General features: G+C 41.7%; 6 protein-coding genes and 1 long non-coding RNA gene across 11 annotated transcripts; 2 read left to right on the top strand and 5 right to left on the bottom strand.

Annotated features, from left to right (window-relative positions):
- Nucleotides 1–4,762: 4,762 nt before the first annotated feature.
- On the bottom strand, nt 4,763–6,220 carry sstr3 (somatostatin receptor 3). Its single transcript, XM_041062778.1, has one exon. The coding sequence runs from the start codon at nt 6,218–6,220 to the stop codon at nt 4,763–4,765; it is 1,458 nt and encodes a 485-aa protein (XP_040918712.1).
- A 10,530-nt stretch (nt 6,221–16,750) lies between these two features.
- LOC121198539 lies at nt 16,751–31,788 on the bottom strand. 3 transcript variants are annotated; one of them, XR_005896340.1, is made up of 5 exons: nt 31,516–31,788; nt 24,381–24,442; nt 24,153–24,243; nt 18,097–19,225; nt 16,751–17,992 (listed from the first exon to the last, which is right to left on the bottom strand). It is a non-coding gene; the product is annotated as an uncharacterized LOC121198539 (long non-coding RNA). The 3 variants fall into 3 exon arrangements; XR_005896342.1 differs by having other exon boundaries at nt 16,751–19,225; nt 24,153–24,246; XR_005896341.1 differs by having other exon boundaries at nt 16,751–19,225.
- Nucleotides 30,329–38,106, top strand: cyth4a (cytohesin 4a). 2 transcript variants are annotated; one of them, XM_041062770.1, is made up of 13 exons: nt 30,329–30,567; nt 31,195–31,262; nt 31,566–31,627; nt 32,738–32,801; nt 33,878–33,996; nt 34,132–34,212; nt 34,389–34,501; nt 34,768–34,916; nt 35,299–35,410; nt 35,521–35,597; nt 35,734–35,805; nt 35,990–36,138; nt 36,599–38,106. In XM_041062770.1, exons 1-13 carry the CDS (start codon nt 30,528–30,530, stop codon nt 36,675–36,677), a joined length of 1,185 nt encoding a protein of 394 aa, XP_040918704.1. In that variant the 5' UTR covers nt 30,329–30,527; the 3' UTR covers nt 36,678–38,106. The 2 variants fall into 2 exon arrangements, with proteins under 2 accessions (XP_040918704.1, XP_040918703.1); XM_041062769.1 differs by having other exon boundaries at nt 30,332–30,567; nt 31,563–31,627; nt 36,599–38,105.
- A 1,720-nt stretch (nt 38,107–39,826) lies between these two features.
- fam83fa (family with sequence similarity 83 member Fa) lies at nt 39,827–50,227 on the bottom strand. Its single transcript, XM_041061671.1, has 5 exons — nt 49,515–50,227; nt 44,224–44,391; nt 42,991–43,112; nt 41,137–41,936; nt 39,827–40,601 (listed from the first exon to the last, which is right to left on the bottom strand). Exons 1-5 carry the CDS (start codon nt 49,986–49,988, stop codon nt 40,552–40,554), a joined length of 1,614 nt encoding a protein of 537 aa, XP_040917605.1. The 5' UTR covers nt 49,989–50,227; the 3' UTR covers nt 39,827–40,551.
- Nucleotides 50,228–51,327: 1,100 nt separating this feature from the next.
- On the bottom strand, nt 51,328–64,998 carry grap2a (GRB2 related adaptor protein 2a). Of its 2 annotated transcripts, none has more exons than XM_041062019.1 (8): nt 64,737–64,998; nt 59,402–59,537; nt 59,213–59,304; nt 58,930–59,049; nt 55,939–56,128; nt 53,180–53,272; nt 52,521–52,640; nt 51,328–52,175 (listed from the first exon to the last, which is right to left on the bottom strand). In XM_041062019.1, the coding sequence occupies exons 2-8, from the start codon at nt 59,477–59,479 to the stop codon at nt 51,996–51,998; spliced, it is 873 nt and encodes a 290-aa protein (XP_040917953.1). In that variant the 5' UTR covers nt 59,480–59,537; nt 64,737–64,998; the 3' UTR covers nt 51,328–51,995. The 2 variants fall into 2 exon arrangements, with proteins under 2 accessions (XP_040917953.1, XP_040917952.1); XM_041062018.1 differs by having other exon boundaries at nt 64,764–64,998.
- A 4,870-nt stretch (nt 64,999–69,868) lies between these two features.
- si:ch73-281f12.4 (RA_Radil_like and Myo5p-like_CBD_Rasip1 domain-containing protein) lies at nt 69,869–91,049 on the top strand. Its single transcript, XM_041062016.1, has 16 exons — nt 69,869–70,503; nt 71,382–71,720; nt 71,961–72,196; nt 73,571–73,899; nt 76,095–76,790; nt 76,956–76,993; nt 77,452–77,621; nt 77,705–77,817; nt 81,043–81,262; nt 81,468–81,640; nt 84,420–84,564; nt 85,453–85,634; nt 85,756–86,134; nt 88,882–89,006; nt 89,174–89,313; nt 89,407–91,049. Exons 1-16 carry the CDS (start codon nt 70,376–70,378, stop codon nt 89,501–89,503), a joined length of 3,510 nt encoding a protein of 1,169 aa, XP_040917950.1. The 5' UTR covers nt 69,869–70,375; the 3' UTR covers nt 89,504–91,049.
- Nucleotides 91,050–92,207: 1,158 nt separating this feature from the next.
- On the bottom strand, nt 92,208–97,848 carry LOC121198862. The gene is made up of 6 exons (XM_041063217.1): nt 97,718–97,848; nt 95,583–95,713; nt 95,297–95,468; nt 94,383–94,503; nt 94,184–94,285; nt 92,208–92,630 (listed from the first exon to the last, which is right to left on the bottom strand). Exons 2-6 carry the CDS (start codon nt 95,655–95,657, stop codon nt 92,264–92,266), a joined length of 837 nt encoding a protein of 278 aa, XP_040919151.1. The 5' UTR covers nt 95,658–95,713; nt 97,718–97,848; the 3' UTR covers nt 92,208–92,263.
- Nucleotides 97,849–109,827: the final 11,979 nt, after the last annotated feature.

Here is a 109,827-nt window from a genome sequence, read left to right as displayed (position 1 = left end):
GGACAACAAGGTGGTAGCAAGATTAATGTAGAACGATTCTGATGTACTTTTACTTATTATTACTCGTGTATTTTAATTTTGGGCGAAGCCACATGAGCAAGGACGGATGTCAGTGATGTGTTGTCAGTGGTTTCACCACTTTGGACCAGACTGAAATATCTAAACAACTCTCTTTAGATCAACCGTATCTCAGGGAAAGTTTCCCAACAGGATGAGTGTAAATGTGTTTATATGATATGATATTTCTGAGTAAGCATGCTTGTAGTGCTGTTGAAAAGACTTCAATATTTAAAAACTGGACTAAATGTAGTATATGTGTGAGTTTTTTGTATATACTTTCCATATAATTTTAAGCTGTTTTAACAGGATTTCATTTTCTATATTTAAATTTACTAGTTGTTGAAATACAGTCAAAGCTTTTGATAAAAACAGACATCTGAAAATTTACCGTCAGTTTCAGCCTTGACACTTTTTCAGCTGCAAATCACTAAAATTATCCCTGGTCAGATGAACTTTTGTCTTCTCTGTTCAATCTATATTTTCAGAACTCAGAACTTTGTGCCCATCTGGTTACAGCTGAATAAATATATTTTAAAATTTCAGGTAATAAATAGGAAGATTTCAACAGTTTAGCATCTGTTAAGGAAATTAAAATTTGTTAAATAATGTGGTCATGCTGAATAAAATGTAATAGCTCTAACTTATTTCTCCTGCTGAGCCTCTGTCACTGCTGCTGCTGTGTCTTTTAGAGAAAAATATGCATCGTCATATTTCTGGCTCCATTGGATTAAAATGGAAGCTCTGCTCTTTATTTACCCGTTGCCATGGTGAATCACAGTATCAGAGCTCCACTTTTTTTTTTTCATTCACCAGGCACAAGCTCAACTGAGTGAACACACATCAGCTGTTCTGCAAATGAGAACTCTGACTTTCCCACCTCAGGGTTCATCAACAGTTCAGGGTCAGACTCAGAGTTTGTTAAATCTGCTGTCTGAGACGGGCCCCTGGAGACTGAAGGGGGAGCAGCTGTTTACCAAAGATCTGAGTCACTCATTTGTATGTTTTGATTACCTGCACACGTTTCTTTAATTTAGCTTGCAGAGAATTATCATTACACTGGAAGATGAGTCAGTGTAAGGAGTCCAAATCCATTTTGTTTAGTTTATTCATGCTTAGAGATGTTTGATACAGAACTTTGCAGCAGTTCTGCAGCATGATCAGTCCATGATGGTCAGCATGTTTCATCCACACAGAAAATGCAGTTTAATGATGACACGTTGCGGTTTTACACATGGTTATATGTTGATTTAAATAAACAGTATTCAATTCAATTAGTGATCTTCAGAGATGCTGGTAAGCTGATTTTGTTTACCTTTAGACAGAGTCACACTAGCTCTTTCCCCCTGTTTCCAGTCTTTGTGCTAAGCTAAGCTAACCACCTGCTGGCTGCAGGAACATATACACCTTTCAGACAGAAGAGTGGTATCAATCTTGTCATTAACTTTGTCATTAAGTAGCAAGAAAGTGAATGAATCTGTTTGCCAAAATGTAGAACTATTGCTCTTTGACTTTTGTATTTATAGACCTCTGGAGGAAACTAAACATGCTGAAGACAAATGTTTCACAGAAATATATATATATTTTATTTTTTCATACTTCTGTCGTACTTTAATACATTCAATGACAGATTTGTCATTATGGCACAAAATATTGAAACTGCGGCAGCACTATCTGAAAAAAAGAAAAAAAAAACAGAACAAACAAACAACAACGGCAACAATCCTCTGTGTGTAATATACAAAACCAACCAAGAACAAGCAGGATTATGTTGTACATTTTTCCCTTGAACCCTTTATCCCAGACAGTTTTTTGAAAAGAAGAATAAAACATGACATTTTTACAGTGTATTCTCTGCCGCAGACACTTTGATGAGGGTTTATTTCCCATCGGGAAACTGTTCCTGCACTTAAACCAACAGCAACACTTAAGCCAAAGTGACGGCTGCTTTTTGAAGAACACAAACTAAAAAGACTTTCACTCGGTTAGCATTGCCTGCAGCATAATTTTACAGCTGCCCATTCATCCTGACTACAGTGTGAAAATAAACATGCATTAATCTGCAGGCATGGTCATTTTAACTGTGCTGTAAGTGCAACAGAACAAGCAGAGTTTGACTGAGATATTTTAACGGACCAAAAAGGGAAGCATTAACGTCTATTAGGATCATGTGTGGACCTTGTTGTGTTCATCCTCTTGAGCTGATGACTGTTTGCACTGGGTTTCCATAGCTGCTCCTGCCAAAAAAGTGAGTAATAGGCTATTAAAGTTAACTTGAGTCTTGTCCATATTGTATGTGGGTGAGAGCCTGTAGGCAGAGAATCGCACTGAGTCATACCGATGCCACCAGCAGACCCATCAACTGACTATCACCTCTCCATGTACAGTAAGCACAGGTGGGTTATCACTGCGGGGAGCCGGGGGATCACACAGGCGGCTCAAAATAACAATATTTATAGCCAAGCACACACATGCACAAACACTAGTAAACAGAGGCAAGCTCACATGCAGCCCTTCCCAGCTCTACTCGCCCTGAACAAATCTCCGCTCTCATCAAACTGCAGCCCCCAGGGGCCTGGCAAATAAAGTATCAGCCAGGCAAATCCCTTTTTAATGTGCCTTTAATGACGGTTTTATGCCCCTCAGTGGATCTTTGCAGAGGGGTGTGCGTGGGCGTGTGGGCTGAAGACCAGGCGAGAGCCGCAACAACACAGTAATACCCAGCAGAAGCATTGTTTCACTGTATTTACAGCCAGCTACCTGATACCAGAGTGTGTGGTGTGTTAGCACTCATGAATGAATGGCAAAGTGTTTGATCAATGATGGAGAGTTGTTGTAATATTTGCCTGCAAGTTTATTTCAGTGGTACGCATCTGTGGTGGAAGGTACATTTACTCATGTACTGTACTGAAGCCATCAGTACACAATAAAATGTGCCAAAAGTAGGGTGGAAGCCTATATTTATTTTGATCATAAGCCCCTGTCGTCCGGCTGAGCTGTTATAAATCTACTCAGACCTCTGACTGAGAACATCAGTCTCTAGCCCTGACTTAATGTACCTTTAAGCTGCCTTTAAATCCTACATCTGCACAAGCAAAGAGCAGGAGTCTCAGCAGACTGACCTGGCTTTAGAGAGCGCTAGGTTCCAGGAGTAAGACTTTTCAAAATCCCCTTGACCTTTAAAACAACACTAATAATTAAATTGCAGACGCCAATTGCAGATGCATTTTTGACTCCTACAGTCCTGTCACATGCTCATGTCTGTCTCGCAACTGTGTTTGTGTTTCTTTTTGTTAGTTAAACGCGTCAAAATTAGCGCATGAGGAAATTATCACGCTGCAGATCACAGCTTGCGTGATGAGAATTTTGGGGGAAACGGCCTGAAGAAAAATTTATTCAGACAAAAAATGATACCAAAAAACAAGATGATCAGATTTCTGAAAACTAAGAAAAACAGACAAAAGACACATCTGTCTGATAAAGAAAGATAATGTACTGTACGTGTTATTGTTTGAGGCATATGTGTCAGTTTCATTCTGTATGACAATTAAAACACACAGTATTAAATCTGCACACCCCCGCAAAACCACTGTGATCTGACCACTGTGTCAAGTTTGTTTTACATGATAACTCACATTCCTGAAATAGTAAGTCATCCAGTTTATCACCCACAAGTTCATTCTGATAACAAAACAGTAAATCATCAACTTTTAATATTTGTCAGTATTGTCTAAGTTTCATCAAAGAATTTAGCTAAAGATCCTCCACAATTACCTATTTAATCAATGTTGTTCTGGTTAAAAACTAGACTATGCACAGAAATTATGTTTTCTTTTTTTAGTCTACAACAAATGATAAAAATAAATATTGCTGCCATTCCACACGTGTATTTCTCGATTCATCCTGAAGCATCAGGCAGCACATCTTAGTGTGATTATCCAACGTCATCAAAGGTGCAATAAAACGCTGATTAACTTCTGCGAACACCCAAGGTCAGGGCCTGAATGTAATCTATATACATAAACTAATATTCATATATAATGTTTGTAAATAATCAATGAGAACATGTGAAAAGCGTGCGACCCCTTCTTAGGTTAAATTATTTCTTAGGTTTAAATTATTATATATTTTACATTTCAGTGAAATGCCAATCTTTCACCAACCTTAACCAAAGTGCTCTTGCTGCCTAATATTTCCCTTAAAAAGTAACTGCCAAGACAAATGAGTTGTATATAAACAGAACTTCTCAGAAACAGGTGATGCAGGTACGAGATTCATATCTAAAATAAAGGAACAGCCACGTCGTCAATGTACTCTAACTGTAGCTTGTTCCAATGACTTAAGCTTAAATACAGTAAAATTTGAGCAATTGATTGTCACGATGGAATAAAACATTTTAAAACACAAAGATCAACAAGATACATGTGATAACAGTAACTAAAGGCACACATTTGTACATTTAGCCATGCATATATACACATTATACAGTAAGTACACATTATAAACAATCATACATTCTGTGTGTTGGTAAACGTTTACCAACTCCTTTGAGTCCACTGATCATAAGAAGCACTTCTAAACCCTGTCTGAGTTTTTTAGATGTTCATTAATGGGCTTTTGGCTTCATTACAAACAGTGATTATGGTTCTGTGTTGTAATACTGAGTTCACTTCCAATGACATAAGCTTACAGTCCATATTTTACATTATAAATAACTTATCTCCAGTGACGTGCTCTGTTCCAAGTTTTCCTCTGGCAGAGTTTTGACACTCCCATTCTTGGCTCCGTTGAGAAGCAACGGGACAGTCAGCGTGGACCCGTTGATCGCGTCTTTCCCTTTCACGTCCCCAGCTTTGTCCTTCTTGTCTGGGGACGACAGCTCCATTGCTCCTGGAGTCGCCCCCTTCTCTGAGAACAGCGGCTGTGAGCTTTGCGGCTGGAAGCTGCTGTTTCCATTCTGGGCGATTCTGTAGATCTCAGTCATTTCTGAGACGTCTTCCTCGTCGTCATCTTCTTCGTCCCTGATCGCCCGTCTCAGGCTTTCCCTGGGCATGAGTGCCCTCCTTCCCTCCTCCTGCTGCTGCTGGCGCTCCATGGGCTCAAGGTTTTCCACCTTCCTCGTAGAGCGGCAGAGCGCTTTCCGGAAACCTCTCTTGAAGTTGTCCGATAAGAAGCCATAGACGATGGGGTTGGCGCAGCTGTTGGCGTAACCGAGCACTACGACAAAATAGTAAAGGCCCTGGTACTCCGGAGGCAGGGACACCAGCAGGTTGATGATGTTGAGGGCGTAGAACGGCAGCCAGCAGAAGACAAACACGGCAACAACAATCACAACCATCCGTGTCACTTTCCGCTCCGACTTCCTGCGTTTGGTGGAAGTGGCGTGGACTTTTTTACCCGAGCTGCGGATCTTGAAAACGATGAGCAGGTAACAGAGGCAGATGATAAGAAGCGGGCAGAAGAAGCCAACAGTGGAGGTGTAGATAATGAAGGCCGCCCTCCAGATGTTAGCCGGCTGAGGCCAGGCGATGTTACAGGTGCCTCCTGCCTTCTGGATGTTGGCAAAGATGACCACAGGCAGAACAACAAGAAACGACACCGCCCACACGGTGCCATTCACCACTTTGGCCACCTGAGGGCGGCGCCACTTTGAAGACCGAATGGGGTGAACTACGGCGAGGTAGCGGTCGATGCTCATCACAGTCAGGCAGAAGATGCTGGTGAACTGGTTGATGGAGTCGACAGTCATGACCAGGCGGCACATGAAGGAGCCAAAGGGCCACGACTGCAGGGTGTTCTGCACCGCCAGGAAAGGCAGGCCGAGCATGAAGAGCTCGTCTGCAATGGCCAAGTTGAGGATGTAGATGTTGGTGACTGACTCTATCTTCGAGTAGTGCAGCACAATGTGAATCACTAAAGTGTTTCCACCCAGGCCGATGATACAAACAATGATGTATATGAGTGGGATGAGGACCCCTGCCACGCTGGGACCTGAGGAGGCGTCTGTGACGGTGGCGTTGGTGGCGTTGAACAGCGTCTCGTTCAGATCGCTGTTGTTGAACATGAGCAGAAACAGGGGGAGTCCAGGCGAGGGGCTGGCGAAGCTGCTGTTCTCCCACATCTCATCCGTCATCTCCAGCTCGGGATGTGAGACGTCACCCATGGATGTGCACTTTCTGTCGCTTTGTCCTTCTGCCGTCTCAGCTCTCACCCATCTGTTCTGATGGAAGAAAAAAATCCGTTATCTAAGTGAATAGCTGATGTTTTCTACGTTTGTTTCATGTTGGAGGAGAAAGAAATGAGGGGAAAAAAACAACAGAGAAAGTGTTTTTTTTTTCAGTGTTTTAGGTGCTGATGACTTTAAAAGCATGCTGTTAATTTTATTTCTTGACTTTAGTGTTTTCTTGAGGCACTTTATCAGGAACACTTGGCTAAAATGCTAATGCAGTGTAAAACAACAGTCCAATAATAAGTTCAGTTTGTGTTGAAAACTGTGGGTGTTCAGCCGTTAAGCTGTGTCTGCAGGTATTTAATCCAGCCTGCATAAAGTCTCAACAACCTGCAATCAAAAAAAAAATTTTTTTTTCTTTTTCTTCAGTGCCTTCCCTTTTTCATGTACATTTGAAATGTAAGGCACTGGTGGAAGAAAGAGGAGAACAAATGTGTCATACAAACATTTATAACACACATTAAAATAATTAAGGAAATAATCCATCAAGTCAGTCTCTTTGCATTCAGAGTCGTGAGAAATGAGCCAAAGCGCTCATGAAATCCTGATGACCATTGACATGTTTACAATGAAAAAACACAGGAAGCTGTTAAAGATAACACTCAGAGGACGGGTGGCGACGAAAAGAAAAACACAGGATACAGATAAAACGATGAAAAGCAGACAGAGGTGGATAAGAGATGACGAGTCAGACAGGAAACAGTTAAAGCTGATGTGAAGATGGATGTTTGCAGGTAGATTGATTTGACCTCAGCAGTTATATTTGGTCCCCTATTGATATGGCAGGCAAATTAAACAGTGTGTGTTCCCACACACAGGCGATGCTGATAACTGACATTTCATTAGAAACCCAGCAGCACTCTGGTTAACATGAACTGGGAACACACGGGGAGGAAGCCGCGGAGGCGACTATGTGTGTGATTTAGTAAACATCTTTACTGACCAACCACTGAAATAACAGCTGGTGCACTCACCCACACATTCAGAGTCACCTCTATTTAGAAATACAAGAAAAACAAAACAATGAACCTTTGTTCAGATTATTATTAGCCACGTTAGCAGCACGGCGATCGGGATGGCGATGACAAACATGAGCTCAGACCAAATATCTTCAACCAACTACTGGATGGATTGTCATGAAATGGGACATTCATGGTCCCCAGAGGATGAATCCTAATGACTTTATCTATTCCCATCAGCCTGAGCTGTACTTTGTGTTTAGAGCTAATTAGCAAATGTGATTCCTGCTAAACATCAGCATAACAGTATTGTCACCTACTAGTCACCAGTAGAGAAAACACAACAACAAAAGTATTGCTGACCAACCTTGATCAAACTCTTTTCTGTTATGTAAAAACGTGTGTTTCCTGTTTTCCTGTAGTGTGTAAGTGTATTTCCCAGAGACTCAAACTGTTCCTTTGCATCTTTTTCACTGATGGTGCAGGTGGAGTCATTTTCTCAAACATTTGCAGGACGTTACATTAAAACCACAGAGAAATATCCATGAAACATACAGGAACACTATAAGTGCACAGTGATGCAAATTACACAACCATAAAGATAAATCAAAGCTTGCCGCTACATTTCACTCTTCATTAACCACACAGCTGTGCTATATGGCATTCACTCTCACATAAAAAAAAACATCACGACCACCATTTTAAAAAGGAAGTCATATCAGAAAAATATTGGCCATCTCCTTCTGTAAAATAAGATCTGACAAAATGTCTGATGTTGCTTTCAGAAAATCAGCAGTGAGAACAGCACAGATGTCCCCTGAGCTCATTGACAGAGTTCATCAAACAAACTGAATGAAAGGTTATTGTCACCTCAGTGGCGACAGCTGCACAGTCTATCAAAAAAGCCATTCAGTCTCTCTGCCTTCAGTCTCAAAGACAGACCAGGGGAAAAACAACAAGCCGAAACAGCAAAACACAAAAACCCAGCACATGCAGTGTATGTCTTTTTTATGAGACCGGAGTAGTTTCGCTGATTTCAGCACATTGTCACATTCATCATTTTTCAATATCTTCAATTCCTTGTGATTACGGACTTCTCACATCGCATTTGCCAATTACCAGCACCATGGAAACCGGAGGGAGAGGAAAGCCGTGAGATCTGCGTCGTAAATCAAACAGAACCAAATAAATGGCAGGAAAACGAGAGCAGATTCTTCTCCTCTCCAGTGAAGGTGTTTCCAAGAGGGGAAGAAAAAAAACGCAGACTAATCTCCGGGCAGATACAATAAAATAACATCAGCAGCGGCTCCGGTTGGGCCTGAGTGTGGTGCTTCATGCTGCTCATGAAGCCAGGATTAGATCCATATAACGTATCTTCCAAGTGCACTGAGCTATTGATATTGTCCTTTCACTAAATACCAGTTATTGACCAGATGGCAACTGTAAATAACACAATCTTCTCCTTTTATCACAGCTACAATCTATAAAATGAAATGTTATTTGTGCTCCTTTGCGTTAATTAATGAGTCAAACACAATTTTCTCCTATCATTAGGTGCAGTGAGTCATCCTGCCTCACAGGACTACACAGATTCTTCTAATATTTGTCCCTCTTGTTTTCTTACCTGTCAGGATGTTTGCTACAACAGCTCCGGCAGCGTGCATGCAGATTTTATCTTTGCAGCTCATTATCATTATCCATGTATGAAGATAAACCTTTTTAATATTGCTAAACTGCTTTGCCTCCGTATTCATACTGTCTCAACAGTAAATGTCGGTTTCTGTCATTAGTGATTTCCTTCAATTTAAACTAATCTATTTAAAAGACGAAAAGAACAGAGAGCACCTCAGCTGGCTCTTTTCAACGCAAAGGAGCAGCAGCTAGGTCCTTCCCGACATCTGAGCTCTTTACATTACTGTTTCAGCCGCTTGTATTTGCGATTGTGACATTTTGACTGGTATTCCCGCCTTCAGTGTTGCCAGACTGGACGGAGGAAAGGTAGCCCAGTCAGAGCCGAGAACCAGCCAAACCATCAGAACCGTGGCCCAAGTTTCCATTTTCACTTATTACATATATGTGTGAGAGTGTGGGGCACGGAAAATTATTGGTCCAACCACCTCCAGTCTGATGTGTTATCAGTGTAATTAGGAAAACTAATTATACTGATAATAACAGGAGTCATGAAAAGAAAAGAAATGGCTTTTAGATAAATGTACATTAAATGTTTTCACTGCCATGAACAGATTTAATCTGTCATCAGTTATCACAGAGCTGTGACAGAATAATCAGTCTCAGTAATCTGACTTATGATGAGACGAGGGGACCAGTGTATTGAATTTTCTCAGATTTTTTGGACAAGGTGGATTGAATCTGATGTGGATAACTGTAAACCAGAGTGTATTAAATCACATCTGGGTTTTATCCAAATATGAGATGCTCTATGTGACAAGCATAAGTTGTTCAATAGACAATTCTTCACAGCTTTCATAATACGCTTTGTTGTCAGATATTAAATATGATGAACCTTAAACAACCAAGTTCTGTCAGAGAACTTTTTCGTTTACATTTATACAACCATCATGTGTCTGGAACAAAGTGCCTTTTGATTAAATTCAATTAAAATGCTTAATCGATAATTACAGCGGCCCTTGTAAAAAGGATAAAAAGAAATATTAATTCAAAAGATCAGCATCTTAAAATAAATCTCTATCAGCCAGACCCTGATGTCTAGTGCAGCTGTGACACCAATTCACATTTCTTTCAACTGTGATGCCTCAGAGAAATCAATTTATCAATCATTCATCATCCCTGTCTACATCTCATTTCAAACGCCTTGAAGTCTGTCTAATATCTGCATTGTATTTGTCACATTTCATTCCGCCTCATTAATCATCACACTTAACACTGCAGGACCTTTCAAGCCCTTTCAAACCTCTCTGAAAGAGGAAATCCATTCAGTTTGGAAATTGAGGTTGTCAACTGCTGCCGGTGTCACACGGGAGTGAGACATCCTGCCATCCAAATGTCTCCTCGCCGTCTTTTTCTTTTCTTTAAACGAAACGAGGAGAGGCGGCGTGTTTCTGCACAGAACAATCTGAGACGCAGCCATGTAATCTCACATCTGAATACTTACAATCAGAGTGATCAATAGCTCTCAGCAGTCGTCTGCTCTGACTGTAAAACCAGAGGCTGCCACAGTGAAAAAATGGGACATCCACAGGGTTTCTGCACGTTTCAATCAGTTAAAGACTTTTTAAGACCATTCTGGATGCTATTAAAGACCTGTTTAATAAATCAAACATTTACTTACTTTCACGTGTATCTGTGAGTGCTGGGCTGTCGTATGACCCAATAAAATGGGACCCCAGGTACCCTGACTGTACCAGCTGTCCTTCTCAGAAACGTATGTGCAGGTCCAACTTTTTCGAATGTGCATAAAAAACTGTATCATCTGCGTAAAAAAGGATATTATAAGTTTGTGTTGAAGTCATAACACTGTTTATACAGATTGTAAACAATAGTGGACCAAGCACAGAACCTTGTGGAACGCCTTTGGCTGCTAAAAGAAGGCTTTCAGCTTTAAGTGACTGACACACATCTGTGATAACCTGAAAACTCTGGAGTAAAAGGCTAAATTTAAATTATCATGGGCAGCAAAACATTTTCTGAGTAGGTGCCACCTTGTTCATTCAAACAACGTTGGACTAATCAAAGTCCAAAACCATGAGCAGCAGCAGCAGCAGAACAAACCTGCAGATATCAGAGCTGCTGAAGGTGAAAGCTGCCTTATCTGAAACATGAGGGTGTGACGGCTATTTCTGGTTTCTTGGAAGTGCCCCTGACATTAATTACAACTACTGTGAGTGGGAGAACGTTTTTTCACACCGAGTTCTGATCTCACTTTAATAATAATGCAAACACTACTATGGTTTGCTGTTTAAACAAAACCATTAACAGCTTCAAGTAGTGAGCAGCTATATTCTGAAGATTGGATTCACCTCTATCTAGGAATGATAAGAAAAGGCAATTAATAACTTATGTGTGGTACTCAAATATAGGTGCAGCGGAAGAAAAGACTATGGGAAACAAGGGAGTAACAAGTGAACATTTTAGAGGAAAAGAAATAAACTGTTGTATATAAAGTATATATAAGTATTTTTGTAAACACTGATGGTTTCCAGTACTGTGCTGTGTAAGTATCCAGTACTTACAAAATGAACAATTAGAGTATGATTTATTTCTCCTTTCCTTGTTTCCCATTGTATTGCTTTCCTCCACATGAACCAGTAAGTGCCATAATGTAAAGTGTAAAGGCAGGTGTGGGAATGTTTGTATCTCACACAGCTTTAGCTGCAGCTTCACTGCAGGAGCGGAAATGCCAACATCTTAGCCGTCAAGCGCTGCTGCACCACTGAGCTGAGCATCCATCACAAAGGTCAGAGTCTGTGACAGCCGCAGAGCTTGAAAGGTTCAGAGTATTTCAGGGCGGAGCTTCGTCATCCCGACACAGATCCATGGATGCATTCAGGTACATACAGTTTACTCAGAGAGGACAGCTTTGGTGTCAGGAGTGTGTACGGGTACAATTAACTAAATACCTTTACTGCTTGTACTTAAGTACAGATTTGAAGTACTTGAGTATTATCTTTTCATGGCATTTTATCCTTTTACTCTACTACATTTCAGAGCACTACAGTTGTTTGGCAGCTTTAATTAGTAGTTCAGATTTAGCATTTTGCAAATTTGCAAATTCCAGATGTTTGTCTCATCCACTGATTTCACATTTTAATGTTGACGTCACGTAAAAGTGTGTGTTAAATAACACACACACACACAAACCATAAATACACACAAACACATGCTCACACTCCTGCTATTTGTTGGTTTGTCACAGTGTTTGTTTTTAATTTCAACAAAAATCCACTGTACACAACCTGCTCAGCATTGAGCAGGAGTTGGTAGAGACCAAACACGGAGCTAAAAGAGGAGGCACTATTGGACTTATATTCATCAGATGAACACTAGCATTACTAGAAATGAGTGATAATGTTGCTCTGTAACTGACTGATATAAGCAACTTAACTGATGATGATGGTGATATGTGAGTGTTGTGTTCACAGCTTGTTTCTTTAATTGCCAAACTAATTGCTTAACTTCTCTTACGTCTCTAACTTATTTTACAGAGAATATAGTGAGAACATAAAACTGTGGGATGGAAAACAAAAATGTAAAAAGTGATGGGAAGGTGTAAATGACACCTTTGCTTTACAGAGGTCAAAATTTGTTCCTGCTTCACAAAGCCAGTCAAACCGGACTGATCGAGAGCTCAGTACTGACGGGACTCAGCAGTGAGAAAGCAGGTGAGGGTCATGGTTAAGGACATTGGCGGAGCTGTTTGAATAGTGTATTTGTTTAGTTTTCTTTTGTATTTTCTCCTCTGAGAACGTTCAGGAGCTTGCCAAGTTTATAACTAAACAGTCAGTTTAGTTAACTGGAGAATGAAAAGTTATTATTGTGGTTTACGACAAAGAATGAAGGTTACAAGCAAATGTAAACAGTGCAATAAACAAGCTATTTACTACACATTGAAAACGGTAGCCTTTTAGTTTAACATCATTGTATTCAGAGGTCTATAGGCTGCTCAGTGTTTTTCCATGGGATGAAAACTGGGTCATGGTCATGGAAAATACTCCTCATTTGCCGGCAGGTATCGTTCATTTCGTATATCAGCACACCTCAAACATAATATGAGTCAGCAGGTTAATTGCCATTTTAATCAGTGTCGGAGTTGGATTCGTCTGGAGGTAACCATAGCAACAATACGGGTCCTTCACACAACATTAACATTTAGCTCTCACTTTACAAATCATCATCATTTAAGCTGCTGTTTCTCTTTTTTCTTCTTTTTTGGTATGGTGGCCTTGCTAGTGCAGAAATGTACTCTGAGGACTCCTGAGGTAGAAAATACTGGACTTTAAAATGGAAACACTGCTTTACTTCCATCTTGTCCATTGTTTTCCTGGGCTCGGACACCTTGTTGTGAGTTATCACATGAATATTGACCACTTTTGTTGTGTTGCTCCTCCCTGACTAAGACGGATCTGGGGGATGATTTGTGAGATTTGTTGCCTTCATACTCGCCTGCCCTGACCTCTAAATGGATCCAGTACTTTGAGTTTTTGATTATTCAGACCATAAGGGTGCAGGACACACTAACACGTTTTGTACCAGTTCAAACAAAAGAAAAATTTAAAGAATAATTTATTTTCTACCAGCAATACTTTTAAATGCAACCGCCCTTACTGCAATGGCAAGAGTGAAATGAAAATGAGCACCTTTACAATCAGTGAAGGCAGAGATGTTGGAGTTAGCAGTCGCCTCCTCCACTGAGACGTCGTCCAATAAAAAAAAAGAAAAAACAACCCCAACTTGTTTGTACAAGCAACCTTTTACAACCCATAGTTACACTTTATTGTTAAGCAATATCTGCTGGCCATATTAATTACGATGGGAGCAAAGGAGGAAGTTAGGTGACATCTTTGTCGTCATGTAACCATGACGACAAAGATCCGTTAGCCTTAATGCAGAGCTTAGTTTAACCCAAACCATGACAGGTGAGGTGCCACCATGATAACAGCAGGCTGTGTTCGTTTGCCTACGACCTGAATTTAGTGCTGTTCCTTCACATTTTTGCACCGATGTTACAAATTCATTTTCAAACTGATGTAGAGAAATATTGAAGAAGTATAAAATAACGTTATATTCAGTGAGTGTTCAGTGAGGCGCCACAATAAAGGCATATAGAGACGTGTCATTTCATTTCACTCTCCATTAACTACACAGCAGTACCATATGGCATTCAACTGCATATCAAAATAAAAGCCTCATAGCACCGTTTCAAAGAAATGTTTTCTTTGCCTAAAATTGGACTTTTTTTTCCCTCCAGATGTCTGATGTTGCTTTAGCAAAATCAGCTGGGACAAAAACACAAATGTACCCTGAGTGGTATCAATCGTTTCATCTAAGTTTCAGCAAGAAAGCAAAGATGTGTATTTCCCAAAATGTCAAAGTATTGTTAAGACTTTAAATGTTTTTGCTGCTTAATTATTCATTTAAAGCTGCTACAGAAACATATTGTTGGTATATTAATCTGTATCATACAACACCATGACATTTGCTGTAGCTGGAGACACTGTCTCTGCTCTACCTACTGTCCTCTTGTGTATATCTGTATCCGTTCGCAGATAAATCCCTGAACTACCGTGTTCATCAGGCTGCACCTGTCCTGGTTGACTGTTCAGAGCTGGGCCGCCAACACGTTTCACACCATGTGTTGTCTTTCACACTTGAAAATGAACATAAGCTCAGTGGTATCACACTTTCTTTGCTGGTTTATTTCAAAGTTTAGCGACGATGGAGTCATGTAAACAAAACATGACCCTCAACAACAATAACTCAGCGAGAAAATACAACATTTCAGTCGCTTCTCATAAACGGAGAAGGTCAAGGATGTGAGCTTCAGAAGTGTGAGGGGCACCGTGAAGTTCGAATATTATATATATACAGTGCTGTATATTTGCTGTGCAAATGTTTTAGGCACTTTAGACATTTAGATTCATCCACCTAACAGTCTCAGTCTAAAGATGTTCACTTTAAAACAGGGGTGTCCAAACTGTTCCACAAAGGGCCGGTGTGGCTGCAGGTTTTTGTTCCAACCAAGCAGCAGCACACCAGACTTGACTCATTTAATCAACTGATCTCAGCCTTCAGACAGTTGATTGGTCAAACTGTGTGCTCTTCATTGGTTGGAACAAAAACCTGCAGCCACTCGGCCCTTTGTGGAACAGTTTGGACACCCCTGCTTTAAAATGATGTAGAACGAAGAAAAGCAGCAAATCCTCACAGGTGCTGGTGAAATGTTCTTCCAATCGACTAATCGACTGATTGACTGATGCATTAGTTAGCATGACCACTCATTCTCTATGTGAGAAATTCTAGTCTGAACATTAAAAAAAAAAAAAGGAAAAAAAAGTTGTGCGCACACTGTTTGAGTGTTTGTACAGTTTGTGTGTGGGCACGCTGCTGAGAATCACAGGTGCCCCTGAATCCGTTGCAGCCATTATTCAGAATGAATCAGCGGGTCCTTGAATAAATCAGGGACTCGTGGCTCAGCATGTTGATCGATGAATATTTAACGACGATGCTGTTAATATTTTTAACCTCCTCTGCTCCAAACTCAGCAGGAAGCCCGTCGTCCTGAGGACGCTGCAGCTTTTATAAGGCTGAAGAGGAGTGAGGAAGGCTTCTCCTCTGGGCTCCGTGAGTCAGAGCAGCTTAATAAACCCAGTGAATTCACACACAGCCTGATATCCAATTCTGGCTTTAGCTTTAAGCTCTGCTGACCTTTTCCTGTCTTGCCCAGGTTCTCTATATGAGGTCGATTCCAATCTCAAGGGCTGAAGGACACAAAGAAACATCACAGCAAGATTTCAGCTACGTTTTCAAGAGGAGATCAATAATAAAAGCCCCTTTCAGACTTCTTTATATAAACGTGTCAGCAATTTAATACATATATCTCATGTTTGCAGAAGTGCCTGAGTAACTTTTGACTAAAAGTCATGGCAGCAATCTGACTAGTAGCACTTCCATCATGGCAGACGTCTGAACTGAGAGGCGTCAGATTAATGTAAAGGCTGCAGCACAACATTCAACATGAACAGAGGGAGATTAAAGGTGTCTCTGTTCACCTGTGTAATAAATGTATTACCTACGTATTAACTTCATTCATGAAACTTTAAGGAGCCACCACTGCTTTATTTTAGGTTTAATGTGAGTTCTGCCTCCACCAGCAGCTAAATAAATCAAAGTTTACTTTCTTAAAACTTCACCCAGTGACATGAATTATAGAGAGCAGCACACTGAAAGCCGTGTAGTGATTACTGCACATTCGGCTTCGTTTTCATGCTGAACAACGCAGCATTACACGCGTGTAGAAACGTGGAAACTCTTAACTTCTAAGATTGCAATCAGGAAACAGGGGCCGTTGAAGTCATCACTTCAACAGTGTGGTGACGTCATCAATGTTGTATATTTTATGTCTGAAAAGGCATAAAGAGGGAAAAACACCTCAATCTGTTTAAGTGTTGCTACATATGGTAATATTGTTTTTCCTAAACGCTGCTTTTTTACTTTGACAGGGCACCAGATTGTGAGATTTGCCTGCTTCTTTGTCGTTTTGACCTCGTAAAAGGCAATTTAGCCTGAAATCATGCTGCAGATTGCGCTGACTAACTTCCACCTGTGGAGCCTGTGAGTGTGTGTTTGTGTTGATGGGTTTACGTTTGTGTCTGATTCACGTTGTGGATGGAGAGATGACGGCAAATTGTTAATACTAGCCTGTGATTGCGTTATAATTTCAGTTTCCAGGGTCACACATTGACTTTTGAATCTTTTGCTTTCCTGTTTCTTTTACATTTTATTCTCAAGGTCAAACGTACCACAAAAATAAAATGCAGTATAAAGATGCAGCAGATTGAGCAGACGATGTTTTGCTCCTCTGAACTGAACAGATCATGTCACTTGGTAATCACACTCGCACTGTCATAAACACAGTGGGAAAAATTTTTACAGGAAAAAAAAGTGTGTTTTCTCTCACAAACTGAAGTGACTGTTAAAAAAAAAAAATTAGGATACGATTCTCAGAACAAGACATGGTGGTTCACAGTTCACACGTGTAAATGAATGATAACAAATAAATTTGAATTAAACTGGTCACAGTGTTCTAGTAAAAATATTAATACTTTTTTTGTATTGTATTTATTTTGTTTGGACTGCTGATGTTGCTTTGTTCAAGTGTTTTTTATGAGGAAGCATTACTGTGACAGGCAGTTTTCACTGTTCTCTGATGTTTTAAAGACCCAACAATTAATCGAGGTTAATGAAAACGTGTAAAATACTGTATTTTAAAAAATGGATGATGTACTGTATATGTGCATATTTAAGGTGTAACCCATCATGTGTCATTATAAGATTCTGTTCCTTCATGTCAACCTACTTTTTTTTTTGCCTGGAAATAACAATTACATACAGTTGAAAAAGAAAAAAAAAAAACAGAAAGATGTTAAAACCTGATCTGCTCATTAGAAATCGTCAACATGAACTAAAACTAATTATTTAATGTCTCAGTTTATTATAATATATGCATGCCCACTCACACAACACACACTCACACAACACACACACACACTCACACAGACAGATTAGGTTTTCTATGCCAATTTTTTTTTTTAGTTTGACAGCATGGTGAATTTTCCTGGTATGGAAATGAGCATCAGTCTGTCTCTCTGAATAAAGCACATGTTCAGCTTCTTATTTAGGGAGAATAAATTCTACTTTGGATCTTAAGAGACACAAAACAACTGCAAAGAGATGCAGATGTAAAAATGACTACAGAGATGCAAAACTACCACCAAAAAGTGCAAAATGTCCATAAAAACACAGAATGCCAGTTTATTATCGGTCAGACTTGAAGCTTTAAATGAGTCCTAACATATTTTTACTCATCATACAAATGCCCCCCCAGCTGAAAAGTTTCTAACCCCGCCCCTGGCAGTAGTTAGGACATTTCAGGGCCACCGTGTTTCAGGTCCGGGTTTTGTTTCAGGTGGGTTAAGTTCAGGTTTTGTTAAAAACCTTCTACACGCTCTGGACGCACAGGTGAGGTGAGACGGTGGCAACACCGCCGCTGCTGTTTCACAGTCACGGTGAAAAAAAGAAAAAAGTCTGGTGGATTAAATTAATATCAGTGCGCAAAAATAACCAAACACCTGCAGACATACTCTTCAAACTCACCTGAGTGCTGAGACTTTCTCCGAGCCGCGATCTTCCCAAGCCCCGTTCTCGTCCGGCAGGATTTGGGATTTAATTGTGAAACAACGCGAGAAGAGCGGCGGCACCTCGGTCTATTCGCCGCCGGGATGCGTTTTTATCTTCATCCTCAGCCAGTGAAACAGTCCGCTCCGCTCGTCCGTGGGTGTTTCTCGGCGAGTTTCGCCTCCGTCTGTTCGCGGACTGACTGATGCGCTGAAAGTCACCAGCTCCGCACTGAAGCGCAGGTCGCACAGTCTCTTGCCTGTAACTAGGTAACAGCTCTGCCTGCTGCACAGAGTGAAGTAGGAGGTGTTAAAATCCTATGGTGTGTGTGTGTGTGTGTCAGCAGCAACACGCACACACATGCATCCTACTTCACCAACAGTGAGACTGTCAGACTAGACCAATATTTTCAAAAAAATAAAAGAAATAAATGTTTAAATCTGAGGTTTGGTGGCAACCACTCGTCTACCATGAGCTGCCAAAGCTGGTCCCAACTTCCACTGTGGACAGGACCTGAAGGAAGAAGCTCTGAGAAACAGAGTGAAGCCGCCATTCACTGAATGTCTGAGCATGTTGGAGAGCTGCTGGGAAGATCTGAGGCTCAGTTCGTAAATTTAGCATCACAGCATCACAGGAGGAAGACCAGAGGGGGGTCATCCTCTCCTGATAGCTGAGTGACAGAAAAGTAATCAGGAACAGTTCTGATAATCGAGCTCTCACTTCGAGTCATTTTTCAAGCAAAAATACCAAAAATGGATCTTGAATGTGAGAATTTGATTTTTTTTTCTCTGTTTTCTAATGTTTTACAGACCAAACAATGAATCAGGTTAATTGACAATGAAAAAAATTGTTATTTGCACCGTGTTAGATCTGATGAAGATCTGAGGTTTGATTTTTTTTTAAAGGGAAAACTCAAAGGCTCTAAGAAATGCTTCTGACTGCCTTGGTAAATTTTGGAGCCCAGGTCTTAGAGGAGTCTAAGAACCTGATCCCCAGGTGTCTCTGACCGAATTACTTCAGATCCTCCCTGTTGTTGGTACCTGGAACATCAAAGCCAGTCCTGCTGCAGAGGCTAAGGTGGGGGTGGAGGTTGTGGCCTGCTCCTGATCTGCAGAGAGATAGAAGCAGGGGGTTATACAGATTATCAGAGAGTGCTCATCTTAGCGCCACCATCTGGTCAGTCTGCGTTATTTGTTGTTGCCTGTGCAGTGGTGGACATTTGAAAGCTAAACAAGATTTCACACCAGACGGTTTAAATCTCTAAGAGGACAAAAGTGATAACGAGCAGTAAAACATTTCTTATATCTGCAGGAAGTTTTGTGTCAAAGATGATTATTTTTATGTTATGCAGCAGTTTTATCCAGATTATGATATAATTTCAAAACCTTCCCAATCCATTTAGTTGAAGCTGGTGTTTCTGTCTTACTTTATTCTGACATTAAGAGGAACCAAGCAAAAAAGTTTTCAAGCAGCCGTGAGGCCTTCAAACTCAGATCATTTAAATTTTGTGTTCTCTGTGTTGTCACAACTGATTTTTTATAATTTGGTTCTTGAAAAAGCAATAAAATGCAATAAAGATCAAATGTTAGTGAGACTGCTGACATTCTGGGTTTTAAAAAAATTTTGTTAGAGCTTGGGATGAATAAGAGAGGACGTGTTTTACCACAGATGTTTTAATGTCTGTAAACTGCCCCCACATGCACAGAGACTGCAGCTCTGGGGCTGTAGCTCAGGCTGATTGGTGCCATGGGTCCCGTAAAACACGTGTGTCTCCAGCATGTTTCTTTCAGATGTGTTGAGCAGCAGTGGGTCAATAGATTGTTTTGATTGTTTCACCTCACATTTACAAATAATATTGCTATAATAAAAACCCCCCATACAGAGAACAAGCTCTAAAAATCCACTGCACTCCATCTGCTCAGCAGCAAACAGCCACAGTCAGAGACCAGCTGGTCAACAAAGGGGAGCATTGAGCTGCTAAAGAGTCAGATTTCTCCCTCAGGAGCTGGCGGAGACCAAAAACGGAGCGAAAAGAGAGCGAATACTGGACTTCCATTCATCAGGTTAACACAAACACAATAATGTTGCTGTGTAACTTCTGGATGTGATACTGGACTTTTATTTTACAGCAGACACTTTGACTTGAAACAAGCTCACCTCACTGACATGCAGTTGTTTTTAATATTATCAGTTACTCCTCTAAAGCTTTATAGGCAACGGTGCACGAACACTTTCGCTGTACCAACTTAATCAGGCGACAGTATGTCAGACCTGTGTTCACAGCTTGTTTCCACTGACTGACATGACTGGTTTTCATGTCTGCACTTAAACTGCTGCACCATCAACATCACCAACAGAGATTCATTATGACACAACAGTAAAGAGTGAAGTGTACATTGGTTTGGTCTTTTAGCCATTCATTATCTGTGTGTCTCAGCAACGTCTCGGTCTTTACAATGTGGAGGCTGAAGGGTTTTACCGCTCATATATGTGCAGGAGACCTCATCAGTCAACTGGCTCTTCCAGCTAAAGTCAAGGTTGTTTATCTTATTATTCAGTACAAAATATTTCTATAGCTTATTATGACACTCTTTTTTATCATATAATGTACCACCCATGTGTAGAGTGGGTGCGGTACAGTGCCTCAGGGAATGGACTCCTACAGCGTCAGAAAGGTCATGAAGAGCGCCCACATCCTTCCTGCACTGCCTTCATCATTACAAATAACATCGCTGCAAATCGCAAACCGGTTCCCCACAGGACAAAAAAAAAAAAAGAATGAAAGTGGCTCCACAAGAAAAGTCAATGAAACTGTCAAATTAAAACATCCTGTGAATGTGTTTTCAGCCTCCTAATGGAGACGTCACATTCTTTCTTCCACCTCGGGTTCATCAGATTGGTATGCTGGTTGTATGTGGGAGATTATTAAATTTACCCCCCCCGACCAGGCAACAAACAAAGCATCATCTGGCTCAGAGTGGGAGAGGCTCTTTGACTTTTAGCCCTTTAACCATTTGCGATAGCTCTGACAGACTTTGATGAGTCAGTCGTGAATGACGTGGTGTGAGAGAATACAGCGCCGAAACAAAAAGAGGATCTTCTTAATGAGATCCCTGCTTTCCCTTCCGTTAGCTGCCTAATGGGCTTCGAGGCTGTGGAAATCTTTTTGTGTGTGTGGTTTTTTTTTTTACGCAAACCAGCAAACAGAAGTAAACACAAATGTGAAAGGCTTTAATAGTTTATTTTTAAAAAATAAATTTGCCCCACAGCTTTAGTAACTATTTACTTTTCAGATTATTCTTATTAATTATTTAGATTTTCATTTAAATAATTCATTTAAATAATTCATTTAAATCATTTCTTTAAATAACCGTCTGAGGAACAAAAACAAAGCAAAGATTTGAGAATTTGTGTATCAGAACTTTTCTCATTAAAGAGAAAGGATTTAAATTTCCAAAATATGTTTTTATTTTATTTACCTGAAAAAATTAAGCAAAGGTAATTTAACAAGACACCGAAACCCCATCAGCCCTCTGACCTCTCTGTAAGGGGAGGGGGGGTCAGGGGGCTGACAGAGAAAAGGAGGCCTGATTTGACATTTGAATCAGCAGGTTGTCTTCTCTCAGCGAGCTCCGATCAATGAACCCTCCACTGATGAAACTTGCGAGATTCAATAAGTAAATGATTTTGGTTTTCAGGGCTCTGGACTTGACGCAAAGCTGAAAAGCTCTTGCAGTGTTACACAAGACAATCAATCAATAAATCAATCGATCAAAACTGAAAGAGGGAGAATGAGCTTGTACTGTGGCTATATATAGGATGTTAACTGTATGATTTGTGTTAACCCTGTGTGTGTGTTTACTTCCATCACAGACTCAGTGACTCATGTAAAACCGTGGACGGACACGTGTGATGTCGGAGGTTTGAATTTTGCTGCCTTTGTGCAGGAGAAGAATAAGAGAGACGAGGGAGAGAAGATGGTCGCTCTCTAATACAGAGGAAGTGAAGTCCACTTTTGTTTGTCTGTCCTTTTCCATTTGGACATTTAATGGATTTTTCCCTCAGTTCAAAGGATGAAAACCATCTCATTGCATGATACTGATGAAACTAAAGGGACTACAGACAGCACTTAGAGTCAAACTGAAAACTGAACTCCCCTCACTTTTTTCATGTGAGGAAAAACAAGTAAACGAGCAAAACTTTATTTTAAGTTCAGTTCGACTTTGACAAAAGTTCAACTCTGAGTCTTTAACAGGCTTTTGTTCAAATTTCACTTTACGTGTCTTTGGAAAAGGAACCGAACCAGACGAAAAACAACAACATTTCATTTGGCTAAACTGCTCGATCCAAAGTGTCTCAGTGGGGATTAGACACTCATCTGTCTTCCAGACAGACTTTGTGATTTGGATTGATTATACAACCATCACCACCAGGTTTAACAAAAAAAAAAAAAGAAAACCATTAAGAAAACAGATGGTTCCAGCATCAAGCTGTAGCTACGAAACCAACAGGGAAAACAATCAAACAATCAATCAATCACTCCATCTGCCAATTCATGATCAAACACTTTCACATCCAATCCTCCAAATTTCCTCCCTGCTCGTTGTTGAGCATGTTAGCATTTAGCTCAAAGCTCGGCCTCACAGAGCTGCTAGCTTGAGATGATCAGGAATCAATACTTAAGTGAATATGATTGGTTAGAAGTTAAGTAGTATAAACTCATATCAGAAATCAGAGCACCTTTCCTTCCATAACTACTTTAAGTGACTTTATTTGTTTCCGTCAGCCTTGTCATTCGTGTCACAGATCTCAGCTCTTGCCATAAACTCACACATGAAAATAAAGTCAGAGCTGCATCTTGTGTGTTTGTGTATTCAGGTGTGGCAGCTCCTTATGCCGACTGCTTATCACTCGCTCCTCTAAATTGAAAAGTAAAGCAGGTTCCCGTACTCCTTTTACCCACTTTGACGGGAACCAGCTGCTACTCCGATTAGATAAGTGCTTTCTTTTCAGGCTGTCACCTTTACAGAGCCACTTCTTAGATTCATTCATTTCCTGTCTCCATGTTAGTTTTTCTTTGGACAGAGGCTTTGCTCTCTCGGCGTCTCACGGTTGCGTGCGCCTTTTCTATCTGTTGATTTAGAGATTTAAAGCCCATATGAACGCTCCACATCGCACCTCACTACATGTTTTCATATGTTTACATTTTCCCTCCTGATCAGATGTTTTCACAGACTCCCATTAATCAATATTTCCACACATGTAAAGCCATGAAAAGCAAAACGCTGCTGCATGTATTAAATAATTGAAACAATCTTCCAGCACATTTTGAAGCAGCAGCTTTTCTCCCTCCACTTTCTTTACGAATTAGCTGGTGAATCGCTTTATAAATGAGGTGCACTGTATTTGGCTGCATGTTTTGCTCGGATATGGAAACGCCGTCTGATTTGCTGCCAGAAGTGAATCGGCGAGAAACTCTCTGCGGGCCCTGGCCCTTTCTGCTCAGTCTTGGAGTGTGTTTACAGCTGAGTGTGTGCATTAATTATGTCCAGTTGTGGCCAAAATGAGCTCTTCCTTTGATGCGGAGATGATTATGTGTGTTTATTTCTCATTCACACGCCACCATGAGGGACTGCATCACCTTTCCCTCGACCCCAATGGTAACTCATATTGAGAAAAGTGTCAAGGGATATATTCTTTTAATGCTTCTGCTGTTGCACCGCTGGTTGTTAAGACTGAAATATGGAATAATTAATTTCTCTGACCTAAAGTAAGCAGAGCGGACAGGACCAGTTCACTTTGCATGTTTGCCCCATGAAATGTGACATAAAGTGAAATAAATGGATGCATCCAGTCTCCAGTGATGGGATTTAACTCAGTACATTAGTACAGTTTTAAGGTACTTGTACTTTACTTGGGTATTTTCTTTTCATGCTACTTCTTCTAAATCCTGAATTAGGATTTTTTTGCATAAAAGTATAACAAGAGCTTGTAAGATATGATGTTTTGTTATAAATTAAAAATAAACATTTTACTTTGTCCTGAGTTCTTCTTCCACCACTGTGTTCATAATTGTTATTGCTCCTGTTGTGCGGTTGCACTTGATGTCAGCCCAAACATCTGCTGCTGCTGGAAAAAAAGAAAAAAGGCATTAATTCAATGTCTAAAGCCTTACTGAGGACCAGTGTCTCAGAGGAGCTCACATCTCGACCCTGAGCAGGCACTGAATGTATTTTCAGACAATAAAAAGGCTTCATTTTCACCCAGAGCTGCAGCACTTTGACGGTGGATCAACACACTCAAGGGTCCTTGTTTTCTCTCTTATCTGTGGAGCAAAAGCACAGTGACGTTTCAGTGGGGAGCAAAAAAAACGAATACATTAATCCAATGAGTGTTATGGCTTCGGTGTGTGTGTGTGTGTGTGTGTGTGTGTGTGTGTGTGTGAGAGAGAGAGAGAGAGAATGAGGGAGATGAGGGCAAAGAGTGAGTGTGTTTAAGTGCATGAACTTGCTGAACTTCGGTGGCTGTCCTCCAGTCACCAACTCAGCCGCGGTGTCATCAAGACTCTGCAGAGCACTCACTGTTTTATTACTGATATTAATTTGCACTCAGTCACATCCACGCTCAGAGGCAAAGGCAGTGTACAGAGGTAAATGTCTCTCTCACATGTTAATGATGAAACTAAGCCACGCTAAAGAAAAATTGCAGCTGTTTCCTGTCAACAAGTCAAAATCGTGGTTGATCCACGACGGACTTATAGTCCACAGGATGCCGTCAAGCTAATCACAAATCGACCTTAATGTGTAAAATCAGTGGACTATCTTTTTAAGTTTAGGTAAATTATTTTCCACGTCTGTTCTTAATATTCTTTGTAAAAGCATGCATGGTGAAGGACATAGAACTTAAAGCTTCACTATTCAGAGACAAGAAACAAAGACATTTTCATCGTCATCGTCGAGCAGTGATTAATATTTTAACTCAAATAAAAAGACCACATGCTCCTCTTCAGGCTGAAGACATCAAACTATCTAACCGTGAATACATGGTTATAAAACCACACAGAAAATGCTCTGTGGTTGAAGTGAGGGCACGATCATTCGGATTTCAGACCCAACAACAGCAGCACACGTAATCAGCCACCTACAGTGAACAAAGGACAAAAATTCAACAAGCTCAGAAGAGTCCTCGTTCGGCTTCCAAACATTCCTGGTGATCTTGACATAGTTTACTGCTTCTGAAGCTACTGACACACTGCACAAATAAAACGTAATGACTCAGTACTCAGACAACAGTTATAATCAAGGAGCTGTTTTGGGGCATTTAGAATTCCCCTCTGGAAAAGAGTGATTTAAAGCCAGCCACCTAACAGAGTGCCTAACAGAGACTGTGTTCAATCCATGAAAACCAGGGAGCACAAATGTGTAAAGTTTATTTCTGTCTAAGTGCCGTGAAGCCTTGAGTTAATGAATGCCTCTGTCCACTCGACTACTTTCACTTTACGCTTTAGGGCTCGTCTTTCTTTGAGGAGTATAATAACGAATAAAAGGCCGTGAGTCACCGCTTTGCTTTTTGAGATGATGTGTTCACGGCTGTTGTTTTGTTTGACACTTTATCAGGCAGCCTTGGTCGCCGAATGACCACTTTGTCCACGAAAACATTTCTAACTAACAGAAATAATGCAGCTGGTTGGGCTGAATGCCTGCAGATGAGGCCACAGAACCTGATGCTGAATTTGCTGTTTCATTATGATTTTGCAAAAGATGGAATGACAAAGGAGAAACTGTGGTCAAGATATTAAATAAAAACAGGGACGGCAGTGTTGCTCTGTTATTTTCTGAAGCTTGCTCCTGTAACTACAATAAGCAATGTGATTAACTGCACCTGTGACTTGTCAAAATGCCCAATGGAAAAAAAATAAATTAAAAAAGAAAGAGTGAGTGAGGGAGGGACAAGCAACTTGAACTTAAAAACTCGTGGAATTTGCCAGATGCCGTGTCACTGCTCTGTTCCTCCTTCTTCTTCTGTGTTTCCGTACGGTCTGTGGGGTTTAAATTACCGTAATTATTAGCCAATTATATCCATTTCAGTTTCATACCTTCAGAAATGTGTACAGTGTGAAAATTATGTGGCAAAATGTAGTAATTATCACAACATGGGGTACCTTTAAAGTGCTTTGATAAAATCCATACAACTCCACACAATTAGTCACAGGACACGAGGGGACAATGAAAGGACCATTTCAAAGGCAACTCTTTCCTATCATAATCCTCACCCATGGCACCGATTATACTGTGCACTGTGGAGCAAAACAACAACGCGTATGAAATCAGATAAAAGTTGTCAGGTCTTTGATTGTACTTGACAGAAATCTCCAGTGCTAAATCCTGCTCTGTGTTTCTGAGAGTTTGCACCTGGGCTCGTCTTTGTTGTGCTGTGCTCTGTTGGACATGAATAAATGAATCTGCATGTAGAGCTTAGACAAGAATTTCTACAGGAAAAGTGCCTGTTGCATAAAAATGAAATGTACATACAGGCTATTTGTAGCTTCACGTTGAATTATACCAGTATCCCCAAGGTTACTGTAGGATATAAATGTCTGCATAGAAAGTAAAGGACCTGAAACCGCTTGATGATGACAAGAGCCTTGGAGATGAGTATCATTATTTTCTTTGACTGCAAGAACCTAAGTATAACTGAATAGTTCTATTTAAATTAACTTTCAATGTTTGTTGCTATTAAAGTCAGATGGGTCAAAGGTTATTCATCGGCTAGGTCTGTTTCTGAAGAGTTTATTTTTATTTTACCCCTGTCAGCTGTTATTGTTTTGTCCTGCTCTGGTTGTTTTGTATATCTTGTTTGTCCTCCACACCGTGTAACCGTGGTCCTCAGTCAGGAAAGGAAGAAAAATGTCACAGCCGTCCGTTCAGTAGTTGTCCTGACAGCTAATAAATGTCAAACTCAAATGTCAACCTCGTGGTGGCACTAAAGGGAAAAGTCCAAAGATCAGCAAAGTCAGGAGGAAATATGACCCAGTAGGTGTTGAGATATTTCAGTCTGGACCAAAAACGGTGGACTGACCCACCAACAAGATGACTTCCATACCAGAGGTCTTAATGGGTCTACTCGGGTCTGAGACTTGGCCCATGACGTGAGTTGGATTGGGTCTAAACAGGTCAGGGAGGGTCTCGTTTTACTGCTGCAGGTCTGGGGTCTGCATGTGGATCCAGATGGACCCGGGCCTTTGTGGTATCAGCACCGATCGTGTGATCCGTCACGTGATCCGCAGGAGAATGAGAACTCACCGGAGCTTTGTTATGACGGGGAGCTGAAGCTGAACTTATTTTAGGAAAGTCAGTGATGCTTTTGTTCTTCATTCTTATTTTATTGCTGCTCTTTTACCGCAGCTGCTCGTTAATTGATGAATTAATGGATAGAGCATCACGCCGCAGCCGGTGTTTGCAATCGGGTCTCTCTATTTTGAAAATTAATTTCTGCTCACTGCTACAGGTCTGTTTCGTGAAGACCTCTAATCCACACTGCCACCCTGCCGGCACGGCTAAAAATTTAATGTTGCTTTTCATTTAATTTTGTAATATTCCAAGATAACAAGATGAAAATACAGCAGGGAGGAGTGTAGGAGGCAGGACCAGCAGTGAAAATGTTAGAAAGTGAAAAGTCCCAGTGAAGGTCTCTGGATCCACTGACAAAAACACTTTTGTGACATGTTTTGTGTGGCTAGCTCCAACACTGTCAGAGTCTATAATGTATGCGTGGCAAGACACTATACACAGAATCTATACAAGAATCCTGTCACCTCTGCTCTATCCGCACACTGCCTACATTCCCCCGCTGTAAATAGATCTGCATTTGTTACCTGAAGGTTTCTAATCTTATAAGGCAGCATTTGCATGATGGATATCAGGTTACTATAGCAACTGAATGAAACGCCAGGACCTTGAATGGGAGACCGTGTGAAATGTGTGAGGCGTTTGCATGTGGGACCCCGGAAAGGGGAGGCAGGTTTCTATTGTCGAGGCCTAATGACAAATCAAAATACTTAGTGAGCTTGTTTGTGCAAGCGGAGAGATTCTAAATGGCACAAATTGGGATGGATGGCACCTCAATAATTACCAATATCAAGGACAATTTTCCCTCTCCTTTGTCTCACTTGGTGCACCTGCCATTTATGCAGCAGGCCCAGAGTTAATGCTCACTCCTTGGGACTTGTTGCTGCTGCTGCTGCTGCTGTGTCTGAAGCCCACTCTGAAGGCAATTACGTCTGCTTTGACTGATGGAAGGCTCATAGAGAGCACAGCAGCATACTAATCAATTAAAGTGTCTCAAACTTCTTCCATAAGACGCTGAAAAGCTCAACTGGCTCCGTGTGGATGTCGATGCTGTGGACAGATTGTAAGACAACGAGCCCCTGGGCACAGACGTGTTCGAGCCCCCCCACCCTCACTGGAGCAAGACACCCAGACTCAGAGTGCAGTCGAAGTGAGCATGTCTTATCACAAACTATCCTCCTATAAATGGAATTGTGTGAACAACGCATTCCTCATTATGGACAATAGAATCCAGTTATAGAAGCCATTACAGGAGGATCAAGGCATCACAGACAAAAAAAGGCTGCAGCTGGAAGATTACCGTGTCCTATAACAAATACTCCCGGTGATTGACAGCGGGAGGAATGGGCCTAATTTGACAAGGGTGAACTCAGAACAATCTAGCTGAGAACGCATTGTCAGGCTTGTGCGTCCTGCTTGGTCTATTCATGTTCTCTGTGTGTGAAGAATCACATTATGTCCCAGTCTGTGCTGTGGCAACAGAAAAACGAGTTAGAGGATGAATTTCCTCCACTAACGTCGACAACGTTGCTCTGAACAAAAGCTAAAACTTGGACTAAGAACCAAAACATGTATAAAAATATCCCAAAATACTGTCTGTCCTTTGTGGGCAAGAGAAATACAATCACACGTACACAGTTAATTATTCATTTACGGTGCGACACATGAAAAGAGCTAAATGTGTATTTCACGACACAGTCAGTGCACTTAAACACGTGGGTGCATTTTAAATAGCGTCAGCGCAAAACTGTGAATATGAAAATGAAGATGTTTTGTGACCATTGTTTCAGCAGGAGATGTGATGTGTCACACAGTAAGGTCACATCCTGCTCAAAGTTCAGAACAGCTGACACCACACGCACGCACACGCACGATGACTTACGCGGTCAAAAATATATTTATAGTATAAAGATTCACTTACGTACACATACTGTACTTAGTCAGACATGAACCACCCTGCTGTCATTAACCAACAAACCAAATCTGAGGCTAAAAATAATTCCCCTACAAATCCACTGTTTCCTCCTGTTTGCAGCTGCTAAAAACAACATCGCCTGCAGCTGTTTCAGGGTTCAGACAAATATATTCGTGACCGGTTAGTAAAGAATTGTATCTTCAGTAGGAACAAATTAGGCAGAGGCAGCATGTTTAGACAGAATGTGAAACCCCACTAGGTGGGGCCTCATATTTAGAAATGAAACAGTCACTTTCTGTTCAGCTTTTGCTTCCTTCCTGCTGAACACGATTACTTGAGCATTTCTATTTTATACTCTACACTTTTACTTTGCTGCTTTTCAAAGATAAGTTTTGTACTTTTTTTAATTGTCTAGTTTCTTGTTACTTTTCACATTAAGAGTATATCAAACATAAACATATAATCAGTTTGTAAAATACGGTGAAGTGTTATAAAATTAAACCGCCCAGCATCACATGGAGAAGTTCACACTTGCTCCACCTAAACCAACTACAACAGTAAAATGCTGCTTCATATAAAGATAATGCTTAAAATAAATAACTCTGACTGGGTTCATCCAGCACAATGAGAACTTTTATGTTTGAGCACAAAAAAGTACATTTTCAATGTTAATATGTCCAGAATATGAACAGAAAAACGTAAATACACGACTTTTAGAGTATTTTTAGACCATTTGTCTGTTTTAAGCTCAATGTAATGACTGTGGTGCAGTGGCATCAGTGTGGCTGTCTCAGGTTTTTATTTAATAGTTTTTCTGTCAGTTTGTGATGTTAGTTTGACATTAGCAGCAGCTCTTGCTTTTGTAGAACGAGTGTTTGTAATGTCAGATATACGGTGGTGTAATAGTCGTAGTAGCAGTGTGGGGCATGAATGAGATTTCTGTTTCACAAACCAGTGTCCTCACACTCAGTCTTCATGTCAACATTTTGACGCGGACGTCATCTGAGATGTTGTAAGAGGAGCTGTTGAGTGAACCCGGAGGCTCGTCGGTGTCGCAGCTCTCGGGATGGCAGCGCCGGCCCTTTTTTCACTCTGACTCTCAGTGCGCTTCCTGTGCAGCCGCTCAGTCGCTCTGCACCGTCAACAACATGGCCATACGCAGAAAAGACAGCTTCCTCTGGGGGAAAGGTATGTTTTTACTGTCATTATCATTATTAGTATGATTGTACTTTACATTATTACGGAAAGCTGCTGCTCAAACACAAAGACCAAGGTTGATGTTGGCTGATTTAGAGTATTTTTTTGGAGTCCAATCATTTGTTTGGTTTACTCTGTAGAGCTCACTCAAAAAATGCTGCTAATGTAGATTTAATGAGTTTACAAACCTTTAAACATCTTCTTGTAAATTATGTTTTTCAAAAACTACAAGTAACGCACACTCGATAGTTCTGTTCTTCAAATGTTGGTATCATTTGACACCTAATAATGAAACAACCAACAGGGAAATGTAAATTGCACTTGCTGTTATGCTGTTCTTCCTGGGCAAAACCATCCAGGTGAATCTGTCTTTACCTCATTCATTGAGAAGAGGAAGAGAAGCAGCTGTTTCCAGCCCTTTTCCTTCCCTCATTCATTGACCTCTTCTCTGACCAGTGAAGGATAAAGTTGTGATGCATTGTGGTCAGTGAGAGCGAGCGTAGGCGTGAGGAAGGTTGTTAAGAGGGTCCGCAGAGCTTGAACATTTGCGTCGTCAAACACACGCCACCATCCCGAACTGCATCTGCCCCACTGTTGATGCTTTTCGTTGCCCCACAGCTCCATCGGAGAGGAGGCTGAACGAAACCATCAAGAGCCACAAGTTTGAGAAGCTGGACGACATTCAGGTATTCAGGGATGAAAATATCTCTCCAAGGTCTTACATTAAAATCCCTCATTATTCTCCTCCATCCACCCACTGCTGGCAGCCTCAGCAGAGTTTTTCACAGCACACAAAGGCATTTCATTCTCTAACTTTTAATGGAGATGTAAAGGATTTGAAGGTTTTTTTTTTTTTTTTTTCAAAACAGTGGGGGACAAATGCCCATGGTCATGTAGCCTACAACTGAGTGTACAGGTGTGTGTGATGTAAGAACAAACCTTGGTCCTGAGCGAACAGTCACTCAGCTCCCTCTTCCCTCTCACAGAAGCTGAGGCTGGAGTCCGGTCACGTCATGCCAGAAATCCACAGCCCTGAGTCGAAGGAGCAGAAGTGAGTATGAGAACATTTTTCCAGCTGCTCTTCTGTGAGTCAGCACAACCTCTTCCTCTTACTTAAGTAACACTTTGATGCAGCGGAGACTCCCACACCAAACTTAGAGCTCAGTTTGACAGTCGATGCAATCGGCTGTGAAGAATTTTTTTTTTTCTCCTTTTTTCCTGAGTCAGAAATTGGATTAGATCCATTAAGTGCTGCTGCTGCGGTTTAAAGCGTCTGTGAACCTGATACTCAAACCATTAAAACTGACATTTTTAAACCTTTTGTCCATGAAAATTGTCCGTGAAACGTTCGTGAGACAAACCTCCACAGGCCATTTATCCATAAGTTCAGTTATTTCAAATGTTTATCCATTTCAATACTTTACGTTAACTAATTCAACTGTTAATGCATTATTGTGGAGCCACCCCCACTTTTGGAGAAAAAAAAAGATCATATGTGAGTCTGTGCAGTTTATAGATTGTGTTTTTTGAAAAATACGACTTTACGCAATGAAAGACACAAAATGTCCAATGAAAAACACAATGTGGCTTCAACTTAGCCTGAAATCTTGATAGAGTGGACTCTATCATATAAATAGCTTGTTCTTTGTTCAAGCATTTCTACCAGTGTCACTCTGGCCACTGGGCTTACTGGGATAAATCACGATGTGCTGCTGCATCAAAGAGTCCATTAAGTTTGTCTGTGTCTGTCTGTCATTCGAGACGCTGCGTGAGTCTCGTGTCGAAGCCTGTTTCCCCCTCAGGTTGTGTTTTCCTCTGGTTAGAACTGTGTTTCCTGTAGCGCCCCCCCTCGGTGGTTAGGGTTACGGTAAGGTTAGTGTGAGGGGAAACACATGATGACGGGGAAATGGACTTCGACGCAACACCAGAATCACAAGCTCATGAATGAAACCAAGTTAATGCCGTGTGAACTGGAACCAGAGAGCAGAGCAGATATTTACTAATATGACGTTACAGAGTCCAAACACATGGAAAGTGGACAGAACATGGTTCAGTCAAGTTTTCCATACAAACATGAAACTAACAGATTATTTGAAGAAGACAATTTATTAGTTTATATAATGAAACTTGTTGACTTTTGTTTGTTTGTCTTTTGTTGCAGGAAAAATGTGAGGAACAGAAGATTCTTACGTGGGAAAAAGAAATTCAACATGAACCCAAAATCGGTGAGTTATACATGTACATCTATACATACATGTACATCTATACATACATGTACATCTATACATACATGTACATCTATTTAAGGCTGATTTCTTGCTCTGAGGTTCTCACATGTTGTTGCAGAGTCTTTGAGCTTTGAAAAGTTTTCGTCTCAAACACTTTTTGCTGTTAGATGTTTAAACAAAGCTGTGTGTTGAACAGTGTGTGATTGACCGTTACCCACATGCATGTAGAGAACAGAGAAGTGTCACAGAGGTCACCTTAATCCGGCAGTCCATGTAGAGACCCTGTGTTTTCTCTGGTCCACCTGAGTCACAGTAAAGGTGAAATTGTACGTTCACTCACTTCAGCTGAAGTGAGCGAGAAGCTCTTAAGGTCAAAAGCAAGATGACGACAAAGATAACCCCCCCACACAACGGATGTGGATTTGAGCGATGTGTGTGTGTGTGTGTGTGTACGCGTGTGCATGAGAGGGATGTGCAGAGGTGCAAACAGTGTGCGGCGCACAGGCGCAGAGGATGAGCAAAACCGAGAAATACCACATCCTGTTCCCTGAAGTGGGGCAGAAGCGCCACTTCACCACAGCGACCTCCATCTTTTCGATCCTTCCTGTCTGCGTGCTCTGTAAAAAAAATAAAAAAAATAAAAAAAAAATTTAAAGTGAGTCCCTCAGCCTGTGACCGCTCTGCGCTCAGGCCTGAGGATGTGTGCGAGTGGGCGGACGAGAGGCTCTAAGACTTCTTGGGGTTGAGGAGTGTTTAACTGGAAATGGTGTGAAGAACCACTCACTCAGAATAAAGAGGGTCGTATTTTGAAGTTTCGGCTCTCTGATGTGTGATATGACTGGTTAAGAGTCAGAAGTGCTGATAAGAATTTAAACACAGTTTAACAAGAAAGCTGGCTGCTCCTCTTATTTCCTGCCCTCTGAGAGAAACCTCTGATTAAACATCTGACTTTAAAGTTTCTTCTCTGCTCCAAACATAATGTGGCAGATTTCTCTCTCGCTAACAGTACGAACACAGACTGTACAGGACAGAAAACAGGGACATCTGACCTCCCACCTCCTCCCTTCCTGCAGGGTTTCCATTACCTGGTAGAAAATGAGCTGCTGGAATGGCGAGCGGAGGCAGTGGCTGAGTTTCTCTACAAAGAAGAAGGGCTGAACAAGACCGCCATTGGAAACTTTCTGGGAGAGAGGTACAGCATCCACAGGACAGGAACACGCAGTGACACCTGAGCAGCATCTCTGTTGTGAAAGAACAGAAATTGAAATTGTCTTTACTTTTTATCTATTTGGTGATTGTATCGTTGTTTCTCTGTATTTTCACACAGGGAGGAAATGCATCTGGAGATACTGAAAGCCTTTGTGGGCTTGCATGAATTCTCAGACCTGAACCTGGTGCAGGCGCTGAGGTTTGTGTCACCAAATAACTTTTGCACGCTAGCGAGAGCGAAAGCAGTTTTACCTTTAGTTGTGTTTTTCAGACGATGTGGAAATCATCTTTCTTCTCACCAGGATGTGCTCCACATTGAATTCAATGTGTGTCTGAGTGCTTCTTTTTTTTTTTAACACCTCTGCCGTCTTGCAGGCAGTTTCTGTGGAGCTTTCGTCTCCCGGGAGAAGCTCAGAAGATTGACAGGATGATGGAGGCGTTTGCAACTCGCTACTGCGACTGTAACCCAGGGGTCTTCCAGTCCACAGGTACTAACACAATAGGCTTTGGTAGGAGACAAGTTATCTGCTGCGAGGATGAATCAATTTAGGCACTTTTCACAGTAGCATCTTATCTTGCACTGATTGTTCAATACAGGTAATTTTGCTCAGGCAGAATTCACAGAAGCCTATTAATTTTAATGGGTGCAATTCTTGCAGCTGAGGCAGTGATAACGATTCACAGCTGAAGAAAAGTCACTGTGGTTTTCTGTGTCGTGTATTTCTTTGTGTCTGTGTGCGTGTGCATGTGATAGACACCTGCTACATCCTGTCTTTTGCCATCATCATGCTCAACACAAGTCTCCACAACCCCAACGTGAAAGACAAACCCAGTCTGCAGCGATTTATTTCCATGAACAGAGGCATCAACAACGGGGACGACCTGCCCACCGAGCTGCTCACGGTCAGCGGCCACACACCTGCACGATCCCACCTGGGTTTACAAGACATTTAACAAAACATGCATCTCAGTGATACACACACACACACACACAGAAAGAAAAACAATATAAAGTACCTTTATATTCTGCTTTCAAATAACATCAGACTACATATGAGCTACACCTGCAGTTTTTCTCTTCTCTCAGGCTTTATCTGATATAACCGGACAGTTTCAGCCAACTCAGTGTTTGTGTATCATCCATATTTACAACATCATCTTAGCATGAAAGCATGAAATTTCCCAAATTTGTCTAAATCCGGAAAATCATCCCTTTAAAAGTTAATAAAGCCTCCATCTGATGGTGAAACTGATATTCACTTCTGCTTTGAATGTTCTTTTCCAGAAACTGTACGCCAGCATCCGCAGCGAGCCGTTTAAAATCCCAGAGGATGATGGGAATGACCTCACGCTGACGTTTTTTAATCCAGACAGGGAAGGCTGGCTGCTTAAAATGGGTGAGACGACCATGTTTGGACCACAGAGAGGTGTCTGGGGACATTTTAGGGGTTCGGATGAGATTACAACAGAGTGCATCTCTGTAAGTTTTTGTGTGTCTTTGTTGAAGGTGGCCGTGTTAAGACCTGGAAGAGGAGGTGGTTTATTCTGACAGACAGCTGCTTGTACTACTTTGAATACACCACAGTAAGTATCTGTGTCTCTGCAGCTAAAAAAAAAAACCTTTCAGACAACAAAATATGCAAATGTCAAACATCCTTCCTCCGGTTGAAAGGTTCAGTCTGTCTTTAACATCCGTCTCCTCCTCCTCCTCCTCCTCCAGGATAAAGATCCTATCGGGATTATTCCTCTGGAGAACCTGTGTGTCAGGACGCTGAAAGACACAAGCAAATCGGTACACACACACACACACACATGTTCTGCTGCCACAGAAATCAGTGAATCACACAGCAGCTGCTAGATTTCTAACACAATTGCTCAAAACAGTGAGTCATGGGGCTATCAGAAGACTATTAAAATAAACAGAAAGCATATGCACACACAGTGATGGTGCTACATGTGTGTCTGTGTTTGAACAGTATTGTCTGGAGTTGTATAACCCCAAAGGACAAAAGATCAAGGCCTGCAAGACGGCGAACAAAGGCAGAGTGGTGCAGGGTAAACATCAGTCCTATAAGCTCAGCGCAGCCAGTGAAGAAGAACGAGACAACTGGATCGCTGCCATCAGGTGAGAGCTGCTGATGCTGAGGAGAACACATGGGAGGACATGTGCCTCCTCGAGTCAGGGCTTCAGCAAGGCCTGAACTGGAGCACATGATAGGACAGAAGTAAAACCAGCTACAAACCTAAACCTGCAGCCAAACCTAAACCTGCAGCCAAACCTAAACCTGCAGCTTAGTTAAACACGAGATTAGGTGCAGGACCAGTTCTTGGCCAGGACGGGTAACATCCCGGAGTCTCAGCTGGTTTCCAAATCTATCAATCTGAAAATGTCGTCTTTGGTTTTGGGTCTGAACCGAATGAAGCAGGTTCCAGTTGAAATCAGGCAGTTTTAAGACGTGAAACTGTGTCTGGCATTTTTCACTATTTTCTGACATTTCATGAAAAAAAAAAGTGACAGTGTGGAAAAATGACCACTGGGTCTGATGATCTCTGAGTTTAAACTTTATCTTAATCTCCTTTCTCAGGGCCAGCGTCACCAAGGACCCTTTTTACGACTTAGTGTCTCTACGTAAGAGGAAGGTCATTAGCAACACTTCCTCATAGGACTGAAACACCGGACATCCGTGGAAACAGCACCTGTTTCTGTTCGTGTTTGTATGGACGAATCATCGTGTGCTGAGACTATTCAGGAAAAACAAAACAAAACTAAATTGCACAGCGTTTCACAGAAATGTACAAATTGGGAAGTGACACTTCTGCCAGCTATTTGTGGCTCGCACAGTGAAGCCTTCACATTAGTTCTGCAAACTGCACGCACTACTGCCCCGACTTCAGGGGCTCACAGCTCCTACTGGCACTGTCTGCTCACAGAAGGTGATGGGTAGTTAGTATCATGGATGGATTACTCAACCGGCCTCCCGGGTGCAGAACCTGAGGCCCCCCGACTGAACCTCTGTAAGGAATGACTGTTAATATTTCTTGCTGGAAAGTCAAAGAGTCACAGATACGCAAAACAGACACAAAATGTCTACACAGAGATACAAAAGGACCACAAAGAGACAGAGAACAAGTTAAAACAAACACAAAACGACTGTAAACACACAAAATTACAAAGAACCTTAAATAAAAAACTCAGGACTACCACAACATGACACAAACTGAAACAAAACGACGACAGAGACACAAACCGAGCACAAAGTGATGCAAAAAAAAAAAACCCAACACAATAAAGAGACACAAAATTAACAGAAAATGGTGACAAAGTGACCACAAAGTGATAGAAAATGACTACAGACACAAAATGATGCAAAGTGATGCAGAACAACCACAAAGAGACACAAACCACTGTCTGTCTTCGGTCGGCTTTTGTGTGTGTGTGTGTCCAGGAGCCTGATGTCTCACAATCTGTCCACAGCTGTAGGCTGAGACACAAACAGCAGTTATTTATTGATATGATTTCACATCAGAATATTTAAAGTTGTGTGTTTGGCATTAATTTATCCGACAGCCTGTTAAAAGTTTAAACCTGATCTGCTGCTCACAGACTCTCAGCTGCAGAACTCAGGAGTAAAAGTGAAGGTCCAGATCGTGTTGGTGGGAGCGACGGGAGAAGAGCATGTAGCACTTTGTTAAACCTGTTTTTATTTGAGACTTTTAGAGAAAAAGATGAAGTTTTAAAAAGCAGGTTGATAAGGGATCTATGGTGGGTGACGTTTACAAACCACAAGCTGTAGAGTTTTTTTTTTTTTTACACTTTTCTTGTTTCACTTAGTGTTAAAATGTAAACTCAGTCATTTTCTTCCTTCTACATGTGAATTCTTACTGAACAGAGTTTTATTGTTGCACAAAAAGCATAAAAAAATTAAATTAACTTATAAATAAGCAGAAACTGTACAGTATATTTTATGTTGAAATATTTTTGAACATATATTTTGTAATTTCCATGTTTTTTAATTGTTGAATGTACAATGTAATGACTTTATACTGGAATCAAATTCTCTGCTGTATAATAAACTAGTTTATTCTGAATCTGCTTGTGTGGCTGTTTCTCCAGCAGATGGCGCTAAATCATCACCACATGGCTCTTCCTCGTTCACCGTGGAACTCATCGACATTTATTTTTAAAGTGACACCGTGAATGTTTTTATCTCACCATCAGGGTAACGATGATATGAAGTGAAATCCTGTGTTAATGTTGTTATTTGGGGTTTTATAATGATCAGATTAAGAAGGTACTCGACGCATTGAGGCTTTTCCTGTGCAGTTCCTGTGTTGCTCGTGTGTGTGATGCTGTGATACAGCGTTGTGGTTTCCTTGGAGCAGGAAAAAAAAAAAAAAAAAAAAAAAGAAGAAGAAAACCAAACATATTTGCTTTTTTTTGCAGAACACATGCTCTCACAAAGAATTCTTCAAACATGGGAAGGTGTGAGTGTGTTGACTCACCTGTGAAAAATAAACCGCTTCAGGCTTCTTTTTACAAACAGAGAACAGATCATTTAACTGTGTTTTGTCGACTCTGGCTTCGCCTCCTCGTTGCTCGGTGCCCCACAGACCTCACTGATGAATGAGTAACAACAATTATATATTTCTTTTCTTCTGATTGTATAAAAACAGTGTGTGTTGTCATAAACTTCCATGTTTGAGGAGAGTAAAAATGCAGAAATGACAATAAATGAGTATTATTAGTAATAATATAGTAAATATAGATTCCTAATGCTTCTCTAATCTCTGATTAAAAGTCTGATTCTATTTGCCCATTAATCTACACTCAATGACTCCACTTACATTTTTTAGAATTTTCTTTAAAACAAAAATATAAATCTGTCATTTACAAAAGCTTTATTCAGATGATCCTGAGATGAGTGTAGAACTTGACTGGAGTCCAGCTGTGGCAAATTGAACTGACTGGACAAAAACCAAGACATGAAGTATAAAGACCTCTCTCTAGACTTCAGTAAGCACGGTGGTCTCAATACTTCTGAAATGGAAGAAGTTTAGAACCACCAGGACCAGGTCTGGCCAAACTGAGTGACTGGACAAGAAGTGAAGAGGTCAGGGAGGCGACCAAGAACCCAACAATCCCTCCCTGTGAAGTTGGTCTCAGAGTCCGGAGGTAAAACTGAACCCTCTGAAAACTTCACATCAAGCTACCAGCAGAAAAACGGTGAAACGATGCAGTTTTACAGTAAATGTTTTAGCAAACTCACATTTCTCTACGCTGAGTCAGCAAAGTCGAAACTGTGGGGAAGTTTTTCCCAAAATGCCTTCACTGACCACATCAAATTCACGGACCCACTCGTCTCGTCCTGGAAAGTTTAAACCCATGAGCCATGCGATCGTGGGGTTTGGACGGATCTGGAGACGATCGTCAGGATCTACAAAAGAAAAAAGAAAAAAAGGATTTAAGAGACATGAAGACATGAGGTGCATGAGAACAGTGTCGACCAGCACTGATGTTTTTCTGTACAGCACATGAATGTGTGACATTATGTAATAAAGAAAAGCTCTTTTTATCATCATGGAGTTTCTGCCAAACAAGTAAGATGCACCTCCCAGGACCCAGTGAACCTCCACGTCAGACAATCCTAAATTCATAATTTATGTTTGTTCTAAACAATCTAAACAGATGAGGAACATCCTGTTTGGCCTCCTGGAAAAGGTGTCTGTGCACAGTGCCACATCTATTTACACTGAAATTTACATTTAATCACACAAACCAGTTTGTTTTATTATTATTATTTATTAAATTAAAAAAAAAAAACTTTTAAAAATTCAATTCCTGCTACAAAAAAAATGTGGTTATTTGCGTCTCAAGTGTTTCTCAAAGATTCACATTTTTAATCTCTTCTTATTTTCACCTGGATTAAAAACAAAAATCCCAAAGTGCAAACATACACAAACTCTGAAGAGGCGGGACTGTGCCGACGCTACATTATTCACAGCCTGTACAACACACTCTGTACTCTTCTGTTACCAGGGGTCGTCTGTAAGGTGAAACTCAAGGACACCAGCACAACTGATCCCTTTTCCCTGTCTCCATGGCGACCAGAGGCGTGACGTAATCCACCCACGCTGCCTGGATCACGCCACGGTCACTCTGTGGTGTTTGGGTTCAAGCGTTCCAGTGTAATATGGAAAAACAAGACTTTAACTGTGGAATAATTTAATACAAAACATAGAAAACAAAACAAAACATGGCAACGGAATCTTCCTCCATCAGCACTTTGGATACGAAGTCCGAAGATGTTCCGGAGTTTTTCCTCACGTGATCAGTTAAACATCTGTTTGGTGGTGATTCTCGTGAGGCACAGCGAAGGACTCTCACCCAGACTGAAGCAGTGGAACGACTCACTTCTCGTAAAGTCACATCACCTGGCTGCAGTAAGGTGATACTGTGACTCAGCTCTCGCATAATGTTTAACCATCAGATCCTGCAGCTGCTCTTTATGAGCCCGATGACACACTGTTGTTTTTGATCTCATGACTGGATGCAGTTCTTCTTTTGGTGCCGGCGGCGGCTTTTGAATCCTGTTCAAAGAAAAATTTATTAATTAATTTTTTAAAAAAGCCTTAATTAGTGAGGTGAAGAAACACAGCATTTATACGTCAACACCAACTTGTTAGCAAACAGTGTCTTGTTTACACATCGAGCAGTTACACAGCAACAGGATCATTTATGTTTGAGTCACCTGATGAATTTAAGTCCAGTATTTCCTCCCTTTTACCTCCAGTTTTGGTCTCTACCAGCTCCTGAGGGCTTTTCAGCTGCTAAATGCTCCACTAAGTTCAGCAGCTGGTCTCTAACTGAGTCTGTCTGCTGTCTGATGCTGAGCAGGTGGTTTTATACCACTGTAAAATAAATATTTCGGGGTTTTGAACAGACAATCTGAAGAAATCACCATGGTTCTGGAAGACTGAGCTTTTCTCACGTTTTTTTGTAACTGAACTAGAACTGAAATGATTAGTTGATTCATCAATTACTCCATCGACAGAAAACTCATCTCCAGCTATTCTAAAAATGTTGGAAAACATCGGGAAATAATATGGACACTCGATCACTTACCGTCTTCGTCTCCTGTGTTGATGGTCTGCAGAGACATGCTCCTCTGAATGAGCTTTGAGGGCTTCTTGGTTTTGGATTTCAGTGGACCTGGTTTCTCAATGATCTCAAATGAGTCCTCCAGCTCATTTCCTGTCACACCATTGGCCTCTGATACTTTCCAGGTGGGCAAGGGGCTCTGAGGAGTGGCCACACCTTCCTCTATAGTCTCTGTGCTCTGATTGGCTCCTCTGCCTTTTAGGAAGTGCCTGAAGGAGCTGCGCTGTTTCTTCGATCCGGGCGACTGGTTCTTCTTCGAGCCTCCTTTTCCGTCCTCGTCCTCCTCCTCAGCAGGTGAACCGGGACTCTGCGGGGAGCCTCGGTCCACCTTATCCCTGTTGTTCCTGCTGGCATGAAGGAAGCTGCTCTGCAGGCCGTTCCTCTGGTTCAGCCCGCCGACCAGCGAGTCCCTGGGAGTCGACAGGTCTTGTAGGGAACCTGTAAGGCCCATGCTGTTCCCAAAAACCAGCGAGTACTTAGGATTGTGGTATTTATGAGCAGGCACCTTCAGATCAACCTGTCTGGAGTCACCAACCGATACTTGAAAGCGAGACATGGAGACGGGCAGAGGCACGATTTTCTCCACCTTTGGCTTCCTGATGGGCGTAGCAATAGGTGGCTTGGTGATGTTGAACTCCCTGTACAGGTCCACCTGCTCAGACACCGCGTACAGCTCCCTGAAGTCGTTGTCGAAGAAGTCGACGATTTGTCCCGACATCACCGTGATCGTGTTCCTGTCCATCCGAGACGAACTCCAGGTGAAGCTGGAAGAGAAAAGAGTGTAAACCAAAATGTGTAAAAGTAAACGTGTGCTTATGAAATATATAAAAACATTTTCGTCACACATCAGCTTAGCGTAGCATAAAGACTTGAAATGGTAAAACAAACGTAGAAAGAGAAAAGATAAAAAGCAAAAAAAAAAAAAAAAATGAGGCAGCAAAAAGAAGCGGTGAAAACCTGACTGTGCATTTCCTCATGAAAACTGCCAGTCATTAAGAATCACCACGCGAGTCAGCACATAACTGTGCTCAGCGGTTCCAGTTTTGACTTTAGTGTATCACTAATGTGTTCATAAGGTGAACTGAAAGCTGCTTCACCACAGATGTGGTTTTCACCTGTGGACCCTGGCTGAGGTAAGTCACTCGCAGGTAAGATGGATGACGTGTGGGCAGATGAGTCACCTGTGTGCAGACACGGCAGCTTCACGCTTTGTTTTGTGTGTTGTATCCAAAACATTTAAATCAGATTATTTTCAGTCAGGGGCAAGTATTCAGACTTTGACATTATCAGTCAGTTATGAGCAGATGTAATTGTCTTCTAGGTCTTTATGCTAAGCTAAGCTAAGCTAACTAGATGATTACTGCTTTTTTTTTTTCATATTATCTGGAGGAGGCGGTGACAAAGTGCAGCTTCTTTTCTCAAAATTTAAATTTAAATATTAAAGCTAAAGCAGAGACAGTAACTGTTGGGTGAGCCAACTCACACTTTACTGCACTTCACAGTTTTTATTCTACGATGTGATGTTAATAGGTATGAAAGCCTGTCTCCCCATATATTTGATGGGAGTGTCCGGGTTAACAGTCGGGGCTGTTGCACTTGTTTAATCAGCTTAAATAAGCACTTTGAAAGCTTTTTGCCTCAGCATGATGATCTCACAGGTTTTACACGTCTGCCTCTATCACCGATCAAAATGGACGACAAGCTGAGCTACAACAATAGAGTCATGTGCAACGGCAGAGAAAGAGAGAGCGTTTTAAAACAGAAGTTAAAAAACAGAAAACAGAGTTACTGCTGATGTTCCCAGAGGCACACGCTCACCTGTAAGACCCAAACATGACCTTCTCTCCGTCCACCAGCATGTATTTGGAGCATAGGGAGCCGGGCAGTTTTCCAAAGGACAGGGCCAGCCCTGCGCCTCTCACCACCCGCACACGGAGATTCTGCAGAGAAACACCCCCTTAGTTACACATTTCACCTGGCTTAGCATCACACAGGTAAGCCTGAGTAAACGCACTCAACCGCAGCTATCAAAGGTCCCCTACTACATCATGTACGACCGGTTGACTTAAGCTGATGCCAAGTCAAACTGGTGCTGTCACACCTTGAAACATAAAGTCAACTTTCTCAAGAAATAAAGGGTCAAACGCAAACCTTTCAGCTGTATATGTTTACTTACAGGGAAGAGAAAGGAAACAGAGAGAAAAGACAGACGTAAATACGGAGGAGACGAGCTGGGAGGAGGCCTTCCTCTGCCGCCAACCCCCGCTGTGGAGGTGAAGCATCGAGTTACAGCCTTTGGATCTGTTCTCAGGATCTATGAATGTTCATTTGTAAGAAGTAAGAGTAACAGAGCCCAGTGCTCTGAAAAGGCCTTTCACAGCCTTATCAACTGACACCACTGGAGCCAGGTATTCCAGTGCTCCAGTTAAACCAGACTGGAGCTACAAAACTCTGCGTAGAGCAGATAAGGCTGGGTATTGTGTCCCGGAGGAGATAGGATGACAGCGTGGCTCAGTGAGCTGCTGTTCGCTCTTAATCTGCCTCAGCACTTACTGTCATGGGACTGTATTAAATGTTAAATTCATAAAAGGTGAGATGGTGATGTTTAACCCTTGGATGCATTTGGGTCATAATGGTCTGGTTTTTTTTTCCCTCCAATATCATAAAGTATAAAAAAAGCCCAGTTCACTCAAATCACAAAACCATTTTAAAACTGAGTCCCGGCAGCATCTATCACTGCAAAGAGATCAAAGAAGTGAAAAAACAACATCTGGAAAAACTTGCTAACACCTTCGCTTTGATCAGACACATCTGCGGTTGCACCATCGCTTCCCTAAAGAGCGTGACCTATGAGACATAGCACAATTTTAACCCGTGATAATTACTGCAGTAACTGCCACTGTTCACAACAGCAGTCAGAGCGGTGACCCACTGAGGTGCTTTCCTTCAGACTTCCCTTGTTGATTTGTTCTTTGTGTAGTGTATGAGCGAGCCTCCTCCCTCTGCAGCACCCTGTCATGCTCTCCACTGTTTGCCGAGCTCAGTCCTCACCCGCAGATGCACTGCATTAATCTGCAGCCGAGCGCACATATCCAGGAAGTGGGGCACTCCCCTGGACTCCAGCACAACGTAGACAGCCACCCCGCGCCGCGACGAGGCGTCCAGCAGGTCCTGGAGGATCTGCAGGTCCGTCAGGAGGTCCATGACTATGGCCACCACCTGGGAAACACAGAGGGGGTGGGGTGGGGGGCAGTTTAAATGCAGCCGAGCGCAGAGACGGCAGCAGAGACAGAGACAGGTGTCAAATTAAAGGAAAAACTAACATAAAGACACACGCACTCGCCCACTTGTGGAGACTGTGGTGAAGGATGACTCATCTGATGTGCATTTACCTCCATCTTCACTGCAGCCCCACTATAACATCCCTCTCTATGTAACTGTCAACAGACTGCTCCCGCTCACACAGTCCGATCACATCCTGCACTGACATCCTCAGTCACCTGAGGAAGAGTCGCTCCTCAGTTTTTCCTCACATATCGCACTGGTGTGCGAGCAACACGGTCATCAACCCTGTTCACTGACGTCTCTCCCATAGATCTAAACGTAGGTGTCACTTCAGTCAGTCGTTTAATACTGTAAGTACATTTTGCCAGTAATATCTACGTCATAGCAGGGCAAGAAGAAAGAGAGCACTGAGACTACAGATATGTGTATCAGTAGCAGAAATACCAGACCGAGCAAATGAAAGTCAGGATCATTCAGGTTCTTTTTCCTCTCATTCATTTGTTTTCCCGTAAAAACATCCCACACCAGACAGGCTGGTGAAGATTACCGAGCTGTGTGCATCATTTCTGGACGAGTTCAAATTCACCTCTGTGAGCAGCCATTATGCCGAGCCGCCCGGTGCCACATTAAGACCAATATCACCGCTCCCGCTGCCGGTGGCTCTGAGACTCTAAGTTTCTGCTGTGATACAAAACGTAAGCACATCATTTACAGAGGAAGCAACAGTTGATACTTAAGTGGAACTTGTTTTTCAAGGTGATTACAAAGGTTACTGCAGACAGTGTGAGCACAGTCCAGCAGCAGCTACGATTAACAGGCCCTGCTAATTATTTAAACAGTGTCAGTGTCTGTGTCCAGGACCATTACACAACAGTACAGGATCTGAGCTAACAAAGAAATCCCTCTGTCACAAGACACAGCACATTCAGTACAGTACGTACAGTACATGTGTCAGCCACGATGCATTTTGGCATTTTCCCATTTCCAGCGCACCTTCACTGCTGTACATTAAAACAAACACGGTGACTGTGTTCACTGAAGCGTTTTACAGCCGGTTTAATTTGCTGTGACGGTGTAAGGATTTTTTTCATTTCGTTTCTGCAGCTCTGGTGTACATGTTCCAGCCTGACCCAACAGCATCCAAACAAGTTTTCCCGGCTTCACGTGTGACAGCGGATCAGTGCGACTTTCAAAGACATCGATCATGAAAAATAAACCGTGCGTCAACCTGAACGAAGCGTATGTCAACAATTAGTCATCTTAACTGGTGGTTAACACGCAGACAGTTAAACTTCTTTCAGGGTAAAAACACATGAAGAAGACTTAAGAAGTGAAAGTGTAATTTTTAAGTCAGTCCACCACAGTTAGACACAAACTTCAGAGAAATATCCACCATCAGTCTTCTTATATTATCTTATCACCAACCTGGCTCTTCGCCTCGTTATGATACTGCTGTAGTGAGCTGCTTTATTCTGCACAGTTTCAGATGCTTCATTAAAACATGACCATCTCACTCTGGAACTGGAAAAAACTTTTCATTGCTTTTTTTCATTACATATGTGAGACTGCATGTGGATTTAAATGACTTAATACGGATACTTCCCGCAGAGCCGCTCTTACTCTTGAATGCAATTTAATCTGAAACACAATAATTCCCCACCTGCCACGTAGAGATCCACCTGGCCTGAAAACCGTTTCTGCTCACAGCTCATTTTAACATAAATTAAACACCTGGGCTCCGTTTCTTCATTTGAGATAATAACCTCCTATGGAGTCGGGTCTGTAGGTATAAGACTGACAGTTTGAACTTTAGGATACTGAAATGGAGAAGTGTTGTCTCAAATATTTGGCAGGCCTTCAGGAGTAGATGATTTACTTCACCTCGAGGAGTGCAATCTCAGCAGGTGCTAATGACGCTGTCAGGGCCCTGAGCTGTTACTGTATGCAGATAATAAGGAGGATTAACTTATGTCCTCAAGTATGTTCAGTTATTCACCCAAACCCAGACTAAAACAGCTTTTTTCTTCCCCTAACAGAGACTTTCCAAAAACGGCTTCCACTGTTTGTGGGGTAAACAGAGCTTTTCCAACACGATGACCTTAGCCGCCTGAGTTATCTCTTACTTTTAATGTGCCCGTTCATTTTAAATACCAATACAGTTGAATACACAACAAAGCTGTTGCCATAAACCAATTAGCATCTGTTTATCTCAACAGAACTCAAAATATTCACATATGGAAACAAACGTGCATTAATTCCATTTTCTCAAACCCTAATAGTACCATTACACGGTGATAGCTACCTATATACGTTTACCATCCCCCTCACATCAAAAACAGAAACTGCTTTTTGTGCCTCCTTATCCTGCAGCTACAGCCTCTGGTGCTATACATCCGGCCAATCACAGGTCAATGTTCCCTTCATTATCTTTCTTTTTTTTTTTGCATACTTTGCAGGTCAACTGATGAGAGGGAGCAGTGGGAATCCCTGAGTGGCAGAGGGGGAAACACAGGAGAGGCTGCAGGATCGTGGGGGAGGCCGAACGAGTCTTTATCTTTCTGCTGCAAGTCCTGATGTGCAGCTGACATTTGGCCTTCGACGTCAGCACTACTTATGACTCAGCTTGTTAAAACCTGCAAAAGACTCTCCCATTGATTCGGATTTTATTACTGGTGCCGCAGGCTTTGTTAGCACTGCCCTGGAAAATTCTACATGTGCGAGAGATGATTCTGTCTGAAGACATTAGGAATGCAGATACGTTCCGTGTTTTTCGTGTATTAATCTCTATAAGAAACGATTTTTTTTATGTGAACAAAAACACGTTTTGAGATTAAGGCTGGCGCATTTTCAAGATTTACACTTAGGTTACCAGTTTATTAGGTACGCTGAAAATAATAAAAGGTCCTGCAATAAATCCTACCTTTACTGTTTTACTGAGCTGTTGATTCAACTCTGTGATCATTATGGAGGAAATGGTTTGTGGTTCTGTTGAACTGCACTGAACTACACAGAAAAGTGTTTCTAACATGTTGCCCATCAGTCAGAAACTCCTATTTAAAGCTCTTCAGTGCAGCATACTGCAATAATGGAAATGTTGGTGAATGACTATTGTCGCGTATATTTTCACTTCCACATTTATCGCAGAGAAGACTGAGTTAAGCCGGACTCGCTGAAACTTGTCTGAGGCATGTGCTCTTTGGACCTGACAGATGCACTTTAGAGTTGAGTCTAGCAGAGTCCCTGAAGTTATCCCAGTTTAAAATGTTCCACTTTTACGAATGACATCAATCCAAACTCCAAATCCAAATTCAACCGTATGTTTTCTTAGTTTTTTATCAAATCACATCATCACTTCCTAACTTCTTCACTGATAATATCTAAATTATTTTCTTGGCGTGCTGATTACTAGTTTGTCTGTAAAACAGTTTGTCAAAAAATAGTGAAAAATGTTCATCACAAGTTCAGGAACATCTCACTGTTCACCGTTTCAACTGAAAACCAGAAACACAAAGATGCCCAGTTTACTGTCACAGAACAACAACAGAAGAAAAGTAAGGCTGAAACTACTGATTCATAGTTTTGTCTGTAAAACGTCAGAAAGAGAGTGAAAAACAACATTTTCCCACAAATATCTTGTTTTGCACAGTCAACAGTCAAAAGCCAAAGATATTCAGTTTAGTATCATATGTGACAAAGAAAAGCAGCAAATGTTTGAAACCAGCAATTCTTTGCTTTGAGAAATGACTGAAATGATCGATCAATTGTCTACACTCTGACATTTTGACTAGTTTTCTATTAAAAACGTCAACAACATAATAAAAGCGCTTTAGCATGACCTTTGTTAATGGTTTGGAAATAAATCTAATCCTTAGCATGCATGGAGGGATTACTGAACGGGCCTGCAGGGCACAGGGCTCCTGTATGAAATGACATTTATTATCTTGTTGGAAAGACAATGCAACTACAAAGAGGCACAAAACAACCAGGAAGAGACACACAACCAGGAGAAAGAGACGCACAATGACCACAAAGAAACTCAAAGAGACTACAAAGAGACAAAACAGCCACAAAGACACACACAATGGCCACAAAAACAAAAAATTACGTCTCTGAGTCGTTGTTTTGTGTTTGAGAGTCTGAAAATTCTGGTTCACCTGTAAAATTACTACACATCGTTTTTGTGTCTCTTTGTGTCTGGGTGTCTGTCTCTTACAGAGGAGCGGTGGGGGACTTATTTCATGTCTGTGTCCAGGGACCGATTTAAGTTTCAAATAAATCCACTGTCACTTACTACAGGTTGTCTCATGAATTCATAAAGAGACATGGAGAGAGACAGTAATTGCTTTCAGCCTGGGGGTCTTTGTCTCTTTCACTGGTGTAGGTGAGTCGCAGTCACGTGATCACCTGTGGCCAATCATTTTGAATATCTCAGAGCTATTATTCAGCTGTGGGCCAAGTAGGTCAGGGACTTCTTTTCTCTCTGAAGTGCAAGAAGCCACTGATAAGTTTTATTGCAGGGTCGGTTCATTTCCAGCTCAGCAGCAGTGTAATAAACAAGTTTTGTTTTTTGTTTTAGGGGAGGTTCTCAGGTCCTCAGGTCCTGAAGGTTCACCTGATGAGCGGACTCTAATCATTAAGCAGCTTTATTTAAAACAGTAGCTGTGTTGTACCTTTTGTCACATACTATATATGCATTTTTTAAAATCAGGCAGAGGGTCCAAAGTGGGGCTGCAACTAAACAAATATATTCATTATCAATTTAACCTGCTGATTATTTTCTTGATTAATCAATTAACTAAAAACAGTCCTGCATCCCAACATGACGTCCTCAGATGTCTTTTTTTCTGACCGACAGTTCAAAACCCAAAGATCTTTATTTCACTGTCATGTACAACAAAGAACAAAGAAAACAGCATGAAATGAAACACCTGAGAAGCCTGACACTTTGATCAAACACCATCTTGGCCTTAGAGCAGTTGCGTCGTGCAGCTTTGTTTTCTGGCATTCAACGGACAAAGTGATTAATCGATGCAGCCTCAGAGTAAAGCTGAAGTTACCTTGTGTGATTCCTGTATGAGCCTCCTCACCACCTCCTTGATGTGCGGCCCGGGCTCTTTGGGCGGGTGGGTGTACACGGACACCCGGGTCACCCCCTTGTAAAGACCGCTGCTGCCGGGCCAGCCGATGTCCAGAGACGGGACCTCGGTGTCGGACATCTGCGGCCAGTAGGTGGAGTGGACGCCGGAGTCCGCGCTGGAGGACTCCTTGGACTTCTCGTGCTCTCCGGACTCGGAGTCGCTGTCCGTTTCATACTCACGGAAAGTTTTCCGGATGAATTTCACCTCCCTGGCGGAGAGGAAGTCCTTGGTGTTGTCCTCTTTGAGCCGCATCTTGAAGGCACCGTCCCCGTTCCTCAGCAGCTGCTCCAGAGCCGCACGCTGCTCCTCGCTGTAGTAAAACTCCGGCCGGGACTCCGGGATCTTCTCGTTGACGTGTTCCTCGTCCATGCAGACCAGCTGAGACTCCGCCATGGCAGACACAAGTTGCCCCCGCCGTCGCTCCTGATTCGCCGGACCGCTGCTCTCCAACACCGTGCTACCTGTGCGGACAGGTACTACAGGTGTTCAGGTGACACCGCGTGTCTCAGGTAGAGGAAGGGGGCGGAGTCAGGACTATCAGTAGCCTAAAAAGCCGCTCACATTATTACAGAACTTCCTGTTGTGCAACTTTCAAAGTAAAACTGGATGTTGGGAGTTTGTCTACGACTATTTTCAAACTGCCTGCAGCTATCAGAGGTGAAAGAAGTACTCAGGTTTAAGTAGAAGTACTAATACCATAATGTAAAAATACTCCATTACAAGTAAAAGTCCTGCACTGACTATGTGACTTAAAGTATAATCCGTAAAATGTACCTAAAGGCTTTGGAGTAGGCTTTAAAGTAAAGTAAAATGCAGAAAAAGTCCCCACATGTTCGATTATTACCCACCCATGAATCAGTTGTAGGTCTTCACAGTGGATGGTCTGCTCATCACTGGAAAACCTTGTCCTGCTGGAGTTGTCAATGCTAGCTTCATAACTACGTCTCCTGTTTATCCAAGCTCAGATTTGGTACATTCCTCAAAGTCGCACAGACTTGCCCAGACCTTGAAGCCCTGGGGATGTGGTTTCCCGCACATGTTTTATTTCATATATTGATACCACTGAACTTCACTGAATGTAAAACTGGTGTGTGGTAATGTGAACATTAATCCAACATGTAGAATTTAAAAATAACCCTTATAATTAGTACAAAATTGTGTCCTGTCTTTCTCTGAAACATCTGTCTAATTACCAGCTAAACACCAGCTATTTGTTTTGTAAATTATGAGAAAAGTTTCCAGGAAATGAGCTGGAAAATATGGGATGTGTAAAAAAAAAAAAAAAATACAGGCAGTGTGCAGGAGTTTTGTCAGTTTAAATTGGGTTGTGCTTTCTTTCAACATTTTCAAGTGTGAAGACTTTTTCAATTTTTGGTTCATAAGCTCACAAATGTTTTGCTTTGATGACAGATGCACCATTATTTCTGGTTTCTGTGAGGCAACAAAGCTCAACTGCAGCTCCATCCTTTGGAGCACCCAAACCCCTGGGACACAGCTTAATCTGGAGCAGGCGCTTGAGCAGCTTTTATTTTGAAAGCCACATCTTGTTACTCCCACTTTTATTTTAACTGCCATCAAGCAACTGGATAATAAAGATAAAAGGATCTGCTATTTTTAGGAAACAAAAAAAAAAACAAAAAACAAAAACAAAAAACAAAAAACAAAACAAAAAACAAACAAAAAAAAGAACAGGAAAAAAATCCCCAGAAAGCCGTCATTATTCAGAGTTAAATCGGTGATAAAAAAACATTTTATTTCCAAGTCAGTGCGCGCTGAGGAAGTTACACGTCTAAGTAAAGCATTCAGAGTTCCTGAGATATCTACAGATTTTTTTTCAAACTTTTTTCATGCTTTTTTTCAAACTTTGTTTTCGTGGTATAAAATGTGACTACACTTACAGTGTGAGCAGAAACAGTCGATTCATCAGCAGACTGGCCAAAGAGCATTTTGGAAATAAAAACCTGCTGACAGACACGTCATAATACAGATGATAAAACATTCCTCCCTGCCATCTGCAGCAGTTCCTGCGGGCCAGTTAAACATGTGCCAGGTCTTAGGATGTGTCTTTGCTCCTCTGTGAATAACTGAGACAAAACATGTCCAATAAAACCTGAATGAACGCCGTGAGTTGCTGTGTACGTGTGTGTGTGTGTGTGTGTGTGTGTATATATGTATATGTTTATATATATACACATATATATGTGAAAACACTAACTAACTCACAGTCATTTGGGCCACAGTGTGTTGAAGATGTGCCGACATGTGGTGCAGAGATTAGATGAGTCACTGTCTGTCTGCTCAGTGTTTGTGTTCAAAAACACAAATTCAGAGCCGCTGCAACTGCAGAGCAAGTCTGTGGATGTGTGTAGGCATAGTAAGTGCGTCGCCTGGGGTGTTTTCTCACATCAGAGTTGTGTAGTTGGCAGGAAACAGCCCGATTCTTCCCCGCACCATCCCTTTCCACCACGAGGCGTCTGAGCGATCCAGCACTTCGATGATCTCTCCGGCAGAGAAACCGATTTCGTCGTCCTCCTCTGCAGTGAAGTTGTACAGCGCCTTCACCTGCACCGCGGACGGCCTCTGTGGGACAGTGGAGGAAATTTAAAACTGTTCACGACCTGACAGTGGGGCAGTGGAAGAATCCTTCTGTAGCATCATTTATGATGATAAAAAATGTAGAGTAAAACTTTATCAAATTACTAATTTGAGAAAGTTTAATTAATTTGTTCCCTCTAACTGACTAACACATTTTAAATCTATGAAGCATTCACGTCAGTCACCCAGAATAAATTGCTGGTTCCAGTAACGAGTTTATATCATTATACATTAAATATCTTTGTCCAACTCCAAATCGGAGATTGTGCAGACGGCTGCAGCCCTGATTTTATTTTTTCCTCAGCGGAGGAGAATGGACAGCGGGCTGACCTGAGGCAGGGGCATGGTTTCAGATGTGCGACGAGGGGGAGCATAAGCAGAGCTGACGGGGCTGTCTCTTCCTGTGTGACCGATGGTGTGAGCTCGCTCCTCCAGACCTGTTCTCCTAGCCTGTAAAAGAAGGAAAACACTCCACTTCGTGTTTTTGTTTTCACCGACCGTAAACCAAATCTGAAAACAGCCAAATACTGTATAATTCATATAATGGTATAATGGTATCCAGTAGTAATTTCTGACCAGGAATACTTGTACCCCCGGGGGTTACAGTTGCCAAGGGTCACACATGGAAAGATTGTGGAGTGTTGTGATTAAGAGTGTATGAAAAGTAGTTAGCAAGTAAGCAAAGAAGTTATGGTGTGATGGATGAACGTTCTAATAAAAGTAATGGATAAACAGTTGAAACAGCTAAACGTAATGGATGGATACAGCTAAGACTGCAAACTTAACCTGAACACTGACAGTTCAATTGTATACAAAACAAACTGTAGCAAGATAAACTTTTATATCATTGATAATGTCAAATATCATCCAGTTTAAAGATAATTCACACAAACTAATTAGGAACATGGCGGGTGGTTTCTTTGTGGGGGTTTCTGAACATCTAACAAATGTTCAGAAGCAGTGTTATATGTCATGTAAAGAGAGTGTACCAGCTGGTTGTGAGGCTGGTCTGAAGCTCTACGCGGTGTAGCGGCAATCGCTGCAGCTGATTGATGTTGTTCAGGCAAACTTCCTCTCTTTACCTGTAGAGCCGAAACAGACAGGAAGCAGATAATATCGCACTGCGGCATCAAAATAGGTTAAAAAGGATTACATGATAATAATAAACAACATAGCTGTCATTTCTATTTATATATGCTTTCATTTTACCGGGGCAGAGAACTGAGTGAAAACAAATCCAAAATATTCACCTAAACATAACCAAAAAAATGTAGCTGAGCTAACCGACAAAGCTAACGTAGATAATATGAAATATGGTTCTTAATCAAAAAGGCGTCCAATAACAATGTAAGCTGGGGAGACTTAAATGCACCACAATAACAAAGCATAACGTAAAATTTACAAAACATGCTAATAACGTTAGCTTGACTAGCATCGCTAATGTCTAGTTAGGGAGACTTTAGCTGTGTTATAGCTTGTAATGCTACAGTGACTGTCTGTTTACATAACTACATACTGTTCATATTTACCACCTTAGACATTTCATGAGTTTTACTGGTGCAGCCCCATCACTAATTTTGAAACTAGCTCGTAGTTACTAAGAATTTCGCAAGGACTTCATGTTAAAATGTAGTAACGGATTTAACTGGTGCAGCCCAGCCCTGGGGTTTGCACCAGCAATCCTCAAAATCCCGCAAGAATGCAAGTTTATTAACTCAATGGTTGAGGCAATCTACTGAATATGTAACGCTAGAGTGGGAAATTGATTTGTAAATTAACAGATTAACAAATAACCAATGGCTATTTTGATAACCAATTAATAATTTAGATAAAAACAAGTAAATTTCCTGGCTACAGCCTCTCAAAGTACTCACTACTTTATGAGACTGAACTGACTTGTTGAGATGTCGAACTGACCTGCTGAGATATTGTTCTCAGGTCTCTCTCGTAAAAGAGATCTTCAGATTTCAGTAAGACTTCCTGATTCAATAAAACTTTACTAAACGCAACATTTACTTTCTTTTCTCTGTTTCATATCACTGTGAATGAACAACTGTGGGTATTTAAGATCCCACTACAGTGTGTTTAACATTGTAATTAACAAGTGATTACTCAAAGTGAAAAATGAATAATAACTAATAACAGTGGTGGGAAATACATTTGGTACTCAGGTACAGTTTTCAAGTACTTGTACTTAAATATTTTCATGTTTGAGAGGGAAATATTGTACTTTGTAATCCACTACATTCATTTTACAGTTACAGTTACATTGCACATCCACACACATTTTCAGTTATTCTGTCCAAACAAGAGGTGCAATTAAAAGCATAACTGAAAACATGATAAGTTTTATTTTACCAGTCCTGTATTTTACACCTAATAATGTAGTAGGTGAGTGAAAATGATTCATAAACAGAACGTCATTATCCATCTGTATTTCCTACAGAGACAAAAGAAAATTCTTATTTTCGCTGGTATTTATGCTGCATATTTGTTGAACTGTTGAATTGCTTCCTTAAATGTAGTTTTCAGCTGCATTGGATTCCTTAGTTTTGTGTTTTGATTCGATGATGATCAACAAATAAAACACACTCTCACCGACTCAGCAGTTTGACTTCAACAATATATTCCTACCTAATTTCCACTGACCTACCTACCTACTAACCTAGAAAATAAAGTCATTCAGTGTGGAACATTTTAATCAAAAAGTTCATCTTTCTAGGGAACTCAGGATACCGACATCTCTTTATGAACTATTTTTCACTACATATTTTAATATTGTGGTATTTTTTACAAAGGCATTTCTTGGAAGTGTCCTAGTAATTAACAGCTAAACACAAATTATCTTTTCAGAAAAATTAACTGGAAAATACAGGACCTGGGAAATAAAACTAAAACACCTGTGTGGGTTTACAATGTGCGTACGAGAGCTTTAAAAAATTGCACACAAAACATAGAGTTCAAACACACAATCTGAGACCACTATCTAAAATGTGACACATTATTATAAATTAAACTACGAAAACAATAAAAGAAGAATTTTGCTGCTGTACAGCCACGTTAAAATGCTGCTGGTACTTTACTGCATCAGTAGTAACAAATCAATAATATCCTTCTACTTTTGATATTTTAAGAAATATTTCTTTTATTTAAGTATTATTTTGAATGCAAGACTTTTACTTGTAAAAGAGTATTTTACTTTTTTACTTCTTTGATCCCCTGATAAAATACTCAAGAAAATTAATGAATGAAGTAAACTGATGATGAAAAAACAAACTCCAGCTGAATACACACAGTATTAATGTTTGAAGACTTCCATGCAAGTACAACAATTTAAATAAAATGCGTTTAGTTTTGTGTGGTACTTTAAACTGCTCCACGGCTTTGGCCTCATGAACAGAACTTAGGACCCTTTCTGATGCTCATTTTCTAACAGAAGTATAATATTTCACCTTTCCCACATCCTCCTCCTCAGCTCACTTTGATTACCTCTCAATAACATGTCTTCTGTCTTTCTTCTTTCTTTTCTTTCATTTCCTTTTCTAACTCTCCTTTTTCTTTCTAATTCTACAAATTTTACACAGGCCTCTGAACAGTTGTTGGTTTACAGAATAAGCAGGTAACAACCAACAAACCTAAATTAGATTCCTATTGTTTGATCGTTTGGTGAAGAGATGTAGTTTGAATCGAGCTGTGTGGGCCGTTTTAAAAGCAAATCAAATCTAAAGACAGCAGAAAAGCATCGTACCGACTGGGCCACGGAGGGACTCCTGCTGGGCGAGCTGCCGTCGTTGAGGTAGATCTCCCTGGTCTTAGAGATGGAGGTGTTCTTGTAGAACTCCACCAGCTTGTTTAGGGAGGTGAACTTCTCAGACCACAGGAAGTACTGGCCTTTGTTGTCCCTCAACACTTTGAAGTGCTGAACATCACTCTCGTGTCTGAGGGAAAAGAAAAAGAATCAGAATCAGAATCAGAATCAGAAAAACTTTATTAAATGATGTTCCAACCATTTCTTCCAACCATATTTTTATGAAGCACTTGAAATACTTCAAGATTAAAAAAATCTTTAAGTATTGCAAAAAATGTTTTTGTTTGCCTGAGATGCAAAAGTCAACATATTGATAAAAGCAAAAGATGACAAAGTTAAATGGAGAATAAAATGATGATGCATTTGAAGCACGAACTTGACTTTAACATAACTGAAGAGATGAAAACATCAGACGTGTGAGGAGACCATCACATTAAAATTCACACTAAATCTGGATGGAACATTCTGGGGGGAGGTCTTGCTACCCGCACATGTTATAACGGTGGCCTGATGGGAGGAGCTGGAATGAGTTATGGAGGGGTGTGAGGGGTCTAACTGCCTGGGTGTAAAGATATGATAGTGATGACTGGGTGTTGCCTGTTATTTTACTCGCATGGTTGATGATCTGAGAAAGTCTTGATTTGATTTTTAATGACAAGAATATCGAGGAGTGACTCATTGAGTGACTTGTAGACAGGTGTTAAAATGTCCTTCCTCAAATTCAGACTCTTGTCCACAGGTTCACTGTGCTGCTCAGAAAGTTATAGGGTCGTTCAGGGTCCAGTCACCTGAAGCCCCCCCCCCCCCCCCCCCCACCTACTCCACCACCTTCTAACTCCAGGGTTTCAAATCATGCACAGAAAGAGAAAAATTAGCTGAACATCTACCGACTCGTTTCCTTCATCCCTGAATTCCTGGGCTGTTTCCTAAGCTGGATTGTCCTCTACTGGTCAAAGGAGAAAACTACAACATCAGTTTAGCAGTGAGCAGTAACTCCCATCTTGGTGGCGATAACAGATGTCCTCAGCATCTACAGCTCATCCTACTGAGATGTTTGAATATCATTCACACTGTAGAAAATTATATTCAGTTTCTGTCCTGCATGTATGTGCAGTATATACTCTGAAATAACATACAAAATATCTTTAAAGCACCAGTAGCGGAATTAGTGTTGTAGTGTTTTTATGTTTGTTATAGAATTTACATTCAGTTGTGTGCAAAATTTTGAGTAGCTCCCCCACCCCCCTTCTGGCAGATATCACAGCTTGCAAATGGTTTCAGAAGTCACATAAGAGTCTCTCTGTTCTTAATTTATCATTTTTTTGTTCCTGCGCATCACTTCAGGTTCTGGGATATTTTAATCTGTCCTGCACACACACAACATGTTTAAGATCTGCCCACAGGTTTTCAGTGATGTTCACGTCAGGGGACTGTGGGGGCCTTTCCCAGAGCTTCAGCTTGTCTCTTGAAGTGGTTCATGGTGGTGGTTCTGTTTTGGATCACTGTCCTGTGGTAAAAGCCAGCCTCTTTGACTGACTGAAGGACATCTTAATTTATGAGCCCAAAGCAGAATACTTTCACCCCCATATTTATCGTTTGGTAAAGGAGGTATTTACACCCGTGGTGTTCCCACTGTGACTATTGTCAAAATGTCCTCTGGAAAATAAACTTATTGTTAAATAAGCTTCTGCTTGAGCAACAGCAACAACGTGCAAAGAGTTAGAGTTAAAGAAAAGCTACTTGGTCCACTAAACTGTAGAGCATGAATATTTCCTTGGTGGTTGGAATGACTGCAGACACTTTAAGATGAACTTCACCTCATGTTGGAAGGATGCCACAGTGTCTAAAATACTGCTACTCCCTTCCTCTGTCTTGTTTACTCTACTACTGCTTCTGCAGCTGTCTCCTGGTTGTAAACATGGCAGGGCTTGCAGAGTTTGCAGCACATTAGAGAAGCTAAAACACGGTAAGTTGATGAGTCAGAGTTTACTTTGAACACATATACTTACGTACAAAGAGGGGAAATATTGGTTTACGGTTTCTGGTTAAATAAAACTATTTAACGTAACAGATCTTTTAACAGATTTCAAAAGATTAAACTAACTTTGGTCTAAATCCATCAAATCAACAACCAGATTAGTATTAATACTTTAAATTACATATAATTCAAATAGTCAGTTCTTTGAATTCCGTGATAAAAATTTCTCCGAAACAAGCGCAGATGTCTCTGATAACAGGTCTGTCAGTTTGGGCTGTTCCTGACTGAGAGCTCATTATCTTATCACCAACAACCCTGACTGATTTACACATCAGGTTTTTATATTTCGGCTCTCAGTATCTAGTCTGGGACTTTGTGCTGTGAACGCGACTCATTTACACAAAACCATCGCTGCCTAAAAGGAGGCTGTGGGATAGAAACATATTAAAATGAACAAATTCTTCTTTCTGCTGATTGGTTAGCAAAAACAACTTAGTTTGCTTTGTCAGAAAAAGCTAATTTCAGGGAATTTTGAATGGGTTTGAAGGAAACGTTTGATGAGTTTAAAGGAAAAGTGGCTTGCATTAGAGTTTGGAATCATGCGATCTCCAAATTGTACATTTAGAAGAACTTTAAAGCTTTTTCTTCCTCTCCGTTATCTTAGCCCTGCTTACAGAACTCCAGCCCTGACTGAGTTATGATTCATGATCCATGAGCTGTGCATCAGTGCCACCGCTGCTGCAACTGTTTGTGATCATGTTGATAAGCAGCCAACCCACGGTAACTAACTTCCTGTTGTTTTTAGTTCACCTGAAGGCACCTGTCCTTTTCACCTCACAAAGCAGCCTATCTTTTCCTCGTGCCTCTGCCTCCATTCCTCCAAAATCCAAAGCTTTCAAGCATCAACTACAACCAATGACATCAAAGGGTTTTCAAGACACTCTTTCACTCACCTGACGGAGATGGAGAAGTCTCCCGGGGAGCTCTGGGACCCTCGAATCACAAAGTCGCCAACATCTTTGTGCTTCAGGGCCTCTTCAGCAGCGCTGCGACTGGCGTCCTCCTGAAACCATCTGGAAGCACAAACAGAGCGGACGTGACGCTCCTGCTTTTCTGATGTGTAGTGATTTTGTCAAAGTTGACAAAAAATGCAAATGCATTCAACAATCATCCCAAATAAGGTAACAAATCCACATCCCAGTCCACCGTTTGTTAATGAGTACGACTCTCTCTTACTCTGGAGTATGCATTTCAAGGTAGTTTTGTGGTACGAATCCTTCCTGTCCGTTCATCTCTGCTTTGTACCACTCATCTTGTCGGCTTAAAATCTGATCAGAAAAAGAAAATGACAAGATGTTGCACAAAGGCAGTAAAATATTTTGAAACCACAGCGAGAAAATAATCACTTAATCGACACACACTGACCTTGAGTATATCGCCCTTTCTGAAGCTGAGCTCGTCGTCTCCTGTCGCAAAAAAATCAAACCTTCCTCTGGCTTCCATTGGGACTGGCTGAAATGTCAGAGAGGTTTAGAAAACAGAGGGTCCACAGCAGGCGTTTCTATGCAGGGAGAAAGAAAAATATAGAAATAAAATATGGGAAAATTCTGGAGTTCGTCTAGAAAAAAATGTTATGATTACCATTCTAAAGAGGTCTATGGGAACAGAGATTAGTAGCTATAGTTTGTATGGTCACAAGATTATCTTTAGGAAGTCACATGATGATATGAAAACTATTCTGAATGTACTTTGTAGAGTGACAGAACAACATGATAACTAAGATATCTGAAAATGTCACCTTGGGCGCTGGAGGATTAAAATTAGTATCTGATTTGTTGATTTTAAACATTTCTTCCATAATACTTTAAAATTTCCAGACTTCGGTTTTCAGGGGACAAAATGAAAGGGAACATGATATAACAGCATACAAACATGAGACACTTAGACCAACAATGTACTGTTCCACCCAACCATTAAGACTTCAGTTCCTGGTAATTATAAAGTATGTTTTTGCGTGTGACGCCACTATCAGGCTACAACCTCTTGACATGAATGAAGGACATTGAAATGACGTGGGGATTGAAGGAACTGGAAAAAAAAATCATCTGTTCTATTTTTTAATTTAGGAAGAGACATAGAAGCCACTTCCCCATTTGCTACAGTTCACCTACAGATACACAAACAGGACGGGAATACAGAGGTCAGCACATCATTAGTGAGTTCAGCCTCTGAAACATCACATCACATTTTGAATTAAAACTACAGTCAGGATTCAAATCCCATGATAGCAGTTACTGTATCTTCGGTGTTACTTTTGGTTATTTTCCCACAGATGCAAATAAACCCTTTACTCATTTTGTGGTTACGGAGTGAAGGATGTGGTGAGTTATCTCTGAAAAAAACTGACTCTACCTTTGCTTCAGTCATGCAGCTGTTAGCGCTTTGCAAGATCACAACTTTTATCTTTAAACTCAAGAACCTGAGGAGATGTAATAATACCTATAATCCCTTTCTTCCATGGAGCGAATAAATGTCGCTTAATAAAAAGATTCATCATCTTTTTTCCTATACACACACGCACACACTGTAAATGGATATTTAAAAGTGATGGATAAACAGACAAAATAATGGATGGACACTTGAAATAGCTAAAAAATAATAGAGAAACATTAAACCATTAGCTAAAAGTTACAGACCTAGCCTGTCATTGCAGTCTCAACTGCTGACTATTGCTTTGGGTGAGGAAATAAAGGGGAAATAAAGCACAATTTTAGACACTGAGCTGTTCTTTCTTTACACCAAGGATTATTTTCAATGGTAATGATCTCCTCTGCTTCAGTCAATGCTTAATGATATACATCAGCTACATCAGTTATATGATAAGAAGAACAAGAGGACACTTTGAGGAGTGGAAAATCAAGTCACGATGCCATTGTGCAGTCATGGACAGAACAGCCCAAGTGTTTCATAAAAAGTCTACAACTTTAATGAAACAACTCTCAGTCAAAATAATGGAAGTTTTGGGTAGTTGGGTTTCATTCGGTTGGTTCCTGCTTTGTGTTCATTAAGGGACAGATCTTCAAAAAGTGGCTAAAGCTCCAGATTTAAAAGACTGGGCCAAAGCAAAGTTACACAGAACATCCTTCTCAACAGGTTCAAAGGCAGTTCCAACAAGGTTTTTTTGGACAACAGCCTTTTCTAGAGAAATCAGTACCTGTTGTACTAATCCTTTCTTTAAAAAAAAGAAAAAGAAAAAAAAAGCGTTGCTTAAGTTGCCATATAATTAGGTTTTGTGACAGTGTAGGACATAACCACAACAGGTCAGCCTTTCAGCGGCAACACTGAGTGGTTTTCCTGAGCTTGTAGCCTACTTAAAAGCCTCAGCCTTATTGTGCTTGCCTCATATTTGAAATGTTATTTATTCACTTTACAGACAAGTAGGACAGCAAAAAGAATCACCAAATACTCACATCCGAAAAGCTGAAACCTGTGAATTTTCAGAACTGTTGCTTAAAAATAAAAATTTCATTCATTCCATTAGTTGATGATCAAAATTGTGGCTGATTAATGTGTATTGTAGACTGAGGGTGTAAGAAAGATCCTCAGTGTCATTTCAAGCGTATTTAATAGATTTTCTTGCTGACACAATCTGAGGGGATATAGAGGAAACCCATCTCAGCACGCAGTATATTTTTCAATGGTGATAACACTCGACTGCAATTAATACTTTCAGTTGTAAGAAGTGTTGCTTGCAGCGTTGCAGCTGCAGCGTGCAAACTACCATGCAGAAGCAGCTAAATCAATTTATTTGATTCCATTTTCTGGAACAAACAGACTGTTGGTCTCTAACTTTGAAACCTGTTAGTTTTTACCAGAAGTCAAGGAAGTATTTAGATCCTTACGTTAAAGTAGCAATATTGTAATATATAAAAATACTAAAAGTAGAAGTTCTGCATCGAAAATGTCACTGTGTAAAAGTATATTAGCAAAATTTACCTAACATACCAAAAGTACTCAGAAGTACTGCATGAGTACTTTTCTCCAAATCGACCCCTGCTAGTGTTCTGCTGCTACATATTATATTATTAAACTATTAATACCGCTGTGTTAATGTGCAGTATTTTACTGTAGTAGCTGCTCAAGAAAGTTTTAACCACTCTATATTAAGTTAGTGAATCATATTTCATACAATTATCATATCTTTTCAATGTAAAATTGGAATTCCCCCCTGAAATGTAGTGGTGTATAAAGAAGCATAAAATGTAAATAATCAAGTACCTCGAAATCATACTTGAGTCCAGTACTTGAATAAATGTAGGTAAATGTAGGCACTTTTTACAGTTGTAACAGGTGCAGCAGACAACTGGTCAGGAGTCATTTAAGAGTAGGCAAAGCATGTCAACATAAACACAGAGAAAGCACGATCATCAGTGCAGAACAGGCATATTTCTCTTCAAAACACTGGCATTGCAGGAATCACACAGATTCAGTTATCCTGAACAAACTGAAGAGGTGGTGGTACTCAGATCCTTAGTGAATGTAAAGTGCCAGCACAACAAAGTAAAAATACTCAAATACAAGTAAAAGTCCTGCACTTAGCCCCTTGTTGTATGGCATCAAGTAATGATTACTTTCATGTATTAATTTGCAGATTCACAACCTAAAGACTGGGCATCGATCTGTGGCAAAGAGAAGCTGATTATTTTTCTCTTGGTCAACTAATCGTCTCAGCTCTTGTTTTTGTAGAGGGGTCACAAACCAATGAAGCGTTCTACTCTACCAGGCGTGTGAAGATAACAGATAAATGTAGTGGAGTAAAGAGTGCAATATTTGCCTCTGAAATCCAGAGAGGTATGAAGTAGCATGAAACACGCAAGTAAAGTACAAGTACCTCAAACCTGTACTTACATGAAGTACTTGAGTAAATGTTACTTTACCACATGGAGCAAATAGCTCATCTTTCACAGCTCTTTTTCATTTATTTTACAGCCATAGTTAATACTTACTTTGATTTTACATACAAAAAAAATGATTAACTTGTAAAATAAAAATACACTGTTAAAGGTTAAAGGCCCTACATAGCCACATGGGTATGTATGTGTGTTAAGGAGGCTCCATAATTTAACACTCAGAAAGCTTTTGCTTTTACTTTTGATACTTTCAACAGACCTTTAGTAGAATTCTCTCTACTTTTACACTGTGTTATTGCAGGTTTTACTTTAGTTAAAGATCTCAGCACTTCTTCAGCCACTGCTCTTGTTAACCAGCTGATATTGGATCATATGCAATATGTCACAAACCAAAAAAGTTTAATGTTTAACAAGGCATCACTGGATTTTAAAACTTCGTGAAATGTTTACAAAGTAAAATCTCAATCTGAAAAGTGACTATAGTTATCAAATAAATGCAGAGCAGAAAATGTAGAATATTTCCCTCGGAATTATAGATGAGTAGAATTAAAAAGTAATAAAATGGAAGTACAGGTACACCAAAACTGTAAGTACAGTAAATCCAGTATAGTACTTAAATAAATGTACTTATTTACTTTCCACCACTGGGTCAGATTCAGTTACATGAAACTGCTATTGTGATCTGAGATGCAATGATTAGTCGATAATTAGTCAACGGACAACAGAAAAAATTATCTGGCAACTACACTGATAATCAATTCATCATTTTAGTCGCTCTTCAAGCAACAATGCAGACACGTTCTGTGGTTTCAGATTCTCAAGTGTCAGGATTTTATGCTTTTTAGTGAGTGGATGTTTGGATAAATAAAAAGCACTAAATTAAAACAAGCTAATGAAATTGATCAAATTGGGCTGTGGGAAATTTTAACAAATAAGTTTTAACTATTTTCTAACATGTTATCGACGAAACAGCTAAGTGAGAAAACAAATGGCAGATTAATGAATAAAGCAGATAATCGTTAGTTGCAGCCCTAACTGGGATCTTGTGGCTAATATCAGTGAACTCATCTGTCAGTGCTGTTGTAAACCAGCTGACACTGTGTTTTCTTCGACCACAGGGTGCAGAAGGGCGTGTGTCATGCTTTCACAGGAGGATGTCTTGACGTGAGGTCGCTCACAGCTCTGATCAATCAGGCCGCTGACCTCTGACTCTGATGTCTAACCTCTCTGGTGACAGACGCAGAGGGATCTCAACTCATTCACACAAATATTATAATATGCATACGTATATAATCTGAGCTACTGAAATTGTTAAATGAGTTTTAGCAGTCATGATCTGCATTAACCTTCTCTCGCTCTCACACCAACAGCCTTTAAAACCACTTCCCCAAACTCACACGAGTAAAAGCATGCAGCTGAGGAACAAACAGGACGAATTAAGCAGTAAGATTAAGTAAGTAAACACAGAAACAACAAAGAAATTGTTCTGAATTTGTGATTTGACCTGTCTTTACGTGTATTTGAGGAAGACTAGGAGATATCAATGTCCAGATTGGAGTGCAGCCTTTATGAGCCAGTTGTATTTCATTCAAAAAGCCAAATAAATTAGTTAGATGTGTTGCTGGCTGTTGCAAAAGCAGCAGAAACTTTTAAGATAATTTAATTCAATTTTAAAATAAATAAATAAATACATAAAGATATATATATTGTAAGGAATGACAGTAAATATGAGCCACGAGTATGAACGATAGAGAAGTGAGGAATAGCTGGAAAGAGAAAGAGGAAGAAAGATGACTCGTTGCTAAAAACGTTAATTTTTACAATGAAGTTTGGTGTGTGATTTATCGTACTTATATTAAACGCATTCTTCAGCTCACCTGTCCTCTTCTCTGGGCCGCAGCTGAACTTGTAGTTGAAGTTTATTCTAAGGCTGGCCTCTTCTCCCTCCGAAAGATGAACACGGCATCATATCTGTCAGTCCAGTAACGTTTTCATTCACAAATAAAAGTCCCGGTTTTCGGAGAATAATGTTTTACGGCTCTTTTGACTGGATTCAGTCGCGTAAAGACGGAAGATGCGTGAGCTCCGAGGGTCCGCTCTGATGTTGCTGCCTGAAGAGAACCGCCTCTCTTCAAAGTCTCAGCCGCACCAACCATAAAATGTCACTTCCGCCCGTGTTTTCAAAATAAAACTACTAACTTTGTTATTTACAAAAAAAAAAAAAAAAGTTAAGTAAAAAAGTTACTACTGTTCTGACTGTATTTAAGACTCGTCCTAGATCTATCGTCGGAATGAAAAAAAATATTCAGTCCACTGCAGAAAAAAAAGGTTGTCTGTTAGCATCACAGTTAGCATTACATTCAAAACTTACAATTATCAGGATATCTGGCTGTTGTTTCACACTTTTAGAAAATATTACTTGCATAACGTATACTTTTTAGGTGTATATTCACTATTGTTACACATAAATTCAAATTGGCACATGCTCCCCATAAGGTTAGCCTATTAATTATAATTATTTAACCTTTTAGGCTGTTTAATGAAATATTTTGCACCTTTTCAAGTCGCACAATTTGTTTGTGTTTACAGCTTTGTATATATGCTGATCCATTTTCCAGCTTTTTTCTTTTGTTTTGCAGAAAATGTAGGTAGTTTCCAGTTTCATTCTGTCTCTCTCTGGTTAACTTGGCACAGCTTTCGCTTCTTTTCCCTCTTATTTTCACAAATAAAAAGGCCCCAGTCCTTCCTCGTCTGTGAACATTTACAGTCACATTTATCAAATACTACTCAGCACTTCTGCCATTGTGGTTTAGATGCACATATATACACACATATACACAAAAACCTTGAACTGAATTACTTTTTTTATTACCACTGATTTATCAGTCTGCACAAGATTTAATTAATATGTCAGAGATGTTTCACCCCCTAAAATAAAATCCTTAGACTTTTTTTTTCACATAAAACAATCTTCTAAAAGTGAATTGTTCAAAGTGATGAATTTATCAACAATGGGCCTTAAAGCCCCACATGACTGCTAAGCTTGTAAATAAGGTAAATTTTGAATGAAACTTTGTGTTTCTCAAACATGCTTCATCGTCATAATTTTATAATTCCCTGCGGGGTCATCCAATACAAACCAAGCTATTTCAACTGTTCAGCTTTATACTGTGATCAATTAAAAAAATATTCTCCCCTTTAGCATCAAAGTCCATTTACTCTGCTCAGGACAGCATTTTAAAATCACCTTGCAGAGATCTGAAACTTGCCTTGACCATGGTGATTTATCAGAGGGTATTTAATATCAAAAAGAACAAAAGGAGATCTGGTCTGTTCATTCATCAAATTGTGGTGTGTGAGGTTTTATTAAGCTTGTAGAGGAGGAGGAGGATGAACGCTTGTGTCTCAGCTGTCTCTGCTGAATGTAGAGATGATGTTTTGCATCATTTGATGAAGACACCAGCAAGGTCAGAGAAATAAAGGTGTGCACCTAAATGTGAGGAAAAAAGGCTAAAAAAAAAAAAAAAGCTCCACCTTCCCTTTTAATATTATTGTTTTCTGATGACCAAGTACTGATTGTTTTGAAAAGTCTGCATGGTTTTACCATTCATTCAGTTTCACTTTAATGGAAACCAGTGGCTCTCTGGATGGTTGGAAAAGCACAGTTCCACAACATCATCCTCTAGAAAACAGTGAGCAGTTTTGTAAAGTATATGTGACCTTGGCTAATACGTAAATAACAATATATTCACAAATATAAACCATGTTAAAACAATATATTCATAGATGGATACACATAAATATACATAGAAAAAAATGGCTTCTGCACTTTAACCTTCTGTAATGTTGAGGCCCTCAGCTGTGTTGCAATGGCAAAGTCTTCCACTAATAATGTGTTATGCTCTTGTTCCTTTCTTTTTGATTGCTGTATCATCATAATACATGGCAACGTTGACATTTTTTGCCAACAGTCAGTGAACATTATCTTGATGGGGTGTTATTGTACATGACAGAAAATCAAATTACCTTGAGTGTCTGATTGCTTTGTGAAAAGGTTATTTAGTGTCAATCAATATTGCTCCACTCACTGCTATAATCAACATGTCTGCATGTAAATGTCTTTTGTTAATACTGGAGCAGCATCCTGGGAAAACAAGCACATTTAACTTATGAATTACAAACAAAGCTCCTGTTTTTTTGTTGTTTTATATTATTTTTATTTTTTGGTGTGATTGAGACCAAATTAATTAATTGCTTGCAGAAAATTAGCTGTTCTCAGATTTGATCAGTGACTGTGAGGAATACACACTTACTGATTTTGTATGTTCCACATATGTTCCACTTCATGGAAACATAGAGATAGATAGATAGATAGATAGATAGATAGATAGATAGATAGATAGATAGATAGATAGATAGATAGATAGACAGACAGACAGACAGATAGATAGATAGATAGATTAAAAAAAACTGTAGCATGAGAGAGAATTCTCACAGGGAAAACAGTCTGATAGATGTTCATTACAGACAACTAACTACACAGAATGGATGCTGAGCTGTGCTCAGCATGTCAGCGTCAAACAGCAGAAACAGGCCGTTTGCAGAACAGTGTCAAGATGTGTGTCAGACCTGAATCTTGCCATCTCCAAACCACTTGCTGTGCACAGCAGCTGCAGGTGGAGCTCACTCACATCCGCCTGACACCGTGTTACTCAATACCACAAAAAACACACAGCCGTATGTGTGTATGTGTGTGTGTGTATCACACATATTGCTTGGGTTTGTAAAGAAGTACTGCAGGTGTTAGCGGTGGCCAACAGTTAATGTATTAACATACCATCATTAAAATGATTGTGTAATGAACGTGAAAGCAGTAAACTGAAGCCCTTTATTTAAAGTATTTATCTGGTAACACTTTACTTTAAGTCCTCCAATTTAGCATTTATAAGCAGTGAACATGTAATCAACGGTTTATAACATATTATAATGTAGATGCAGGCATGTATATGATGTATATGCCCACAACTAAAGCAGGTATATAAACAGATAATGACCATAAAGATCTTTAACCAGGATAGAGCATAGAGTTTATAATATTTTACAGAATGTGAAAAATGGTAAAAACTGCAGTTTTTCCAAAATATGCAATATTCCTGTGTGTGGGTGTGTGCATGTGTTGCTGGCATATGGCACTTCATTATTTCTGCCACTAGGTGGTGCTCTTGATACACACATGGATAAATTAACCACAGTTAAATAAGGCCTCAAAGCTTATTACATAGTACAAGTTTGTTCATAGTTTGTAAGCAGAACCTACAGAATAATGAACAAAACAATATGGAAACTTTTAAACTATATACAAATAATATTTTTTTCTTGGTTTCTTGTACTTGTACTCAATTTTCAGCCATTTGCTGTAACTGAAACTTATTCTGTAGATTTGTATTATTTTTAACGCTCAGGGCCTGTCTCCAATAAAGATTAATGGTTCTTTAGATTCATTAATTTAATAATAAAAAATATATTGACATTTTAATATGTGTCTGTATCAAAGTACACAGTGATTGAAATGCATGGAATACATTTACCTATTTTTTTTTCATATACATTCATTGGTCCTTAAGAAAATGTTCCAAAATGGCAATCTCACAATATTAAGAAATCCTTTAAAAGAAACCCTAAATTTAACCTTTTCGTGCTTGACCTATAGCATAATCTTCCACCAAATTTCATTGAAACTTTTTATGATTTTGTGACAATCTGCTAACTAACAACCATGACTGAAATTATTACTTCCTTGGTGTAGCTCATAAAGCAGTGGTAGACCAAAAACCTTTTCTAATATGATGCAGGATTTTCAGTCTTCACAAGTTGTTCTATGAGTATGTATGTAAGTGACCACGCAGCAGCCAGTTGAAGCTGTTTAGAGACAAAACTTTCATTTTGTGCAACAGCAGAAATTATCTTAACATTGTTGTTAAGATAATTTTCCCTTCTCCTGCTTAGACTACTAATTACCATAGCTTGATCTAATGAGGAACAAGGATGCAACCAAAAATAACTGACATCTTCTGCTCTGCATTCCTCCTCCGTTTTCTTTTGGGCTCTACACATCCAGTAATAATCAGGATTCATTATATGAATTTCTACAAAAGTTAAACTAATCTTCACCTAAGTATTCTCAGTCATCCTCCAGTAAAGGCCAAGATGACAGTAGATGACATTTTGATACACAGTTTCTGGTGTTAACTCTGGATGTTATTGCTAAACGTTAAACGTAAAACAAAATGGTTTTATATTCCCACTAACTTGTGTGTCTGCGCGTGATGTGAAAGGGTTGCAGTGACAAACCCAGTTATAGTTGTAGATTTACTGACGCATGCTGGTATTTATATCTTGATGTGTGCTTGTTGATTTGCCTACATAATTGTTAGTGTGATAGAGACAAATGTAAATGAATATGTTTAGTGTCTGGTAACTGCTTTGTAGCTAATAGCTAAATCTGGTATGAATCAACTCCTCTAATTTTGAGATTAGTGTTTTTTGTGCATGTTCTTTATTTAATAAAGAGAGGGGGGGGGGGGGGGGGGATAATTAAGACTGATGCAAAAAAACTACAGAGTTGTTGCATTTTCTGCGAGAGTCCCGAGTTACTGAGTTACTTTAGAAAAATGTAATGTGGAAAAAACACTTTCACAACCACAAGCTCGCAACTCCATTCCCTGCTTGTCCCGTTTTTTTTTAAGGAGGTATGCATTTTTTTAAGGGCTTTGGTGGCCCTAGAAAGTCTTGGCTCGGCCCAAGGTCCTCCGTTTGTGTTTAAGAATGAGTGTGTGTGTGTGTGTGTGTGTGTGAGAGAGAGAGAGAGAGAGAGAGAGAGAGAGAGAGAAACTTGCCCCGCCTCTTCGCTGGCCACGCGCGTGAAGCAGCAGTGACGTCAGCCGTAGTAGCTCACGCGCCGGCTCCCTTTCATTCAGTCCGCTCCGCGCGCCCTGACAGAGGTAACGGACTTCAACGTTTGTTGGACTGTTTAAAAAAAAAAAAAAAAGAAAAAAGAAAAGTCATGGACCGGGCTGTTTTTTGCGCTGGTTTTCCAGTCAGGAGCGGACTGACGGCGTGTGAACGCGTCTCTTTTTCTGCCTTTCCCGCAGGACAATCGTTTCAGCTCGGATTTTATCTCCAGGAAAACTGATTCCGGAGTTTAAACCCACTGCCCGACGCGTACTTGTGTGGGAATGTAACGTTGACTGAGCTCATCTCAAGCTCTGAAAGCCTGTTGAATAACGTTCCGTTTGTTTTAATGGATGTAAAGACACGGTTGGAGTATTTACGCACATTTTTCTGATTTTTTGTTTTGTTTTTTTTTTCCTTTGGAAGTGGATGTGGACGGTTCTCATCACCTGAAAGCGGCGGAGAATGCTATTACCTGCCCATCTCAGCAGTTTGAATAGTTCTGTTGTGTTTATGTGAATTTTAAAAATAAACAATAATGATTTCAGAGGAGAGAAGCAGCCACGTAAATAAACAAGCCCTGAACTTCCCTGTGGGCTTACTGATCCGCTCTCCGAAGAGGCGACTGGCCAAACTGGGAAGGAAACCCAGCAATGGATCTGTGCAGTAAGTCTTTATATCTGTCTTTATTTTCACCTGTTTAGTATTCATAAGCACCATGTACACACTATAACACACAATATAGTGTAGTGTAACTTAGTACATTTATTCAAGTACTGCATTTAAGTGAGATTTTGAGGCACTTTGTACTTCAACTCTTCTACATTTCAGAGGGAACTACTGCACTTTTTACTCTGCAAAGTAACTTTACAGCTTTAGTTTTAGACATTACTGACATTACTATTTCAGCCTATGTTTAGTCTTCTCTTACTGGTCTAACGTATCTGTTTTATTGCAGTTGTATCAGCATTTTATTAACCAGTACTTACCCATTTCCTTTCAGATGTCATACAGTATGTAGGGAACAGACCAACGTGACGTCTTCAGATGTCTTGTTTTGTTTGACCAACAGCCTAAAACCCAAAGATACTCAGTTTAGTATCATGTGTGACAAAGACAAGGATCAAATCCTCACACTGGAGAACATTTTGATGGTTCCAGGTTCTCACATGGGAGAACTGGCTGCTTTTCTGCTTGTCTGTCATTATTGTAAACTGATTGTTTGAGTTTTTGACATTTGATGATGTGTCTTTGGGCTGTATAAAGTTTTTCATTGGCATTTACAGGCATTTTTCACCGTTTTGTGATGTTTTACTGACAAATTTTTCATTTATTAATCAAGAAAATAATCCATAATGAAAATAATTGTTAATTGCAGCCTTAAATCATTGTCTACAGTCTGATACTTTTAATGTTGAAAGAGCATGGTCTTACAGTTCTCCCACATGTATGGTGCCTGTGCAGGACGGCTGATTATTTCACTGTGTTCATTCAACGTTTTCCACTTCATAGTATACATCATCTCCTCCTCTGTTCCTTCTCAGGTCCAACACCTCGGACGTCACCGTGCGCTCCACAGAGAGCGTGGGCGTCCGGCAGCCGGCCAAGAGCAAAATCCGCCGCCACAACAACAGGTTTTCAACTGTTTTCAACCACAGCCCCAACCTGCGGGACAGTGGACGCCGGGGCCAGGCGCAGGGCAGCGGGAGCCTGCCAGGAGACCTCCAGGCTGCAGACGACCCGGCCGAGCTGTCCAGCCAAATGTCTGTCCCCGGCATCCTGAAGATCTTTGGCAGCGACATCTGTCAAGGGACCAACTACAAGAGTGTGCTGGCCACCACTCAGTCCAGTGCAAAGGAACTGGTGAAGGAGGCCTTAGAGAGGTGAGATGGAACAGTTAATTAAGAAAATAACTGGTTAATGAAACTGTTAATTGTTAGTTGCAGCTCTTAAAACCACCCCAAATGTGTTGATTCCAGATTTTTAAATGTGAAGATTTGCTCTTTTTGTTTATTATATATGATTTTAAAGTGAATATATTTAGGTTTTAGACTGGTAGTTAGAAAAAAAAACAAGCCATTTGGAGATGTCACTTGGACTGAATCTCTGCTTTTGTTATTCAGGTACTGTCTGGAAAAAGAAGACCCCAACGACTATGTGCTCTGCGACGTGATTGGCCAGACGGGTGCCGATAACCAGTGGAAGAGGGAGTGTTTTCGGGTGGTGGGTGACAACGAGAAGCCCCTGATGCTGCAGTCGCTTTGGAAACCCAAGGAAGGCTTCTCCAGACGTTTTGAAATCCAGCTGAGAGCGAGTGTTGAAGAGCAAAGCTTAAAGGACAGGGACACAGTCACAGCAGGTACATGTCTGCTAACACCTTCATGCTGTTGGTCCAGCTTTCATCCCTGGGAATGGTCTTCTTCAGGGACCCCGCTCTCTTAAAAAAAAGCACTGACCACTTTCAGTGATGCAGATACAAGTCAGTAACCCTAACATCCTCACGCCTGGGTAATCAATCACTCAGTCTCTGTTGTGGGGGCATGGGGAGCCTTTATCCTTGTCTCTTATTGCAGGCTATCAGCCTGCATTGTCCAGCTTATCACCAGCTAGAACAGGGGAGATGGCAGGCATGTGAGAGAGGTCAGGGGGAAACAAAAGCTGCACTGAGGGATAGAAGAGGTCAGTGTGGCCTCGCTCTTATCTTTGTTGTACTGCAAGGGCCCATCGTGGCCCCTGAAGCATCGAGGCACCGGGCAGCTCTTCCCACCGAGTCTGTAGCTGCCAGAAAGTGGACCCTCACTGTTGTGTTATTCTTTGTGTCAGAGCTCACTTCCTGCACACTGGGGACTGTGCGGCCCTGTTGACTTTGGCACCAGTTTGTTGTGGTCCTCCTCTGCGTTAGACCAGTGTACTGCTGTGCTGAAACTGGCTTCTGAAAAATACTGTTCGTGGTGCTGCTGATGTAGTGGAGCTTCATCCTGTATGGAATCAGCGTATTTAAACTTGTTCTGTTATGATCTGTTATGCAGCCAAAAAATATCAGTCTCCCTCCACCCGGGGCGGGGAGGGGGCTGCCCTTTACCTCCATGGGTTTTTTAGGCACCGAGCCCGGTGGTGTCACACTGGTGCTGAACAATGTGGAAAACACCCATTTCCACAGCTGATAAGAGCTGCAGAGCTGCGGGTGTGAAGCTGGGCTCTGTGGACATTCCACGGTGCTTAATGGCTCCAAATGAGCTGAATAGTGTTTGTGTTACGTCAGGCCGACACAGTGGCTGCTGGTACCAGATAGACGTGGCCACATCTCACTCTCCCTGCACATTTCCTCTCTTTCCTCTGGTTATGTTTCACTTGAGCTCGTGCCAGTACGGTGAACTGTTGCGCCGGAGTCACTTGAGATTGTGCGGAGTGATTTCAGGGGAAATTTTGGTCATTGTTCATTTTTTTGGTCATGCATTTAGCTTGATATGTTTTACTTAACATAACATAATCTCCACTTAATTAAAGTGGTAATCCACAGAGATCTTTATTTTTTATTTTGTCTACATCTTTGGCCTTAAGTTCCTCTTTCTCTGGTGTTTTTTTGCTTTTTTCTCCTCAGTGCATTGTGCTGCTGCACTGACTATAAACAGGCAACATGCAACTGTTAATTTTTTTTATTATATAAATGGTGGCATGTACAGCATGTACAGTTAGCAGGTGGTCATAACACACTGACCTCTTGTCAATTCAGGCATCAATGCTCAGGCTCGTAAGCTGCAGAAGAGCCGCTCCAGAGTGACCTCTCTGTTCGTGGACGGTAGCAGGGAGGACGTGGACGGACTCGAGATCTGGAGGAGTTTGAGTGAGATGGATCTGTCTGCGATGGGGAAGGAGGCCAGCAGGGCCCAACAGAGCGCGCTCAGGGAAGATCCCGAGGCCGAGGCCGACAAGGAGGTGCTGCGACTCGGCATGGAGAAGGAGGAGACGGAGAGCAGCGATGACAACACCACCCAGTACTCCATTCACCCACCCTTCGACTTTCCGTACTTCCTCCTGCTGCAGGGCTACAGCCACAGACAGGTAAGAGACAGAGGAAAGATATTAATATACTCTACAGATTAAGAATGGTCTAAAGTGAAACAACAGACACATTAACATTTAATATCGCCTTTGTAAAAAGGTCAATAAAAAGCCAACCCAGATGAAGAGAGGACTCCTCCTCATTCAAACAGCTGCTGTAATTACTTCACAAAGTCCTTGAGAGTCTCCTGGCAGTGTGTAGGCCGGCGGAGGCCATGACAGGCTTATAAGAGACAACATGGTGTAAACAGGTACCTGAGAGTGTTGGGTTGAACGTCTTAGGTTAAGAACCTCGAGGAGAAAATCCCAGAGTCAGAGAGGAGAGGTCACCTGTGTTCTAACAGGCAAACACTCGGAATGGACTCAGACCGGCTCGTGAAGACATGATCCTGTAAGTCCTGCACAGACATAAACAGAAAAAAGAAGCGGCTCTTTACGTGAAGCTGAGCTCCACCCAGGACGATGTGTCTGTCATCATGTCCCAATGAAAGGACAAGGAACAGAGTGTTCACCATTCAGTCAGAGGGAAACCTGCTCAGGACGGTTAAAACAAAGAGACAACCCTGACTAAAGACACTGTGGAGGAGGATAAACTACACAGAAGCTATTCTCAGAGTGTACCGTATAAACAGCCAGTTGGGGTGGGGTTGGCTGTGGGGGGCACTTTAGCTGGTTTTCCATAATCTGCATACCAGGGTTTCAAACTATGCCTCAACTGAAAACAGTCTCCAAAATAAGACCTCCAACGCACGCCCCTGTTGATGTGTTTACACAGCTCATTTTCACAGCAAGACCAGAGTGAGGCTGTGGCTTTAGCCCGGCCCATTCCCAGGAACAGGAAGCGCTTTCTCGCAATGTTGTTTATGGAGATTGCTGACTGTGCAGGATGCTGGTAGCACCACAGCAGGCGTAATCTTGCTGTGCAACAATAGGTCCACCCAGAGCGAAAGCAAAGGAACGAGGCGGCTCTGTGGTGTATCAGTGGTCGTATAACAGGAAATGAAAGCTTTCACGCATCCAGACCTTTAAAGTTTGCTGTAGAGGTTTCACTGAATGTACACTCTGGCCATTTTAGTTGTTAGTTATTACAACAGCCGCTCCGTAACATCCACCTTTTCAAACCTGAGGAGGACAGAGTATTAAAACACCACTGAATATAATGCAGCTCAGTACATTTTTAGCACCACTTACAGTCTCAGTGCTGAAACAGTTTGTGAAGATTACACACATGATTAAAGTAGACCGTATGGCACAATTGTTGTATATTGTACAAGTGTAATAAAGTGAACACGAGGTGGATGAACTGGACTTTTGCATAAGAAGGAACCACTATCTGCTGGCTTGAAATGAGATTTTTCTAACCCACCTTTATATGGTGGAGATAACACACAACGTCGTATCTCTACTTTCACATTACGGCTGCTGCTATGTTAACACAGGCCTCTCAGGCTGCTTGGCTCCAACCAGCACAGCTGATATGATATCATCGCCTGGCTAATAGTCTTAATGCAGTGACCCTGAGGTTACGGACATCACCGACGTCTCGCTGTTAAGCCCTTCCATTCCTGTCTCGCCTCACGCCGCCAGCGCAGGCTGTACTTCTCAGCAGCTGATCCTGCTGGTGTTCACACGCACACTGCTGGTTAATTTCCAAAATGTTACACAATCAGTCCCATCCTACACACCGACTGTCGTTTGGACAGGAGCTGAAAAGATTTGTTGATTAGAAAATTAATCTGCACCATTTTTGGATTAAAGATTGTTTATTTTTTAAGCAACAATGGTAAAATTTGTTGGTTCTCCAGTGTGAGAATTAGTTGCTTTTTCTTGTCTTATATTAAAATAAATATCTGTGGCTTTTGGTCTGTTGGTTGGACAAAACAAGCACCTGGAAGATGAGAACTTATGAGAGGAATCTTTTAGAATTTTCTAACACTTTATAGACCAAGTGATTAATTGTTTAAGTTATTTTCAAGTGCAGAAAATGACTTTGATTGAAAATAATGCCAACTATTCTGATAACTGATTAGTAATTAGCAAAAATGCCAAAAAATTGATGGTTCCAGTTTCTCACAACAGAATTTGCTGCTTATCTTGGTCTTACATCCACCTAATGACAATAGTTGTTAGTTTCAGCCCTACTTTGCAGAAGAAAACATATTTCAAAGGAATTAAAAATCTTTTTTTTTTTTCAGGATTTTGTCATTTACCTGATGAGCGGGACGACCACCATCTTTGGCTGCTGCAGGGAGCACTGTAACGGTGAGGATGAGGAGAGACTGAAGGTCGACATCCTTCTCTTTGCTCCTGATGTGTTGCCTCAGCACTGCTGCGTCAGACGCTTGGATTCTCACAACCAAAGCTCCACAGGGGAGCACAAAAAGACATTGACAATGCTGAAGCCCCTCCACGGTGCTCCTGTGACCAGGAATGGTTTTCTCCTTAAAGAGGAGGTGGAACTGAACCCAGGGGACTTGGTGGGTTTGGGGAAACACTACCTGTTCATGTTTAAGGATCCTACCACCACATCAGGATCCCTTCAGACGCCTCCTTGGATGACCAGCCTCTGCCCAAACTCTGATACAAAGGCGTCATCCTCTTGTTTATCATGTGGCTCCTCTAACTCCATGAAAAGGTCTCAGAGGAAGCCTTTGCCTCCTTGTTGGAGGGACCTGGAAGGCACGGAGGCTTTACTAAGCTATGAGCTGGAACAGGAGGAAAGAGTCCTGCAGGAGATATTGGTCATGCTGGACCCCAGTGGGAACGAACCAAAGCTGACGCCTGCTTTCCTGCTGAGCCTCTGCATCCAGCACTCAGCCTCCACATTCAAGCTGACCCACTTCAGGCAGCTGCTGCTCCGGATCGCCAGCCAGATCCAGCTCATCATGTGGGTAAGGATGGATCTCTGCTCTTCCTCTCTGCCATCAGATAATTGACCTTTTGTGCAAGTGGATATCAAGTGTTTGTCTGTGTTTCGATCACTCTATTCCCCCGAGTGTGCGGTTGATGTTCGCTTGCATGAAATGGATATTTTCTTTATGTGTTCTCCTTCTCAGGAGAAGACAAAGGAACTTGCAGCGATCCAGCCTGACACGTGAGTAGACGAACCACAAGTGTTTTCAGAGTGGCCCAGAAATGCATGACAATGACCAGCAAGCGCCTGCCATGATATGTGACATGTGGCACCTCGAGCTTTACCCTCTGAATAAAAGAGGAATTTGAGTGTGATTTACTGTGAGGTTTCATAAATGCAGGTTGTGCAAAGACAGAATTTCTCACAGTGTCGAGGAGCAGCTGAGAGTTTTATCATGAGCTCAGTGACACAGTCACGAGTCGACTTTTGTTTTCGATGAAACTGAAAATGTCCATCGTATTGTCGTCACTATTCCAGGATTCCAGCATCTGTATTGGATGAAGTGGGTCACGTCTGTGAAGTGAAACAGCTTTTATGACCACAGTTTTCCATATGTTTTGCAGTGTTCAGTCAAACTGGGACTTGTTGTGAACTTGCTTCAGCACTAATCTCACACCGTGCGGTCATTTTGTCCTCAGGAGCTCCAGTGATGGACAGCAGGATCATGTTCAGCTCCTCAGCATGGAGGAGCTGATCCCAGGTCTGCAGCCGCTGGTGCTGTGGATGGCCAACTCCATTGAACTGCTGCACTTCATCCAGCATGAGGTCCCTCAGCTGCTGCCCTGGAGGCAGGACCAGGAGGACGAAGGTGGCTATTTCACCTGTCATGCTCACAGCTGCTGGGCCTGCAGCGTGTGTCTGGTATTAAGACTGCTTCATATGTTTCCTCAGGTCTGTTGGACTCTGAGATGTCATCCACTCGGACAGCCTGTGAGGAAGCCATGACAGTCCTGGAGGAAGTCATCATGTTCACCTTTCAGCAGTCCGTCTACTATCTAACAAAGGTTGGCTGCCACACATTAAAATAATCTGAATGTAAGATAAGATTTTGTTGCTAAGTTAGCCAGTTCATGGCGTCCCCTGACATCTTTACTGCAGAAATGAACCAGGGAGTGACTCTGTCAAATGGCCAAGAATTACAGCTGTCACAGAGGATGAGCTCGAAAAGACAAAGACACAGTCCTTTCCCAGCGGGTTTATTGTAAAAGTGTTTCCTACCCCCAGAAAATCTTTTTCTCAAAAACAGAAAAAGATTGCAGGTCGTCCTATAATTAGGGTCGTCCTTTAATCTGGCCAGTAAGGTGTATGTGTACATGTAACACGCAGCATAAAGTCCACACAGACTTTCATATAATGACATCAACATGCTTCACATCCTTCTGACCTCTAAAATCTGTCGGTCACATGTGAAGCAGGAAATTGTACTGTGTAAACACCATTTTCTGTTTTCATTGAGTGTATTCCAGGCAGAAAACACAATAACAGAATGGAAACACAGAGTCTCCGTCAGGAAAAGCCTGTGAGATAGTGAGCATGGTGTCTTTTCCACTGCCTGGAACATAAACAGAGTCTTGTCTGTCAAGGTTACGCTGGTTTGTTGAAAAATAAAAACCAGAATGCCTCATTTGGTGAGAACCACTTTATAAACACCTGAAGGCCCTTGTCAGTCTTTTCAGTTGCATTACTGAATTGTTGGAAGTTAATTAAACCAAAATAACTAGTAAATAAAACCTGTTAGACCTAAAAATAAATTTAAATTTAAAAATAAAATAGGGCCTAAGATGGAGCCTTGTGGTGTACCACAGGAGAAAAAACTACAGTATCAGTAACTGATACTGATGTATGTTGCCGATATAATTTATTCCCCTCAAAGGCCACTCCTACATCCGGATGCAAACTTTGATATAGACTCTTCAAAGCCTGGAAGTGCATCTGGATTTGCTTTGCGACACGTGAATGACACCAGCCGACCCAACAGGATCCTCCCAGGCTACATTTATGCTGCTTTCTCATGTTAACGTGGCTCATGACAAGCTGTCTGATTCATGTAGAATCCAGCCGACGTCACAGCACAGGCTCATAACTGCAGAGTCTGTAGAAACAAGAACAGCCCTGCCCAGTTACTGATGGAGGAAGGGAGGGAAGGAAGCAGGAACAGCCTGTGCTGTTGTTTTGAATTCTAATATTTCTGTTGCTTGTGCTGCAGAAAAGCTTGTGCAGAAAAAAAGAGCTATTTTACAGTAAACACTCTTCTGTCTAACAAAGGGGTTTCTGTTATGCGGCTTTGTCAGAGGCAGTTTCATACCTCATGTTTATTTGTCACTTTCAGAGCTTGTTAATCACTGAGCTCCAGCTCTGTCACAGCAGTAACATACGTTGTAATTTCTCCCTTGACTACAGGCAGTGTTCTACACATGCATGTGTCTGGCGGTAACTGTCTTTCTGTTAGATAGAAAAACAGCAGAAGGATTAGCAGCTATGAGTCTGTTTCCTGCCGAGGCAAGACACCCAACAGGGGGAGGAAGGGAGGAAGAGTAAGGTCTTTCCTGTGAACTATGACTGAACGTTCATAATGAACACATACCGTTTTTCCACTTCTTCTTTTTCTTGTACGTCTACTTAAAATTAGAATATGAATCAAACTGCTCTGAAGGAAATTAATTCAGCAGCAGATGTGTTTTAAAAACTATTCATGGTCTTTTCTGTCTATAAAAAAAAATCCTCCAGTCTGTCTCCATGATAACAAGGCACAGCAGCACCTGCAGATCTGCTGAGCCTCGCTGTAAACTATCAGCTGACCTGCTGCCTCAGGCATGCAGGGTTATTGTCATCTTTATGGCCTCTTTCAGTTTTGTCTGAGGTCATTATCTTAGTCACGGTGTGCGAGAATGTGTGTGTGTGTGTGTGTGTGTGTGTGTGTGTGTGTACGTGTACTTATCAAGGTGATGTCATGCATGTGAAACAATGACAGAACTGTGTCAGAAGAAGGAGTTGTGATAAGAGGCGGATCGAGGAGGTGGTGTTCAATAAAAGAGCCCAGCAGATGATTCAGGCTCTGGAGAGCTGCATCGTTCCTCTTTTTCATACATATATATACATAGAAATGAGTTTCCTTGTTTCTTTATCAAGCGCTTGCTCTTTTTAAGATGCAGCATTCAGTCCTCCTCCCAGCAGCCTGGTGAATATAAAGCTGCGCTCACATCATAGGGAACACGTGGTACAGATGGGGAAGCTTCCCATGTCTGAGGACTTCTACGGCATCATGTCTGAACCAAGCACGGCCTCGTGACTTGCTCACTGACTTCTGCCGAGCTGTGACGTTTAGCATAAAAACATAAATATTGAATAAATAAAGATTTCTCATTGTTTGTCAAAGAACTTATCTAAACAAATGAAGCGTGCTGTGTAGTATACTGTTATACCGAGAAACGCTCTGCTCCAGGGCTGAATGTTCAGTTACCAGAGTATTTACAAATGTCAAAAGGATTCTGAACCCAGAAGTTCCGGTTTTACTTTGACTCTAGCAGCACAAGAGTCATCAAGTCAGTGAACTAGGGTGCAACTAATGATTAATTTCATTATTGATTAATCTGCAGATTATGTTTCCAGTTACTTGATTGTCTGTTGAAGAAAATCTGAAACTCTTATCTGTGTTTTATCTTGAAGAACAGCACCTGTCTTTTGTTTCGCTTTTGAACGAGCTCTCAGAGAGTAAAATTTTAAAATGTAAACTAGAGGACAGATGTCTTTTCAACAATTTAATTTGGCTATTTTGAAACATACTTATGTCCTTAATGTTAAAACACATTATACAAAGGTACTGGGATCCTGTGTGACACTATACTGAGCTGTAATCATTCTATATATGTAGATGCAGCCTATAATGACTCAAACTGCTGTGTCACTGTGCTAAAGCTTTATTCCTCTTCCTACTGTTGCCCTTTGTGGAGCAAAACCAGCTTTCCTGCAGAGCTTCCTGTATACTGAATGCCTTCCTCACTCTGAGTCATTGTGTCATTGTGTTCTGTCCATAGCAGCAAAAAGCACTTGAACATCCCACTGACTTAGTACTGTACTGCACTGTACTTAATACAATCAGAAATCATGTGAAGGCAAAGGAAAGTTTCTTTGAATAAAACTCAGTATCGGTCTCATCACTGCTGGATTCCCATGGTCCGTTAGCAGGAGTGATGGTAGAAAATAAAACCTGTCCCCCTGTCTCTCCACAGAGCATGTACTCAGCACTGCCTGGTCTGCTGGATGGGAACCCGTTCTCCGAGAGCGGCCAGCTGCGAGTGCCCGATGGACTCAGCGGCATACTGGAGGTGCTGAAGGAGGCGCTGAAGCTTCTCACAGCTTTCCAGGTGCATCCAGACATCTCTCTACAGCTCTGCGCCTACCTGTTCTTCTTCATCAACGCATCGCTGTTCAACGCCCTCATGGAGAGAGGTAAGCTCGCTGTCCCACACCAAGGAACCTGAGGTGGATTTTGTCTGTCAGTCTGTTGGTCTGTCCACCAGTTTGGTCCATACCTAAAATATCACAAAGACTATTAGATGCATTTTCATTAATATGTCAGTAGAGCCTTAGGTTGCACATCAGAATCATACTATTCTCCAATTTAAGACTAACCTAAGACCACTTTGTTGTTCAGGATCTGTTGCTGGGTTCTACCAGTGGTCCCGAGGTGTTCAGATCCGGGCCAACCTGGACCTGCTGATGGACTGGATCCAGAGCATCGGACTGGGCGATCTGGCCGCCGAGTTCTTCCAGAAGCTTTCTGCTGCTGTCAATCTGCTGGCCACACCCAAAGAAACCCTCCTGCAGGTCAGGGGACATCCGTTTCTTCTTCCCTGTTTGTCTTACCACAGCCAGGCGTTGCCTCGCACGGCGGGTCATGTTTGCACCAGCGTGAATGTTTTCATTGTCGTAAAGGTGTCAGCCCAACATTAGTTTCATATGTTTATGTTTTAGGAGCAAATCATTCACTTCACAGCAGCAGTGTGACTCCTGCTGTTTTCAGTTGCTTCTTTTGGTTGCCAAACATAATACTGACTAATAATGCTATAAAAGATGACAAGTCTGTGGTGGCATGTTATCAGCACTGAGAACAGAAGGGCAGTGCTCACTGATCAAGTATGAGGAAGTGACCCGCAGGAACAGAAGAGGTAAACACTAAAACGATCAAATCATGACGTCATGGTTCTGATGAAGGTCACTTATCTAATTTACGATCATTTGGGCCTGAGTACGTCCTGTCAGCCAGAGAATGTGAGTGATATATTATGAGCTCAGATCCTGTTTATGCTCATATAAGCCAAGTGGAAACGTGTGGCTTGGACCTCAGATGGCATTTTAATGTTCAGGGACACAGAAATACATCAGCGTACAGGCATCTCAAAGCCTTTCATACCTGTGCAGTGGTAGCTTGCCAACTTAATGCTTAATCCCTCCTTTCTTAGTTACCCATTCAAATCTTGTTTACACTTTTCACCACAAAAGGAAGCTGAGCTCTCTGCCGTGGCTGGTTATTGAACAGCGAGGTATTCAGAGTCATTAAAGAGAATCTAACACGTGAAACTACCCAGGGACGACACACGAAGGACAAAGGTTAAACAAAAGGTCACATGAACCTACAAAACAACAAACAACCTTTTCCTGATCCACAGGTTTGCGGCAGCCGCTGAGGGTTTTTGTGGCGAAATGCGCTTGTGCTGCTGTTGTTCCTGTGTTCCCACCATATATATATAGAAAAAGCCTCTTATACATACTTTATATAACCACAAATCTTTCTGTGTATCTTAAATACAGTATAACCCTTAAAATAAGCCTTTTGGATCAAAGCCTGCCTGTAATTCTTAATCCTTTTTACGAGACGAATGCAGTGAGAGCGTATTACTTCTTGGGTTTCACTGCTTCTTAATGTGACGCATTTATTGAACCAACATGTTGATGTGGGCCACGACTCAGTGAGGGATCATTGTAAACTGTAAACCAAAGGGACATTAGTTAAGGACACAGAGACAGTTTAATTTAATACGCATGGAGAGGTGAGCTGCTTAGTTTATATATACGTCAGGCTACAAAAGGAGCCTGACGTATATATATATAAACTAAGCAGCTCAAAAGAGACGTCTTTAAACATCTTTGATAATATAGAACTGTGGTTACTTTTCAAACATCAAACTGTTTAAACTTCAGTGACAGATAAGAAGCAGAATGTGTGTGATTAAGCTGCTGGACCACAGAACTGATTTAAAGCTGAAACGATCCTGCTGTGTGACAGTACCTTCAACACCTGTTTCCACTGTACGACTGGCAGTCGTGAAACGTCTCCGGGGCCTTACACAGCACCAGCCCACCCGTGACACAGCTGTCGATGACTGCGTCTCATCAGTTCGTGGGATTGGATGGTTGCTAGGAGGCCGGTGGTTTTATGTATCCCTGCCCTGGCATGAGGTCACTCTGCGGCTGCGACGGCAGAGCACACACCCTCTGCAGATTTGTAGTTTTCCATCTGGAGTTTTCTGGGCTCTTAAGAACTGAAGTGGCTCAGTGGCACAGTTGTAAATTACACCAGGGGGATGTGGCGTGGCTTGTTTTGCCAGCAGCTGTGGAGAACACAACAACTGAGCAGTTATTTTAGGAGAATATAACTTCCAAACATGAACGCTCAGACATAACAAAAAGAGACATCTCTAAGCTTCTGCTGTTTATAAGCAGCATTCAGACTTCACCTTCTGTTAGAGGAGAAGGGCAGGGACTCAACATTTAACTTATGGTTTCTACTGTGGCACCGGCATGTCTGGGCAAAGTCTTACTTCCACCAATTCAACTGGAAACAGACTGAACCAACTGTATAATGTTTATAATGTTTGTCTTTTAATAATCACATGGATGTCGCTGGGCAAGTGACTCACCTGCTTCCTTGTCCTTGAGCTACTTTCCGTAGTCATCAGAAGATCAAATATTGTCTTTCTCGAGTCTATTTCAGTGAGAGCAGCTGTGAAAGGAAACGATCATAAAGTGGTTTCATGATAAGGACTTTCACAGCAACCTGAGAGGCTGGGAGGGGAGGCGATGAAAAGTTTACACTTCCCACGCTGCACAGAACAGGGACGATGTGTTAATTAGCAATACTTAAACGAAATCCAGCGCTCACCTTTTATTTGGAGTGCAGAATAAACACAGGATAAGGCTTTGGAGAAAAGCTGCGGTGGCATGAGACCGTCCGAAGTGCTACTGTGTAGCACTCAATTCAGACTGACAAATATTTTCCCAAGAGGCTTTGTTACCACATCTGGCACTGGAGGGACAAAGACTATTTACTAGATTATATAATTGGTCTAAAATGCTTTGAATACAAATGAGAGAGTAGCAATGACTTTTTTTTTTCCGTAAATGGAAACAAGTATGTCGGGAAAATACTTGTTTCTCCCGCCCTGTCATTCTCACTGTGACTACAAAGTGCTTCAGTGGCTCTTTGTTAAAACGAAACCATCCGCGGATCAGTTTTACAGTCCTGCACTTTAAGTTCATGACGGGTGAGTGTGGAGCAAGCTTGCTTCTGTGTGTGTGTCATCTTTGTTGTTCTATGTCCGTTCAGGCGTCCTGGACGTCCCTCAGGACTGAGTTTGCTGCCCTGAACCCTGCCCAGCTGCACCACATGCTGAGGGAATATAACTCTGGTAAAGCCTGTCCCACTGGGTGGACCCCGACAGCGGATGATGCTCAGAATGCTGTCAGGACAAGTGAGTGGCATGGACATAGACCTGTCAGTTAGTTTAACTGTTAAAGTAACTGACTAAAAAAAGTCTAAAAAATATTTGTTTTAGTCATTTTCTAAACAAAAGAGCCAGGACTCCTCTGGTTCCAGCTTCTCACATAAGAACATCTGCAGCTTTTCTTTCTTTCTTTCTTTTCTGTAAATTTCATATTCGGGTTTTGGGCCTTTCCCTTTGTTTCTGCCACCGGCAGCATTTTCTGGGCTGTTTACTGTAAACTGCTGTAACCAGACTCCTGTTTCTGTAGGAATCAGAACAGTCCATTGTGTAGTTTGCGTGTTCTGACTTGACAGCCGGCACGCTCGACTGCACAAGATGATGACAAATAACAGAGAACGCAACACGTAGACTGATTTGCTTTCAGGTTGTTTCTGAAAAGACTTCTGTGATTAAAATGTGTGATCACAGAGAAAGTGAGAGGCGACTGAAGGTTAACTTTACTGGAACACAGGCCCCGCCCCTTTTTAATGGAGAAAAATGTTGTTGTAGTCTGGACGGAGGGCTGAAAGACGTGCGTTTACAAATTTAACCGGCTTAGTTTGGACGTACTGTGGATGTTCCTCCTGAGTAATGCTGTCTCGTGAGTCTGTCTCCGCCCATCGGCTTCAGTCCTCGGTTACCAAACCCAGCTCCACCACCTCGTTCCCACCTATTTTCACCTCCTCACTCTGCACCCTGCTGTGAAAAAATACCAGCAACAGTGGCACCAGTCCCGCACTTTATTTACGGCTCTTAATTAGGTGTTAACCCAAATACAGCAGCTTTACTTGGGGATTTAATTTCATTGGGAAGCTGTAATGAAGGTCGGGTCATCGGTGATGGATGATAACGGGGGGCCTGTCTCTCTTCCTGCAGGCGATATCCTGGAGAGCTTCGACAGCCACCCGCCGCTCATCCTGCCCAGCAGCACGTTTCACCTGGAGCTAGGTAAACCCATCGTGGAGCAGGCTCTGTTCGAACAGCTCAGTCATCTGCAGGAGTCTATTCGACAGTTCCCCTGCAGTGAAACCAAAGCCCAACCCGATGTGGAGGAACAGGTAACAAGCTCTTTGACCCCAGGCCTCAGGAACATAACTATAAGCCGGCAGCAGCCAAGAAACGAGACGCTTTGATGTTTCTCCATCTGTTGTTGATTGATTTTATATCCCCCAAACTCAGGCTCTCAATGGGACGACCACAGACAGCCAGTCTACGCCCTCACCCTCTGTCAGAGTCTTCCAGGATCCTGCTCATCAGGTGGTCTCTGACCCAGTTCCCTGCCCCTCCCCTGAGGGAGACCCGGACTGCCCTGCCCCTGCAGAGCCCGCTCAGGCCCGAGAATCTCACGGCGACCTGAGCAGCTGTGAGGCGGTCCTGACCCAGAAGCTGAAGAGCCTGGAGCTGCAGAACGCCCTGCCGGGTCAGGCCGACATGGGCTACCACAAGAGCCTGGCTCTGGACCCGTCCTGTCTGCTCACGCCACCCAACACCCCCCAGGGTATGGAGCTGGCTGAGCTGGAGGCTGACCTGCAGGAGGGCGCCCGCCAGCAGAATAAAGGTAACTGAAACAGACAGAAAAAAATCAAATCAAAAGTGAAACAAAACAGTGGCTCAGTCCACTATAGTGTAGTATTAGAATAGTATTAGCTGCTATTACTATTTAAAATTAAATAATAATAAATTAATTAAACAATAGTCAGTTTTCAGATGGATATGGCTTCAAAAATCCTTTAAAGTGGCCCAACAGAGAGCGGTTTAACACACGACGACACGCCGACAGCATCTGAATAAGCCCGCTCATGGCTTCACTTACACACAGCAGGTTTTGATTCTAGTAACATTCAGCTCTGTCACTTCAGCTCAAACCTCGTCCTCTGTTTTTAACGTCTTGAAATGAGGTCAGCGGCGCTCGTTCCTCCCAAAACCTCATTTCCCTCCTCCGACTGACTGAATCTATTAAGGAAGGTATTTAGTGGCTTGACCTCGTGGACCCACTGCATATTTGTCCCCGGCGGTTCCAGGTCCGCGTAAAGGTGCCCCGACATAAAAGGGGTGGACCGCTTCATCTTTTACTGACTCTGGAGGTCAGGAATTTCAAGTGGAAGGCCAGGCAGGGTGGGTTCGCTGTGCAGAGGAAGGAGTGTTTCCTCTCCCACCCCTATTGTTTCTGGACGCCTCCGCCGTTAGGTCATCTGTAAGAGTCAGAGTGAGAGTCAACTGTTTCACTTTTAAAGTAATATAAACACTGAAATTACACTGTGGATATTGTGCACAATATTCAGTTTTTAAACCATTTCTGAACATACTTATGGTCTAAGCTTCTTTGTTTAATTTTGGACTAAAGTTTGGCTCGAGTTTGACATTTGAGATGTTCCACCGACTGCAGCAGGTCGTGGCCACGTCATTTGTTCATTTTTTTTCTTTACTCCTGGTTTCTGGCTGCTGTTGTCGGCTCTGCCGTATCTAACGAGCCCGGTCGGCGCAGACGCTCTCTGAAAAGCCCTCAGATCTGAACCAGACCTTCAAAAGCACTTTTCGTCACATGCGATTGTGTTTGTACGTTAAGAGGTTTAACCTGTGTTAATGTGCTCCCTGACAGAGCCCCCCGCCGTGGGTGTGCACGATTACACAGGAGGTTTAAGCTGAAGGATTTTGTTGATCTTAATCAGATATCTTTACTCTCATTGGTTACTGCTTGCTTTGTGTTTTCTGTGTTAAAGCTTTCATCAGAAGTAATTTGCTTAAAGGGTTTGAGGATCGCACTGAAACAAAGCCATCTGGCCTTATCTCTGAATGTATAATCTCCCTGGCAGTGTGTTCAGTAGTTTAAAACAGTCTGTGCAGGTGCGACAATTAGTCAATTAACCGATTAGATGATTGACAGAAAATTAATCTGCAGATATTTTATTAATTTATTTTATTTCCAGTGTTCACCACTAGGTTCAAGATTTTTACCCAATGTTTGATAAATTCTCATGAAAATCAAGGAGATGCCTAAATTACATGAACTTGTCGTTTTTAAGACTTTAAAGCTTTAGTTGAAACCAAGTTAATCATCCATTTAAAATGCTTTATACATAAATTAATGTGTAATGAAGACAAGAGGTTATTTCATTGATCCATTCCAGGAAAGTCCTGGATTTTTACATCCTGATGGGAACTCTGTCACATCATGTTCCTCTGTGGTTTGGGCTAACGGCTAATGTTATTTTCAAAGTTTGATAATCCTTTAATCTGGCCTCAGGAGTTACAGAGAGGTGGTGATGTCAGGAGAGAAAAGAGCAGTGGCCGATCCGTCATGGGAATTTACAGTTGGGTTGGTGCGTGGAATCTTAATCGGGGGCGGGGGGGGGGCGGCATTGTTCGGGGCAGGTCCTGCGTGGGGGGCAGACGGGCCGCATGTTGGGAACGGGCGGAGGGAAGCGGGGGTGAGGAGGGGAGCGGGAGCGGGAGCTGCAGGGGTGGGAACAGGTTGTTTGGGAATGCCACTGTTTCTGGAAGTCGCTGTTACAGCATGGAAACGTTCCACAGCTCCCAGATCTGATCTCAGGCAGCTCAGTGGGTCATTTAAGGCTTTAAACACATTGTCTGGAGAACAGGGTCATGAAAAATGCTTCATGTGCTGTCCTGCCATTTTCAAACAAGACAGACGTCACCAGGGACCCTGTGAAGCTGCAGTAGTTTTGACATTTTATGGACTAAACTATTCATGGATTAATAAAAAAAAATGTGCAGATTAATAGGTAATGAAAGTTATTGTTAGTTGCAGACCTACTTTTACTGGTCGCTCATTATGAGTTTGGAGAGTCAGTGTGTCTGTACAGCTCCACTGTGGTCCACAGAAAAACACTCCTCTGGTCCAGTGTGTATAAAACTTCACAATAATGGTCCCAGACTTTGACTTATGAGTCCAAATATTCTATTTAAAAATTTGGATTGGTCAGACAGTCGGTGTTAAACATGGACTACAATCCAGCCTGCCCACATCATAAAATGTTTGTATGTTATTAAAATACACGCTTAGTGGTTTCTGTTTTAGCCAGAACAGAGAGCTCAAGCCTCGATCTAAAAATTAAACATTTACTTAAAGAGTTTACAAGTTGAACAGGTGCATGATACGTTTCCTAAAAACTGGAAAGTGATTCCACGTTCTCCCAATGTTAAAACTCAGAAATGTTTACGTATGGCACTTATTATAAATCCTAAAAAAAAAAAGTATTTACATTAGACCAGAATTTCACTCTTTACAAACAGAATCTGTCTCTTTGTTCTGATGTGATCTTGTGTTTCCCTGTGTTTGTTTAGCCAGTGGATGTGCTGAGAGGAAAACAGAAAGTGTGGCAGAAGGAGAAGGAGAGAGGGAGGAGGTGTTCACAGTGGAGCTTCACAGAGGACCTCATGGTCTCGGGCTGGCTCTCGTAGACGGAACGGTGCGACGTCTTTTTCTTTTCATCCGCCTAATTCAGCACACTGAGACAAACAACACATCTGCATGTTCTACTGAATATTTCAGCACACACTGGCCACTGTAGCTCACTGTAGCGCCTCCACACGCGATGATAACCTTTGATTTTTTCCTTGCTCTACCTTCAAATAGAAAACACCACTGAGAATGAGCGGGATTTATGTGAAGTCAGTGGTTCCCGACTCTCCTGCTGCTCAGTGTCAGAAACTGAGAACAGGCGATCGGATACTGGCCGTGAACGGCATCAGCTTGGTCGGCATGGAGTACAACGTGTAAGTATTAAATCAGACAGGCCTGATCTCCGCTCTCTCTCTGTCTGCGCCTGTTTACAGCTTTTTGTCTCTCTCTCTGTGTTTTCACTTCAGTGGTAGAGAACTGATTCGATCGTCAGGAGACTCGCTCAAACTGCTCGTCGCCAAGATCGACTCAAAAACAAGCAGCAAGGTCTCGACAAAATGCTGAAGGAAAACACGCTGGCGGACGATTAAGTGCAATTGGGAATGCCAGAGGACGTGAGGTTCGTTTTTCCTGCCGCTTCCAACGTCAGTATTTCTCACAGGATGGATTCCCCGACCAAAGGAAAACACACTCCCTGCTTTTTCATTTCAGACTCATTGTGAAATAGAGCTGTTGTGTGTGTAAAAATCATCAAGACAATCAACCAAAGCAGCAGGACTGACTCACTGTGCTCATACCAAACACAGACTGTGGGCATTTTTCTGGCAGACGAATCCTGAAGACAAGTTTTTAAAAGCTCATTTTGCTGTCGCAGCTTCTCTGTGGCCTATAAACAAACCGTCGGGCTCCGCTCCGCACTCGTAAACTAATGAAGGTTTGGCGGTGAAGAAAGTCCTGAAACGTCTGTTTGTCTGTGAGGACTCAGTTTTCTGTCTGAAGAGCTGCTGCAGCATCACTCGTGTCTGGGATCAGCTGGATTTATTCTCAAATAAATTTTTAAATTATAGGTTTTAAGGCTATTTTAAAAACTGTGAAAGAGTATTTTTAGCATCCAGTCCCAATGACTCAGAAAATCAGATTCATCTACCATTGGGCTTCAGGGAGATAAATATACTGGATTAATAATAACAATAGTCTTTTACAGGCATTTACAACAATAAGCCACACTAAAAAGCAGAATTATTAAAGTCACTACTGGGAGAAATCAATATGGCTCCTCTTTTCTTTGCATTGTAGCAGTTGGACATTTTCACTGTGGCCTTTAGAGCATCACACAGATGCCCCTGTCAACAACAGGCCTCAGCAACAGGAATCAACAGGTGGATCAACATCTTTTCTCCACTCTGCAGTTTTTGTGGTGTTTCATGCTTTTACACTGAAAGTGTAATTTCTGTAGTGGTTAAACTACAGAGATTTAGCACATGAATCTGCAGCTGCCTTCAGCTTTATGAAGCTTTCTTTTCTGTCCACAACACGACTTTAGTGTTTCGGTCTCTCTCGCCACTGTCGCAGTGCTGTTTTCTGAGAAAAAGCCTGTGAACATAGCGGAGCATTTAGCAGCTAACGAGCCAGACATGTCCCTCAGGAGCTGGTGGAGACCAAACACAGAGCTAAAAGAGAGGGAATACTGAATTACTGGATGTGGAAATGAGGTGAACACTTTGAAAATGGGACAGTCTGTCAGTGGAGACATTTATATTCATCTCCACACACGCAACATGTACATTAGTTATATTAATACTGTTCCTTCAGAACCTTTCTGTCGATGGTTTGGGCCCAAATCACAAAACACGTGAGAGTTACTGCTTTGGAATCAGCTGCCGGCCTCTTTCAGCTCAGAGAACAAACATCAGCAGATATTTTTATAAAGATTTTTAACAGTGTAAAACAACAAACCGCTGAAGCCCTGAAGTCTGTGTGTTTTTACCCCTAAATGTAAACAGTGTTAAAGTTCAAGTGTATTGAAACGCAAAAAGTATTCAGTTTTTTAATATTTATATTGCGCAGTATTTTTGAACCTATTGAATAAAAACTATTTTCACTTTGAAAACCCTGCACTCTGTCCTCTGTCCCCTGTCCTCATGCATAAATCTTCTCCTGTCCTGTGCGTTTGTTGACAAACGAAGCAGCAGCAGCAGGTTCTGCAGTGAATTACATCTGCAGCTGGGATCTAAAAGCTGGGTGGAGCAGCAGGGAAGCTGCTGGGTGTGTCGGCTGCATGGCACGCTTTAGCGGCCGCCACCAGCCACTGTTTATAGCCGCTCTGTGGTTTCCACCAGCCAAGCACTTTCCACTGACTCCAACACAGCGGTGTTCAGCCTCTGTGGCCCCCTGAGGCCACAACTAAAAACACTGCTTTATGTTGGAATGAAGATTTGAACACCCTGGCTGAGATGATGTCCCTGTGAGGACACATTGGGCTGTAATTAAAGTGGAAACTGGCTGCGAGGTGCTGAGTGTGAAGCTCCCTGCAGCTTTCTGACACAAACCCTTAGCTGAGACCAAACTTTCCTGATGGTTGAGAGTTCAACTCTACATTTACACACTTTGTGTTGGTATTTCTCCAACATGGGACTCACCTGCCTGCCACCTGGAGGCCCATCAACGTGCACTTAAGTACTCAAGACATTGATGAATTTCAGATCTACTTTCTATTCTCTTTAGGGAGCAACATTGCCAAGGAGCCCGGACCAGACTGTACCTCGGTCCGGAAGGAATTTCAGTTTCTTCAGCCCCCCCATCAGTAACCCCTCCCCATCAGAGAAATAAAGTAGCCTCTTGTTTGAGCTCCATTCCTGTGACTCACCTGGCTTAAAGCCCCTCCCCCTCCCAAACCTCACAAGGCACAATGTTTGTCATTGTCATTTCCACACACGAAACAAAATGGACCTCAAAGCAACATGGAACTGACATTAAGGACGAGGTCAAAACAATAAGCAGGTGCAGACTGTTACCAACTGCCAACCAAGCAAGAAGGAGAACTACGGTGGCCTTCAGGTGACATAAAACACTCCACCAGCAGTGAACAGTGTTTGGACACAACCACAGACTTCACGCACCAGAGTCCATGTAATAGTTGCTGAAATATTCAAATAAAAACCACAGATGTGAACCTCTCGATCAATCAAGTTCATCCTCTGGGAAACATGAACGTCAGGACAAAATTTTACGGCAAACATCCTGTATTTGTTGAGATATTTCAGTCTGAACCAAAGTGGTTAAAAACACTGACAGATATTGGTGTGATTTCTCAACAGTGTCCAGTCACAGACTGAGTCCAGTCCTCCTGGCAGCAGAGTCTGGCTTTGACCTGAAGTAGTGGTCACAGTTGAGGACCGCACAGTCTGTAAACACCAGTCTGTAGTCGTAGTACACAGTGTCCTCTGGAGGACTTTCCTCTGGGCCTCCTTTGAAGCCACACTCCTCCAGGGAGCTCTCTGGAGGCAGAGCCTCCTCTGTGGTTTTCCTGCTCCGGAAAACCTCCAGCCTGGAGGTCTGGATCCCGACCCGGTCCTGGATGATCCTGATCAGACCGAAAACTCTGCTGCTGCTCGACAAAACCACCTCAAAGTTCCCCGGATGGACTGAAGAGGAGTCGAAGGGGATCAGTCTGACACTCAGACGGATGAACCTGTGTTGGTGACAGTTAGAACGTGATTTCAGCTCACACAGAATCAGGTTTACGTGGCCGTCTGGGGGTTTAGAGGTGGTATTTAAATTTTTGCTTTGAAATAAGGATCCTGTGAAGCTCTTTGAGAGCGTGGCTGTAATTATGGGTTATACACACAGACCTGACATGACATGTTTTATAAACCCTGACATAATTTTCATGTCTGTAAGGTGCATTCACTTCACATTATGTTACTGGTAATTCAGTGAACTCGAGTCTGTACTTTTTTACAAAGGGAACGGAGTGCAACACAAAACGAGGTTCACAAACAGTTGTTGTGGTTTGTGCTTCAGGGCCGTTGTTTAAATTTGACCCCAGACTGAATTGTGACAACCCCTCGGTCTGTTAGGTTGCACCTTGTTTCCCTGTCTTCTGCAGGTACAGGTAATGAGTAGGCGGGGCCGTCCACCTGGCCACCTTAGTCGTCTCAGAGAAACTCTTTCTCTGTGTGTTGTTTGGTTCCTTTATCTTTTTTCCTCACATAATTATATTTCCTCCGTAATAAACACCAGTAATTTACAGCATCACATGGCAGCTGCTGCAGAAACACACACACACACACACACACACACAAAACAATTATGGCAGCCAGGTCAAAAACAGGCAACAACACCTGTCCAAAGGTCACAGTGAGGTCTCCTCTGTTTGCAAAGCTGTTGAGTCTGTGTGTGTCCTCCAGCTGCAACTTCAGGGATCTGAATGCAGGAGGTCAGTCACAGCGTGAGTTACTGCTGATAGCTGAAGGTCAGAAATAGCTCTGACTGGTTAACCTCAGCCACGGAGGTTTGGTCGCTGCATTTTCAGGCCAAACGCCAACAAACTGACTGTTTTTCTTTGGGACATACTTGATGTCCGTCCGTCTGTCTGTGTGGCTTCGTTTTATTTTACATGATGTTAAAACAAGCTGCTGTTGCTTCCATTGACTCTAAATAGAAGTGACACTGTGACTTTATGTCTATATTTACCAGCGGTGGGAGAAGTATTCACATCCTCCACAAGAGTTCAAGCAGCACATCAGACCAGTAATACTGATGCATCAGCCATTCACCGCTGCAGCTGCTCACGGTGAAGCTCGTTTTAACAAATTTATATACAGTTAGTTTAGTGCAGTGGTTCCCAACCTAGGGCTCAGGGCCCTCTGAAGGGTCACAAGACATTAATAGGAGAAAAGAAAGAAAGAAAGAAGAGGAAAAACAACTTGAGCTTCATACGTTTTTAGAGAACTGCTACAAATAGTTTCAATAAATAGTCGATTGAAAGAAAATTAATTGATAACTAGTTTGGTAATCGATTAATCATCATTTTTTTCAAGCAAAAATGTTACATCGTCTTAAATGGAAGAATTTTCTGTATTTCCTTGTCTCACTTCATAATCAGGTCACTTTCTCAACATCAAAGGAAAAAGTTAAAATATTAGTCCAATATTTTACTTAAGTTCAGTCTTTCAGTAAATGTAAATGTACGTCTGTAAAATTGTGTCTGTTTTCTCATTTGTGTTAATGTGCACTGGATACCTGTCTCTGTCACGGTTTAACAGACAATCATAGGGACAGGTTTTCAAACCGGAGACGTCCTCTGGCTGTTGGACGGCTGCGTCTGTGCTGCTGTGACTCAGTCTTGACAATGGGGACAAAAATACAGACAAACCATCACAGATAATAAATGCAGGAACACAAAAAAATATATATCGACAGTGTGCGTATTTATTTTTACCTTAAGCTCTGTACTTGTCTGTTTAAGTCTTGATAACTGATCATATTGTTGCTGGTTTTCAGCAGCTCAGTCAGCATGTGGAGCTGAGACTCCTGACAGGGGACGCCCAGGTTCATCAGACCTGCAACACGAGACACGTTGGACGGTCAAAGATGAAACAACATTTACACCCCTGTGCGGACATTCAGTGTTATTCTTATATAAAATTTTTAATTCGAAAAGCACGTCTGCGCCAAACGATTCAGACATTTGTGTCCTCCAGGTGCCGTCTAGATGAGTTCAGGACTGCAGTGAACGTTTGAAAGCTTTCATGTTGCATCTAATTTGAGCCCGAACACAATCCTCCCACTGCTCTGCAGCTCATCCAGAGCCTCGTCTGAACATCCTGACCAACCAGTTCCTCTTCCCACTGAAGTCACAGTCTGCACCCCCATAGCTACAGTGTTAGACTGCAGGTCTGAGCTCCTTGGAGCTCTGCAAACGTCCTTCAGTACAAAAGTATAGTTTGCTCAGTGTGTCTGAAGTTTGACAGACAAAAGGGACATTGTCCCGGTTTAGTTTCCCAGAGCCAGCAGCTCTTATCTGTGAGGGGATGAGAGGAAATGAGCCACAGCTCCCATTATCAAAAGTCTGATTCACAGTACCCTCCATAAATACTTGAGTGCAACCACACTGAGGCATTTGGTTAATACTGACTCACCTATCGCTTTCTAATCCCTTTTTCCTTCAAGTTTATCTTTAACTGACATTCAAGGAGCTGGAACAGAAATGACAAGAGCGTTTTCAATCTGAGCCCCTGCAGATCTTTGCTGTATAATACCAGAAAATACCATAATTGTTTCCAAAGACGGGCGGAGGGATGGGGACATTTCCCACAGATTTGGGGCTGACAGTGAATAGAGAAGCTGGATTACCGAGTTTGAAATCCTTCAGGTTAACTGATCCACTTCGGTCTGTGTCCCTGAGGCTGAAATGCTGATCCACCTGCGGCTGATGATCAGAAAACCACTGAATCATCTCGTCCGTGAAAACCTCAAACTCCGGCCTGTCGGACCCGAAGGCCTCGCAGGTTTTGTCAATGGAAACCTTTGAACATGTTTCACAGAGATTAAATGTGATATAAACACTGTGGATAGGGTTTGCATCTAATACAATTTGCCATGTTCCTACAGACAAACATTATTTCTCCCAATACAATACTTTGTTTGTCTTCTCTTGCTTATCTTTGGTGGGTTTTCGGAGCCGCTTCTTTTTCTTTTTCGTGTTGGCTGGCATGTGGTCTCACAGAGGACAAGAAACAGCTGTGTTTACAGAAGATGTGAGGTTGATCACTGTGGAAGAACAGATGAAATACTGTTAGTCACACTGAGCGTACAGTAAAAATCACTGGCAGCAGTATTTTTCCATCAATCCATAGTTCAAAGAATTAGGTTTTGGAGGTTAGAGAAGCCAAATTTAAGAATTTACTATCTTTTTGGGAATCACTGGAGTATGACGTGGGTCATAGACCAACATAGATTTGAAGTGTATTTTTCTACTAAACCTGTTGGTTGTTAATCTATGACTGGACACACTCCACAAAAAACTTTAGGATCTGCAGACACCCTGATTTACGATTGAGCTGAGTGAATAATCCTGCTGAACCCCAGCAGTTACCACATTACAGCAACTGAGTGACGAAAAGAAAGAACAGTCCCGATGGTTTTGAGATGGCTCATCCTTCCTGCTCATTTCGAACAATGAAGGCAGGAAACAAAGGCAATGATGACCAGTCAAACACGATGGGGGCGAGTGAGCTCACTGCTGTCCCTGGCTTCCTCAGTCACAGTCCCAGTCCATGTCCCAGTTCTTATCCCAGTCACAGGTCTGGGAGCTGGGGAGGGTTCCTGAGATCCAGCCCTGCCCTCAGACTCAGACAGGAAATCTGGTCTGGAGACAAAGGTGTTCAGGGAAAGACTGACTTGGAAGGGAGCCAGTCAGGATGCCTCTATGTCTGCGTCTAAGTTTGATGTACTGATAGTGGTGAAAGATAAAAGTTCATACAAGCAGCATTTAGGTAAAGGTGAAGAAAGTATTAGTAAAAAAATGTACATTATTCTACAGGTTTATAAAATTCTTTATAAAATAAATTGTGGTTCTTTAGAGTTCACATTGTTCTGCAGTGTGAAAATAACAAACAGGCCCAGGGGCCAGGGCCCTCACCGCACATGAGACAAAGGAAAACTTGAACCTGCTTCTGACAGAAAACATGACGCGATTCCTGATAAGAAAAGTGTGACACACTTTTCAAATCTTTCATCTTTGCTGTTATAAAATTCCTGGAGTCTCATGCATATTTATGCCTCTGCCTGTAACAGGCAGATCACTTCAAAGGTCTTGCAAACCAGCCCCCCCTCAAAGGCAGAGCCACAGGTGTGCTGCTGGTATGTGGAGAGTAGGGTGGGGGAAAATAAACCGGTACTTTTGTCCAGGACCTTTGACCATATGTAAAAGACATGCTGAGAAAAAATAAATAAATAAATAAAATACATATACATGTATATATATATACACACACACACACACACATATACATATTTTTTTTTAATACAACATGTACTTTTATCTTTGACACTTTACAGCAGAGAGCTCTGAGGTTTTGTAACTGGGGGATTATTACTGCTGTGTGACATGAGGTGAGTATAATCCCTGCTTACTTTGACTCTAACTGAAAGGTCATATCTGCAGTATGGACTCCTGCTGAGCTCAGTCCCTTTAACGTGTCAGGGAAATGAATGAGCTGGTTTTCTCTTGTCTTCTGTGTGTTTTAGTTTACTCCGATTTTCAGTACAGTATTGTTCTTTTTAGTAAAAGCATTTACTGATGCTGTACATCCTCAGATTAGTGTTACAGTCCAGCCCATAATGTTTTTGGTTACAGCGCCCTCTGCTGGGTTAGAAAAGAACTAAAAGAGACAGGATGGGAGTTCAATTTCTTTCTAAATAAAAGAAATATCATCAAAATAAATATCATCGGGTTGTTTTAACAACAAAACTCACTTTTCATATAAAGATGAATATAAAATGTGAATGGTTAAAGGCAAAAGACAAACAATTTAATCCCAACAATCACAATCTAATCACAAACATGAACAGCTCACCAGAGTTTGATTTTTTTCTTTTATCATGTTGGAACAAAGCAGGAAACTGCTCCACCCCACAAGTACCCGTCTCCAGTGCACGACAGTTGGATTTACTAAATTCATTATTTGCAAATTTGTGGGAGAATTTGCACTAAAGCAAAGCAAAGCATCATCTAAGGCAGGTTCTGTGTTATTATCAGAAAATGTGACTCACATTTCATCAGTATTCACAGACTCGTCCTCAGCTCATTACTGAACGTCTCCTTTTCTTCTTTTTTTAAGTAAAATCTTTGAAAACTTTCTGGTTGACCTTGCTGGTTCAGTCTGATGTTGAGTCACACTGTGTTGACCGGTTGTCACGGTAACAGGACCTCCTATGAAGCAGTAGCTTACGGGAAGGGCTGAACGACAAAGGAGAAGGTGACCAGCTGATGCTTCCTCAGTGGAGTTTTGTTTTAAGTCATCGGCAACAAAACAAAACCAAAGGTTTTCATGGTTCAAGCTCTGCAGTGAAATTAGAGGACATGTCTGTCCACTAGGTGTCAGTATTCACAGGCTGATTTGGGGTCAGATAAACTTGTCTTTGTGCCTGATATCAAACTGAAACCTGCTTCACAAAGGTGTGTGATTTGAAGGACAGTAAAGTGTTCACTGCCTGCTGAGGGACAGAGTACTCTGACACCAAATCCACACACAATAATAACAAACAGACGCACAAAGCAACACAAGACAGCGGCCCATGAGCTGTGATAAACAAACACTAAAATAACCTCCACATGTACTGAATAATCATGTTTCAGGAATTATTGACAACAAACTGCACAACATGACAACAAATATGCATCACATGACCACAAAGAGACACAAAACAACTACAGAGACATGAAAAACAACTACAAAACATTTTGCGTCTCTTTCAGTCGGAGCACAGAACGTACACAAAAAGTTTAAAAATCAAGGACTTTTTTTCTGATATACATAAACAACTATACTGTGCATAACCCAGTACAGGCAGGTAAACAAATCAGAGACATCATTAAAAATGTAAAAAAGTCTTCATGCACTGATTCTTGATTTTTCATCTTTTTAATTTCAGGAGAATTTTCCAAACACAATCTGTTGTTAATGTTTACGAGGTTTGTGTTCTTGTTTTTTTCTGGACACATTTGTGTCTCTTATTTTAGCACATTTTGCAGCGTCTATAGCGAGATTTTTTAATCTTTTAGCCCGCAACTTCTCCGCACCTCATTTCTTCCGCTTCTTAATGTTTCCACGCTCAACACTATGAAAGTGGCGGGGATCAGTGCAGAGAAAGGGGCGGGGCCGCTCTCGCAAGCTACTATATCCTGATTGGTTTAGGCCACTGTCTGTATTGAAAATGGACCAATGGGCCATCCCCTCTAAATTTAAAAAAAAAAAAAAAACAAAAAAAAAACACATCGGTCCCTAGGACTGTCGGCCCACCGGGAAAATGCCCGCTATGACCGATTACCAGTCCAGGCGGGACCTGGTCTGATACACCTGGTCTGTTTCCCTCAGTGCGCTCGCGCTGTCTCCATACTCACTCAGAAACTCGATGGAAGTCGGTGTTCCGTGCACACGCGCTCTCCTCTCCTCCAAAATGGCGCGGTATAATGGCGGACTCGGTGCTCCCCGTGGTGGTCACGGTGCTACCGCGGTTTAGCTGAACTACGAGCTGAAACCAGCTCCGACACACGGCTCAGCGTCCGGTTCTATCAGGTTACACACTGACTCAAAGTCCCGGGTCTTTACCTGACGAACGACGGTGTTTCACAGATTTGAATGAACACACAACCAGCGTCTCCGCGTCCACCTGTTTCTAGGGTCCTCGCGGCCTTCACCTGCCCCCTTTTAAGTCCCACCTCCTCTAACGACCAGGTGGGTCGTCATCTCTGATTGGCTAATGATTGGCCAGTGATAATTGAGCCAGACCATTATATGACAGGCCATGGATTACGAAACGAAACATAGGAACCAACAGGGGTGTGAAATGTTGGTATGATCCGATACCAAGTAAATACAGGGCCAGTGCAGCTGATACCAACATCAACACTTCTTTACTCAGAAAAGCAGCTGATCTACTTTTGTGAAGGGCGGAGCGATGCGTCATAATTTATGCAAACTTTAATGAAAATTGAAAATGTGAATTTTCATGATCATTGAATGATTTTGTGATTTTTCAATTTTCAATTATTTCATCATGACTATGATCATAATAAAACACAGGGAAAAGTTTTTAGGCAAATAAAAATACCTTTTAAGTCGCAATTTAAATTTTTTTCATGGTTCAAGCTCTGCAGTGAATTTAGAGGACATGTCTGTCCACTAGGTGTCAGTATTCACAGGCTGATTTGGGGTCAGATAAACTTGCAGAAATCATATCATTTGCTATAGAGAAAATACTGGAACATTGTTTTTCTCTCCTCTGTTGGATTTGAATTCTTAAAGCTAAAAAGGTCAAGAAAATCATATTTAATTTGCCAGAGGACAAACCTGTCAGAACCATGGACTGCTTCAGGAGGGGGGGTTTGTAGTTTCATCACTACCGTATTTCATAATTCATTTGTCATTGTGAGTAAAAACTGCTGAGGTGTTTCCATCATCATTCTTGTCTTTGTGCCTGATATCAAACAGAAACCTGCTTCACAAAGGTGTGTGATTTGAAGGACAGTAACGTGTTCACTGCCTGCTGAGGGACAGAGTACTCTGACACCAAATCCACACACAATAATAACAAACAGATGCACAAAGCAACACAAGACAGCGGCCCATGAGCTGTGATAAATAAAATAAACAATAAATTCATATGAAATTCACTGATCATTGCTTCTTTTTGGTGATTAAAACATGCTTTGAATTAAATGTATAATCATTATGTGGCTATATAGACCCCCCTCTCTCGCTCTCTCTCTCTCTCTCTCTCTCTCACACACACACACACACACACACACACTCTACATACATAAGGTGCAGTTCATTGTCAGATCTGTAAGGTTATAATTATATTTTTAGGTCATGTTATGGTGTTTTTTCATATTCTGGCGGGATTACAAATCATAGCATTATGAAACAGTTTCTTCTTTGCTTCCTGTGATCCATTATTCTACTTTTTGCATAACTTCCATGAATATATTTTGATTTAACACATGCTGAAATTGTTATTTGCATATTTTTACATAACTCACTTTGCTGGTTTTGTACTTGTGCCATTTTCTCTGGTATTAATTACAATTTCATGCTGCAATGACACGATTTCCTCTTCTCTTTGACGAATTACTCAAATATGCAAGTGAAGCTGTTTGCATGTTGATGAAATGAAATGGAAACCAGTAGCTTCCTGAAAGGTGATAAAACATGCTTTGAATAAATCGAAAACATGAATTACGGGACATGATTTGTGGCATAAAACATGCAAAGGCACTGAAATGGCTTTTTAAGACAGTTCTGATGTTTTAAATGTTCAGAGTAAATGCTTCTGCTCTGCGGCTCGTTGGTATTCTCCTCCTGTTGTTTTCTGCTGCAGCCCCAGTGAAAAAGTGTTGTTGTCGGGGCCGGTCTGGTCTCGCTGGGTGTTCCTGTCCCTGCGTGGCTGGACTGGTGAGCAGGCCGATCAGGGCCTTTGTCATTCGCCAAACAAACGAACGCTGCTCCTCCTCCTCACACAGGTGTTCTCTCTCCCTTCACTTCATTTCCGCCTTGAGTTCTTTCCTCAGCGGTGCGTCGATCTACCAGGTCAAACTGTAAAAAAAAAAGGGAGACAAAGTTATCACACTTTATTATATCATCAGTTCCATAAAGATGTAACTGACTGAAGATATTTCTATTCATTTATTTTGGGGGATTACAGATGAGTCACTCAGTTCTACAGGTGCTGAATAATCTTCTATAAAAAAGAAAAAAAATGGCTGAACATCTTTGGTGTGTTTTTTTTTTTTTTTTTGTCCCTGATGGAAATTGATGTAAATTTGCTCCCTGTGTTGTTTAGGTGCTCAGGGAGCATCCGGTGTATTTCATGAGGCCCTTATGTTTCTGCATAAATTACTGCTTGCAGCTGTGGAGCAGCAGGGCCGAGACAAAAGGCTGAATTATTCTTGACAGTGAGACTAATGACAGTATTTTTCTTGCCTTATAAATCCAGTATAACAAAATTTCTCTTGCAGAGATGGATTAGCTGTTTGTTTACCGAGGCTCAAACCACAGCAGCTCCTGCAGAGTGATGATCAGTCCACGTTTACATTTCTGCTCCTTCTGAACTTCACTGGAGGGAAAATGTCAGAGCGGGCCTCGGCAGCTGTGTGTGTTGGCAGCCTCAAATGGCAAAGAGACGTCGCTGTGTGGAACGTTTCACCTTCACCACCCAGAAATCCTCTAGTTTGATGCCGGAAACCTCCACTTGGCATGTTCGGATTTACCAAGAGGACAAGAAAGGAAGACAGATTGGACACTGAGGGCAGTCCTGATGTTGTTTAGAAGACATTTTGTCCTATTTTTATTGACACCTGTTGTGTGGGGAAGATTGAGGTGATGGATCCTATTTGTTTATGACGTCTTTCTCCAGCAACACTGAACATGTGCGTTGTGAAAAGGTGTGTGTGGTCAGTGTGCGTGACTAAGGATGTCGTTGGAAACTGTTGTGTTGATCAGATTTCTGCTGCTGACAAAATAAACACAGTTGTAACTTCAGCCACTGAAAATGTCACTTGCTGTTCGGTTCTCCACTTATTATTCCCACAGTCAGTTTTCTTTTGGTTCTATCAGGACGCGAAGCTGCTCTTTCAACACTGAGACATGAACCAGAAGTTGACTGAAAATTATTAACTGAAAACGATCTCCCGCCTTGCGACAGCTGTCTGAAAAAGGTGGCTATGAAAACATCCCTCAGAAGTTACTTCAAAGTGAAGTTTCGTGTGCTGCCTTCCTCTCTGTGTGTGGATATAAATACATTAAAAGAATCTGAAGAAAGGGCACAAGGTGGCTTTTAATCTTTTGGCTTTGATTCTTGGAGCTCCAGCGTCCGGCTGTGAGCCGTGAAACCGAGCTAACGGTAACGGAGAAGTCTGACCACAGGTGGGCGTCACCTGCAAGTCAAGATGTGCACACAGACAGTTTCATGGACGGATTTCCTCCTGTGGCAACTGCATCGTTATTAACGTTACAAACAGTGTTATGTTATATTTAATAGTCATTAAATTATTTTTACAATGTCAGAATCTGTTAGATAACATAAGTTTAGTTGCCTCACGGGGTCAATTCAAAATCATGTGGGAGCACAATGTTAATTAAATCACATAAAACTGTAGAAGACACAGGTATTCATGTTCTCATCCACTGTGCAGTGAGCTTCACCAGAACACAGTGTTCTCCTGTAACTGACAAACTTATTGCACCATCCATATTTGTCAGTCTTAACATTTCTAAAGATGTGACTCACGTCTCTGTTACACCACCAGACTGGGCCACAGATTAGTTCTAAAGCTGCTGTACTGTCTTATTTTTGAAATAAGGCGAGTGGCCTTTAATTCACTCATCATGTAGTTTTTTTTTATAAAAGCCGTTTGCTGACTCACCAGCTGCAGCTCAAAGAGGCGTCTCTTTAATGTTCACACTGTGCTCGAATAAAACCAGCGGCCATCATCTGTACATCACCTTTTGTCTGCTAAGTGAAGCTCTGAATCCATCCTTGAGGATGGGAGGCGAGACGTGATGAGCATGTGAAGGAGTGCGATGTTTCAGAAGATGAAACAGGCGCGTTTTCATTTGACCGGCCGTGAAAAGAAACATCTGAGTTTTCCATTTTTAAAAAAAAGAGGATTGTGAAAATTGCATCAGTTTGGAAGGTCGTGACTGAGGAAGAGGAACACAGACTCTTTCATTTAGCTTTAGCTGGATTAAACCTGTTATCTGAGAAATAAAGGTGATGAAATGATGATTGTGGTTAAAGTTGGTTCACTCATGACGACAAAGGTTTTCATCCAAATGTAGTTAAGAATGTAAGGAAACTGAGTTCTACAAACATTAATAAGATAAACAGCTGATGGCACTGATTCTCCAGTCGACAGCATTAAACCATTGTGGAATCAGATGGTTCAACGAGAAGACAAAATTGTTTTCATCCATGTTCGCTTGCTTGCGGCCTCATGTTAGCTCATTGGTTTGGTTAGCTCATTGGCTCTGTAGCGCCGCTAATGGAGGAAAACCTGCAGGATACTTTTAAATTTTTTGTACTTTAGCAAACCTCAGACCTCTTCACAGTAACGAACAGAGGTTTGTTGTGTAAACTCGAACATTTTAAAGGAGTTTGATACAGAGACCCTGGACGTTGTTGTAGGTTTAAACAGCGACACGCTGAACATTATGACAGCAGCTCTCTGTCTCTGCCTCCTTCTCTCTGCAGCCTGCTGATAATCAGACACCGTTAATATTCTGAGCAGAGAGCCGCTGGGTCGGGAGGATCTGGCATCGCTGCTGTGAACATCCTGAATATCCTGCTCTGCACGCGTGACCAAACTTCTGAGATTCTGTGTGTTTAAGAGGAAAATCACGGGAGCGCGTTCGTGCACATGCATTCATTAATTACACACTGTGCAATGCAACGGTGGCACATTGGACACAGTGAATTATACTCATCTGTGACATGAGGAACACAGTAGCTATCAGCCATGTGCATCAGTCTTGGACACGTTAATGTGATATTTCTGATTCTCAGGCTTGTTCGAGCTAAAAAGAACTTAACTTTTTTGATGTATGGACATTTCAAGGAGCAGTGGCTCAGTTTTTCTTCACTATGCCTCCTCCTATCATTGGTACACTTTATAAAACTGTATGCCCAAATACACAAAACACACACGTATACATGTTTGCATGTGTGAAGAAGAAACACAAATATTACATGAATTCAATTCATAACCATTTCCAACTTAAACTTAAAAAACACGGAGACAAACACGATTTAATGAAGATAAAGTGTTTGTGGATGATTCACCTGTTTGCTGCTGCTGTGAAACCAGGACTCAACTCTTCCTCCTGCTCCCTGTGTCTCCGGGTCAGTTTCCATCCACCTGTTTTTATGTGCATTTTCAATTTGTGCATAAGAAAGTGAGGTGGAAATGCCTGAAAAATAGAACACAGTAAAAACATTTTCACTCTTTCAAAGATTCTTTTCACCCAGATTTTCTCAGTTTTTTCTTTTTGTATAAGAATTGTTCTACATTTGGATGGAAACCTGCTAATTGTCGCCTCTTTTTAACATAATATGGCTGATAGTTAGTTTGGTAACATTTGAAGAACCAGTAGCTGAAAGCTGTTTTCAGTGTCAGACTTTAGAGAACGAGGATATGGATAATATAGGATTTCTCGCCAAAATAACAACAGAAAAGATTAGTTCATTCATTTTGAATCAGAACCAGTGTTTAACTGATGATTAAAAAATGACAGTGATCTGATGATATACAGGACATTCATGGGTTTGATTCTGTAAACGAAGGTGCACCTCTTCCAAAGAGAGCAGAGGAGCAGCAGCGTCTCAGCTTCAACGCAGATTTACTCCAGTTAATCACTTCCCTCTGCCGCTGCAGGCTCAGAGTGTGATACTGGTTTAATTCAATGTTTGCAGCCAGAGGATGCTGGGTAATCTGCTGTCTGTTGTCCTTGTGATTTAGGCTGCGGCCAAGAGAGGGATTTAATCATTTTAACTGTTCTCATCTTGAAACTGTAACATGAGAACAAACTGGTTTATTTATGCTATTGTACTTTGAGAATTCATTGACTGTTATAAACCACAGGACAGTTTTGGCCAAAGACAAACAGAGGACAACCTTGGTGGACGGCGGGGACGGCGACGAAAATAAATATTCTCTCCACAGCACTGTTGTCAAGGAAGTGTGGGAAAAAAATAAAATAAAATTAAATGAGATCTGAGCGAGCGAGAGGAGCAGAGTCAGAGAGCAATTCATTTTCCCAGGGTGCACGTGTCCACGGCGTTGTGTCTGCTGCACGTGGAGCTCGTTTGTTGGAGAGCCAGGGTCTGTGCGGGGGCGGCCGCTTTCTCTGCTGCTTACAAACCACACATGCCACATGGCAGATGTTCACCGTGACTGTGGCAGTTCACCTGATTTCATCTCTGTCCTCTGTACATGTGCATTAACAGCAGTAAATGGGGTGGAGGGGTTGGGGTGGGGGTGGAGGGGTTGGGGTTGGGGTGGAGGGGGTGGCTGAGAGACTGAGGAAAGACCAGTTTGGACAGTTCCCACCAGCTCTGTTGCATAATCCCACTCAGTTTCCTGATGCTACTGACAGACCGGAGGAGAGGACGGTTGTTCCAGAGCCAGTGATAAATGTTTGACTGGATGCTGTTAAATGTTGAAATATGCTAAACAAATAAACTCTCATGTCTGTGCAGAAAATATGAAGCTGCATCCCTCAGCCCGATAGCGTAGCTTAGCGTAAAGACGACTCTGTCCAGACTCGACTTGACGTGTTAAATCTCTGTTAAAGCATTAAATACTGTGAATTATAGCTCGTTTAGCTTTGTGTAACCTAAACCTGCCTAACCTCTTAAAATACATCGTCCCACCTGTGGGACATTTTGACCTTGGCAGCGTGACTTCAGGTGTGTTCTGGTCTGTACCAGACTCAGTCTTCACACAACCAGGACAAATTATACACTGTTAGTCTCATTTTAGGCTTCACTCCACATTCCACTGCATCTGTTATTTTCAGATTCGTGAACAAAAATGTGGCCGTCTCCAGTAACGGTTTAAAAAGGAGACAGTGGGGACATTTTCAGTCCTCCCAGATCTCAGATTTCTCCCTGTGTTTCTGCTGCGTGTGTGCAACACTTGGAGTTTGCTGTTGCGGGTCACTGATTCTGACCTCGACAAAACTTTTGTTTAATTCTTGAGTCTTATATTTTCAACTGGCAGACTTCCTTATGCCTTTAATTGACAGCCATAGCAGAGAGATGATAGGAAACGTGGGAGGGAAAGTGTAATGCAGCAAAGGCCTCTGGCTGGATTGTTGTTCACGGTCGATGTCTTAACCCCTGAGCCGCTATATGCTCAGAAATCTTGATTTACAGACTCTTATTATCTTCATTCTTTCCATCCTTCCACGGTGAGCTGATCATAATTATTGTCAGATAATTACACATACTCCATAAATGCACATTAAAATCCGACTGAGGCTGATGGGAATGTCATTACTGTAGAATACAAGTGAACATGTCTTTGAAAGATACAGACACAGGTTAGAATTCAAGGTGCATCATAGAAAATTATATCTATGTTTTACACTTTTTGTGTTTCACAGCGGAGGAGCAGGTCAGGATCAGCATCAGAGGCTTTGATTAGTCAGAGTCAGAAAGCACCTGGAGGCAGCCTCACATGTTAAATTCATGGTGTTAATCTGGCCTGGATTCCAGCGCAGCAGGTTTCCAGATAACATGACAACAATACAGTAAATGGCCGCTGCAGCACGAGGACACGGTGTGGGGACTGACTCCCCTTGCTATGCAAACGCAACATTTTTCGCCTAATTAACAGAAATCTTTCAGCAGATCTCTGCCTCTGCTTCGGCCCGTCGACGCTCGCAGGGATCGTCATCAGGCCGGGGAAATTGAGTCTGTTTATCTGAGAGGAGGTTGGAACAGACGGGAGGTAACTGGCTCCCCTGGGTCTGACTCCAGGCGAGATTAAAAACACTGGATGTCAGCCCACGGGGGGATTCATGGCGCTGCTTGGCATTCTGGGAGCTGTAACCTTGATTGAAGGAGTCCCAGCTGTTCACTGATTTTACTTTTTTTTTTTTTTTTGGTCTGGTGATAAACAAAGTGGGTGCGAGCGGAGTGAGGACGAGTGTGAGGCCCAAATCCCTCTGGGATCATTAATGCTGCACTTTTACATGAAAAACATAATCCAGTGCCGTCAGGTTGGTTTCACCTGCTGACAGATATAATTTGTAGTATTTAATCAGTTAACGTGACCAGGACCCGGGTATGGATCGCTGAACAGGCCAACAGGGCCCAGGTCCAGGGGCCAGAGGGGTCAGGGGCCCTCCTGGACCAGAGCTTCTGTATGGAGTGAATGTTAAAATTTAATGTCTGAAAGTCACAGAACTCAGTTAAAACCACCACAAAGAGACGCACAACAACCACAAAGAGACACAAAACAAGGGCCAGTTGTCTCATAATCTGTTTCTGCCTGGACTCAGATAAGCGAAAGAAAATGGATGGATTAACCAATTAAAAAATAAATAAATATTACCTTAATTGAAGTTTTTGATAAAATCAGTATCTGTCCTTCAGGCCGTGATGAGGTTTCTCATTGAAGCTTCCTGTCGACAGTGGGAGAGAAAAAGAATTTAGCACCTTTGTACCTGTGAATGACATTTAAGGTTCTTTAATACCTGCTTTTTTTTTTTTTTTGAGGGAAGTGAATTCAGTGCTTTTTAAGACTTTTCCAGACCTGCAGAGTCTCTGTGTGGGTACGTGTCATGTGTGGCAGGAACTTCCTTCCTTCCAGCCCTGGGATCTCATTATTCGTGCCCGAGGAGAATTGATCAAGAAATGCAGTCAAACAAGTCGTCATGATAATGAGCCAAGAGCCAACTAATTATCTGCTCTTAGAGCTCCTGTAGGAAAACTACTGTAACTTCTCCAGGCCTGCCGCAGAGATCCTGAGCGTCCTCCGGCACAGCTTGTCCTCGGCCAGCGAACGTTTTAAATCCACTTGTTTTTACCGTCGGACAGACGAGGACGGACTCTCATCAGGACACGGTGTTTACGTGATCACAGCAGTAAATACGACACAATCATTAAAATATCAAATCTTCAATAAAAGAGAAATAAAAACTAAGAATAAAATAAAAAACTACTTCCAACAATTGAAAACATGCACCAAACTGGCGAACCTACTGAGAAACCCATTACCCTTAATTAATGACCCACAAACATTTCTAACTGTGGACTTGATGGATTGGAGAGTTCTCCCTAATGGATTTAAGCGCTAGCTGCAGGAGGTTTTTCCTCAACCTGGCAACCCAACGCTGTTCTTATTAATGGCTTTTAAATGATTTATAAAACCCTAGTAAATCATTTATTGGCCATTAATTAATGAAGCCATTAAGTACACCTTATAAAGCCTTTATAAATTGTGCCTGCTCAGAAAGTGGTACTGAATTTTATTACCTTTGGACAGAGCCATGCTAACTGTTTCCCCCTGTTTCCAGTCTTTATGCTAAGCTAAGCTAACCAGCTGCTGGCTGTAGCTTCTTCTAAGTCTCAGAGAGAAAAGCAAACGAGTGTAAAGTGATGAACGATTCCGTCTCTCCTTCCTCTGGGTAAAGAGCAAACAGTGTAAATATCTGACAGACTCTTTGATGATTGTAATATTCAGGTGGACTCTGTATGACCATGTCCTCTCTTTGTGTCCTAACACATACACTCTCCTATAATTACAAACTGTGAAGACACACCTGTCCCTGGGGAAATACACAAATGCCAGAGTCACCTCTTCCACCCTCTCCCACCAACCCTCTCCCCCTCTTCAGGGATTTTTACTCCCGGTCTGATTTTAGGTGGTGTCAGATAGTCAATTTTTAAAGCAGCTCTCATCCCGGGCAGCGAGGAGGAAACCACTTTGTCTGCCTCAAATACCAACATTTAACTGTGAGGAGAGATTTAAGATGAGAAGCTTTCAGACAGAGATGTTCGTGGTGAGAACTGAATAATCAGGTCTGGGATGAATAAAAAAAAGATGTATTTTCTCTCCTCGCAGCTGCCAGTTCTCCTTCTCAGTTTGTCTCTGAGACTTAATCCCTTCGCTTCGCAGAACAGCAGCCTGCTGTGGCGACGCAGCCGATGACTCAGGATGCGATGAATTAAAATGATCGTCTGACTTCGTGTTTGTGGAGGAGCGGGCCATCGCAGGTGAGGACGCTCGCGGAATAATCAAATATCTGCAGATGGATGATGATGCTGCTCGGCTCTTTGTCCTGCTCACATCAGTCTCAGAGGTTCCTGATGGAGAGTTTCGTGTCTTTCTGACATCTGATCATGTGATAAAGATTACTTCCTTCCTGCTACAAAGGCACCTACAACAAACCTGACCTTTAACCTGATCCAGTTTCCTGTTTTGTTTATGTACTTTTTTTATGTTCTTCTTCCATTTTCATTCTAAAAAACTGCATTCAACATACGAAGGAAAACTTAAAACTCATTTTTTCAACTTATGTTTATGTAGAAACTTAACTATATTTCTTTGTTTTCTGAGCATTTGTTTTTCACTGAGCTCTTCAAAGGTCACTTAG

This window comes from Toxotes jaculatrix, chromosome 18 (genome assembly GCF_017976425.1).
Source record: "Toxotes jaculatrix isolate fToxJac2 chromosome 18, fToxJac2.pri, whole genome shotgun sequence".
Taxonomy (NCBI): Eukaryota; Metazoa; Chordata; class Actinopteri; family Toxotidae; genus Toxotes; species Toxotes jaculatrix.
The sequence above is the reverse complement of the archived record's forward strand: the minus strand, read 5'-3'. Positions and strand labels throughout refer to the sequence as shown.

Coding starts and splice junctions, on each gene's coding strand:
- fam83fa (XM_041061671.1), bottom strand. CDS start 49,988: ATGGCGGAGTCTCAGCTGGTCTGCATGGACGAGGAACACGTCAACGAG. Junction 43,113..44,223: donor TTAATGCAGTGCATCTGCGG/GTGAGGACTGAG, acceptor GTTTCTCTGCAG/AATCTCCGTGTGCGGGTGGT. Junction 41,937..42,990: donor GTCATGTTTGGGTCTTACAG/GTGAGCGTGTGC, acceptor TTTCTCTTCCAG/CTTCACCTGGAGTTCGTCTC.
- LOC121198862 (XM_041063217.1), bottom strand. CDS start 95,657: ATGCCAGCCAACACGAAAAAGAAAAAGAAGCGGCTCCGAAAACCCACC. Junction 94,286..94,382: donor AGACAAGTACAGAGCTTAAG/GTAAAAATAAAT, acceptor CCCATTGTCAAG/ACTGAGTCACAGCAGCACAG. Junction 92,631..94,183: donor TTAAACCGTGACAGAGACAG/GTATCCAGTGCA, acceptor TCACCAACACAG/GTTCATCCGTCTGAGTGTCA.
- sstr3 (XM_041062778.1), bottom strand. CDS start 6,220: ATGGGTGACGTCTCACATCCCGAGCTGGAGATGACGGATGAGATGTGG.
- si:ch73-281f12.4 (XM_041062016.1), top strand. CDS start 70,376: ATGATTTCAGAGGAGAGAAGCAGCCACGTAAATAAACAAGCCCTGAAC. Junction 81,641..84,419: donor CCAAAGAAACCCTCCTGCAG/GTCAGGGGACAT, acceptor ATGTCCGTTCAG/GCGTCCTGGACGTCCCTCAG. Junction 85,635..85,755: donor AACCCGATGTGGAGGAACAG/GTAACAAGCTCT, acceptor CCCCAAACTCAG/GCTCTCAATGGGACGACCAC.
- cyth4a (XM_041062769.1), top strand. CDS start 30,528: ATGGCCATACGCAGAAAAGACAGCTTCCTCTGGGGGAAAG. Junction 30,568..31,194: donor CAGCTTCCTCTGGGGGAAAG/GTATGTTTTTAC, acceptor GTTGCCCCACAG/CTCCATCGGAGAGGAGGCTG. Junction 34,213..34,388: donor AACCTGGTGCAGGCGCTGAG/GTTTGTGTCACC, acceptor GCCGTCTTGCAG/GCAGTTTCTGTGGAGCTTTC.
- grap2a (XM_041062019.1), bottom strand. CDS start 59,479: ATGGAAGCCAGAGGAAGGTTTGATTTTTTTGCGACAGGAGACGACGAG. Junction 56,129..58,929: donor GACTTCTCCATCTCCGTCAG/GTGAGTGAAAGA, acceptor CTTTTCCCTCAG/ACACGAGAGTGATGTTCAGC. Junction 52,641..53,179: donor ACCAGCCTCACAACCAGCTG/GTACACTCTCTT, acceptor CTTCTTTTACAG/GCTAGGAGAACAGGTCTGGA.